The 106597-nt window shown below is 40.7% G+C and overlaps 2 protein-coding genes and 1 long non-coding RNA gene across 4 annotated transcripts; all 3 read left to right on the top strand.

Moving 5' to 3' along the window:
* The first annotated feature begins 1648 nt into the window (after positions 1–1648).
* LOC144583496 (collagen alpha-6(VI) chain-like) lies at positions 1649–16760 on the top strand. 2 transcript variants are annotated; one of them, XM_078377342.1, is made up of 5 exons: positions 1649–8081; positions 8990–9086; positions 11305–11973; positions 14079–14178; positions 15429–16760. In XM_078377342.1, the coding sequence occupies exons 1-5, from the start codon at positions 7674–7676 to the stop codon at positions 15430–15432; spliced, it is 1278 nt and encodes a 425-aa protein (XP_078233468.1). In that variant the 5' UTR covers positions 1649–7673; the 3' UTR covers positions 15433–16760. The 2 variants fall into 2 exon arrangements, with proteins under 2 accessions (XP_078233468.1, XP_078233469.1); XM_078377343.1 differs by having other exon boundaries at positions 14082–14178.
* A 5233-nt stretch (positions 16761–21993) lies between these two features.
* Positions 21994–22813, top strand: LOC144583498 (uncharacterized). The gene is made up of 2 exons (XM_078377345.1): positions 21994–22215; positions 22322–22813. The coding sequence occupies exons 1-2, from the start codon at positions 21994–21996 to the stop codon at positions 22790–22792; spliced, it is 693 nt and encodes a 230-aa protein (XP_078233471.1). The 3' UTR covers positions 22793–22813.
* Positions 22814–52305: 29492 nt separating this feature from the next.
* Positions 52306–105798, top strand: LOC144583499 (uncharacterized). The gene is made up of 2 exons (XR_013537292.1): positions 52306–53952; positions 88233–105798. It is a non-coding gene; the product is annotated as an uncharacterized LOC144583499 (long non-coding RNA).
* Positions 105799–106597: the final 799 nt, after the last annotated feature.

Consider the following 106597-nt stretch of genomic DNA (forward strand, 5'->3'; position numbering starts at 1 on the left):
AAAAATAAGTTATGGGGGAAACAAAGCACAGTGCAATAACGATGAGAAGCTTCAGTGCTTTGGATAGTTTTCTCCTTTCCGTGTCACCACAGCAAATGCACATACTATTTTCCTGTACTGGGTTATGCTGGAGACTTTTTCCTACAATCAGGCTTCTTTGTTTCTTTTGCAGGCTATTCTCTAAATAAAAACTGACCCTTTTCAGGGTATCCTATGTAGAGAGTACTCAGAAGTACTCTTCTGTGGGTGACCTTGGACTGTGCAGCTTGCCCAAGGCCACTCTGACTCTTCTCCCAGGAAGCATAGTAGGAAATTAAACTCCCGACTTCTAGTTCTGTCCTCAGATACCTAACTCACTGAGCTATCTAGCCAGTGAGTTCTTCACATATGTGGGAAACTTCTGCTTAAAGGTTGTAGCTGCATTCTGTTCCAGTGACATGCATACACTCCTGGCAGGAAGTGGCAGTTGCCAGTAGGCGAAGTAACCCCTTATTCTGCCCTTTTGCTTAGAGGTAGAGCATAAGATCAAAGGGTTATTTTAGCCAATCCTGGTTACAATTAGGTAACTAGTATCCTATCTGTCCCTCTCACAAAATACTATGTAAATCATGCTAAGTAAATAAAAGAGCTCTCCGGGTGTTGCCTGTAGGCTCCGCTGGCTCGGACATCCGTTGTTGACTTCTTTGTTCTCTCTCTAAGGCAATTAGCCTTCCTTTGTTCCATGACCACTCACACACATACACAAAGGGATATCTTCACACATGCCATATTTTGTGTATTTGAGGTCCAGGTTATAGAGTGTGTTGGGCTTAAGAATGTGTGCTTTATAAATAGGTTGTATTGTCAAAACTAAGAACTTCATTATACTGTTAGATACTGTTTTGCCAATGAGAGCACCAGACACCTTTTAATCTTCCAGTGATGCAAGACCCATTAGTTCTTTGAGCCATGTGTTCACGGAAGAGTGAAAAATACCAGTAAAGGTATATATTGGTGCAGCCATTCTCAACCTTTTTTTGGCCACAGTCATAAACACAATTTGAAAGAAATATATGCTAAATCAGGATTGCATAAGTCACATAACAAACCTTATAAGATGGTCTGGGAAGAATTGTTTCCCTTCTTGGGCCTGTGGCCCCCTTGAAATGTGCCAGGACCACCCGGGGAACCATATGGCCATTATTAAGAATGGTTGGGAGAGTTGGCATGGCTTTAAATAATGTTGAATACTGAAATGCGTCATCTCATAATTTTATGTATAAGAACATAAGAAGTGACAGAAAACAATAAGCCAACAGATCAAATTGCTGTACAGAATACTAACGTTTTGTTACAGTTCTCTCAACTTTCAGCCTTATAAGCAATTGTAATTATGCACAAAAACAATTTTGTTGCAATTTATGCAACAGTAATCTGTTACGGTTCTTTCTTATTTTCAGGGCGTTAAAGGAGCCAAGGGCAGTTCTTCCCTTTCAGTATGTATTCGCTGTAAACATCTATTTTTTTCAGAAAGTTTCTCCAAAACAGCTCTTTGATCACTCAACCTTTATTTTCTTCTCCTGCAGCCATGCAAGCTCATTGCTTATATTCGGGAACACAGTTGTAAGTACTGATTACCCAACAACAGTAGCCTTGCACTTGTGCACTCACTGGTGCATGAAGGGAATCATGATCATATTGTGATAGCTGCACAGTCTTTGCTGTCATGGGCAACATGCAAGTCAGTGTTTGTTCTTCACAGAATAAAAGGAAACTGCTACCAATTAGGTATTGGTGTAAATATGTAAGTGAATACACAGCAAATCCCCCTGACTTTAATGGGACGTACTTCCAGGCAAATGACTATATGATCACAGTGTAAGGGTGTGAGCACAGGAACATATAGCTTACACTTTGCACCACTTGTGGTGTGGTCTGGCATGAGCTATTTCCCAGCAATCACATAATGTACTGGCAATAGTACTCTAGCCTGACTGCAATCTGTGCCCAAGCTGGACCTTTCTGGTCCAACAATAGGGCTATTATATTTGGGGCCAGGCTGGAGTGATTCCTCAATGGATTAAAGAGTCACTTTAAAGGAGGATTAAAGAGTCACTTTAAAGGAGGATTAAAGAGTCACTTTAAAGGAGACTGCTCCCTGCAATGTGCAATCTGATATTCACCTTCTTGGCTGTCTGATCGCACCCTAAATAAATTTCTTTCAAGAAGAGTTTAAAAATTTGGTAGCAGATGAACCAGCTTTGGTGGACTGAACAAACCCTAACTTCCTAACAAACATACATGCTTTCTCTGCTTCTCTGCTCTTTCTTCCTCTACTTTTTCTTTTTTTACTGATTTTGATCTCCCTCTTACACCCTTCCGGTGTTCATTCAGCCTTCCATTTACTTACCTGCTTCCTCACGTATTCTGGGCAACAGGAATCTCTCTATGTGCATGTTGCAGAATTCTGGACCCTGCAGAATTTAAACCTTTGATTGCTTAAAAGGCTTTGTGGGGGGGAAAAGAATGTCCCAGCCCTGCCTCTAACATTTTCTTTGAAGGAGATTAGTGTTTAAAAGCGGTACTGCAGGCTGCAAATTTTAAGTCACTGAAACCCATCAGCCCATCATTTTGGAAACTGAATTGTCTTGAGATGCACAGCAGCAAGAACCCCTTAGTGTTCATGTCATGTTTCAGATGGCTATATTTTACGGCCTTGCAGCTATGCTGGAAACAGACACTTTCAGTACTTGTATCATTTTGAAATGCCATTTTTTCTGCCTATATCCACCTTTACTCAGTTCCCACCTCAACAATGTATATTGTATATAAACCTGTGACTCAATATTTTACTCCATGCATCAAAGGAATGTTGTGATCTACAAATGCTCACTATGATATAAATAAATAGCAAAAAAAGAAAACAGTTACGTGGTTCTCATACACAATTTGAAGAAAAGGATGGTACCACTATTAGACCAATAAAATCATAAAAAGAGAGGCTAGTTTTTGATTCCTACAGTAGTCTTCAACAGGCTGGGATTTACAGAGCTGGGCGTGGCACAGGAGAAACACATACATTCCAAAAATTCATGGCCCCATGTGTGGGCTAGGTCTATTGTTTAAATGGGGGCTACAGAATCAGGTCAGAAGTGGTAAGTTTCAGATTTCACCTGTGGCGATATAGAGTATAATGTCCTTCCGAATATATATATATATTTTTACAGAGAACTGCAGTCATTGAGCTTGTCTGCTTTTTCTACACCACCCTCAGCCCTGTAGTCCTTGGCCTAACAAAGACTCTTATGGGAGCTGAAAGCTAGCTGCTGTTTTGAGATTGTAAGGGTCTAAAACAAATCAAGCTGACTGGATAGCTCAGTGGTTTAGGTATCTGGCTGTGGAGCAAGAGGTTGAGAGTTCAATTTCCCACTGTGCCTTCTGCAAGTACAACCAGCCTGGGTGGCCTTGGGCAAGCTGCACAGTCCCAGGGTATCCCCAGAAGAAGGGAATAGTAAACCACTTCTGAGTATTCTCTACCTGGAAAACCCTGAAAAGGGTCATCATAAGTCAGAATTGACTTGATGGCACATTGTTGTTATTATTTATAAAGGTACCATCTACTTTTGTCTTTAGGCTGAAATAAAGCAGTCTTTAAACTGTCCTAAAACGTTTTTTTTTATCATATAAGGAGAAACACATTTTTGTTCGTACAGATTACACACTTTTGTTGGTGTGCATCAGAAAGTGGTCCTCTATATGTTGTTGGCCTGAAGCTCCAAGCAGATCTAATCAAACACAGGCAGAACTAGTTGAGGAGTGTTGAAAGTTGCAATCCAACAATGTCAGGGGAGCCATATGTTCCCTGTCCTGCCATAGATGAATGCACATGGAAACATTTATTTTGGAATGATAAAATCAAGATAGTTGTTTTTTGGAAGAGATCTATGAGCAGAATACAAGTTGGCTGCCATATCTGGCCCACTTCTGAAAACACCAGTTCAAGTCCAAAGCAGTATGTGTGATGAGCGTCCAACTCCAGGAACAATTCCAAAACACTCCAGCAAGAGAGGAACAAGTGGCATCTGACGCAGGCAGACCTTATCGTGTTCCCTGAAACACTCAGTGAAGTTTGGGTCTAGTTGGGCTGATTGCAGCACAGATCAGTGCCTGAGCTGTATACATATAATGGGAATGGCGTTTTCATCAGCGGAAGCCCACTGCAATGAAGCACGTGATCCACTGAGAAAAGTTATGTTCCCCTCCCCTGCAACTTTTGGAAAACGTAATTCTTATACAGTACTAATAGAAACCCACAGCCAGCATGGCCAGCTTGGGAAAAGTGGGAGTTGTAGTCTAAAAACCTAATGTTTCCAGTGTCTACCTTCTATGTCACTGCTCAGATCATGTGATCTTAGCTTACTCTGTTGTTGTGTCAAAATTCAGCTTGTTCACTTTTCACTGGGAGCAGAAATGTCTGCACCAGGAAACAAAACACCTTATTGGTACAGTGGTGCCTCACTTGACAATGTTAATTCATTCCAGCAAAATCAGTGTAGAGCGAAAACGTCGTCAAACGAAATTAAAAAACCCATTGAAACGCATTAAAACCCGTTAATGTGTTCCTATGGGCGAAATACCTAATAGTCCAGTGAAGATCCTCCATACAGCAGCCATTTTCGGGTACCTGTCTTGCGAAAAATGTCTCCTAAAAACAGCGGGGAGCCATTTTGAGCAGCTGTTTTGATCATCATAATGCGAAGAATCGATTCCCGAAGCAGGGAACCAATCGTTGCAAAGTGAAAAAAAACCCATTAAAACATCATTTTGCGATCGCAATTGTGATCGCAAAAACATTGTCGTGAAGCAGATTCATCATTATACAGGGTAATCATTAAGCGGGGCACGACTGTACTAGATTTATCTCTTAAAGTTCCTAGTATCTTTGCTGCAATCAATAACCCACTAATTCATATTTAAACTCAGCCATTCAGACCCAGATTGAATTGCTGTTTGCTCTGTATATCTTTGAGTACCTATAGCATTCAAGATTGCATTCCAATTCAGAGTGATGAGTTGTAAAATTAACAAATAATTTACAAATAATTAATGTTGGTAATAACATTTAGAAGAGATATTTAAGTATTGGCTACATAATAATTCCATATTGTTTTCTCTCTTTGGTTTAGCTTGCTACAAAGGTAAGTACTTAGCACTACTTAAATGTCCCTGTGTTCTGTAGAAGGCAAGGTTAAACCAAGTGCTGCTTCTCAGTAGTGTTGCAGTGGTAAATTTGGAAGTGCAGGCACTCATTGTGACAGTTTCCACCCCTGGATAGTCCAGAAGTGCAGGCCACTGGATCAGTCCATATCAATAAATGAGGATTATGTCTTTTGTAACATTAATGGATTTTACTCTCCCTACTCCAGAACGAACCATGCTAAAATATCTTTCATTACAACAGCGACAGTTTGCAACAGTTCACTGTTCCTTAGAAATCTGATTTCTGTTGCAGCTACCCTGAAGACTGTAGACAAGCTTAGAGGAAACTAGGATGCCTGGGGGTGGGGTTTTGGCTCTGCAAGTGGTCTTCATTATGCCATTGCATCTCGCTGTGCGGCCATGATGGCATCATGATGCTGACTCTCTGTATCAACTACTCCATGCAATGATCATTTTGTGCATATCAACTTACCATATGGAAATGTCTGGGGATGAGTCTATGACTGGACTCCACAGTGCCATCTGGCAGTACTAATAGCAGTTTGTGGTAGTATCATGGTAAACCATATAAAAGAAGTGGAGAATATGTATGCCTCCAGATGCTGGTGAACTGCAGGTCCCATCATGCTTCTGTAATGGCAATGTTGGCTACAACTAAGGAGAGGTACAAGCCAATAACCTCAGGAGGTCCACAGGTTGCCCACTCGCTTGAGTTCTCCACTTAGAGCAGCATGCTTTATGGAATGACCACCATACTATGAAACTGGCCATAGAGTATATCTTTAAGATGGTTCCACCGATTTAAGGAAAGCTAAGGGACTTTAGCTTATGCAGTTCTATTTTATTGAAAAGGTTTATAGCCTGCTTGTTGAAACATGAAAAAAAAACACTTTACAATACCTCATAAAAACAGCAAAATGATAAACAATAAGATTTTTTTAAAAATGCTTAGGAATTTCTCTTGGGCACTCTGGATTCATAGGCGCACTTGATTGGGACATGGGAGAGGACCTTCTCTGTCGCTGCACCCAAACTCTTGACCTCCCTCCCACAGGAGGCCAGGTTGGCCCCATCTTTGCTGTCCTTCCACAAGCAAAGACCTTTCTTTTCAGGCAGACTGTCCCTTAGTGAATAGCTCTTTGAAAGGGTTTTTTTTTTAAATGGAGTATTTGCCTTGTTTGTTTGAATCTCTTTTTGGTGTCGATTTTGTTTTTAATATGGGATTTGTTTGATGCTTTTAAATAATTTACAGACTTACTGTTTTTAGCTTTTAAATGTTGTCTTTTAATTATGTAAACCACTTTGGGTCCTTTTTGAGGAGAAAGGTGAAATATTTCAAATAAAATAAAATAATTGAACAAGTAGATTTCAGCTCGTTTTCTGAATGATAAAAGAGTGGTGCCACTGTTATTTCTGGAGTGTGTTCTACACGTGGTGTGCCATCACTGAGGGGCCCCCTTCTTATTTAACAAATGATTTCGCCCAGTCGGAGGCACCTGGAGAAAATCTTAAACTTTGATCTTAAATTTTGGACATGGAGATATAGGATCTGCACGATCCCCAGAGCTCTGGTGGCCATTTTCCTAGTCCCTGGACTCCGTACGGCCTCCGGTCCTTCTGGATGAAACAGAAAGTGACCAGAACATGTCTTCCAGTTTTGTTTTGTTTTTAAAAAAACCAAACCTGGTCGAATAATAAAATGTAGATATCCCCACACACCCACACACCTTCTGCATCAATTGTATCTAGGTGCAATTCTCCCATTTTGGTTAAGTCTGAAAAATCACATGAGAATAATTTTTTTCCCAGGGAGCCATAAAAACAGGTTTGGGGCTGTATGTGGACCATAAATCACACGATTCCAACCCCGGTATAGGAGAAGAGAGCTTTTCAAATATTCTGGTACCAAGCCATTTAGGGGTTCAAAGGCTGAGATCAGCACCTTGAGTTGAACAGAGAAATTCAGTGACAGCTAGTGCGGATATTTGAGATTGATGTGCTATAGCCGCCCAGAGACCTTTTGGTAGTGTGGGTGGCATATAAGTTAAATAAATATAGTCAGAATGGAAGTTCCTGAATTGTATCAAGATTAGTCCCCTGTATAATTCCTACTGGTAATCTAGTTTAGTAGAAGACACAGATAACTGTTACAAGGCTATTTCTGTCCAAGAGGTTCTGCAAATGATATAAGGTGAAAATACAATGTATTACTTGGAAATACTATGTGCTAGATCTGGAAGCACCCCCAAGCTGTGAGCTGATTCTTGTCTGACTAATACTGTCATGCCAGAGTAACAAATTTCAGATTAGGTATGTATCACATCATAAATCATCTGCATCTTGACATTTCATAGCCTGCATGATAAGGTGTTTGCTGTTTTGTTCTAGGAACACCAGAATGCCCCGCATATCCCACTGAATTAGTATTTGCCCTGGACGTCTCGCAAGACACCACCCACCAGCTCTTTCAACATATGAAGAAGATTGTCATAGAGACTGTGAACGGTATCAAAATCAGGGAGAGCAATTGCCCAGTGGGAGCCAGAGTGGCAATTGTGTCCTACAGCTCTGATACCCACTATCTGGTCCGCTTCTCGGAATTCCGCAGCAAGAGCCGGTTGCTCCAAGAAGTCAATGCACTTTCATACCAGAGATCACCAAGCAGACGGGACCTTGGTGGGTCAATGAGATTCGTTGCCAGAAATGTCTTCAAGCGAACTCTCCAGGGTGACAACGTGAGGAAAGTTGCTGTGTTTTTCAGTAATGGCCAATCTGTCAATCCAGTTTCCATCAACACAGCAGTTATTGAGTTCAGTGCATTGAACATTGTTCCAGCAGTCATTGCTTTTGATAATATCTTGGACATCAATCAATCCTTTGCGGTGAGGAAAAATATTAGCTTCTACTTCTTTTGCATTCAGTAATTATGTTTTGCTTTATATTATTGGCAGCTATAAGTCTATTCTTTATTTTAAAATTAAATCTTAATAGCAAGAGGTATGAAATAGCACATTTTGGTATCTGCTTTTCTACTGTATGCAGATTATTTGGCATAGACATATATCACAAAAATGTATTTCTGAAAGTAGGGAAGACAAAACGTGCTACAGAGTAGGGTGAGGGGAAAAACTGAAATTCTTTGTTCGCATCGATCTAAGCTGACATGATACAATAATACATATGTAGGAATGGACCATTGAAAAATGGGAAGGAAGCTTGTCTTTACTTCATGTTGACAGCACATATCAGATTAAATTTGGCTGTCATGATATCTGAAACATAGTTCAGAAAAGTAACATTTTAAACTTCTGATGCCAGAATCCCCACCGACTGTGCTGACTTCGGGGTTTGGAGAGTTGCAGTCTAAAAATCTAACTTCTTCAAGCTGTGGTGCCAAACCAGATCTAAGTGAAGGCAGTGCTTCCTACCCTCATCCCAATGACTATGGGGGCTAAAGGCAATCACTTGGGGCCAGATGTATTACAGAGTACAGTTATTTGTGCTGCCTTAGACCATTGGTAAGGAGGGGGCTTTATTGTTCCCCACCACAAATTTGCCAAAATGTGCCTTCCAGCCTGCAGACAGAGTAGTAAACATGGGACACACTTTGGTTTGATATTAATTATCTGGAAGGAAAATAGTAAATTAGAAATATCTGTGTATGTCTTGGATTTTGAGCAAAGCATTTTCCTTGGTTGCAGTAACTGTGTGTGTAGGCACACACACAAAGACCTTTAGAGAATATAGTTTACCTACTCTCTTAAGCTTCCCCCCATCTTTTCTCCCCCAGATGGATGATTCTGGACAGTATCAAGTCATTGCCTTTCCAAGCAAGGGAGATTACACAACATTTTTACATAAGCTCCAGTTGTGCACCCTTTGTTATGGTATGAAATATATTTTGCTCATCATTATACTTGGCAGAAGATAGCTGGATAGCTCAGTGGTTTAGGTATCTGGCTGTGGAGCTAGAGGTCGGGCATTCGATTCTTCTCTGTGCCTCCTCGACAGGGTCTGGACTTGTTGATCTAGTGGGTCCCTTCCAGATCTGCAGTTCTAAGGCTATTATAGTGTTATAATATAAAGCTGTATGCCTGATAGAGCATGGCAGGAGTTGTAATGAATGGTTACTTGAGTTTCAATCCCAGTTTTTATCAGCTGTGGGGCTCACATTTTCCCAGATTATACTTACCAGTTTTGATCTACCAACATTTCTTTTAAATGGGAGTTAATGGGGAAAAGGATAAGAAAGGTATATATTGGTGATGGACATGGACTATTGTTTTGGTGGTTCATGCTGGTTCATACTTCTTCTGAACAGGTATTTGACACTTCTCAGCCCTGCCTCCTCCAGTGGGCACCCGCTCAGAGGCAGCGCACTAGTTTCCCTGCCCCACCTCATCGAGGCACTGCTTCTGAATGGGCCCCTGCTGAAGGAGGCATGGCTGGGAAGTGCTGAACACCTGTTCAGATGAGGTATAACCAGCATGAAGCATCAAACTTCCAACATTTGGGAGGGGGTTGAATTTAGCATTGCTTCAGATGGCCTAATCTTGATTTAGGTGACCACCAGCCATCTTAGATAGTTAAGATTGTGCTCTTACATAGTGAATGTAAATTTGCATGATCACCATGTCATGATATGTTGCCTTTAAGGGTTTAAAACTGGTATATCCCTTCTAAGCATACCAGAGACAAAAGGTTGGAATTTTTCACGTAAAATAGGGGGGGAAATAGAATATAGCTTATCATCTAGATTCAGTCCAATCAAACTGAGATTAGAGAAGACAGACAGCAGTGTTGCTATGTGCCCTTCACATTTCTCTTTCAAATTCAGATTAAGTTTCATCAATTCATCTACCCAAACAGCCTGTGTTCTGGAATTAGAGAATCTGAAGGAATTTTGCAGTTTTTAAATCATATCTCTGGTGGTCCTGCCATTTTCTTGGTAAACCATGTGCTCATCTGCTAGACCTTTAAAAACCCAATTCCTAGCAGCTGTATTCTTGTCTTGCCAAGCAGCCCTTTGTAATGAACATCTGCTGGTGCATTACTATTCAGGCAAGCCTTCTTTTAAAAAGTTCTCACATGTGTCTCTAAGCTTAATTCCTGTCTTGAGAAATTATTAGCTATAAGTCTTGGTAGATTTCCTGAAGAACATCTACTGTCAATAACATCCATCATTTGAACTCTGAGCCAAAACAGTCATCCTAATTCTTTAATCAAACATGCATTGGGGGTGAGGGGAGAAAACCGCAGTGCAACACTTAACACTTCAACAAAAGCTCAAAAAATACTTGCTGGATTAATCAATATCCTTATTACTACTTGTTGGGCCCCATAACCTACTGGGTGAGATTTGTAATAGGAGCAAGAATATCTTTAATTCATCTTTAGAATTAGAGTTAGAATTTATAACAAGTTTCCCAAAGCAGTCCCTTACCCAGATACTATTATTCTCTTGTGGGAAATTGTTTCTTTCCTTGTTTGTTGTGACAGGGAAACAGAAATAGCCATTTAGCAGAGTTGTAGAGCAAAGTGGAAGACTGTGCTGCTTTTCGGATCACCTTTTTGTGTTCTGGAACAGTCTTGTTTTTTTCTTTCTTCCCCACTCAGCTTACTTTATTAACCTTTGCTGAAATGTCACACTATGAGGACTGAGTCTGTGAGTATGCAAAAATTCTTGCAATACAGACATTGAGTGGATAGGTCACACAGTTGGGGTATTAAGATCTGTCTTCACACACCACCTGCTCTTTTTCCTTCTCTGTTTTTAACTTTTTGGTGCAGTGTTACAAATATCTACTATTGCCTTCTAGGATTCTGGCTGCAAAGCTAACATCTACCAGGTCCCTGGAAAAGAATGGTGGTGTTTGGGCCTCCACTTTGTGGGAAATTGTTTTGTTGCTTGTTTGTTGTGACAGAGAAACAGAAACAGACAGATAATGTCACAGACTCCAGACAAATCGCATGAATGTCTCTTACAGAGGGCACAGGATAGGGCAGTCCCAATTTGTATTCCCAGTATTCCAGAACAAAGTATTTGGGAGGGAAGCCTTCTGCACATGTCCAGGAAATATCCTGAATTCTCTCTTTTATTTTCAGATAAATGCAAACCAGATGTAGCTTGTGCCAGGAGAACTCAGCCACAGGAGGCATACGTGGATGCCGTTTTCATTCTGGATAGCTCACAGAAGATTGATCCTCGTGAATTTGAGAAGATGAAGGACTTCTTAAGTAGCTCACTTGATCACTTTGATGTCTCCTCTGAGCCTGCAACGTCTTCCGTAGGTGACAGGATAGCTTTGGTGAGCCATGCCCCACCAGCTTTTCAACCCCACCTTCAGAATTCTCCAGTAAAGGTAGAGTTCGACTTGATAACATACCGTGAGAAAGAGGTGATGAAAAAGCATATCCAAGAATCTGTTCAACAGCTGGGTGGAGTAGTCGCAGTCGGTCATGCCATCCAGTGGACTATTAACAATATTTTCTCCGAAGTCCCCAGCCCAAGGAAACACAAGATGATCACTGTGATATCTGCTGGGGAGACAAGCCCATGGGATAAAGAGTTATTAAAGAAAATTTCTCTGAGGGCCAAGTGCCAAGGCTATGTCCTCTTGGTTCTTTCTCTTGGACCGACCTACAATCACACTGAACTTGAGGACCTGGCAAGTCTACCTTTGGAGCAACACTTGATCCAGCTTGGCAGAATTCATCAGCCTGAACTGAAATATGCCCAGATGTTCCTCAAAGCATTTCTACACCTTCTTCGGAGTAAGTTTTGGAAATACGGTTTTCAAGAGCTCCTTTTAAAAAAATCAATAGAGTCTCTTTCTTTCTCATGTTTAGAAACAGATTACTATGAGTACTGTGATCTTTCATTCTGGAACTTGGAAGTTAGGGGGCTTTCTGGACTTCAGTTCCTGGAATTTCCCAGTCACTGTAGTCAGTAGGACAACTGGTTGAGGGATTTTGGAAGCTGTTGTCCAAAAGATAACTTTTCCAAGTTCTTGTTCTTTGTGCGCAGGCCAGAGATTGCATGAGCAGGGCCAAGAAACATCAGGATAGCAGAGCAACCCAATCTTACTACTTTCTTCAAGCAGAAAAGGGGTCCAGCCACCCGCAGTTTTCACTTTACGTCTGGCAGTAAGAGGAGTCCATACTCCACATTTCACTGTGGGAGTACAGGGTCACTCCTGTGCATGAATCAGCACATGGGCACAGTATGTAAACCCATTTGCATGGCCTTCTGTTGTGGAGAAATAGAATCCACACTTTTTTATGGTATAAAGAGAAAGCCAGAACCCCAAATTATAGGGAGATGGTTCCACATATTGAAGTCACCCATGCAAAGCACACACTAAATGGCAAAGTATGGTAACTTAAATGCTCCTTATTTTCCAGTCTCCCAATTCAGTTTCATTTCATGAGCTACTATTGGTTCTTCTCTTACTTACATAAAAAGTCTCTTTCCCTCTTTCTTGTTATAAGCATTCTTCCTCTCCCCTTGCCCCGTTTCTTCTTTTCCTTCTTTTTTTCCCTAAAAGGAAGTTACCAGTGTATTAAAGAGAAGTATCTTTCTCCTGCTGTTATATAACTATTTTCTACATGCCCTTCAGAATTGTCTTCTGCATGTTAAATGCAGAATCTCCAGTATGAGTGAGGACTAGGGACAGGTGAGAAAGCCTATTGGCATTTTAACATGACACTGCACCTCCTAGGACTCCATTTTCATTTGTAGGGCATAGGGGGAATTTTAAATTAGGGATAAAAGCCTGTGGCTGATGATGTCATCAGCCTTATGTGGACATAGTTCCCACTAGTTGATTTTAACTTGTTACTTACTACCACTATTCATTAGGGACAAACGGTTTTTCAAGAGTTACTTTAAAAGGCCACCCCTTGGTTTTGCCCAAAGAAACAGTTTCATAATAACTAATGCAGCAGCCAGGCTTATTAGTGGGGTGAGAAAATATCAGCACATCTCCCCCACTCTGGCTGTGCTGCACTGGTTACCTATTTGTTTCCGCATTGACTTCAAAGTATTAATGATTACATATAAAGCCCTAAACGGTTTGGGACCTCAATATTTGGCAGATCGCCTCCTCCCACCCAGATCTACCCGAGTCACTCGACATAGCCAGCAGGGACGGCTGAGGGGACTGACGCCGAGGGAGGCCCGGAAGGAGAAAACAAGAAACCGGGCCTTCTCGGCAGTTGCCCCTCGGCTGTGGAACACACTTCCCATTGAAATTCAGCTGGCACCCTCGCTGGGTGTGTTCAAAAACCAACTAAAACATGTTTATTCAGACAGGCCTTCCCCCCAGTCACCTAAGTTCTTTCCCCCCTTTTTTCTGGTTCTTAATGTTGCCATCTTGGATAATATTAATTATAATAATTGCATTATGTTAGTTATTTTTCTACATTGTTTTAATGTGTTTTAATTTTTGTAAGCCACCCCGAGTAGACGTTGTCTAGAGGGGCGGGGTAAAAATTGAATAAATAAATAAAATAAATAAATAAATAATGGTACTAAGTATGCAAAAAAGAGAGAGGTTGCATTGATCATATTCTCACTGAAATGGTAAAAAATAACAGTGTTCCAGTTTATTACTCACAAATATGTGACCTCTAAACTCTGGAATTCCCCTTTTGAAATAACACTTCCAGAAAACAAATGTTGCTTTTCATTTCAAGTGTTGCTTCCACAGATTCAAACATGTTTTAGTGCTTTCCATGACTAGTATTACTGTATGATTAAAGCAGAAACAACAAAAAATCCTGATTATGTCTAAACCAACAAAAAAAGCATTAGAACACCTGAAGCTTGCAGAACCAAATTTTATAAATTTTATTTCTGTTTTTTTTTTTTGTCACAGCAGATAAAACCAATGATTATCCACCTGTTGAACTCAGAGCAAAATGTACCAAGATCATGCATCAAAGAACTAGATATGCATCAAGGAGTCTCAGTCTCGTGTAAGTCTGGTTAATTGTTCCTGAAGGCTAACTAGCCCAATGCTCCTTATTCACAAGTGTGGTTTTTGTGGGAGGGCAAAAGGCCTCACTGCATTTCCTGTAAGATCCCTATCAGTGTAATATGGAGTCATGTCAGGAATATGGGCCATCCCATAATGTTTCAAAATCTGGGTTCCCTTTTAGGGGCGCCTGGAAATATGACAAAATGTGTTTTATAACTTTGTTCTGATATCTATGTCTTGAAATGATGGAATATTTAATCTGCAGGTTTTGTTTGCCTCCCAAGATGAGTTACTTCTACAAAATAATTTAACATGATTCATGGGTTCATAGACAGACTGGCTTTCTGGTCATTTGGAACAAAATTGAGGGAACAAAAAATAACATGCCAGTCATCTGAGAAGAATGTTGATGTGGGAATAAGTAATAGATGTAGTCCTCTCTGATTATGGAAAAATTCTCTCTAAGATTATAATTTGTATTACCTCAGACCATTTTCAGGAGGTAGCAAAAGGATCCCCCAATACTACAACTGTATCTACAAAAGCATTCCTAATACTGTAACATTAAACTATCCTCCTTTTTTTGGTCTACATATCTTAATTTTATTCAACATAATGTTCTTCAAGAATCTGCATGCCGCTTTAGAAGAGATTTGGACTATAAGCCCCAGAATTTCCCAGGCAGTATAGTTGATTGGGGATTTGTGGGAGTTGTAGTCTAGCACACACACCCCAGATCTGGTAAAGAATACAAACTAACTTCAGTAAAGTAGAAACACCTTGTGCTTTCAAGGTAGCTGGCAAAGCAACGTGTTTTGCTAAATTTTATGTGTCTTGCAAAGTAAGAAGATGCTAATAATTAGAATCTTCAAGTTTCAGTACACCTATTTTCTTTTCATAGTGTTGACTAGTCCTTAAAGTTTTAATGATTTGACCCCTTTTAATATTTTTACTAATAACAGGGTACTTGTGCTCATTTTTTTCGGTGACAAAGATGACTTACACATTGTTTCTGATTATTAATACATATGTTCTTCAATTCCCAGTATATTGATTCAGGTTCAAATATTGTACAGGGAAATACTGTAGAACCATAATTAGTTATGTTTCATATTTTTAATTGATCTGGGTATGGTCCAACTCAATGACCTACTGTTGGCACATCTACTTGGCAAAAGGAGCCCTGCAAGTTAATTCCAACTTGCCTGTTGATGTTCCTACCAAAATGTGCTTTTAATCATTTTTCAGATGATTGAGAGAGAGAAGCATAATCCTAGCATCAAAAGAAGGAAATTTCTTTAGAAGAGATCAATGGCAGTTTTGGAAAACATTGTTTCAAGTTGCATCAATTGGTGTCACTTGCCTATTTCAAAGAGGGACCAAATATTTGCTCCTTCGGTGGGAGTTACAGGAAGAAACAGGATGTAGTACCTGAAGTCCATGGAACAACTGTCATCCTTTTCATGTTTTTAGAGACACGCATGTAGTCTACCATTTTTAATAAGGTTCTGTCTTTGGAAGAACACTGACCTTGTTTCTACCTTCTACAAATATTAAAAAGAATGCCTGAAAGAGTCTATGCATTTACAGCTTGTATAGGCAGAGGTGTTTCAGATGTGCAAAAGGTGGTGCAGCCAGGAGGTGTGAGTATGCTCCTGTTCCCACCTCCGCTCACATTCAGACAGAGCAAGGCTTGAGCCAAGCAGGGCTCCATCTACTTTCACTTGTACACCCCACTAGCACTAGCAGTTGGTCATAACACATATAGCATAACAACATAACAACAGCTTTCATGGCCTAACATCAAGTAGACTGGGCAAAGTTATGACTACTGTCTAGTGATTACCACTCACTTACCGTTATAAAATTTAATTCTCCTCTTAAAATCAGTTCACCAAATGAATATACAAACTCATATTAAGATATCATTTCTCATTTTAAATTACAATGTTGACATATATGTATCTTGGCTTGCTGTCTGATGCAATGTTGGCCAGCATTATGGGGCCATCATACAGGAAAACATTCCATTTCATTTAAATAAAGGAGACAAAATAATTGTACATGTTAAGTTTAATTAATTTCAACGGGAACTAAGTACAAATACCTTTGTCTGGACTCCCATGGAGAACAAAGGAAATTTGTTGTTTGAATATTCTACTGAATATTCTGCAGAAAACAGTCAGGGCATGAGTAAAAATCTAAATTGTTCTGCAATGACCTTTCTCATTTCTGAAATGTTTGGTTGAACAATATTGACAGAACTGTATTAAACTGCCAGTTATCAACACTGATTTTGTGTTTGGCACTTTAAAGAGCTCTGGGTTTATAAAGGCACGTGGTGTGCTCTATGGCATTTTTAATAAACTGAGATACTTTTGTTTCCTATATTTATGTTGTTTATTTTTGCTGAATAAGCATGGATTTGTACATATTCCTTCCTGTTTTCCACTACAGATCTTGTTATCCCTGCACTAGATTGCAGTGGTGTTATTGTGCAGCAGAGCAAATCAACATTCTATAAGGCAATTCTAAAAAATGGGGATAGCACAAATAAAAATGGGGACAGCACAAAAAAAATCTTATCTTGAAAACATTTTGACCAAAGTTTGGTCAAAGTGTTTTCAAGATAAGATTTTTTAACAGTAAAACTGCTTTCTTTCTTTCTTTCTTTCTTTCTTTCTTTATTTCTTTATTTATTTATTTATTTATTTATTTATTTATTAGATTTCTATCCCACCCTTTAAGACCAAGTCTACTGCTTTACTCCACCCATGCAGGAACAATTTACCTTAAACATCCCCAGATTTAAAACAGATCAAATAAATTGACAGGATCAATTTTGCTTATCTTGAAAAAGAATGGTTGGGCCCACCCACTTTTTTTATTTTGGAAGGAATCCAGGTTGGAAGGTCCGAAAAGGCCTTTCAAAATGGTAAAACAGTGGCTTGGTTACAAACTGAGCATGTATGGAACAGGCTTACAAGGAAGAATGTTCCAAAGAAGATACATTGTTGAGGTTTCATGGGCTGGAAAAGTAGTTGTCTGGACAGCAATGAAAGGTAACAGAAATAATCAAAATACATTTTCTTTGAAGTTTAAAGCAAAAGCAAAGCAAAGCATGCTGCTTATATACCGCCCCATAGTGCTTCAAGCACTCTCTGGGCGGTTTACAAGTTAATTATGCAGGCTACACATTGCCCCCCCAGCAAGCTGGGTACTCATTTTACCGACCTCGGAAGGATAGAAGGCTGAGTCAACCTTGAGCCGGCTACCTGGGATTGAACCCCAGGTTGTGAGCACAGTTTTGGCTGCAGTACAGTGGTTTAACCACTGCGCCACGAGGCTTTTAAAAACAACAGGTTCGCTTTAAAGAAAGTAATGAGTGACAGTGCTCCAGAAAGAGGAACATTTAGTATCTGTGGGGAATTAGTATACAATTTTGTACAGCATATTTAAAATATTTCTGTATTACAAAAGCACAAAGCAGTTGTGTTTGTTCGAGCCCTGAATGCTTTCAGTAAAAGGATTTCTGAGACTAGGCTCTTGACAAAACTTTTCAAAGCGGAAATCAGGTCCAGGTCTGTGGTAATCTGAACTTTGACCCTATCAGTTAGGACCCATTAGCTGATTGGACAATGTCATTGAAACAACCAACATGAATTTGACACAACTCTGGGAGGCAGTGGAAGATAGGAGGGCCTGGCGTGCTCTGGTCCATTGGGTCACGAAGAGTCGGACACGACTAAACAACTAAACAACAACAAAAGCTAACTTTCAAGAGGAGAGCATTGTTGTTGCTATGTATCATCAAAAATCCAACTTATAGCAACTCTCAAAGGGCTTTCAAGGTAAGTGAGATATTTAAGGGATGGTTTTACCAATTCCACACTGCTACTGAGAGTCCATAACTAAGCAGAGATGTGAACTGTAGTCTCCAGAGTCCTAGTCTGTCTCTCCACTATACCACACCAGAGATCTACCGGGGTGGGGTGGGGTGAGGTGGGTAGAATAGAGAACAAATATGCAGAGCTAATTTGTTTAAGGGTGGAATTACAGTTTTTTGCTTTGTGGCTGGAGATGGTCCTACTCAGTGTTAGCACTGCTTTGGTGCCTGCAGTATATCCTGTCATACTTTCAATCAATCCTCCCATCTTGTCACTCTACAATTGTCTGCTAATTAAGAAAAATATTCCAAAGATGCTATGTAGAATAGAACAGTTTGTTTACAGTCCATAGACCAGTCATATATGTATAGAACCTTATAATTTCTAACTTTCAATATTCCATTAGAACATGTTAGCATGCATACAGCTGGGAGCTACTATCTAGTTGGAGTCTGGCTTCCGCAATTGAAGTATTGCCACACAGAATTTGGCAACTTGACAGGTGATCTGCATATCAACATTCAAGAGAAGGAACTCGCGCCTCTTTCCCTCTGAATGTCCTGGGATTCTTTCCATTGGGGGGGTAATAATCTCTTTGTGTGCCACATCATACAACGGGCAGGTGAAAAACATGTGCTTTATGGTCTCGATCTCCCTCAGGGGGCAAGAACATAACCTTTCAGCAAAAGGAGTATTTTTATACTTTCCTTCTAGTACAGCAGAGGAGAAAGCCAGACACTTTGCCAAGGTAAAGACTCTTCTAGTTCCTTTAATTTCCAGAGATGTTTAGTATTTGGCTGGTTCCATACAGTTTTTGATGTAACTTCTTACTGCCATGTTTTGAATGCTAGAGTGGTCTGTTTGATATTCATGGTCCTCTGTTCTTTGCTTGACTATTTGTTTTGCCTGCTCTATTCCAGAGGATATAAGTGGCTGGGGTGAGACACAAATTTTTCCCAAGTAACCCTGGACAGATTTGACCCACTTAGATTGATAATTATCATTAAATATCAAAGAAAATAGGCCTTTGGGTTTAACTGTCCGTTTAGCCACATATACATAGATTGTATCCTAATCCAGACTTATACTTTTAGGCATCCTATTTCTAGCCTTATCCTTGCCTTTGGCACACATATTGGGACCTGAAGTATAGTTATTAGAAATTTAGATTAAACTACAGTGGTGCCTTGCTTAACGAGCGCCTCGCTGAGCGATGAAATCGCTTAACGAGGCGCTCTGGGCCATCGCTGGAGCATTCGCTCAGCAATGGCCCCTATGGGGATTTTTCGCTTTGCGATATTCGCTAAGCGTTTCGCTTAGCGAATATCGCATAACGAAGCCCGGACAGCAGCTGATCGGCGGTTCCAAAATGGCCGCCGGAAGGTCTGCGCTGCATTTTCGCGCCCTGCCCTCGCTTACCGAGGGCGCGAAAATGGCGGCGCTATGGCAGAACATCGCTTAACGGTGAGTTTTAAAGCCATAGGAACGCATTGAACAAAGTTCAATGCGTTTCTATGGCTTTTTTATTCCCGTTTAGCGATGTTTTCGCATAGCGAAGGTTAATCCGGAACGGATTAACCTCGCTATGCGAGGCACCACTGTATTATTTTGCGATGCAAAGTGAGAGCAGGGTGGCCCCATGAATGAGCTGTACAACAGCTGAGCTAATGCCTTTGCTTTGTAGAATTTGAGGGCTGGTGGTATAAAGGACCCTCCTTGGGAGAGATGGAATTTTACTATACTATTTGCCGATCTTTCTCCCTGATCTGCCGCATATATACTATGCTGAAGCCTAGATCCCGAGGCCTGTAGAACTACCCTCAGTTATTTAAAGTTGTCCACTTGCTCGATACTGTGTCTCTTTATTTGCCATGACCGAGTCTTGGGTCTACATCCAAAGGCAACTATCTTGGTCTTCTGATAGTTAATAGTCAGGGATTTGTTTTCACAATATGAGGCAAGCTTCTTAAGAGCCCTCCTGAACCCTATGGGGTTCTGGATAGAATTACTGTGTCATCAGCATAGAGTAGAACCAGCACTGTTCTGACTCTAAGTTTAGGGGAATTGAGATCAGGGGTGTTAATCCAGCTTGATAGTTAGGAGCTCCATCAGTTTTTGTTTGTTTCTTGACTTTATCTTATCTGGATTACCTGACATCTCAAATTTCCTCAAGTTTTAACCTTGGAGTGTTTTGCCTCTCCCCTTTCTCATTCAAACTCTCTTGCTTGAGTTATTATTCAGGCTGGCTGACTGGCTCACTGCTTGAATTATTCCCTTATACTACCTAGTGAGGTTTTGTCTCCATTTGTAGCTATGGGAAAGAAGAAAAGACCTAGAGCAAGCCAATTCAAACTCCCTGGCAAACCCAGGTAAACAACTCTGAATAGATGACCTCCTGCTGCAGAAAGACTTGGTGAGTGTTTCTCCTATGCTTGCCGATACAAATAGATATAGTGTTAAAATTCACAATTGGAAAATCAAGGCTTCACAGATGAATCCTGTATGCCTAATTACAATAAACTTCAAGGAGTGGCTGAGCCCTTCCCTCTTAATGAGTCCCCAAATAAAAGGGCCTCCTTGGATGAAAGAGCTAAACAGGAATGATTAAGGGGAACTCCTACAGACTTAATCACTGAGTATTCTTTCAGTGCATGCATTTGATGACAGTAGTCGGAATATAGTGGATAGCCTGTCTCCATGGTCTATACCACTGATGGTGAACCTATGGCACGTGTGCCACAGCTGGCATGCGGAGACCTCTCCCTGGCACATGAGTGGGGCTCTACCCCCCACCCACCTATCCCTGCTACCTTCCTTGGTTGTGGCACTTGTAAATTAGTTCTTTTAGAGATCGGAGATAAGGCTGCTTTATTGTTTACTGCTGTAGAACAGCACTCAGGGTTGATTTCCTTTAGAATGAATAGGTTTGTTCTCCTTGCAGTCCAAGGGACTCTCAAGAGTCTCCTCCAGCACTACAATTCAAAAGCATCAGTTCTCTGCCCATGAGGCTTCTTTATGGTCCAGCTTCCATTTCCATACATTGCTACTGGAAAAACCATAGCTTTGACTATGTGGACCTTTATAGGCAAGGTGATGTCTAGGTTCGTCATTCCTTTCTTCCCTAGAAGCAAGGGTCTTTTAATTTCATGGCTGCTGTCACCATCTGCAGTGATCATGGAGCCCAAGAAAGTAAAACCTGCCACTGCCTCCATATCTTCCCCTTCTATTTGCCAGGAGATGATGGGACCGGTGGCCATGAGTAGTAGGGTAATGGTAGCTTTATTCAAACTCAAATTTGACAGGTGCCACGCCCCCTTTTGGACCCCCAGCAGCAGAAGGGGAGGGACTTCCGGCGTCTAGGCTCGACCCAGGCCCCTTCCGGCGGAAGGGGCTGGTCGAGCAGTGATGTCAGGGGTTGTGGGGGTCCCCGTGGGCCTATAGGGGTCTTTTCCTAGAGTCCGGGGTCCCCCGTGACCCAAGGGTGGCCTGAGGATTGGTCCCCGAGGGGTTGTGCCACCCCCGCGACCCTGTGGACCAATGGGGAGCGGTTGGAGGGGCTTGGCTAGAAAGGGTGGCCCTAGGGCATGCCCCAGCATGCCTTTAGGCCCTGCATGACGTCAGGGGTTGTGGGGGTCCCCGTGGGCCTATAGGTGTCTTTTCCTAGAGTCTGGGGTCCCCCGTGACCCTAGGGTAGCCTGAGGATTGGTCCCCGAGGGGTTGTGCCCCCCCCACGGCCCCTGTGGACCAATGGGGAGCGGGTGGAGGGGGTTTGGCTAGAAAGGTTGGCCCTAGGGCATGCCTCAGCATGCCCTAGGCCCTGCAAGGGTGGGAAAGTCCCAGGGATTTGCAGAGAAGCTATAAACGTGGTTCGGGACCCTTCTGCGCGCTCTTGCGGCTCTTTGCAAAGGTCTTGTGGCTTTAAAGACATGGCTGACAAGGAGAACAAAGCTCCCGAGGCAGGCCAAAAGGTAGAGGAGCAAAAGGCCGCTGCATCCATGGATGCTGCCAAACCCAGAAAGCGCTACATGAGCACAGATTCTGACAGTGAAAATGGGCCTCCAGTAGCATTAAAACGTCTTGAAGACCCTGTCAGACCGTGTCATCCTGGGGAATCATCATGTTATAATGAGAAAGCTTCTGAAACGCAGGTAGGTAACCTTTGGGAAAAGGTGGTGGTAGAGGAGTGCTATAGATGGTTATTAGGTGTGCTATAGATGCTTATTCTGTGTGCTAAAACCCTTCTTTGATTTTTAGGAGATGCAGCACTTGCAAGCCGGAGGCTATTCTCTGAAAAAACACAAGGACATGCAGGCCCTTACAAGGGCCTGTCTCTTCGCAATGCTAAAAGACGCTTTGTCTGAACATCTGATTCAAAGGTGTTATGGATGCCAGGAAGATCTTTGTGCCCAACAAGCGCACCCGTACATAGGTTGGAACGAAGCTGACTATTCCAAGATGTTGAACGAGATATGTGAAAAACTCTGCTATAAAAAAGTTATCCTCATTATAACGCTTGCAGCGTTCAGAAATAAGATGCTCTGTATGACAAATCGAAATGTACATTACATACACAAGATTATTAAATGCATGTCAGTTTCAGGCGATTCCTATAACTTGCTAAAAAGACTTTTGAGGTCAACAGATGAAAAATATCTAGCCGTTGCTAAATTAACACTACAACTACACGATGGTCATTATTATTGCTGTCCAAGCATGCATGAATGAATAAAAAACAAAAAACAAAAACCTATACAATTTCCTTGTAATAAAATGTGGTTTTTTTAATAAAGAGCTTTTAATCGAACATACATTGTTCATTTATTCATTTTCCCTTTTTGCTTAGCATTCTAATATCAAAATAGCATTTTTCTAACTTTAAATGCCCTGAAATGGAACTCTGAAAAATAGGTGGGGGGACCTCTGTTCAGCTGAGATACCAAAGGCCTGTCTTATCATTTCCTTTCAAACAGTTATTGATGAGAGAGAGGCTGTTGTTTCACGGTAATTGTGTATCTTTGCAAATCAACATCCCCTTATTGTGTATTGGCAATAATTTCCTTTTAAATGACGTGCATCCGTTTAAATGATGTGGTAATGAGGTGATGTTGTTTCACAGTAATTGTGTATCTTTGCAAATCAACATCCTGCCAGATGTTTGACTGAAAAAACAGGCAATAGGCCTGGCAGGGTGCTGTTTCCTTAAACTACCCCCCCCACCCCACACACCTTCAGGATGGGTCACAAAAGGTTCACAGAGAATAAATGTTTGAATTAAAAGCTGTTTTAACTTTAAGTCTACAGAAATTCATCTCCTTAAATGTAATATATTACACAGATTCAGCTCTGTTTGGCTGTGAGGTGAAAAATAAATCATTTATGCTTTTCCCACAATAATTTTTCAAGTCAGATTGAGACTACAAAAACTATACAATTTCCTTGTAATAAAATGTGGTTTTTTAATAAAGAGCTTTTAATCGAACATACATTGTTCATTTATTCATTTTCCCTTTTTGCTTAGCATTCTAATATCAAAATAGCATTTTTCTAACTGTAAATGCCCTGAAATGGAACTCTGAAAAATAGGTGCGGGGACCTCTGTTCAGCTGAGATACCAAAGGCCTGTCTTATCATTTCCTTTCAAACAGTTATTGATGAGAGAGAGGCTGTTGTTTCACGGTAATTGTGTATCTTTGCAAATCAACATCCCCTTATTGTGTATTGGCAATAATTTCCTTTTAAATGACGTGCATCCGTTTAAATGATGTGGTAATGAGGTGACGTTGTTTCACTGTAATTGTGTATCTTTGCAAATCAACATCCTGCCAGATGTTTTTCTCCTTTAACAGGCTTAAGGAGAGGATCAGAAAAAAACTTTTGCTTCCCTTGAAAAAGATATAAAAGACCCTTTTATCACACCTCCTGAAAACTCCACAGAAGCTGACCAATATACCACATAGAAGCTGACCAAATATACACAGGTGAGTAACAAATTCAGCTGAATATTATGAGATTTAGCACTTTTTAAAAAATAGGACTGTCCTTTTAAAAATTGTTATTCATTTTACGTTTTTTTTTTCATTCCTAGACTTACGCATTAAAATTCAGATTAACCGTGCAGAAATGGGTAAGAGATAGATTAATTTTAAAACCTGTTAAATAAATGTAAATATTCTTTTTAATTAAATGTATAGACACAGCGTAGAGTTTCTAAATATATATTTTATTTACTGCATGCTAGAGAAATAGTTTTTAGGTAACACAAGTTCCAGCAGCCAGTTCCAAAATATAGCAATTCTTGATCGTGGTTTGAGAAAATTCATTATTTCACCTCTCTGTAAAAATAAAGAGAGAGAGAGAGAGAGAGAGAGAGAGAGAGAGAGAGAAAGAAATGAAACATTTTATAGAATAGAAAAACATAAGATGTTATTACATTAGAATATTGTGTAAATACATACCAGATTACCATTCAGAAAGCTCAAAGACCTGTCTTGCGCAGTTATGCATGTCGTTATTTGTCTTGAGAGAAAATCAATTTCTTTTTGTTCCAAAGGTCTTGTGTTTTTTTCAAGCTTTTTTGCCATGCATGAGGCATAGGCTAATGTTGTAAATATTCTCCCAAAAGTAATTCTTTCTTGAAAAACGTATTGTGTAGTTAAAACAAGCGCGGTACAGAGTTCAGTCAGGCTGGAAATCTGCATTTTTCTTAAATGATCTTCGACGGTACCTTCAAAATGTTTTTGAATGAAAGAGTCGATATTTTTTAAATGATTGCTCATTTCTGATTTAGCCCTTGTATTTTCGGCTTCTTTTAAACTAATTTCAAGATAATTACGAACAAGAGTATAAAGTTGTGACTCGATAGTGTTCATGTTGCAGTCTAAACCCTGGGGTGTCAAATATGCTTTTCTTTGCAATGGTCAAGACTGTTCTAACATGCCTCTGTCTCTGCAGCTGGGGATCACCAGGAAAAGGGGTCATTATCCAGCGAATCACTGGGTAAGAGCATTAACATATGAGTTTTAAGGGGGACTTTTTAATTTTTAAAAAACCCCTACTGATTTAGAAATACTATATCTTTTTCAGAGAAATATTTTCGCTATGAGGATGATGAATATTTTGCACAAAATGATCCTATTGTACCATCAACCAGCTATAATATTCCAAGGACGGACAGGTTCCAGTTTCGTGGTTATACTTTTAAAAGAGTAAATGCTGATCAGAGTAAGTTCTGTACATTTTCATGGAAGACCTTTTTATCTGTCTGCGTTTTTAACGGGGGGGGTCCTCCCTTTAAAACAAATGTGTGTGTGTGTGTGTGTGTGTGTGTGAGAGAGAGAGAGAGAGAGAGAGAGAGCTGAAATGCACCCCCCCCTTTACAAGACCCATTGTTTCTTTTCTAGCTCAGAATATGGCAATTCCCCCAAAAAGATTCAAGGATGGCGAAAGGCCGGGTACCAGCAAATCAGCAACCCCCCCCGGCCTTGAAGGGAGCCAAGGCCTCCTGTGGGGATAGGAGCAAAAACTCAGCACAACCGCAGATGACGAAGGGACCGGCTACTGGTGAAAGACCTGGCTGCAGCAAACCGGGGAGCCCCCAGACCTTGAAGGGGGCCAAGGCAACCGGTGGGGATGGTGGAAAAAAATCTGCGAAATCTCAAGCGGTGAAGGGTAGGAAAAAAGAGGGATTGTTTGAAATTGATGGAAATGCTTTAGCTGTATACACCTCAAAAATTGTTTGTTGGTATAAAAATTTTCAAATGATTTTCAATATGATTAACACAGCCAAAGATTGTCTAGATCAGATTATGATAGAAATGCCAGAAATGAAGAACATCTGTGATGCTATTAAAAACATGGATCATTTTTCTTGTGCAATGTCCTCTCAAATTCAAATAGGCCTAGGCTATCCTGATGTAAAACAGACAACCAAAAGGGGTACAATGAGAAGGGGTCACCCTGGCCATCAGCCTGGGAAAAAAAAGGGGAGGAAACCAAGCACAGCGAAACTGTACTGGCACAATAGAGTTGTTAAGTTGTTACGAGGGGCTAAGAAAATGCTTGCACGTAGGAAAAGGGCCTATCTGCCTTCTAGTTGTACACAGCCTCAAGAACACCCTCCAGGCTCTGTGCTGCAGACACCTGAGAACTCTGGGGCTGTAGGTATTAACAACCAAGAGTCTCAAGAATATCCACCAGGGGGCTCTCTGCCTTCTAGTTGTACACAGTCTCAAGAACACCCTCCAGACTCTTCGCTGCAGACACCTGAGAACTCTGGGGCTGTAGGGATTAACAACCAAGAGTCTCAAGAATATCCACCAGGGGTCTCTCTGCCTTCTAGTTGTACACAGTCTCAAGAACACCCTCCAGACTCTTCGCTGCAGACACCTGAGAACTCTGGGGCTGTAGGGATTAACAACCAAGAGTCTCAAGAATATCCACCAGGGGTCTCTCTGCCTTCTAGTTGTACACAGTCTCAAGAACACCCTCCAGACTCTTCGCTGCAGACACCTGAACATGATGCAGAAAACCCCCCGGTGTATGCAGAAATCACAAATAGATGGGGGTGGGAAAATGAAAGATTCCACACCATTCATATAGCGCAAGAATTTCGCTTCGTAAATCTGGAACATGTGACAAGCTATGCACAAGCCGTTTCAGCCTTACATATTGCGGTTCAAGATGTTCTTAATGTTGTTAATGAAAGTTTGGAGCCTGGCGATTGTGTGCAGCTGAGATTTGAGGGTGGGAACATGCAGAAGCCTCTCTTTTCAGTGAAAAAGGTCAAGGGGGCTCTAGACGCTGACGAGTTTCTCTCCAACTTAGCAAATCTTTTGCAGAGTAATATGGAACTTTGTTTAGACGGGGTTTTACGATTAGTTGTAACCATTGTGAGACCTCCGAGGGGGGGCAGCCGCCCAAGAGCCTTACGCTCTATCCCCTATAGTGCAATTATAAATAAGAAAAGGAAACATCTAATCGATTTCACTGATGTAAACAGTAAACTATGCTTTGGAGCAAGCTTAGTTCGTGTAATGTCTAAAAAGGTCCCAACAGATGCAGAGTTGGCACATGGAGCTCTGCAATTGTATCAGGCAGTCCACTGGCCTGTAGACAAAGAGGTTTCTTTGTCTGACATCCCTCTTTTTGAGGACCACTTACAGGTCAATATCCAGATTGCACACTATGGCGACAAAGGCTGGGGCTTGTTTAAACCACAAGGACACAAGTATACACAAACGTATACGTTGCTTCTCCATGATAATCACTTTTATGGAGTTCTTAATATAAAGGGACTCTTTGGGGCTCGTAATTACTGTCAATATTGCCACAAATTGTACTCTCATATTCATGACTGTATATTTTTCTGTAGACTCTGTCTAAGAAAAGATTGCGCTTCTAATGTGAACATCATGAAGAAGTGTAAGTGTTGCAAAATGAAATGCAGGTCGAGAGAATGCTTAGAATTACACACCAAGCTGGCGGCAGAGAACAAGGTACCCTGCACTTATAGAAAGTTTTGTGAGGACTGCGGTCGTTTTCAAAATGCAGAGCATTTCACAAAGGACTGTATAGGCAGGGTATGTAATATCTGCTGGGCTCCTAGGGGAGAAGAGGTAAACCACTTCTGTTTCATGCGCCCGCTTAAAGAGCCAAAGATCTCAACCCATTATATATTTTATGATATAGAATCAAGACAAGACACGGGGTTACACATCCCCAATTATTGTTACGCCAGATCTTTTTGGGGTGAGACTGTGCGACACTTTAAAAAAGAGGCCTCTGTGAAAAAGGGGGTGCCCAATTGGATAAAGGATATCCTTGAACAGGATGCTGAGGAGGAAGAGGAGGAGGAGGAGAGTGAAGAATATGATGATGATAACAGTTCATATAGCGAGAGCATTGTGGAGCCTGACTCTGGGAACACCAAGAAAAAAGGTGAGAAAAAAAAGGCATGGCCTTATGATAAATCATGGGAATTCAAAGGCGAGTCATGCATAGAGGCTTTTATTCGGACTTTCACAGAAGGGAGGGTTTTCGAGGGCACAACGTTTATAGCCCATAATTCAAAAGGTTATGATGGATATTTCATTCTCAATCAGCTAGTCAAAGAAAAACTAGAGGTAGAACTTATTACTCAAGGTGGAAAACTTATAACAATAGCCGTGCCGGCTCTTGATATAAAATTCCTGGACTCTCTATGTCATTTACCAATGGGGTTGTCAAAATTACCCAAATGCCTAGGCCTCAGGCAGGAGTCTAAGGGTTATTTCCCTCATTACTTCAACACCCCTGAAAATGAACAGTATGAGGGCCCCCTACCACCACCCGAAGCTTATGGAGTGCAACACATGATGCCTTCTGAGCAGAAGGCTTTCTTAAAGTGGCATGAGGAGAATAAGACAAAAACCTTCAACCTGCAGCGAGAATTGGCTGCCTACTGCCAGCAGGATGTTAACATCCTGGTACAGGCCTGCACAAAGTATCGCCATGAAATTATGACCCTGACAAAGAAGAGGGTGAAAGGGTACGACGGGGAATATGACTGGTTTGCCATAGACCCTCTTCAATACCCCACCCTAGCTGGCGTGTGTCTTAGCATGTACAAGTTCAAATTTCTGAAGAAAAATAAAATAGCAATCCCACATCCAGACAACTATCACCGCCAGTGCAAACGCTATTCATCTGCATCGATACAGTGGCTGTCTTATATTGCCCATAAAGAAAAAACCAGGGTTCAGCACGCCTTGAATGGTGGGGAAATTTGTTTCGATTCTCTTTATGTAGATGGTTATATGGTTCTTAACGGCAGGGGCATATGTTTAGAGTTCCTGGGATGTTTTTTCCACGGCTGTGCCCTCTGTTACCATTCTGAGGATTGGAATCCTCTGTTAGGAAAAACCTATGGGGCTCTTTTCAATGCTACACAGGAAAGGACAGCCGTTTTGAGAAGCAAGGGTTTTGAAGTCAGATCAATTTGGGAGCATGAATGGAAAGAGATGGTAAGAAGCGACAGCGCTGTCAAAAATTACCTTGCTTCAGCTGATTTTCCAGAGCCCTTAGTACCTAGGGAAGCTCTCTTTGGGGGTCGTACAAACGAGATCCGTTTGTACTACAGAGCTAAACCGGAAGAGCAGATTCTTTACTATGATTTTACCAGCCTTTACCCCTATGTCAACAAAACTAAAGAGTATCCTCTGGGGCACCCCAAAATCATATTTGAGAATTTTGAACATGTGTCTGCATACTTTGGTTTCGTAAAGGCGAAAATATCACCACCAAGAGGTCTCTTTTTTCCAGTGTTGCCCACCAGGGTTGGTGGAAAACTTATGTTTGTGCTGTGTGCCACCTGTGCAGAAAGCCGCCAGAGAAACCCTTGTAAACATACTGATGAGGAGAGAGCCTTGATGGGTACCTGGTGTACTATCGAACTGAACGTTGCCATAAAAAAGGGTTACAAGGTTTTGAAAATCTTTGAGGTGTGGCATTTTGAAAGCAGATCGGCGGACCTGTTTTCAAATTACATAGAGCTACACCTTCGCCACAAACAGGAAGCATCGGGCTATCCCGCCTGGTGTGTCAGCGAAGGAGATAAAAACAAATATATTGATGATTATAAAAAGAAAGAGGGGATATCCCTACGTAAAGATAAAATTGCTGTAAATCCCGCAAAAAGACAGATAGCCAAACTGTTTCTAAACTCTCTGTGGGGAAAGTTTGGTCAGAGAACGAATCTGCCTAACACTCAGGTGGTCAGAGATCTGGATGAATATTTCAACCTCCTATTTTCAGAGTCTTACACAGTGTCAATGTTTGAATTTTTGGCTGATGATGCTGTCTGTGTGACATGGAAACATGAGGCTGACAGATTAGCCACCAAGGGTAGGAAAAATGAATTCATAGCCTGCTTTACCACTGCTTATGCACGTCTGGAGCTTTACAATCTGCTTGACAAACTGCAGGATAGAGTTCTCTATCACGATACAGACTCTGTCATTTTTGTACAACGGGAGGGTGAATGGAAACCCCCCTTAGGGGACTACCTGGGGGATCTCACGAGTGAAGTTCCTGAAGGCTTGCACATTACAGAATATGTGTCCGGAGGACCTAAAACTTATGGGTATAAACTCAGTGATGGTAGTGCGTGCATGAAGGTCAAAGGGATCACACTGAACGTTGCTAACTCTGAAAAAATTAATTTTGATAGTCTCAGGGATTTGGTTTTTGCATACGATTCTGACAACCGAGATGGTTCATCCCGTGAAATAGTGGTAGAGCAACCAGGAATTGTTAGGGATAAGCGCCAGTGGTTGATTCATACAAAGCTTTTAAGAAAAACTCAAAAGGTGGTTTATGACAAAAGAGTTATTGTCGAAGACTTTAAAACCCTGCCTTATGGCTACTGAACTGAAGATGTTGTGGGTTCATCCTTTTTCAGCTATCCTAGCAGGGCCGAGCGGATGTGGAAAAACGTTTTTTATTAAAAATATGCTGGACAACGCGCGCAATGTATTTTCTGACATGCCTGAAAATATTATCTGGTGTTATGGCTGTTGGCAACCTGTATATAAGACTCTTCTCTGTAAATATCCCTGTATTCGTTTTGTAGAAGGTTTGCTGGAAAAGTTTGATGATGATGTTCTGTTACCCCCAACTAAAATAACCTTCTTGGTTTTAGACGATTTGATGCAGTATGCCTCTGATAATAAGGAAGTGGAAAAGTTATTTACACAATATGTGCATCACAGGAACGTAAGTGTTTTTTTAATTACTCAGAACATTTTTTCACAGGGAAGGGCCGCTCGAAGCATTAGTCTGAACGCCAAGTTTTTAGTCCTCTTTAAAAATCCCAGGGATAAGCAGCAAATTGCCACACTAGCCCGTCAGATGTATCCACGAAACGGACAGTTCTTCATGGAAGCATTTGCAGATGCGACAAGACCTCCTCACGGTTATCTGTTGGTAGATTTAAATGCCAATACTCCTGAACCTTACAGACTGAGAACAGGACTTTTCCCTCCTGACTGGCCTGTGGTCTATACATTGAAGAAATCTGCTTCAGGTAACAAAAGACGGCTGCTTTGAGCCCTTTTCTTTATTGAAGCCTGTTCGGCAACCAGATAACATGTCTGAATGTATAAGGCGAAACCTCCCACTTTTGAAACTCCTTATTAAGGCCCCACTGCGACAGAGAAAAGCCATTTTATGTGCTGCCTCGGATGATCTGGTCACGGCCATTTCAGAAATTGCTCTGAATACTTTAAAAGGGAAGATAGCTCTAACACCTCATCAGGTACGTGTTTTAAAGAAGAAACGAACACTAATTAAAACCTTGAGTAACAAGAGGGTCCCCCTACGGAGGAAAAAATACCTGATGAAGCAGTCTGGCGGTTTCCTGGGTCCCTTATTGGGCTTTGCTGTACCTCTAATAACCAGTCTTTTAACTAATAAGTAATGGATTATGCTGAAAAGATGTATCTGGTCCCCAGTGCTCAGCTACAAGAGCTGAGGGGCGTACCAGAAAACATCAGGTCCGCCACGGTCAGACGCCTGGATTCTGAGATGAGAGAAATTCTCTTAAGGTCAGACTTGCCAGAGTATGAAAAAGCTAAGCTTTACAATGGCGTTCTACAGAGGTTTTTAGCGCTGACCAGGCAGGAGGATATGGAAAAAACAATGCCACAGCCTCCACAACCCTCGGCTTCTCCACCTGCCCCTCAAGAGTCCCTACCCTCTGTTATTCAAGAGGTGTTAGACAGCCTTCCCAACCGTTACAAGAAAAATGCAGAGATTTTGCTAAGTAAATTAAGGCAACATCAAGAGATCTCTTCATGGGATGACAAAGGGTCCTTCCAGTACCGGGGAGAGCTCTTACATGGCTCTAATATTCTGGACCTGGTCAGAGGGATCACCCAGTCTACCGCCCTTTCTGATAAGAGAAAACCCAAAGGATGGGATGTTTTTCTTAAAGCTCTGGCCGAACTGAATATCCCTACGTCTATCGTGGGGAATTCAACCGCTAGAGAACAATTAGAAGCGATGAAATCAGCAGCAACACCTTCTTCCTCTCCGTCTGCCACGGCTGTTGTTGTCCGGCCCAAGAAACAGTTCAAGAGACCAGAATGGCTGTACGTCAAGGAGCTTCCAACAACACCTGTGAGACCGGTAGTCAAGAAGCCTGAATGGCTCACTTTATAAAACACATTAATAAACACCAAGACAGATAAAACATTTAACTTTTGTCTTTTATTTTATTTATGCACAGCTTACATTTTATGTTTTACACTGGGGGCCGCAGGCTTGAATATGATGAAACGGTTTGCAGGATCGGGGTGCTGTTTGAATTTTCCTGTTCTTGACAAACTCTACAACCATGCGGTCATTTTTGGTCGCATCTTCTGAGTACAACTTTAAAATTTGGTCAAACGGCAGACCTTTTGTTCTGTTCTGTAAAAAGAACACACAGTGATAGCCACAGGTCACTGCCGAAGGGTTTTGTAGCTGTCTCTTCTGGAATATTATTTCTTTGCCCTGACGCCATAAAAAAGCTGTAATTGTTTCAGGGATCCGTGGGTTGTCTGGGTCTACGCCGTATGAGTCAAAAAATTCCCCAGGCCCCTTAGCTGGTAAATAGAGGGCCAGCCAGTGTTCCCCAGGCATCGTGTGGGGATGGGTGTTCACCACTATTCCGGTAGGTCTTTTGGTAATAAGGTTCCTTGGTAACAGGTCGCAGGGGTACACATCTAGAAAGGTCTTATCTCGTTGTAACACGCTTAATAGCTGCAACGTATTCATGTTCACATGTAATCAAAGAGGACGTTTCTGCTATGGCTGATTTCAATCACATTGTCAAATACCCCGTATAAGAGCATGTTAATAGTGGCCGTTAGGGGTTGGGCAAAACGGATCTCAGCTCGAAGGTTTCCAGTCTTGATCAGAGAATAATGTTCTGAGCAGCCATGATCCGGTGTCAGGTCAAAGGCATATAGGGTGTATCCGTGTGCAAATTCGTTAGGGGTGATGAAAATGTCTTGGTCCTTCATGGCTTTCCCTGAGGTTTGTACCAGCTGCATGTACTCTCTGACACATAGTCCGTTTGCATAATCAGGCTGGAGGGGCTTTGCTGGAACTTGTACCCCATCAACGTACAAGGCTATAAAATTAACATTGAAATGTTGGAAATTGAAAGGGTTTTTGTCATATGCACCACTGAAAGCCTCATTGTCGACAAAAGTTATGACGAGCTGTTTAGGCAACTGTCCCAGAAAAAGGTTTTCTTGATTGCACACAAGGCTTCCTGCAGGTATGCTGAATACTTTCATGCCCACGCGTTCAATGGGGTATTTTGCATTAGAGGTGAGAAGGGCCTCTGTGTGTCCTATGCGAACTCCCGGGGACACTTTCACCCTTTTGACAAACAGAGAGGCGTTTAAAATATCCACTTTGTAGTGCTCACCAGCATCACCACTCAGCAGACAGAACATGTCCTTGCTACGGGTAAGTTTGATTTTCACATCTACGCCGTTCAGTAACATTTTCTCCTGAAAAAATAGCTCATTATGCAACGGCCCCATCAGATCCCATTTCTTGCTGGTTCCGGTGTGTTCTGCTCTCATTCGAAAACCCCAGTTTCCGGTATGGGGGGCGACTGTGGTTTGTTCCATGGCTGTATAACCATCTCTATAAAAGCCGCCCGCCGCAAATTGGGTGCTCAAGCTGTCAGCGCCGTAATTCATAAGCAGCTCTATCATCGCTCTATAGGGGTAGCAATTATTACTCTGACTGATGAGCCGATCTCCAAGGGTAACGTCCAGTTGGCTAAAGAGCGAGGCAATGGGATAATTTACAAAGCCCACTTTAGCATCCACAGCGATGTTTGTCCCATTTGCTTTTGTGATCTTACACACCACGTAGAGCAAGGTATTGTTTAAATCGATATAATCTTCACTGTTACCAGTTATATAAAACTCTATTTGGCCGTTGGGTGTTAGCGCTGCTAAGGGAGGGACCTCTATATACATACAGCTTTCCACGCTGGTTTGTGTAGGTGATAGCTGAAAAATATCCAATTCAGATTTGGCACACTCTTCAGAGGAGCCGTGAATGAACGCCATTTTAAAATATGTCTCCCCTGCACCGCTTCAGACCCTTTATCTTACGGCTTGCTTTCTTCTTCCTGTTCTCAAGCTTCTGACGTTTTTTGGGAGGCAATCCGCTGTTTAACCGTTTAGGTGGACCTAGGCGTAGATGACCCGCTTTTCGTTTAACTCCACCCCTTCTTTTCATGTACGTGAGTCCTGAGCCTTCTTGGGGTCTCACTTTTTTCATAACATGACTCGCGACGTCTCCGGCGATATTATGTACGGCCGTCTTAATGTGGGGCTTAATAAACTCAAAGCCTCTCCTCAAGAGGGGGACGGCCTTTCGGAACAATCCACGAAAAATGCCCCCCAGTCCTGCTCCGTACATGTTTACAGATCCGTGAAAACCGGGGAGGCCACGCCCTGCCTGGGCCTTATAGTACGCTCTATAAACATTAACATCCCCGTAGTCTTTCAACACCACCATTTTAGCGTCCTTCTGATCTCTTCCTAAACACAGCCTTTTCTGGGACGTATATGCAACCGCACAACAACTTTCCCCAGAGTGAATGGCACGGGTTGGTTCTGATCCGTCTTTATTTCAATGGTTATAGTGTTGATGTGGTTCTTGCTCATCAACACGTAATGCGGTTTGTCGTAGGTAATTGTAACACATTCGTAGGTTTCTCCCTTGACGGGGATGCAGCGTAACAGAGGCACAGCATGGTCTCCCACGATTTGGTGCTCAATGATATCTGTATAGACGTACAAGGAACTGAATCCCCCAGTAAGGTCTGCAGCATGCGGTATTTTTCTGACGGGCACATCCGGGGGGGGGCCCAAAATGTGGGCTAACTCAGCACCCGCTGAAAATAAGTAATTTTCAGGGCCTGTGAATCTCACTTTTCCCATGACGGGGTCGTAGGCCAACCATGTTTCTTGTAGATCTATAGCTTGTTTTATAGTGTCATTCATGTTGTTCAGAAGATCAGGAATGTCCTTGTAATAGCCCCTGTGTAACTGAAAGATCCATTTATTTGTACCCTCAGAAATTGAAAATGGGGTATTTTTCAGGAGTGTGTACCAGCTCCGAGGATACTGTATCTCTGCTAGACCAACTTCCCAAACACCAATCAAATCTAAGGGCTTGGGCAACATTGTCGTAAAGCTGGCATTTGTATTTTGAGGAAAAACCTTCTTACAGGCGTTGCTGGGTAGTGTGATGTAAAAACCATAATCTCCCATTTTGCTTCTCTGTCCCTATACGACCTCAGAAACCTCTGAGGCTGACACCCAGCTGTTAAACTTACTAGGCCAACCTAACCACTTGACTAGGTGGAGCTTTCTTCGACCTCGGCCTTTTGTGCCCAAAATCTTTTCAATTCTGTACAACCGGTCTTCCCTGTCATTGATCTTCAGCAGTTCTTCAGGATAGAAAGTACCGATTATGGCATCCCCATCATAATCCGTTAGCTGATATACAGGTCTCTCTGTACCTTTTACAACACGGTCCACAATAAATATCTCGGTGGTGAAATTCTGTTCATAGCCCTTATCAAATACACCCTTCCTTTTAGAAACCCTCACACGGTCCCCTTTTCTGAGTTTTGGAACTTCTTTTTTGGTTCCAACAGAGGGCTCATAGACTCTTTTCCAGACGACCATGTCATTGTGATGATTCACATCTACAGGCCTACATTTAATAGTTCTATGAAGGCTATGGTTATAACTTTTAAGGAACTGCGGTAATACATCCACATACCTGTAGGTGTTATTAGCCGTGAAATACCTCCACATTTTTGTTTTTAATGTTCTGTTAAACCTCTCAACAACCCCTGCTTTGACCTCATTATTGGTGACAAAATGCTGTATTCCACATTTCTTGAATAAACTGCTTACAGGGCTGTTTAGAAATTCACCGCCACGATCCGTCTGTATTTTGTCAGGTTTTCTTCCATCTTGTTTGAAAATGGCTTCAAAGGCTCTGGCCACTTCTTTGCCTGTTTTGCCTTTGAGCGCTTTTACCCAGCCGTACTTAGAAAGAATGTCTATACAGACCAGAATATACTTGCAACCCTTGTTGTGCCGAGCATATTGTTGCATATCAACCAAATCTGCCTGCCATTGATCATCTATTTTGGAAACCACGGTCTTATTTCTTTTAAAATGAATTCTAGCAGGCCTATGCAACGTATAGGCATCCTGGTCGGACAGCCATCGAGAAACATCTCCGAGTTTCAAGGTTTTCACCTGTTTTTTGGCCTCCCTAAAGAGAGGCTTCAGACCTCCAAAACTCCCCGCTGATGAGGGTGTATAATAGATATTGTGCAATAATTTCCCCCGTGCATCCAGCTCAGCCATTAGCACATATATGAGCAATGTGTGGTACAATAAAGACTCTTTATTAAAAGACAGTATATTACAAAAATATTGTAAAGCATACATCTAAATCTCAGTGCTAGTAGAAATACAGGGCAGACATTTTAGCTTTTACAGAAGACATAGGTAGAAACACACGCAATACAGCAGAAGGTACAGGTAGAAGCACACACACACACAATACAGGATATATTTGCAGGTTATATAGTCATTCAGGAAGTATTCTCTCTTGAAGGGCTGCAACCTGCCGCTTTCAGGGCCTTTCTGTGCGCCCAATATCCACAGTCACATTCAAGCCCATCATCATCATCATCATCACCATCATGTTCAGGGCCCTCCTGTGTTTGAGCTTGAAACAAGCTCTCCTGTGATTGAAAATGAAACAAGGTTTTAGTCATTTTTAAAAGGCCCTTTACCGCCCCCCCCAACCCTAGCATAAATCATTAACTATGGCATTTAAAGCCCTTATAACGGAACCCTTAATAAGACTTTTTAAAAAGAAAATTGGTCTTACCAGGTTGACTTGGTTCTCTTTATCACTCTCAAAGCCTTCGTCTGGAGCCTCTGCCAACATTTGCTGCTCAGCACCATCGTCAATCTCCGCAAAACCCGGCGGCTTCTGTAAATCTCTTTTTATCCCTTGTTCGCCATCAACGCACTGAGGCTCAGCATCTTCATCATCACCCCACATCAGTGTGCAGTCCGGTTTTCTTGTGTTTTTCGGCTTCTGCTTAGGCTTTGCGGTAAATACAAATACGTCTTCTGCAGACTTGCATTTTTTTCTTAACTTTTCTGGGTCTTCGGGAAGGCTAGCCTTTAGTCTTGTAGGAGTTCCTAATGGACACAACGGCATGGAAAATCCCACCGGCCCATAATAGTAGCCTTTGGGACGCAAACGCCTCCCGGGCTTTCCCGCAAGCTTTTGGCCTGCCTCGGGAGCTTTGTTCTCCTTGTCAGCCATGTCTTTAAAGCCACAAGACCTTTGCAAAGAGCCGCAAGAGCGCGCAGAAGGGTCCCGAACCACGTTTATAGCTTCTCTGCAAATCCCTGGGACTTTCCCACCCTTGCAGGGCCTAGGGCATGCTGAGGCATGCCCTAGGGCCAACCTTTCTAGCCAAACCCCCTCCACCCGCTCCCCATTGGTCCACAGGGGCCATGGGGGGGCACAACCCCTCGGGGACCAATCCTCAGGCTACCCTAGGGTCACGGGGGACCCCAGACTCTAGGAAAAGACACCTATAGGCCCACGGTGACCCCCACAACCCCTGACGTCATGCAGGGCCTAAAGGCATGCTGTGGCATGCCCTAGGGCCACCCTTTCTAGCCAAGCCCCTCCAACCGCACCCCATTGGTCCACAGGGCCGCGGGGGTGGCACAACCCCTCGGGGACCAATCCTCAGGCCACCCTTGGGTCACGGGGGACCCCGGACTCTAGGAAAAGACCCCTATAGGCCCACGGGGACCCCCACAACCCCTGACGTCACTGCTCGACCAGCCCCTTCCGCCGGAAGGGGCCTGGGTCGAGCCTAGACGCCGGAAGTCCCTCCCCTTCCGCTGCAGGGGTCCAAAAGGGGGCGTGGCACCTGTCAAATTTGAGTTTGAATAAAGCTACCATTACCCTACTACTGCCATGATCTTAGTTTATTTGATGTTGAGCTTCAGACCATTTTCTTGCACTCTCCTCTTTCACTCTCATTAAGAGGTTCTTTAATTCCTCTTCACTTTCTGCCATCAGAGTGGTATCATCTGCATATCTGAGGTTGTTGATATTTCTTCCGGCAATCTTAATTCTGGCTTGGGGCTCATCCAGTCCGGCCTTTCGCATGATGTATTCTGTTTATAAGTTAAATAAGCAGGGAGACAATATACAGCCTTGTCTTACTCCTTTCCCAATTTTGAACAAATCAATTGTTCCATATCCAGTTCTAACTTTTGCTTCCTGTCCCACATATAGATTTCTCAGGAGATGGATAATGTGGTCAGGCACTCCCATTTCTTTAAGAACTTGCCATAGTTTGCCTTGGTCCACACAGTGAATGAAGCAGAAGTAGATATTTTTCTGGAACTCTCTGGCTTTCTCCATAATCCAGCACATGTTAGCAATTTGGTCTCTAGTTCCTCTGCCCTTTCCAAATCCAGCTTGTACTTTTGGGAGTTCTCGGTCCACATACTTCTGAAGCCTATCTTGTAGGATTTTGAGCATAACCTTGCTAGCGTGGAAAATGAGTGCAATTGTACGGTAGTTGGAGCATTCTTTGGCACTGCCCTTCTTTGGGATTGGGATGTAGACTGATCTTTTCCAATCCTCTGGCCACTGCTGAGTTTTCCATTGATGATTATTAAAAAAAGCACACTGGTCTTTTGATACTGGGCTGTGGCACCAGGCTGGGTGACATGACCTTTGGCCTGGTTTGTTCCTTTTTGCACACCACACACAGATTTTTTAAAGTGGTAGGAGAAGCTCCTCCCCCCCCCAAAAAAAATCTCCGTCTTGGCTGTCTCTAGCAAGCATTTCATTGCTAGCACCACTCTGGCAGCCAGCCAATGATGATGAGATCCTGTGCGAGCTAGCAAAAATTTAATGCAACTTGCTAGGCACATTGGACACCTTACTACTCCCTATACCACCCCATGGCTGGTGTGCAATATGTTCCAGCAAAAATAGTGCACATCTTTATTAAATTTGGTGCATCCAGTTAATTCAGTACATAGCCTGGCAGCCATTGATAGTGAGGATATATCCTAGTAGTTCGGTACACAGCCTGCGTAGATTCAATAAGATTTTGAATTCAAATAATGTATGATTTCCTTCCTTTCAAATCTAGGGAGTAATGTCGCCGTATATAATTTTTTTTTTGGGGGGGGAAGGTAAAAAAGTTCCCTGACCACTGCTCTAGTGTGTTCTTTTTTACTGTGGTGTATCTGCTGTTTGTATTCTTTTTTATGTAACAATAGTTTTAGGAGGGCATCTTTTTTGACATGGTATTCTGCTCTCAGGTATTCCTGGTATGTCTGGTTTACTAATTGTTTTGCTACCTTACAGCTTTGATTGAACCAAGGTTTGGACTGGTTATATGATTTCTGAAGGTTTTTACTACAGTATATGAATTATTATTGTTGTTGTTTATAGGATTTATACCATCTGGCAACCAGGCCACTCTAGGCAGCTAACAACAAAATAAACAACACAATATCAAAACACCATAAAAATAAAATAATACACACATTCAAACAAATGGACAAGGTGTGGATTTAACTGTTGTAGGAGAATTTCATAGATATTCATAGATATCTATAGGGTTCTGGTGGACTGGCTGGCTTCCTACTGGATTACAGAAGTCAATCAGATTTTTCAGAGTTAGAAACTGGTTTAAACTTTATGCCAGTTTAGGTGACCATCTTACTCAGCAGCCCACTCTTTCTAATGCTGTAATTTCAGCATGATATTTCGGTTCTGTGTCTAGGTTTCTAACGTTTAGGTGAAAGCATAGATGTAGGGGGAAATGATCCCCCTCCATGTAAGGGAGCACTTGGGGGGTTTCAACCATGGAAAAGAGAGCCCTGCACACCAGGATATAGTCAATTGTGCTGGCTTCGGATGCTGCCATAAATGTGAATTTTCCTGGAGTATCACCTGTAATTGTGCCATTTAAAACTGAGAGGCCCAGTCTGTAGGCAAATTTGTACAGACAGGCTGTGAGGGTTCGACTTTGGGCTCCTTTTGTCACTCAAATAAATTGGGAGATTTATGCGGTTTTGAAACTGGTGTAACGTTTTTTGGTTACAGGTAACCAGTATCAACGAAATTAGTTCAACGTTTATCTCCTTCTGACAAAGAGTCAGCAGGGGGTTTCCAGTCTTCACTCAGGAATGGGTTTCCTTCACCCAAGTTCCACAGATTTAGCTTATTTAGTATGCCCTTCTACTTGTGCAGGTATAAACTTCCACTCAAAGGGAGGAGAATATAGGTCTTGCACAGTTACAGTCAATAGCAGCTGTATAGAAAACGTCTTAGCCCCAGTAAGCACTTTAAGCATTAACCATTAAAGGGCAGGTTATTCCACCCTGTTCCTTAGAGGACTTTTACTCACTGTGAGCCAACTGTGAGTTGATGAATGTATTTGCGAAGGCTTTCATGGCCGGGATCTAATGGTTGTTGTGGGTTTTTCAGGTTCTTTGTCCGTGTTCTGAAGGTTGTTCTTCCTAACGTTTCGCCAGTCTCTGTGGCTAGGGAGTGCAGTATTTATGTCTGTGAGATAGGCTTTTGTCTTTTTCTGTAGATGGGTGATTAGTGTGTCTTGTTGTGGGTGTATTGTTGTGCTAAGGAGAAGAGATTATCTGTCACTGTGGCTGATGGGTGTCATTAGCTGGTCTTTGTGTGTAGTGATCCCCGGTCCTTGTGGGTGGGTAGAGTTCACTGCCCTTTTGCACGCTGTATTTTTGAGAGCTGGGAGCAAAGTTTTGTTGAGCTTCACACTTTCCTCTTTTTTGTTGAAATTCTGCTGGTGCTTGTGAATTTCAATGGCTTCACTGTGCAGTCTGACGTAATGATTGCTGGTGTTGTCCAGTATTTCAGTATTTTGAAATAGAATTTCATGTCCAGTTTGTTTTAGGGCATGTTCAGCTACTGCAGATTTTTCTGGTTGTTTTAGTCTGCAGTGTCTCTCATGTTCTTTGATTCTGGTGTGGATGCTTCCTTTTGTGGTTCCAATGAGAGTTGATGAGATTGATGAGTTGATGAGATTGACAGATCAAGGCCCCTGCTGAGTGCCAGACAGCTCCCCAAAGGCAGATGGCTTCTCTTAGACAAAATAGATGCTTTTCTCACAGACTTAATTCATGTTATCCACTGGGGGAAAGGGTTGTGGCTTCTTTTAGGCTCCCATTTTTCTTACTAGAGACTAGATTGTCCTCCAGAAGATTAGTGCTTATGTTGGATCTCCTCCTCTCTGTGTTCAAGGACGTTGTCCCCAGAAGAAGGAGTAGTGGTGTTATTTTTCTTCTGTTTTCTTTCCAAAGCTTCATTTGTATAATACAGAGGCAGTAGGTATTTCTAATGTCTCTCGGCAGCTCCAGCGGTAATTATCTCTGTGTTTGCTTTTGACAAGGTTAAAATCATGCCTCCAGCCAAAAAGTAAGGTAGCAGCTTCAACTAGATAAAAACAATAAAACCATATAAAATGAAGTAAAATAAAGATAAAATCACCGCTGCTTAGGCATGAGCATACTGCCTGGCCAAGCCAGAACCGGAAGCCCGATGCTATGTGTCCTCAAGTCACTTCTTCTTTTTTTTTTTTTTAATTATATAAATCCAACCATATTGATTTAACATCATGTCACCAGGGTACATCTTATAACCATTTGTAAAACAACTGCTACACACATTACCCTCCTAATCTATACAACATCCTTCTAACCATTGATAGAATAAGTCCCATGTTTGATAATATTTTGTATCTTCTTTTCCTTTGATTTTCAGTGTTAGTCTGTCCATTTCGGCGCAATCCAATATCTTTTTAATTATTTCTTGATCTGTAGGTGTTCCTTCATTTTTCCAGTACTGTGCATAAATAATCCTCGCCGCTGTTAGAATATGCAGTATTAAATATACATTTTGTCTATCAACACTTTCTGGTATTATACCTAACAGAAAGAGCTCTGGCCTAAAATCTACATGCTTTTTGATTATTTTAACAAGCCATGTATGTATTTTGTTCCAAAAAATTTTTGCTTTATCACAAGTCCACCAGAGGTGATAATAGGTTCCAGTTTTTTTTATGACATTTCCAACATTTACTTGACCTGTTAGAATACATCTTAGCCAATCTATCAGAAGGTAAATGTCATCTATAAAACATTTTGTATAAATTCTCTTTATAAGATGTTGCCATTGTCATCTTATAGTTTCTAGACCACAGCCCTTGCCATTTTTCTAAGTCAATATTGTACCCAAAATTTTTTGCCCATTGAACCATCGTTTCTTTGACCTGTTCATCCTCCATTTTCCAATTTAGAAGGAATTTGTATACTTTCCTAATTAATTTATCATCTGATGTTAACAATATTTGATCAAAAGTTGTCTGTTCTGTATAAAAATCATACATTTTTAGATCCCGTTCATATCTTGATTGTATTCGCATTATAGACCACCACGATGCATCTAACCCCTGTTCTATAAGATCTTGTTTTGGCTTTAATCTCCTATCTTTGTCTAAAATATCTGTATAAGTCAAAATTTTTCTAACATTCAAAAGGTTGGGATGAACAAATGCTTCTATGGGTGAAACCCATCCTGGTATTTTCGTATATATTTTCATTTTTATTTTTTCCCATATTATATATAGGGAGTTTCTAATATAATGGTTTTGAAAATACCTATGAGTTTTGGCTTTCTGATACCATAAAAAGGCATGCCAACCCAACTGTAGATCATGTCCTTCTAAATACAGAAGTCTCTTGTTTTTCAGACTAATCCATTCTTTCAGCCAAGTCAGAGCAGATGATTGGTAATATAAGGTCCAGTCAGGTAAGCCAAATCCTCCGTTTTCCTTGGATTCTTGGAGCATTTTTAGTTTGATTCTGACTTTCTTCCCTTGCCAAATATATTGTAATATCACTTTGTTTAGATCGTCAAAATATTTCTTCTCTATTTTCACTGGCACTGTTTGGAACAAGAAAAGTAGCTTTGGCAAAATGTTCATTTTGATTGTTGCAATTCTTCCTAATAGTGATAGTTGTAAGTTTCTCCATTTTTCCAGGTCTATTTTTATTTGGTTAAGTAGTTTCATATAATTATCTTCTTTTATAGTTACACATCTAGCAGTTAAATATATTCCAAGGTACTAAACTTTTTTAACTATTTGTAAATCTGACATCTTTAAGAGTTGATTTTTTTTGCTTGGCTGTTAAGTTTTTCACTATAACTTTTTTCTTTATTTATCTTCAATCCTGCTACTTTCCCAAATTCATCGATTTTGTCCAGTAGTCTCAATGTTGTTTCCAGTGGGTCTTCCAATATAAACATCAAGTTGTCTGCAAATGCTTGTAGTTTGTAGCTCTCGTCCTTTATTTTGGCACCTTTGATCTCTGGGTCGTTCCTTACATTCCTGTTTAATACCTCCAGAGTTAATATAAATAGCAATGGAGAGAGTGGACATCCTTGTCTTGTGCCTTTTTTTATATTAATATTATCCGTCAGTTCACCATTTACAATTACTTTAGCTATTTGTTCATTGTAGATTGTCTCAATTACATTTGTAAAATTTTTGTCAAAATCCATAGCTTTTATTTGCTGCATCATAAATTGCCAGTCCACATTATCAAAGGCTTTTTGGGCATCCAGGAAGATTAATGCCATTTGCTTCTCTGAATGTACCTCATAATATTCTAATATGTCCAAAATTATCCTTAGGTTATACCTTAGTTGTCTTTTTGGCAAAAATCCATTTTGATCTGAATGGATGAACTCCATTAAAAACTTTTTCAATCTTTCCGCTATAATCACTGCAAAGATTTTATAGTCCACATTCAACAATGATATTGGTCTAAAGTTTTTATATGCGTGGAGTCCGTATCTTCTTTTGGTATTAACGTGATATATGCCTCTAACCATGTCTTGGGTATTTTAGCTTCTAGTAGGACTTCATTGCAGACCTCTTTTATTGGTAAGCTTATTATATCCTGGAAGGATTTATAAAATTCCGCTGGTAATCCATCTGGTCCTTGAGTCTTATCATTTTTTTGTTTTTTAATTGCTTCCGTTACTTCCATCATTGTTATTTTCTCATTTAGGAGATTTTTAAAGTTTTCTGGTACTTTAGGGAGATTTGCCTTTTTAATATATTGTATTATCTTTTCAAGAGAAGCTTCTTGAGTGTCATAGAGATTAGCATAATATTCTTTAGTTATTTTTTTATTTGCTCTTTTTTATATTGGAGGTCTCCGTTTTGATCTTGTAGCTTCGTTATCAGTCTTTTTTGTTTTTCTTTTTTCAATCTATAGGATAGCCATCTTCCAGGTTTGTTGGCATTCTCGAAGAAATTTTGTTTAGCTCTTTTGACTTGTTGAGCTAGTTCTTCTGATTCTATTAAGTTTAATTTATGTTTGACTATCTCCATCTGGTTTTTAAGAGTTTTCTTCTGCGGTTCTTTTTGTAGCTCTAACTCCAGTTTTTTGAGTTCTTCTTTCAGTTTTGTACGTTGTTGGTTTTTTCTTTTGTTCCTCTTGGCTATGTATGAAATGGCCAATCCTCTAAAGTATGCTTTAGCTGTATCCCAGATTGTTTGCAGGGATGTTTCCTCTCTTTTATTCTCTTTGAAAAAGAATTCCATTTCCTTTTTAGCTCTTTCCACAAATTCTTTATCCTTCAAAATTTCCTGATTTAAAATCCATCTTGTCTTTTCTTTTCTCTCTCCTTTCCACCGCATTTTCATTGGATTATGGTCTGCCCAAATATTGGTTTCTATTTCTACTTCCTGTATTTCAGTTTTTAATTCTGAGGATAGCCAGATCATATCTATTCTCGACCAGGATTTATGTCTATTTGAGTAGAAGGTAAATTGAGAGCTTTTAATATTTGTTTCTCTCCATATATCTTGTAGTCCTAATTCTTCTGCCATCTGAAAGAAAACGTTTGGCAATCTTCTCCTTCCCTTTTTCCCTTTTTGGCCATTTGTGTCCTCAAGTCACTTCTGATGTGTGGTGATGATACAAATTAATGACCTTCATAATGTCCTATCATTAAAAACTCTGCCCAGATCTTGCAAACCGACACCATCCCATGTTAGGTTGTTCTTACTTCCTCCCTTTCCCAGCAATATTGCCTTTTCCAGTACATTCTGCTTAACTCTTGTAAACTAACAGCTGTAGCTTCCTTTATTGGGTCAAGATGGTCTACAGGATATCCTCTCCTGCTCACTACCATTCACACTTGTCAAAAAAAAAAAACACCAGCCATGACAATTGCTTTGTGTTTGGTTAAAAAGTGATTAACTGATGAAAAATTGAGTCACTTTCTGAGATGTTCCCTTGCTTGGTGTCACTCTGTGAATGGTAGTGGGTAAAAATTGTTGTCTCAGCTGCTGACAGTAGTATTGTCAACATTCAAACTCCCCTTTTTGCTGTATTGGCTTTAATCACTCCACATGATTCTCTATCCCTCTATTTCCTATGTAACTTTCGAGAGCTTCTCTTTTAGAGATCTAGGAGAAAGCCGTTGGGAATCAGGCGTGTGTCTTACCAAGTCCAAGAGCACCAGCTGTGAAGGTTAGTATCAACTACAGTGGAAACCTTGAAGCAGTTGTATTGCCTGATTCCATTTCTCTGATTTAAAACTGATTGACATTTAAAGCTTAAATTTGCTAAATTCTCTGATACTTCTCATGCTAATGTTTCTATAATAAGTATATCTTGAGAAGGTGTTTGTCTGTTCAGCAAGCTGAGAGGCCATTTTCAAACTTAAAAACAAATTAAAATAAAGATTAAACTATTTTTTTCTTTCCTAGCTGAAAGCCAAAGCTTTAAAGTATGTCCCTGGTTTGTGTTGCAATCAAGGAGGAGAAGGAAAAGAAGAGAGAGTTGTTATTGTTTTTTTAAATTACTGAGTTGGAAATTATCAGGAAATTTTCAGAGAGTGGACTGTTAGTTTCTGTGACGTTCCCTTTATCTTTTCCCTTCACTTGCCTGGCCAGTGACCTAAGTGTCTGAGCCCCACAAATCATCAAACATTACAAAAACAAAACTGAAAAACAAGTTTGAATGGGATCCAAACATAATGAGGATTTTGTAACATGGTTTACTGATTTGTGGCTGCTTTTTGATAGCAAATGGCCAAAGCTACTGACTGAACCACACGGGAGTAACAGCATGAAAGAACACGGGCTTTCCCCCTCCCACACTCCCACTGCAGGACCTCTGATTCCACTCAGGATTTCAACAAGGGCTGAATTTTAGAGTCCTTTTCCTCCCATACTGTACCCCTATATCAGGGGTGGGCAATTGATTTCTATAAGGGGGCCACATGAAAAATCTGAACTGTGTTCGGGTGCCGAAGCAACTTTAAAATGAAACAGTTATGTTATAGTTTTTTATTTTAAACTTGTTAATCTTCACAAATACTAAAGAGGTTTTTTGCGGTATGTTAAAGATAAGCAACTGATCAACTTTAGACAAAAAGCTATAAATGATTTTGATGTTCAAAACTGTCCGCGGGCCAGACAGGAGCGGCTTGCGGGCCGTATGTGGCCCTCGGGCCGCACTTTGCCCAGGTCTGCCCTATATAGACGGGGAAACATAGAGGCAGCCATGTGTTAAGCAGAAAACAAAACAACAGAATGCAAAATTATTTTTCATAACAATCATATCTAATGAGACTCTGAGTCCATTTTGTACTGCCATCTTCCATCAGATTTAATTTAGTTTGCCAGGGGCTATGGGCTAATTTGATTTGCTATTAGCAATTTTTGATCTGCAAATTAAGGACATGCTTACTGATTGCTTGAAAGTGTTATAAGCCTTACCTTTAACTCAGTGATCACACCTGGACAATAAAGAGTGAGGGGAATATGGAGATAGTGATAAGATTAAAACAAAAAGAAGAAGAGCACCATACATTCTCTGACCAAAGAAGGAGGTAGCCGAAGGCTACAATGCCTGTGTGCATGGCTGTTCCCTTCCACTGCTGTTGACCACTGGCTGCTGCTAGTTCTGCATCAATTGGCTGTTCTCTTCATGAAGCAACATTTTGAGTGATGGTCTGAACTGTTTTCATGTGCATTTGGCATATAAGCATCAGCCACAGGAATGCCTATTATTTGGATGATTACGCCAATTTATTTTTTTAAATTATTCACAGGTTTTGTTTGTTTGCTCCAGCCATTTTTGCATTAGCTTCACATTACAGCTAATTAGACTTAGAAACACATTAGTCACTTTATCCTTCTTTGATACTCATTCTTTTTTCCTCTGCCTTTTCTTTTCCTTTCCTTCCTTCTTCTTCCTTATTTGGTTGAGTTTTTCCCCTCCCACCTCTTTTTTCTCCTAACTTTCCTTCTGCCAGCCAAAAAGAACATCTCTCATGCTGTTTGAAGAGGTCAGGGGCCCTACAGAGGAAGGCAGCAGATGATGTTGGCTGCAGGTCCTCTGAAGAAATGAATATCCTAGGCTCATTTCCACCTATTTTTGCTGTTGCTCAGAGACAATTAGGAAAGTCTTCCCCATAACTGAAGATCCTACTACATGCTTCAGAAAGAGTTTGATTAACTAAAACCAATTAATCCATTTAAAAAATACAGGATTAAAATCTGAAGGGTGATCCTGCCTAAAATTAAGGTTTTTTACGTTTCATGATTTCAATAGGGAAACCAACACAGACATATGCAGCCCAGCTTTTACAAGCAGCTCTTGCTTACAAGAAGCAACAGAGATAGAGAGAAATAGTTAAGGTTCCCTTCTGTGTCTTGTGTGCTCTCCTACTTCTTCATTTGTTGACTGAGGCCACTGTCACACTATAGAAATGCCCCCCCCCTTCTTTCTCACATCTTCTGCTTCCTGTTGTGGTCATGCAGCATTTATCCTATGACAGCAGTTCATACATTTTTAACAGTTCTGCCTTTTAAAGGCTAAATTAGATGTGGTATGTTCATTAACACCACCTGAAGGAAGAATGCTTTGGGGTGGCAGGCTAAGAAAATCCTCCTGGAGTACTTCAATCCATATTTGACTGAAGCATACCAACACACTGAAATCCCCATTCAAAAAAAAGTTTTTTTAAAAAAAAATCAAGGGAGTCAAACAATAGCAAGTAGGGGAGGTAGGACTGTATGACACCTTTGCAGTTTGGAGTCACGGTGAAGAAAAATTGGAAGAATTTCTCAACCATCTCAACAGCATCCACCCAAATATACAATTCACCATGGAAAAAGAAATAGAGGGCCAGCTCCCGTTCTTAGATGTCATGGTCCTACGCAAAACTGACCTCCGACTGGGACACAAGGTCTACAGAAAACCCACCCACACAGACCGGTACCTACACAAAAACTCCAACCACCACCCACAGCAAAAAAGAGGCATAATCAAAACACTGGTAGACCGGGCAAATCGGAACTGTGAAGCTCAGTTTCTCAGCACTGAACTCAATCATCTGAACTGGGCCCTACAGGCAAATGGCTACTCCAAAAATGAAATGACAAGCACCATCAAACCTAGAAAACAACACCGAACTGAAGAAGAAAAACAGCCACCCACAAATAAAGTATTTCTGCCATACATCAAAGGGGTCACGGACCACATGGGGAAACTTTTGAAAAAACACAACCTACAAACCGTATTCAAGACCACCACAAAAATACAACAAATGTTACGGTCAGCAAAGGACAGAAGGGACCTCCTCACCACCGCAGGCATATACCGGATACCTTGCAGTTGTGGCCAGGTATATATTGGAACCACAAAACAAAGCATCCACAACAGAATCAAAGAACATGAGAGACACTGCAGACTAAAACAACCAGAAAAATCTGCAGTAGCTGAACATGCCCTAAAACAAAATGGACATGAAATTCTATTTCAAAATACTGAAATACTGGACAACACCAGCAATCATTATGTCAGACTGCATGGGGAAGCCATTGAAATCCACAAGCACAAGCACAGAAAGTATGAAGCTCAACAAAACTTGGCTCCCAGCTATCAAACATACTACATGCAAAAGGTCAATGAACTCTACCCACCCACAAGGACAGGGGATTACTACACACAAAAGACCAGCTAATGACACCCATCAGCCACAGTGACAGATTATCTCTTCCCCTTAGCACAACAATACACCCACAACAATACACACTAATCACCCATCTACAGGAAAAGACAAAAGCCTATCTCACAGCCATAAATACTGCACTCCCAAGCCAACTACACCAGAGTACAGGTTGCTGTCCTCTGAAGATGCCAGCCACAGAGACTGGCGAAACATCAGGAAGAACAACCTTCAGAACACGGCCAAAGAGCCCGAAAAACCCAGAACAACCATTAGATCCCGGCCGTGAAAGCCTTTGCGAATATGTAGGGGAAATTGCTTTGCTTTTGAGGAATTCCAGTGTGACAATCCAAATTCCATCAAAATAGCAGTCCTTGGATCCATCACATTAGATATCCTTTCAGACATTTTTATATTCAGTAATGTGGTCATGAGCCCATCCATGCATTTGGTGTGATAAACAATTTTCCTTTCCTTTCCTTTCCTTTCCTTTCCTTTCCTGTGTCAAGGACTTCAAGTTTCATTGAGCCTTACATGAATGAACCATGGAGATCACAATGATGTCTCTTCAGAGATCAGTGACTGTGGATGAGCAACTCATGTAGACTTAGATTAAAGCAGCTTTTGCCAAAACCTGAAAACAATGCTGCCCTTGTAGTGCAAATGTGCTTTAGTGCCATGGAGGGATAATGTCAGCCCCTCCTTCACATTAAAACAATTAGCACGGGAATTGATCTGACCCACCTTTCCTCACAGCCAGCTAATGTACGCCATGTAGCCTGGGAGACCTTATATTTAGACAGGTCTGAGGAAGGAGCCCACAGAGTAATTGTCACTGAAAAGCCAATTTTTGGCATAAAATGGGCAAATACCTAATCTCTCGACCACGACTGCTAAGTGAAAGACATGCTATTGCCTCACCAACTCTACATGAGACAGACTGAATCCATAACTTTATCTTCTGTTTTGTCAGATGAAAGGGCCCTTGAGGCCATAGGAAGGGCCAAAGCACACAACAGACACAAAAAGCTACTACAACAGAACTGAATAAAAAAGAATAAAACTGAATGAGAAGACAAGAAAAATACTATTCATCAAATGAGAAGAGTGTTCAAAGCAATGACATTCTGGCAATGGACAGAAAAGAAGTAAGGCAATCTAAATTGCTACATACTACTTTTGACATCTCATGCTGCATTTCCAATGCTTTATTAAGCGGGAGAATATGAAGTGGTTTCACTGGATGCACTTGCATTGTTCCACATTATTTGGCATAAGCAGGCTGAGTGAGATCTGTAGAGGAGAAATTGTTTTATTACCCACTCTTCTGTACTTATATCTATGGTCCCTGAGAACTAAATAAACAATTAAGCAATGGATCTGGGATATAACCCTTCAAGAGGACAGAATGTGGGTCTCAGATTACGTGGCAACTGGGGATCATAATAAGAACTCCATCCTGTCCGAATATGTCCATCGTCTGCAAATCCATGAATGTAAAAAACCTTTTATTTTGGTTCATTTCAACGTTCTACCACTAGCCATTCTAGATAGGAGATATGACACATTCCGTACATTTCAGCATGTCTCTCCACATCAGCTGGGCATGATGAAATAGCTGGCCGTGTCTAATTATACCACCCTTACCATAAACATATTCATTCTCTATCTATCAGCCCAAATCTAACAAACATCCAAAGCAGATCTGATGAATTTTATACTCATCTGCTCATCTTGGATTATACCAATGAAGGCGGCAAAATTCTATGCACTGGCAGGCTCCACAAGAATGTGAGGATCACAAAAATCTGCTACTATAAGTACAGAAATTTCTGTTCTGCCTTCTCAGTGTTCTTAACATTGCAATAATTCTATGTGCCTGATTTTGATTGTAATAAAGGCTGAAATTCTGTTGCTCTGCCCAGTAAGTCACCCTAGAGTAGACCCACTAGATCAATGGGGACTTGATGAGTCCATTCCTCTTTATGTTCCATTGGAACTATAGTAGGAACTTACAAAAGGAGTGATTCACCAAATCCCCAAATATTCAGTTGGCCCATTTTAGTACAATTTACTATGCTAAGCAACAGGATTTCAGCCAAACAGTAATTGACATGTGACTCAGCTAAGTCTTCCTACATTTTATGCAAATCATTGCATATCCCAAAGAATTTTAATTAACAATTAACAATGTTAATTGATTCCCAAAAAACCATCACTATGGGAAAGCATCGCTAAGCGAAACACCATTTCCCATAGGAATGCATTGAAAACCGGTTAATCTGTTCCAATGGGAACGGATTACTGTCCTTAAGCAAAAATCGCCATAGGAAACATTGCTAAGCGATACAATGTTTCCCCCATTGGAATGCATTGAAGCCTATTCAATGCATTCCAATGCTTTTGTGATGTCCGTTTTCACTATTTTTAAAGTGTCTTACAATGTTCAAAAATGGTTTTAAATGCTTGGGATCATTAGTGCACCTTGCAAAACCTGTGCAAACTTAATTTGGCTTTGTTCTGAGTCTTCCTTAATTTTTGGTGAATTTTTTTCTCCCCCTTTGGAATGCATTGAACTGTAGGTTTGACAGCTGTCAATTAGAACCCGGCCGTGAAAGCCTTTGCAGATACATATAAAAGGAGTGTTGACAGACCGAACTGAAGGACACATTAGATGAGATGCTCGGTTCACATTTAGAAGCGGAAAAGTCATTTTTATCTCCATAATGTGAGTTTCTCAAAGATACAAATCTGCCCAATCAGGCTTCCAAATTAAGACTTCCAAAGACTGGTCACAAAAACTATTTGAAATACCATAGTATCGGTTTACTTTCTCTCAATTTATATATAAATAAATAATCTCTCTCTCTCTCTCTCTCTCTCTCTCTCTCTCTCTCTCTCTCTCTCTGTGTGTGTGTGTGTGTGTGTGTGTGTGTGTGTGTGTGTGTGTGTGTGTGTGTGTGTGTGTGTGTGTGTGTGTGTGTGTGTGTGTATGTGTGTGTGTAAAGTATTTAAAAAGTAGAGATACAGTGGGGTCTTGTCTTGAGAACTTAATCCGTATTGGAAGGCGGTTCTCAAGTCAAAAAGTTCTCAGGTCAAATCTGCATTTCCCATAGGAATGCATTGAAAACCATTTGATCCGTATCCGCTCTTTTCCGTCCATAGAAACTAATGGGAAGCTGCTATTCCACCTTCGACCACTAGAGGGGGATATTTTGTTTCTTTTTTTTCTTAGGTCAAGAAAGGTTCAGGGAAGGCAGGGAAAATACAGTCCAGGCAGTACAGTATCAGGCAGTCTGAAGACTGTCTCCCAATCCACTCTCTAAACGCTGGGAGGAGTGAGGAAGCAGACAGGCACCCTTTTCACTGGCCAACAGTTAACTGAAAGTTCAAATTTTGCACTTTCCCTGCCTCCCACGTGGTTTTTTTCAGTTTGTAACTCAAATCTAAGTATGTAAGTCAAGTCAATATTTTCCTATGAGAGTGGTTCTTAAGTCAAAATGTTCTTAACTCAAGCCGTTCTTAAGTCAAGACCCCACTGTACATAATATATATGCCAAATACACACACACACACTTTAAAAAAAATTATCGATATATTGATATATCAGGAACAGGGTTCCCTTAACGTGTGCAACTGCATGTGTGCCCATGATTTTGTCCCCTCCACACAGCTGTCCTCCTTTCCTGTGCACTCACAGTGATAGTTTCCAGCCCCTTTTGTTCCGGTTGCAATGGAACTCCATGCAGGGGGGTAGACATTTGCACAGTGAAGGGCAAACTCACACACTGTAGACTGTGACTGTGGAGAAATTTAATCAATGCAGCACTTACTGTATGTACATGGCATTTATGCCCCACCAAGTATATGAAAGAAGATCTAGCAAATGGCTGAGACAACAGTATTGAAATAGACTGCTTCTGGTCAAAAATCAGCTAATTATCTTAACATTTTAATTTGTTATTGAATTTATCTAGATTTCTCATACATCCATAATTTTGAATTGTGCAATACTCTGATGTGAATAAAGAGTGGGAGCATGAGAAATGGTACAGAACCTCCCCATTATATCACTAGATAAACTCTTAAGGAAAGTCTTTGGGCATGTTTTTGTGGAACTGTACTTTTGGCTATTTTTCTTCCCTTTTCCAGCCAATTGAGTTGATTTGTTAAACTGAAACACATGGTGTGGAGGATAAGCTTTAAGTCTTAAGGACTGTCCCTTATCAAGGAAAGCAGTAAAACTGTAGAAGACATGTAAATAAATACAGCTGTCTGTAAGTCTGACTAGAGAATTACTAAGCAGAGGACAGCTTTGATGAGGCCCAGCTGTTAAATGTGTACATGGAGCATGAGGGAGGAAGTATTTGAATATGATCATTTTGGGAGCCAATGTGGCTGTACTGGAAAGAATAATGGACCAAGACTCAGGAGACTTAGGGTCAAATTCCCATTAGGCCATGGAAATTACCAAGAGAGAGCAATGATAAAAACCAGTACTTAGATATCTTACATATCTTAAAAAACTTATTAGGATCACCAGAAGGTGGATGCAACTTGAGAATTCTTAAGAGTAATGCTGTCCCCAACAGGAAAAAAGAAGGGCACATAACAATAAACACTATAATATATTTTTTTGAAAAAGAAAAGGAAAAGGAAACTAAACATTAACGGTGAGTTTTACGGAAGGCTTTGTTTTGTTTTTTAAGGCTAGTTTTTAAAAAAACCATGCGTACTCTACTTTCAGCGTTAGAAAAGTCAAGCTATTCCAAAATCCTTCCTTCCTTCCTTCCTTCCTTCCTTCCTTCCTTCCTTCCTTCCTTCCTTCCTTTGTATCAGAGTGTTGCACAATTCAAAATATGGGCACACGTAAAATACAAGCAAAATTAAAAACCGATAGAGATGGGCACGAACTGCCAGTTCAGCAGTTTTAAACGAGTGGCATTTATGTTGACGTTGGCTTGGTTATTTGAGATTCCATGTTGTAATTTTGATTTTTTAAAAAATTTTGAGTACTGTATAACCACTTTGTTTTTTTTTAAAGTTTTATTGTTATTGTTGGGTTGTAAACCACCCAGAGTGTCCTTGTATCCAGATGGGCGGTATAGAGGATGGATGGATGGATGGATGGATGGATGGATGGATGGATGGATGGATGGATGGATGGATGGATGGATGGATGGATGGATGGATGTGCCAGTTTGGTGGATGGCTGAAAAATTCTTCTGCAGTTTGGCGCCCCACTGGAGGAAGCGGGGCAGGGAAGCTCCAGTGCTGCTTCTGAGAAGCAGAGCTTGAAATGTGTGCAGAAGTTTTTTTTCTCAATTTCAGCCATTGTCCAGCAGTTTCCATGAAGTGGGTGGGTTTGGCACTGTCCTACTACAGTGCTTCTAGAAGTGAAGGATTTGCTCGTTGCATGCTGTTGCCCAGGAAGCAACCAAGTGTATTCACAATGCTCTCCCACTCTTTGGGGTGTGTGTGTCATGAATATTAATATGCTATCTGCATGTACCAATGAGAGTGATAGAGAGGCGGAGTCATGAGATATTAGAGTCTCGGCAGGAGGAAGAGACACGAGGATGGTGAATTTGGTTTTTTGGGGGGAGACAGATTGCTAAGCAAGGGCTGATGTGTAGTGAACTGATGAAGACCATTAAAGATTGTTTAGTTCAGAACAAAATATGTTGGCTTAACCTTTATTCTTTGTTACAACAAACTATTTCTGCTTTATATAAAATAACACATTACCTCGACCTCTGTTATTAACATTGAAAGTTGATGTGAACAACTGGTGGCAGCTGAACAGCTCGCGGTGTGAGCCTTTGTTTGGTGAAACAATCAAGAGGCATATGGGCAACGTGACAGGGAGGTTACTTCCATGTCTTCCTTCCAAAATCTTTATCATACTCATATTAAACATACAGATGAACATAGGGATGATTTCTTGCAACTTCAGCTTTCTTTGTTTGTAATGGTATTTCCTTTTGTAAGAAAACATATTTTTTTATTAATTTTCATAGGGATAGGGGTTAAGGTACAAATAGGTGGACCAGGTAAAATAGGGAGGGAAGGGTTGAAAAGGGTAAAATTCCAGAGAATGGAACAAATATTCTTATATCCGTTTATACAGTTATATTAAAAAGGGAAATCATACAAAGAGAAAAACAATATAGCAATTTTCCAGGATATTTATTGTTACTAATCTTCCATTTTCTTGGACCTTCTCTTTCTTTTTATCTTTAAACTTACTGATTTTATATGTTTGATATTATTCTGCCAGTTTTATATTTACTGCTCTACATCAATATTCTAACCAATATTTTGTGCTCCTTTTATCATGTAATCTTTCATTCCTTCATCTTTCATCTCATTGACCATTTATATTTACTTAAATTTGTTCCCAAGAGCTTCATCAACTCCATCTACTGTTTCCTTCTTTGTCCCATCTGCCACGCTGTATGTCCTATCATCTCCATTCTCCTCCCTTCCATAGTAAAGTTCACCATTTGCTGCACTTCTATTGCTGACATCTCCATAAAAGGGGTTAACAGATTAGCTCTCAGCTGCACTGCATCTTCACCTTTTGCTTCTGAAGACTTCTGAGGTCCAGAAGTAAAATTGTTTCCCTCTGTTTGTGATTTTAGTAAACTGGTTTCCTGTCGCAGTTCTGATTTTCTTCTCCATTTTCACTGCAGATTCCATTTGTGTCCCTACGTCTTTAATTTGTTCAAATAGCTGATCTATCTCTTTTTCATCTGTTGTAATCCATTAAATAGGATGTCTTGAATATTCTTGAGAACGTCTTGTTCCATGATTCAAGCACTTACAGTATTGTCTATTTGTGAGTATTACTTGGATTTCTTTCTAGCAGGTGGTAAATACAATAGATGTTCAAGGGTAGCTTGTGTCTTGGGGCAAATAGCATTTACAATTTAATCTCTCTCTCCAGTCTTCATAATTAGCAATGGTTGGCAGGGGAAAGTGCTTTTCCTCCTTTTCAAATTTTTCCCCAAGACTGTTTCTGACAGTTTCACAGATTTAAATTCATCAGTAGTTTATGGTCATATTACCCTGCAGAAGTGCATCTTATTACAGCAATACAAGCAAAGTCATTTTCTCCCCTTTTCTTTTTTCCTTCTTTCTCTTTCTCTTTCTCCCAGTCAAGCTCAAAAGAAGGGGGGGACTGCTCACCAGTCCGGCCAGATATATATCTAGTCACTTTCTCTGACAGATTGCACCTACTCTATTCATTATTTAGGTCCCTAAGAGTTCCATATGTAAAAGAAGCCACTTACTTCAAGTTCTGGTCAGGCTCTGGTCAAGATTATTTTCCAAAATCCTTCTGTAGTTTTCCACTCTTTGCCAGGGACATTCACAGCTTTCTTCCAAGATGGCTCCTGCTCGATTTCTGCATTCAGATGAGACTTCAAAGAGGAGAAAACCCAGGCATCTCCTGGTACTCCTCCCTTCTCAGTCAGATTTTGTTACTTCAGACTTTCACTTCGCCTAGTAAAAGTCCCCCTCCCCAAGTTTGGGGGAGTCAAAACCGAGTGATCTTGGTCAGTTTCAGGAGCTCTTCTGAAACCCGACCAGTCTCGCTGAGATGAAGTCCCATCTCCCTTAATGGCATTTCCAAATGGAAACAGTCTTCTCTATCAATGTAGTATGAGGGAATCTTTTTTTGTAATCTCAGATAACACGTTGGTCCAAGTTCTAGAAAAGCTTAGGAGAAATATTTTAAACCAAGGACAAGCATAAAGGACCCACAGCTTAATGTGCATGGTTTGAATGCCAAAGGACTCATTTCATATATTTATTAATTGTGTTTTTCCACAGCAGAGCTTCACAAATGATGTACGTTTAAATAATAAAAATATTCTTTAAAATTTTAGTCTGTCCCACCTTGCTGGAAGGATCATCTAGCAGGTGATGAAAAAGGAAACCCACCTTTTACCCTTTAAAGGCAAAAGTGGATATATTTGACATTATTTAAGGCACTTTCCTAGGTTCCTATGACTCTGCACTAGGCTTCAATTTACTGCAGTCTTTCCTCTGTGACGGGATTCTATGTCCCTTTTCTGATCATAGTAATCTTAAATGGCAGAGCTGAAAGTGAATCTATCATGGTTATCTCTCCTGTTTAATTTCTGTCTTCTGCTTTAAGGCATAAATGTTCTTCATGCAGGTGCGGAAAACCTTTTTCTAATTCATTAATGAATTTTATTAATATACTGATCAAATTATTGTACAGTGGTGCTCCGCTATGCGGAATCGTCGCTAAACGGGTAGGGAAAATGTATTGAAACGCATTAAACTTAGTTTAATGCATTCCAATACCTTTCGTACTTACCCGTTCAGCGAGGATTCCAATTGCCGGCAGCCATTTTCGCGCCCTTGCTAAGCAAGGGCACGGCGTGAAAACGGCTGCCGGCAGCCATTTCCGGGCTTCCGGCGGCCATTTTGGAGCCACCGAACAGCTGTTCGGCGGCTCCAAAATGGCCGCCGCAATACCCGATCTTCGCAATGCGGGTTTTCCCCATTGCGAAGATCGGGTATGTTTCCGTATAGCGATCCCGAAAAAGGGTTCGCTATACGGAAACATCGCTATACGGTGCACTCGTTAAGCGAGGCACCACTGTACTTAGAATTTGACAGTTCAGCTAGACAACTCAATCTGCCTTGTCATAGCAGGAACATGTTTTTGAGATACAATGTGCCCATCCAAAGCTCCACATTTTGTTCACCTAAAATAGCATTTTGGTGAAACACTTGAGCCTCATTCATGCAGGGCCTTCAGCAAAATATGGATCCTGGCAGCATTGCTACCCCATCATCCTCTATTAGCACTGTCCAAGAATGCAGTGATGTTATTGTGCAGCAGAGCAAATCAACACTCTACTAGGCAATTCTAAAAATGGGACCAGCCCAAACAAAAAAATATCTTTGGAGTCAGACTTCAGATTAGCACCAAATTTGGTACAGGTGTAACACACAGTCCACACCTTCCTTGTGCCAAATATGGGGAAATCTGAGCAAGGAGTTTTGAGTTATGATTTTTAAAATTAAAAATGTTTTAATCTCCATGCAGAAACAAGCAACTTTAAACGTCCTCTGATTTTAAAAAGTTCAATAAATTGAAAATGCCAATCTTGCTTATCTTGAAAGAGAATTGTTGCCCCCACCCATTTTTTTTTAATTTGCAAGGAATCCAGGCTGCAGGAGCAGAAATATTGATCCTCCAGGGGCCATTTCCTGGTATTTTGAATCATAGATACAGTTGCACAATATCCCACATTCATAAACTGGATTTTTTAAAAAAAGAATTGAATAAAGTACTGCCAGGATGATTCTGTGCTTAGCATTTATTGGTAGTACCAATCCATCTAGTACTTCCAGACTCTTTTAAATCTGTGAAGTTTTCCAGTTGAATGTTGCTTGACAATCTTGTCCAAATTAACTTGTAGCAAGCTGTAGCATTCAACCTAAGTTATGCAATATGAGTTATGCATTATTCATGTTACATATTAATGTGGTTAAGAGGCAGGGCTGAAAGAGATGCTAAAAGGCAGAGCCTGAGAGAAGAGTCCGTCTGAGTCGGGAATCAGGGAGAGAAGGATAGGTTGGGGGTCTGAGGAGTGATTAGGCTGAGTGTAACCTGTGATAATTAATATAAAAGGTTAATATTGATGATTGATGAATCTTGAAGAATATGCCTATGAATTATTCCAGCAACCATCTGTAATTAATAAACTAGTTCTGTTGAAACGTCAGTACTGGATAGACCTTCATATTTCTAAGTAAACTAGGTTGATAAAAGAGATCAATTGGTGGCAGTGTATCAGAGGGAGTGCTGAGGTACCTTGTGAGCTCTGTGTTTGGGGAAACAAGCAGGGTCCACGAGGGCAAACGCCACACAAGCAGACAAAACATTACCCTTACTGGCTGTATCCTTTGAAGATTTTCTCTTTGCGGTGTGTTCCAAGCACATTAAAGGAGACTTTTTCCAAACTGATCTAAACTGGTAAGCATTCCTTGCCACATGGGAAGCTAGTAAAGAGATTTATTGTGACATACATTACCAGACTATTCTTAGAACTAAACCGCATGTTGCATTATTCAGACTTCTTACAAAGTGTGCTTAGAATGACTGCCTTTCATTTTAAAGGAAAAGCAGGCTGAAGATCTTGATCAAGAACGTTCTCTCATCTCAGATTGGTGCTCTTTGTCATTTTCTAACCTAAAATTGCTATTATGTGCCCTAATTGTTCTGTTTACTGTGACTGTTCAGAGGCATTTGTGAGTATTTGCATGCACAAGTCCATGTGTTTACAAAATAAACACAACTATTTTCATCCAAAGCAATAAACCTGTTGAAGATACAAAATATACAGCCAAGGCACTTTGGCACATTCTCTAAGAAGCATGGTGGCCACAGACGTTGGAATGCTCCAAGTTCTTATAGTGGTAACCGCTGGGAATTCTTACAACACAGCTTTACTTGACAGTCCAAGAGACTCAGGGCCAAACTACCTCAGATGCTCAGCTCCTCATTCAGAAACGGAGGTCTTTTAGCTGGCAAAATATGTCTGTTTATCAAAGCACAAGCTTTTCTCACCTCTGCATTTTGCAGATTAGCCTTCTTTCTTTTATGATTGGTCCTCCAGCAGTGAACACTGACTGCAAGTCTGATTGCTCTGGCAAACAACTTTGAGCAGTGCTGGCCAAAGCTTCCCTGCTGTTCCAGACAAGAAGTTGGGGCTGCCCACCCACCAGTGACATTGCCAGTGCTATTCCTTTTCATTCAGTGATCATGCCTCTGAGGTTTATTTATTTATTTATTTATTTATTTATTTATTTATTTATTTATTTATTTATTTATTTATTTATTTATTTATTTATTTATTTATTTATTTATTTATTTATTTATTTGATTTATATCCCACCCATCTGGTCTGGTCGACCACTCTGGGTGGCTTCCAATAAAAAATATACTACAGTGGTGCCTCGCATAACGATTTTAATTGGTTCCAAAAAAAAACCCGTTATGTGAAACATCGTTATGCGAAACACCATTTTCCATAGGAATGCATTGGAAACCGGTTAATCCGTTCCAATAGGCACGGATTGCCGTCCTTAAGCGAAAAAACCCATAGGAAACATCGTTAAACGATACAATGTTTCCTCCATTGGAATGTATTGAAGCTGACTCAATACATTTCAATGGCTTTGCGAAGTCAATTTTTGCAAAATTAAGTGTGTCATAAAAGGGTCAAAAATGGTTTTAAATGCTTGGATTAGCTTCTGCACCCTCTAAAACGGATGCAAAAGTTAATTTGGCTTTGATCTGACTTTTCGTTAATTTATGGTGAATTTTTCCCCCCAACTTTTGACAGCTGTCAAAATCTGACAGCTCCATTATTTCCTATGGGGGAAGAAAAAATTCACAAAAAATTAACGAAGGCTCAGCAACTGTTCTAAATGCTTAGGTTCGTTAGAGGACCCCCTAAGTCGTGGGCAAACCTGATTTGGCTTTGATCTGAACTTTCGTTAATTTATGGTGAATTGTTTTCTCCCCCATAGGAAAGCATGGAGCTGTCAGATTTTGACAGGTCCATTGGTTCCTATGGGCCGAAAAAAAAATCACCATAAATTAACGAAAAGTCAGATCAAAGCCAAATCAGGTTTGCACATGACTTAAGGGGTCCTCTAACGAATCCAAGCATTTAGAACCGTTTTTGACCCTTCTAAGACACTTTTTTAATTGAAAAAAGAAACATCGTTAAGTGAAGCAGGGGACCTAAAATCGCATTCATTATGCGAAGCATGGTCCCAAACTTCGCTAAGCGAAAATCGCCCATAGGAAACATCGTTATACGGTGCATATTATTTTCTAAAAACTCACATCATTATGCGAATTCATCGCTAAACGAGGCAATCGTTAAGCGAAGCACCACTGTATAAACCATAAAAATTTAACAAACAGACTGTGACACATGCAATAATAAAACAAAAAATAAATGAAAGGAGAAAGAAGAAATTAAGTATTGACAGGAGGGAAGGCCTGAACGTACAACCATGTCTTTAGTTGGCTCTTAAAGGTGCCCAGCGTAGGAGCCGCACGAATCGCCGGAGGAAGGTTATTCCAGAGGCAAGGAGCCACCGCCAAGAAGGCCCGATTTCATGTCCTTTCCTTCTGGGCCTCCCTCGGCATTAGGCTCCTCAGCCTCACCTCCTGGCTCATGCGGGTGATCCGAGTAGATCTAGGTGGGAGCAGGCGTTCCGCCAAGTATCGAGGTCCTAAACCGTTTAGGGGCTTATATGTAAGCATTAACACTTTGAAGTCAATGCGGAAACAGATGGGCAGCCAGTGCAGCATGGCCAGAATAGGAGAGATATGATGGTATTTTCTCACTCCAGTAAGGAGTCTGGCCGCTGCATTCTGCACCACCTGAAGTTTCCGCATCAGCTTCAAAGGAAGCCCCACATAGAGTGCGTTACAGTGATCTAATCTAGAGAATTTTAGTATTCAGTCAACATGAAATAGTTTTGCTGCTAGTCTGCATAGCCTTAATTGGATATTTTGGAAGGATGGTTATTCAGACCTTCAAGCTCATCCTGCCTATTCTTCTGTATCCTGCTGTTGCTGAAAATAATGCCAATGAAAGTTGACCTGGGGTATAATACTGAGTATTATATTTATTTAATTGAATTTTATTTGCTCAGGAAAAACTTATGTGAAACAAGGATGTGGTAAGAATCTCCAGTGGTTTCAACCATGATCCCACGGGGGGCAAAGACCCACCTGGCACTCTTATCAGCCTTTTTTTCCATTTTTGAGAGTTGCAGAAGTATTGATTACAACATGTATAGTTCCTGACAGAAGATTCTAGAGACAGAATCTTTAAAAAAGATTTCTATAATTCAAGAAAAATATGTAAAATGATTTTTAAAATAATTAAATATTTTTTAAAATTTCCATGAGTGTAGGCAGTGTTAGCCTATATAGAATCTAGTGTTTCGGATGAAGTATAACAGAACTTCTACAGTAAAATGGACGTTTTATTAATGGATCAAAGCAAATGCTGTAGTTAAGATTTCATAAGAAGAAGAACGCATGAGTGTGTTAGCAATGCAATCCCTTTAAGCTCTTTGCATGAGCATTCAAAGTACAAAGTACAGAGATAGGATTAGTGGGTTATTAGGTAAGAAAAAAGTTACCCTTCGAGAACTACAAGAGATAGTGGGGCATCTTAATTTTGCATGTAGAGTAGTGGCTCCGGTCAGGCCTTTGTTTGGCGCCTTTGCGCCGCTACAAGAGGTTTAAAGTGACCCCTCCACAGGACCAGGATGACTAGAGGCATGAGGGAGGATTTGATTATGTGGAAGAGATTCCTTGACGAGTTTAATGGGGTCTCCTTTTGGAGATCTGATATTAGCCTGAAGGCAGAATTCCAGGTGCATTCCGATGCAGCGGGATCTTTAGGATTTGGCATTTACTTTAGGGGTAGATGGTGCGCTGGCACCTGGCCCGAGGAATGGCATAGGCAAGAGTTTACCAGGGACTTAATGTTTTTTAGAGTTTCTTCCAATCGTTGGTGCACTTTGGTTGTGGGCTGACAAATGGTCCAACTCTGTGGTTTGTTTTAGGTGCGAGAACCAAGCAGTTGTATGCATCATAAATGAGCTGTCATCTCAGTCTGAGAGGGTAATGGATTTAGTTAGAGAATTTATGTTAAGGGCTCTATGCTTTAATGTTTTAGTACATGTGCGACAATAGGATAGCTGATGCTCTTTCACGCCAACAGATCGATCGCTTCAGGGAGTTAGCTCCAGAAGCCATGGAGCTGCCAGACATTCTTCCACCGGAGGTCTGGCAGATTGGTGTGAAGAAGCATCAAGAGCGATAGGTATGGCATTAGCCCACAGGACTAGAAAGGGTTATCATCTCACAAGACACAAGTTTTGGAACTTTAAGGCTTCCATGGAGCTGGACCAGCTGTGGCCAGTCCTGGTGGAGCACTTACAACAATTTATAGTATTTCTCCATAGAAAGGGACTTGTGCACGGTACCATTCAGGGAAAACTATCAGCGCTGGCTTTTTACGCTAAAAGCAACTGTCATAAGGACACTAGCGATTATAGGATAAGGAAAATGTTGCAAGGATGGTCTACAGAAAGGGGGAGGGTGTACGATTCCAGGACACCCTTTTCTCCTCCTCTTCTTGAACGTTTATGTGATCAATGGGAGAGTTTATGTCGAAGCGGCTTTATTCAAAGCTGCTGCCTTGATAGCTTTCTTTGGGGCACTTCAGGTTAGTGAACTAATTGCAAAGGGAAAGGCAGATGCTTCTAAGCAGGCCTTACAGCAGGGTGACGTTTTCATTCATGACAACTGTTTAAAGATTACAATTTGGCGTTCTAAGGCCGATCAGAAGGGTAAGGGTAGGCTACTGACATTAGGGCAATGCACCTTGAAACGGATTTGCCCAGTGGCAGCTGTTCAAGTGTTTATGGAGCTTAGGGGGCAAGGGCCCGGTTATTTCTTGCAACATGCCGACAAGTCGCCATTAACAAAGCTTGTAGACATGGCATTGGATAAAATCAGTGTCAGGGGTTTGAGATTTGGAACACATTCTTTTAAGATCAGGGCAGCATCCACGGCAGCTGCACTCGGTTACATGTGGGGCAGATAAAACAATTGGGCTGTTGGTCATCTTCTTGTTATCGGAAATATGTTAGAAACTTACCTAATGTGTAGGTAGGGGTTGTTGTGTCGTTACAGGTGCCACAGTGACTGGAGATCGAAAACACGTCATGATTGTCAGCCACAGCTTTTTTATTGGGCAGAACGTTATGCTGCCAAGTCCCACTTGGGGACTAACTTGGGGCTTGGTGCCCATGCTTTTGTTTCTTGGAGAGACGTGCATGGTCTGCTCTGGATTCAGCTTGGCCTATTGATGGCCTTTGGCCAGTCCCTGCCAGATGTTTTACTAATCCACTTAGGTGGTAACGACTTGCCCCGTGCACATGGTAAGGCCTTGGTCCTGGATATTCTTCGCGACCTGGAAAGGTTGAATGCCAGCTAGCCCACTATGCAAACAGTGTGGTCGACAATCATTCCGCGGCTTGCCTGGTGGGGCACCCAGAACACTGATGTGGTTAACACCGCCAGATGGCGTGTTAATAGCAAAGTGTGTAGAGGTATCTGCAGTGGTGGCCTCGGCTCTGTGTTGACCACCACAGGATTCAATTGAGTAATGCTTCTTTGTTCCACACTGATGGTGTCCACTTGTCTGATGCAAGTTTGGACTTATTTCTAGATTATATCAGAAGGGGCCTGCTTCTTGAGCTGGAGAAGCTCAGTGGTGGGCATGGGACTTAGCTAGGCTAGTCCCCATGCTGTTGCGGGTAGTGTGGAAAATAGGTGTTTTTGTTGTGTCCCAATTGTAATTTCATGTTAGCCAACAGTGCATGCAACCTACCGGCTCTGTGGATCGTGCAGTTACAGGGCCGGTTCAGGAAGGATGCGCTGGGCCACTTCTGGACCAATAGTTATCAAGGAAAGATGTCTGGAGCTCTGGAGATGTTTATTAGCAGCCGGCTGGGTTCTGGCTGTCTGGTAGACCGCTGGAAGCTGGGGGCCGGGGACTCGCCCAATTTATGATCTAGAGGTTTTGGTTACCCCTACCTGTCACCTTTTTCACACTACAGCAGGCCCCTTATAATTGAACAATTGATTGGCTGATATCATTTATTTCAATAAAGTGTGGCCCATATTTAATTCAGCTTTGTCGTCTTGCGTCCTTATTCCGGGATTTGGTGGGCAATGAAGTCTTTGGTTAACTTTCTGATGGCTGAACACAAACCAGATGACTTTTAATACCAGTCAGATGACTTTTAACATTTAAGGGGCTGCTGCTTTTAACAAGTAGCTAATTGTAGCAGCCACCTTGACTCCAATGAACTACATGTGTGGAAGAGAAAAAAAAGAGTTGATGCTAGCTCTCACTAGCTGTATGGCTAAGAAAGAAAGAGGAGAAAAAAGGTGCGTGGAAGTAAAATCAAATTCGCAAGTATTGTATTAAAATACAGATTAAAAAGTAATAGATCAGACAAGAGAAAAGGGGAATACAACTGTGAATCCTAACTACTGATGTCTATCTGTGTTACCACCTGGAGGCACATAGTTATTTCTAGAAATATGGGTGCATATTTCTCTGCTTTAAACAGCCAAAAGGTGGCATCATGGTGTCAGTATACTTCAAACATTTCTGGAACCCTCAAAAAGAGTACAGTCGAAGGCAGTCTTGTTCACAAAGGCCAAGACCCCATATTGGCTTCCAAGGAAATAACCAGATCCATATTCTTGCAAGTAAGGCCCAGGATGGTACGGCAGGAGAAGGGAATCAGGCTACCTTGCATGATATGAGTGTTTTCATGTTCAACGGCCCTACCCAAAGCAACCTGATTCATTTTCAGGGAAAGCAGCTGAAGAAGTAGGATCTGTAGTGTATTTCATGGAGAATCTCAGCTGGAAATTTACCTTCCTGAAATTTTAAATGGCCTTGCATCCTTACTGCAAGTGACCAGTGCACAATCAGATTCACAAGTAGCATGAAACTCAAAGTGGGAAACAGAATTAGACTATAAAGTTCCAAAATGGGTCAAAGGATCTCATAGGGAAGTATGAATCCCACAGTAAGAAATTCTCCAGCATTCAAGACTCAGAAAGCTTTGAAGCAAAAGAGGAAAGCACACAAATATGCATGAAACTGCTGACACATGGGTTCATGGGGGTACAGAATATTTGGAACCATTACATGGAGCTCTGGGAAAATCATGGAATCTGGTTCCTTGGGAATTTGGTGTAAGGATCCTGGGTTAGACGTTCATCTCTTTGCTTCCATTCATATGTGACAGAGGTGCGGCGTTACCAGACTACGCCAGGGGGCGTAATGGTGAAATGAACTGCTCAGAGATGAAACCAAACAGACACTGTTGTAGTGTTGATAGTATTATTTACATTAAAGTCCATATATACAGGGTAAATACAACTTCTCTTGGTCTTTATACAGTCCTGGTCATTCACAGTAGTTCTTCAGTTAGCAATGGTAAATTACAGTTTTCAGTAACCAAAGATTGTTACCAATGTAAATAGTCCAGCATCCACGAAGTCTTCTCCTCTCACCACGGAGATAGTCTTCCTCCAGGATCTTCTCCTTGCAATATGGCAAGTCTTCATCCAGCGATGCAGTATATACAGCTCTCAACAACACGATCACCAGCAACACAACAATCCAACCACCCAAACTATCCAACTACCCAACAGTTTGTGTCTGTAAGCTTGGCTAGTTTTATCCTTGGTTTCTCCAATCAAATTGGTTGTCACACAGCTGCCTCAATTAACCCAGCTGTGTTACGTTGTTACATGTTGCTGACTAAATCCTGATTCTGTTACAACTTATTCACTGAATTGCGATGAACAATTCCACAGGTTGACTTTGAGACCTGTCAATCTCCTCCAATTGTTTATAGCAATTCTGTAACATATTTACTTACATAGTACATTGCCTCGAACATATACAGAGTTCCTTTTCACATTCACATATATATTATACCATTCCCAACATTTCACATGCTTTGTCATGTTTAGTTGGCCCCAATACTTTTGTCAAACAATCAGCTTTATTGTTTTCTGTTCCACAGTATACCAGTTCAATTAACCCATTCTCTATGCTTTGCTTAACATTTTGGTACCTGATATCTGTGTGTTTAGATCTGCTTCTTACATTTGGTGAGTTCGCCATTTATATGACAGCTTGATTATCTTCAAAAACTTTAATTTGTGATTTTATATTCAATCCCAGATCTTGTGCTAATTGTTTATAGAATACTAGATCTGTACACAATTCAGATAATGCTGCATACTCAGATTCGGCAGAAGACAACGATATAAATTTCTGTCTAGCTGTCTTCCAGCTTATCAAACTTCCTCCCAAATGCACTGTCATGCCTGATGTTGATCTTCTGGTTGTCAAATCACTACCATAATTTGCATCGGCATAAGCGGTAATAGACAGTTCTCCTTCTGGTTCTAAATTTAGCTTTTTATTTTGTGCCTCCTTTAAATACCTAAGTACTTTTTTTGCTGATTGCATGTGCCTTTCATTCGGCTTGCTCACATTCCTAGATAGCAAGTTTACAGCTATAGAGATATCTGGCCTTGACCATCTACTCAAATATAGTAAGCTGCCTATCAGTGATCTATATACATCAATATCACATTCTGGGCCATTAATATCTTCTTTCTCAAACTCAATGTTCATAGGAGTTGCTGCACCTTTACAATCCTCCATTTTATATTGTTTTAGGAGTTTTAATATTTTGTTCTTTTGGGCTATTTTAAATCCTTTCTTACTTCTTTCTATTTCTACTCTCAAGTAGTTACTTATTTCTCCCAAATCTCTCAATTTGTAGTGTCTCTTTAACATGTGAATTGTTTCTTCAGCCTCTTTCTTATCTTTTGTAAATATGGCTAAATCGTCCACAAATACTAATATTATAGCTTGTGTTTTCTCATTTATAAATAAACAAGGGTCTGCCTTTCCTTGCACAAAACCATTATCCTTTAAAGTTTTGGTTAAATGTTGGTTCCATTCATGGCCACTTTGTCTGAGACCATACAAACTCTTTTTCAATATCCAGCATTTACCCTCCTTTTCAATTCCTGGTGGTATTTCCATATAAATTGTGTGTTTCAAGTCAGCATATAAATAGGCTGTTTCTATATCAACATGCCTGGTCATGAGATTATGCTTGGCTGCATAGGTTAAAACAAATCTCAATGTCTCTGGTTTTAGAGCCGGTGCAAAAACTTGATCATAGTCGTTTGATGTTTGTGCATACCCTTTTGCCACTAACCTTGCTCTATACCTTATATCACCATTGGCATCCACCTTCCTTTTAAATACCCATCTGGAACCAATTACTTTTGATTTTTCAGGCACTTTCACCTCCTCATAAACTTTCAGTTGTTTTAATGAATTTAACTCCTTTTCCATTGCCTCTTTCCATTTTATTTGTTCTTTCTCAGGCATATTACATATGTCATCATATTTCTCTGGCTCAGCCACATTGAGACAATAATAGGTCTCAGGCTTGTACCTGTCTGGAGTTTTTCTCTCTCTGCTAGACCTCCTAGGTAATTCCCTGTCCTCCTCGAGAGTTTCCCTCTTTTCTGAGTTGGATGGAATTTCTTTATCTGATTGCACTTCCTCATGTTCTACTTCTCTTTTTATTTCTTGCTCTGGTTGAGAGTCACTATCCTCTCCACTATCCTCACTATTTTCATTCCTTTCATGCAATTTAATTATTGCTTCTGGGGGTTTACATATTTTGTCCCAGTTACTGTGCTCATTAAATGAAGCACTGCTACTTATTACAAGTTTGTTGGTATTTGGCAATCCAAACCTAAATGCTCTCCTATTTTGTTGGTATCCAAGGAAATACATCAATCTGGCTTTCTTCTCTCCCTTTCTCCTTATTTCTTTTGGGATGTGAACCCATGCAGGAGATCCAAATACATGTAAAAATTTTAAATTTGGTTTTCTCCCAGTCCAAACTGTGTAAGGAATGTTGTTTATTCCACTGTGCCAAAGAATATTAATATAAAAATTCGCGCACAGTATAGCTTCACCCCAATATTTCTCTGATAGATTACTCCCCCTAATCATTGCCTCAGCCATGTTCTGCAGAGTTTGGCCCCTTCTTTCAATAAAGGCATTCTGAGTAGGTGTATAGGGAGCGGCTCTCCTGTGAATAATACCATTTTTTCTTAATATTGCTTGAAATTTGGCATTTGTAAACTCTGTTCCATTGTCAGTTTGTACCACCTTAACCTTTTTCCCTATTTTGCGCTCTACAAATTTGAGCCATTTTTCAAACTCTACATGTACTGCACTTTTATCTTTCATGAGATAGCAGTATCCAAACCTGGACTTTTGGTCTTGGATAGAGAGAATGTATCTAGCTCCTCCTAATGATGCACTTTTGGGTCCAATAACATCAATTGACACCAAATCTAATATATTTTTCACTTGTACATCACTATGTTTCATTATAGGAGCTTTCTTACTCTTGGCTAATTGACAAGCTTGACAATTTACATATTCATTACATTGCTTTAAATTAACTCCTACTGAGTTTTCAATTGTTTTTCTCAATGTTTTGTAGTTTGCATGTCCTAGTCTTTGATGCCATAAATGAATACAATCTTTGTGTATACATTTGTTCTCATAGACATTGTTAGCCCTAGTACAGTTTAGTCTATATAAATTGTTTCTAACATAGCAATTCAATTTCTCATTGTTCTTGCTAATTATTATACATTTATCATCATAGAAAGTGCTAACAAACCCATTCTTTGCTAATGAACTCACAGAAAGTAAATTATGCTTCAAATTTGGAACATGTAAAACATCTATTGGTCTAGCTATATAAGGCAATTTAACTTTACCTTTTCCCAGTACCTTAGCACTAATACCATTTGCTAAGCATACTTGTTGGTTGGATACAGTTTGGTAGTTAAATATTAGCTTTTTGCTCTTACACATGCTGGCTGTTGCTCCAGAGTCGACAATCCACTCTTCTTCCTGTTCAGAGTTATAAATTTCCTCAGTCAGGCTTAGTGTTTCTCTCTTGCGTCTGGTTTGTTTTTCTTTTACTTTCTTAAATTTACAATCTTTCATCAGATGTTTTCTTGAGCCACAGGAAAAACAGCGTTTTCCAGAATGAATGCTTGCAGCTGTGTCCCCCTCCTCCTCACTTTCTTTCAGCTTATCACGGTGATTAGTGAGTTTGGAGTCTCGGAGCTGTTTGTTATCTTTTCTCTTTTGTTCTTCTTCCAACAGTTTGCCCGTTATATTAATTACTGTCAGCTCTGCTTGAGGAAGAATTTCTAAATTGGTCACCAGCTGATCATATGACTCATCTAATGAAGACAGGATAATAAATGCTTCTTGTATTTCTGTAAATGTGATGTTCTTTTCTCTTAAGTCCATCAACATTGACTTCATTGCTTCTAAATGTTGAAGCATACACCCTCCAGCTTGCAGTCTAGTTCGAAAAAGTTTTCTGGCAATTTGAATCTGGCTTCCAACGTTATCTCTTACGAAGAGTCTCCTTAAATCCTCCCATGCCTGCTTTGCTGAGTTTTGGCCTCTCAGGTGGATAAGAAGACGGTCTTCTAGAGTTAACCCAATAATAGCCAGAGCTTTTGCATTTAGTTTCTTTTTCCTCTCATTTAGGACTGCTGGGGGATTTTCTACAGTGTCCCACAATGCTTCCTTTTGTAATAGCAACTGAACCTTCTGCTGCCAAGTTGCATAATTCTCCCCATTCAACTTTTTTATGCACAGTCCAGCCATAGACATTTCGTTGGCCATTTTTACCACAGACTGTAGATACTCTACTTGGCTCTCTCTGGTCAGCAGTTTCTTCAATAACTTCTTAAATTTATACCTGGATGCAGTCTGGTGCGCTGTCTGGGCCCATAACCAATTGACAGAGGTGCTGCATTACCAGACTACGCCAGGGGGCGTAATGGTGAAATGAACTGCTCAGAGATGAAACCAAACAGAAACTGTTGTAGTGTTGATAGTATTATTTACATTAAAGTCCATATATACAGGGTAAATACAACTTCTCTTGGTCTTTATACAGTCCTGGTCATTCACAGTAGTTCTTCAGTTAGCAATGGTAAATTACAGTTTTCAGTAACCAAAGATTGTTACCAATGTAAATAGTCCAGCATCCATGAAGTCTTCTCCTCTCACCACGGAGATAGTCTTCCTCCAGGATCTTCTCCTTGCAATATGGCAAGTCTTCATCCAGCGATGCAGTATATACAGCTCTCAACAACATGATCACCAGCAACACAACAATCCAACCACCCAAACTATCCAACTACCCAACAGTTTGTGTCTGTAAGCTTGGCTAGTTTTATCCTTGGTTTCTCCAATCAAATTGGTTGTCACACAGCTGCCTCAATTAACCCAGCTGTGTTACGTTGTTACATGTTGCTGACTAAATCCTGATTCTGTTACAACTTATTCACTGAATTGCGATGAACAATTCCACAGGTTGACTTTGAGACCTGTCAATATGTCTGTTCAAATCATCTTTAAAATCTCTTTCTTTCTCTCTCCCTTTCCCTGTGTAAAGCTCTTGTGAGTACAGTATTTAGCTCCAACAGAGAAAATGAACTGTGCGAGGAGAAAATTACTCAGCGTTTCAGCAACATAAATTGCTTAGAGCAGAGAGCTAAATGGCTGAACTTTGTCCCCTTGTCCCATGGATTCTCTTTGTTCCTTTGCCTCATGGCCCCTGGACAGTATTGGGTATTTCTGGAATCCCGACTCGTCTATCTTTTCTCCTCATTTATTTTCATCATGGTTCTCAGCCTCAGGTTCTTGAACCGTTCTTCTCTTTTGTGCGACAACCCAGCTGTCTTTTACTCTAAAATTTAAATTCCCACAGCAGTGCTAAAGAGGAGGTTTGGGGGGGGAGGGAGGGCTGCCCCCAAGTCTCTAGTCAGTCTGAACACTTTGTTAACAGCATCCATTGGTAATTTTGGTTTAAATTCCAGCCATTGCTTTACATTAAACCAGATCTCTCCCTCTCCCTTTGTTTGTTTGTTTGTTTGTTTTTGGATGACACATAAGCAGCTATCCTCCTGACCATAGCTGGTCATGGTTTCTGAGCCCTGATGTAAGGATTTGGAAGCCTTGACCTAGAGATAATTCCTAGAGCTCTTTGTATTGGGAATTTCCTAATGGCAAGGGTTTTGGATCCAATGAAAACTCAGAATCAAGTCACACAATACATTTACCATGCACTTAGAAATGATGCTCTCTCCACTGGTGAAAAATATGTGATTGTTATAACACATGATTTTTTTTCCACTAATGTATGTTGTTGTTTTTCATCTTATATACTTCCACGTAATGCTAAAGCACTCTCTAGCCAGTTTAAAACAAAATTATGCAACAATACATTGCCCATAGTGAGCTTGGCACTCATTTTATTGACCCAGGAAGGATGGAATGCTGAGTGGCAAACTGATTCCATCGGATCAAACTCGGGTCAGCAGCAGAGGCTTGAACCACTGCGACACGGGGCTCTTCTGAATTTTGTATTTCAGCCTGTGTTGTTTCACACTTAGTCACTGAAGGCATGGCTTTCATTTGCAGGTGTAATTGCTGAAGGATGCATCTTTGAGGAAATCCTGTTGCTGGATGAGAAATGTATTAACAGCAGTGTATACACATATCCTTTCATGTCTATTTTGACCCTCAGGAAGCAGTCTTTCCCTTTGCTGTGGTTGTGGTTAAGCTTTAGTAAAAAGAAAAGAAGAGCTGTAAAAGGGAAAGAAGATTGCACTAGCTGTAGGGAAGGCTAGAGAGCAGTGGAGAATCAAAAATGTACTTTTGTTATTTTAGACAGCTCAAGAGAAAAACCTCAAGCTTTTTATTGAAAACATTCTAGAGGTGGGGAGAAGAATAAATCTTCTCTGAGTTTATAATTACTGTAGTATATGGAAGGATAGTATCTGTATCCTAATTGCTGTGGCTGTATTCCCAGATATATCTAACCTGTGTCTGCCTCCAGAATGATAAAATGTGGGAGGTATGACAGTATAGCACAGTATTACTATCAGTGTACCTCATACTCCCCTGTGACTCAGGGGAATATCCTTGGAGTTTGGAAAACACATGTACAAAAGAATCTTCTCAAATCATTTAGAATCTTGTTGGATTTTTTAATTTTTATGGTTTTTGTTTCCTTTTTGAGAGAGAGCTGCTATATACTGGATGCAGGTGTCAGCTCTCCCCACAACAAAATGTTAGGGTTTTTTAATTTAATGTTGTGTTTGTACACAAACACAACATTAAATTAATGTTGTTAAATTAAATTAAATTAATGTTGGGACGTGGTGGCGCTGCGGGCTAAACCGCAGAAGCCTGTGCTGCAGGGTCAGAGGACCAGCAGTCGTAAAATTGAATCCACGCAATGGAGTAAGCTCCCGTCGCTTTGTCCCAGCTCCCGCCAACCTAGCGGTTCGAAAGCATGCGAATGCAAGTAGATAAATAGGTACCACTTCGGTGGGAAGTTAACAGCGTTTCGTGTCTAAGTCACACTGGCCATGTAACCACGGAAGATTGTCTTTGGACAAAATGCTGGCTCTATGGCTTGGAAACGGAGATGAGCACCGCCCCCTAGAGTCGAACACGACTGGACAAAAATTGTCAAGGGGAACCTTTACCTTTACCTTGTACAGCTCCATTTTTGGACTGGAGAGCGAAGCCACTGGCTCAAGACCTGCTTGTACATGTATTTATACATCCAGCTGTGTATACACATGGGAAAGCTTCCACAAACGTATTGCCTTTAGCTAGGGCAGGGAGTCTGTTGAACGTTTATTTATTTATTTATTTATTTATTTATTTATTTATTTATTTATTTATTTATTTATTTATTTATTTATTTATTTATTTATTTGAAATATTTTTATCCTGCCTTTCTCCTTAAAGAGGACCCAATGTGGCTTATATCATTAAGACACAATATTTAAAAGCTAAAAAACAGTAGGTATACAAATATTAGAAAGAAACCAACAAGTCCTACACAAAAATGGTAAACAAAATCAATACCAAAACATAAGATTCAAAGCAACAAGGCACAACAATCCACAAAAAAACCTCTCTCAGACAGCCAGTCACTAAGGGAACAACTGTCTGAAGAGAAAGATCTTCATTTGCTTGTGGAAGGACAACCAGGATGGGGCCAGCCTGGCCTTCAGCACTGATAGACTTTAGGGAGAAACATACAGAAATATAAAGTAGTAGGAAGTTACAGTTAGGGTTCTTATTGTGAAAGGCTGCATTTCTTTGAGCAGGGTCACATTAATGAAATAAATTGGATCCTGGATCAGGGCTTCTGAATTCAGCTTAAAGTCATGCGGTGGTTATGTGGGTTTTGTGCCAGCGTGTACAACCTCTAGCCTCTTTGGTTTCATTTTGTTTTTTAAATTCTTGCCTCTGGTATAGTGAAAGAATGGAAGGCCACATAGAAAAAAAAACCCTCAGAGTTTTCCTGGCAGCCTGACACATGTTCAGGGAGACACACATCTCTAGTCTCCATCCCTCCAGCAGCTCCTTCACCACTCACTCTGTGTGTGTGCATGTGTGTGTGTGTATATCCCTCTCCCATTGCAAGCCTCGTCTGTTTCAGCTCTCCCTTTGCTGAGTCTGGGCTGGAGAACTTTGTTTTTAGGTGTCCCCCACACCTTCTTTAAAACTGGAGACAGGAGGAGGAGAGGGAGGTCAGATCTGCCCTTATGCTCTTAATGATGACTGCAAGGAAACATCTATTTAAAGGTGTTTTTTTCTGCGAAATGCCATTTTATTCTTTCGCTATACCATATGCAAGAATTTTTTTTTTTAAAAAAAAAAGAGGCTTGAGCAAAAGTTGGTAAGGGAAAGTGCTGCTGGGCGAGGTAGTGACAGTGATCTTTATTTACAGCAACAGAATTATTTACATTTTGTGGCAGTTCCTTACTTTTTGTACTCAGGCCATTCCTCCTACTCCAATCTGCTTTTAAACCTCCTCTCTCCCTGGACATTTATACCTTCCTCCCAAACTGACATCCTTAGCTCCTCCCCTTTTCCTTTCTCCCCTTCTTCCACTAAGCAAATGTCTACCTTCCCTTTCGTTTCTTCTACCCTTCTTGTCTCTTCTATTAAGATTTCTTTCTCCTTTGACGCCTCCACTCTACAACACTCTCTTTTCTCTTTAGCCACTGCTACTGTCAAGGATGGCTCACTTTCTTTCAGCCGTCACAATATGCTAGCACTTGATTACCCTGAATGGCTTACCAACCAGGGAAAAGTGGTTATTAAACAGCCAGCAGGAGGGCTCCTGAAAAATTAATGCTGATATATGGGGAACAGATTTAAATGAATCAATTCCACATCTGAGTTAAAATAAACAGCCCTACGGTGGAAGAATAAAAAAATTCGCTGCCACTACATGCAGAACAATGCATATAGAATAACAGAAATACAAGTGTAATTTTCATATCTTTTTCTAATGTTTGAGAGGAGAATCTATTACATCCTCGGTCAAGCCAGGACACTCCAGTTGTCCCACTGTAATCCAAATGCATGTGAATATCTTGATACTCTACAAAGAAAGTGGTTAATCTCACATTGTACCTCTACGAACCCCAAAATGTTGGGATTTTGTTTTTATTTGATATTTGGTGTCTTATTTGTTATATTATACAGTGGTGCCTCGACTTACGAACACCCCTACCTACAAACATTTCAACTTACGTACAGCGCCGCTTTGACTTGTGAGCAGAGCTTCCACTTACAAAAGAAAAAAGGCAGGGGAAAAAGGCGGGAAATTCAAACCACTGCCTGCACCGCTGCTGGGAGGCGAGCCGCCGGACCATGCCGGCCGGGCTCTACCTCCCAGCGCTGGGTTCGTCCCCACTGCCTCCATTGCCGGCATGGTCCGGGAGGCAGAGCCTGGCCGGCATGGTCCAGTGGCTTGCCTCCCGCAGCGGCGGAGGCGGAGGCAGTGGGGTAAGGTGCTGCTTTTTGCTTTTTTAAAACTTTTCCGTTTTTATTTTAATTTTTTTTTTTAATGCTGGAATGGATTAATCGCAATCCCATGCATTTCAATGGAAAATGGTGCTTCGACTTATGAGCATTTCCACTTACGAACATCGTCTGGGACAGATTAAGTACATAAGCCGAGGCACTACTGTATTTACATTGATTGTTTCATTTGATATAAACCGCCCAAAAGTAGTGCCCTGCACTAATTAGATGGTATACTAGTTTATGAAATTTCATAAATGTGTATATCATCCAATTAATTAATTAGTTAGTTTGCACAGTACCAGGTAGAATCAAGATCACTTGTTGTGCACTATGAACATTAATATGAATGTGTTCTGTTTCTTTTCGATAAAGAGCACTTCTGGTCAAACATTTTATTTAACAATTACACTTGATGTTAATAGTACTTTAAAATCTCCATTTTGTTCCTTATGCCATTTATGGGCAGACCATGACTTAAAAGAAAGAGTGAGATAGTAAGTAACAAGGATTTAGTTCCATAACTAGATAAATATGTTTGAAATGATGTGCCTAAAGGAGTTCGGTATGTGTTTTGTGAATCAGAAAAAGTGCCAAACGTCTTCTGAAATTTAGGGGAATTCCAAGAACAGTGTGTTTTGAATATGGGAAACAGCACTGCATACCAAAGACTTCAACGAAAAAAGGTTCATTAAAAACTGGGTTAATGAAACTTAACCAATTAGCCTCCAAAGCTGTGATGCAAGAATGACATCTTCATACCCACAACTGAAAACCAGCCCTATTCTATCTCCTTCAAGGTTTCTGAGGGATTCTGGGTCTGCCTGTCGAAGTGGCAACACAGTTCATGAAATGGCAAGGGTGAGAGTGTCTTTGGTTTCCAAAAAGTCATCCATTCTTGTTTGGTGTGCAAGTTCCCATAGAAGCCCTAGGGTTTTTCAAGTCATCAGCATCCTGTTTTCATGACCAAAAACTTGAGGTTAAGGAGCAACTTTTTGTGATCTCACAGAGGTAAGGAATGCTTAGAAGGGAAAATGAAACTGCTTCTGGGCGAAATGATTGTGGAAGCAGCACAAAAGGTAGATAAACCCAGCATTGGGCTCAGACATATGTGCCGTTCACTCCTCATGTCCCTTGCCTAACTTCCCAAACACAGAGCACACAAACGCAAACTAATACGCCTTTTCACCCGCTGCCACCAGTTGATCACTAAATCAACAGACGTTACTTACGGAAGGATAGAGATGAAAGTCCAAACTTCACTGTCTTTTAAATAAAACTAGTTTATTGATTACAAATGTTTGATAAATAATCATAAGTAACTTCTACAGGTTTATTTATCATCAGTATCAACCTTCTATTAGTTATAACAGTTCTATTTCACTCTTCACTCTAATCACACCTCAGATCTCCCTAATACCACACCCTATCTCTCTCCCCACTCTCTTCTCCCTCTTGACTCCGACTGACTCTCTCTGACTCCACCTCTTTTACATATCTCTCGGCTCCGCCTCTCAGCAATATTAGGCTGCAACATGAATATGCATGACCACTTAACATAATAAGGGTGAATGCTACATAATATAGAATTGGTAACCTGTTAATCAGCTGGCTGGATAGCTCAGTGAGCTGAATATCCGACTGCTGAGCCAGAGGGTGGCAGCTCAATTCCCCACTGTTGCTCCTGAGGGAAGAGCCAACCTGTGTAGCCTTGGCCAAGCTGCACAGTCCCATCACATACGCAGAAGAAGGGAATGGTAAAACACTTCTGAGTACTCTATATCTAGAAAGAATTGCAGCAAGTTGAAATTACAGTGGTGCCTCGCTTAACGAGTGCACCGTTTAACGACAAATCCGCATATCAATGCATTTTTTGCGATCGCTAATGCGATCGCATTGCAATGTTCTCAATGGCTGAAAATCACATCGCGATGTTTGCAGAACAGCTGATTGACGGTTCCAAAATGGCCACCAGATCAGCAAAATGGCCACCCACAGCATTTTCGCGCCCTGCCCTTGCTTACCGGGCAGCTAAAATGGCGGCCGGATGGGGGAATCTTCGCTTACCGGGTTTGGGGTTTCCTCCCCCGCATAGCGACGAATCCGGATAGCGACGTTAATCCTGGAACTGATTAATGTCGCTATACGGGGCATCACTGTAACCTGACTGCATGTTGTAATTATTTTCTAACCTGCAGCCTAGTGTGAGAGGAACCATTTTCTGGCAGCTAAACAGGTAGACAAATGCACCCAGCAACTACAGTGATTTGCTGCCATTCGCGGTAAGGTTTATCCTGCAGAGTTTTGAATTTTTGATTAAATTCTTCTAGTAGTGGACCAGAAGAAATTCACAGAAGAGATTACCCACTATCAACATTTGCCCAGAATGTTATAGTTACCTAGAACACTCTTTCACCTCTGATTTTTATCTCCTCTATGAGAGTCACTCATTTGGAATTCATGAATTTATTGATGATATTATTGTTGATGGCTTAGTTTATATAGCTCTGTCAGTTTGGTTTGCATAGCTCAGTGATTTTCACATGTCCTAACATTACAGTTACATTATTTTTCAGAAACTACACTTCTCCTTTCCCACCACCAGCAACACCAAAAAAATCAATTCATGATTTCAAATTCGAAATAAACCCAAAAAACTTAATACACATAATTTTAAATTAAAGATAAGCACCACGTTCATCTTGCAACAGCCTGACTACCACCACTAATATGTTCCATAGAAATTTGCTTATATTTTTCTTCATGGAAATCCCAGTTTTCCAGCCCCTTGGAATTAGTATGAATGGAGTTACAGGCATTTTGGTTTTTCAGTGCAGATCAACTGGGAGCCTTCCAAATCAATCTGGATCCAAAGCACAAATTAAATTGCATAGGACAAAAATTCTTTAAGACAAAATCAGAATCAATTCTAAAGCCCTGAATTAGTGTATAAGCCAAACTGGGAGGATTCATGTATAGTTCTAGGTAAAGGTAAAGTTTCCCCTTGACATTTAATCCAGTCGTGTCCAACTCTAGGGGGTGGTGCTCACCCCGTTTCCAAGCTGTAGAGCCAGCATTTGTCTGTAAACAGTTTCCGTGGTCATGTGGCCGGTGCAACTAGATACAGAGTGCCATTACCTTCCACTGTGGTGGTATCTATTTATCTACTTGCATTTTTACATGCTTTCGAACCGCTAGGTTGGCAGGAGCTGGGACAAGTGACGGGAACTCACTCTGCCGCATGGATTTGATCTTATGACTGCTGGTCTTCCATCCTTGGAGCACAGAGGCTTCTGCGGTTTAACCTACAGCGCCACCACATCCACTAGTTCTAGTAGAAAGCAAATTTTAGAGAATTATATTATAACAATTAATTGTTTCAGGGCAAACAGATATAAAAACTAGAAGTACAAGCTCTCATTTAATATACAATATACAAATTCCTCCTTAGATATTTGTAATGTTGAGCATCACAGGAATTTCTGCTACTTTTGAATTATTCAGACTACCTTATTCTCACACAAAGACATTATCAAGTGAAGGAAGCATCTTATTTTCACCATTGGCTCTCCACTCTTTTATGGTGACATCCCTGCCTGCAACCCTCATGTCTCATGTTCAGCTAGAACTATTCTGTTCATCAAATAATTGCCTTGTTCTTCACTCTGTCTTGGGTGCCCCTCTCCAAATACCTCTGTGATGTGTCATGTCTCATTTCCTTCAGATCCCTCCTCAAACACCCATGTTTTCCTCAAAATTTATGGCATGCTCTTTTTTTGGTTGGGGGAAGAGACCCAGACAACCTCACACAGGGACTGCTGTTGCAGCCATCTCTCAGGTGAGAACGCAAACAGCATTTCAAATAGTCATGTTATTTTAAATTCAACAAATTTAGAATGCAGCTTACTGCAGGACAAATGTAAATGTTGCTAAGCCCTGTGTCTGTAGAAATCAACATTTGGAAAACAGCATAGCACTAGACTCTGTCTCTAGTACAAACTGAGGTTAAAAAAAAAGAATTTTTTTTGAAACCCCATAAAATAAAATAAAAGGGGACAAAAGCATGTTTTAATTATTATTTATTATTTTGTTCTGTTGAAGTTTTTAAATTTGGGTCTGTGACCACATATACGAGGGGGTGTTGACAAGTATTGAGCCTTGCCCAGAAAAAAATGAGCTAGGAAGCTATAACTGCCACACTCTTCTACATATTCCCCCAGGAAGTCAATGCACTTGCAACATCTGTCCTGCAGCTTCTTAAGTCCTTGCAAATAAAATTCTTCTGATTGCTGGTGTAACCACTCATTTGCAGCATTAGTTGCCTCCATAACACTCCCAAATCGTTGTCCCTTTAAGTGTTTTTTGAGTTTGGGAAACAGATGGTAGTCAGGAGGAGTCAGGTTTTGAGAATAGAGTAGATGGGGCATCACTTGAAAGCCTAAGGAGGTCAGTTTTGCCATTGTTTCACCTGCCGTGTGCAACAGGATGACACCTTTGGAGAACTTTCCTCAACGTTTTGCCTCAACTTCATCAATAAAGCACAGTAATAGTTTGCATTGATGGTTGAACCATTTTGGAGGTAGTCCACCAGCAGAACTCCCTTCTTATCCCAAAAAACTGTTGCCATTTGCTTCTGCACCGACCTTTGCACTCGGAACTTCTTTGGCCTAAGGGACCCACTGTGCCTCCATTCCTTAGACTGTTCCTTTGTCTCAGGATCATAACATGTCTCATCATCAGTTTGCCCAGGAAATCTGACTCATTTCTTGCAAAATGTTCCAAAACAGCCACCAATGACTCCACACGTTTCCTCTTTTGTTTGGTTGTCAAAAGTTTGGGGATCCACTTTGCTGCCAGCTTCCTCATTTCCAAGTCGTTGTGGATAATGGCACCAACTCTCTCACATGATATTCTCAAATATGTAGCAATACTTTTGGCTGATATTCAGCGGTCCTCCATGATCATGTCATGGATGGCTTTCACATTTGCAGGCACAAGAGACAGAAACAGGCCTTCCACTTGGTTTCTCATTTTCAACACTGAAATGGCCAATTTTAAAACTGACAACCCAACATTCAACTGTTGCATATGAAGGGCCACTGCCACCCACAGTTTGTGACATTTCATCATGGATCTGCTTCACACTTTTCCCTTGAAGAACTTATTTATGGTCCTATGCTCTTCCATACTGAACTTTTCGGGAGGTGCTGCCATGTTCACTTTGGACCTGAAAATGAAACATAAGTTAAAATCATAGGTAGTTGATTTTTGCACCATTTAATGTAGACAAATTGCCCAATACATCCTGCAATTTACAGCATCCTAGCTCAATGTTTTCTGGGTAAGGCTTAATACTTGTCAACACCCCCTGGTAAAAAAAAGTGTGGAAAGTCATGGATTTTGTCACTGTTCTAATTAAGACAAGGCTCACATTGAATGAATAGTGGGGAAAACATCCAATAAGATCAGAATAGATTCAGGAACATCAAAAAGAATAAATGTTCTTTCTGGAAGAGTCCTAACTTTTTAAAAAGAAAATCTTAACTAGCAAATCTTAGCAGGATCAGTACTAATGAAAAAGAAAAGAAAAGAAAAAAGAAACTGAATAGTTAAATACTGTCTTATGCCTTAAGTTTTTGGAAGTCATTTATTTCCTTCCTTCCTTCCTTCCTTCCTTCCTTCCTTCACCCATCTATATTAATTCACATTTTCATTATTTATTACTACAATTATTTTAATGTGTTTTTTGTTTAATTTCCTTTAGTGATATTTGTTAGCTGCCATGAGTGCTTGGTGTAGGTGTGGAAAAGCAGTATAAAATAAGTAGACAAATACAGGTACTCATTCTTTCTGTTCTGTTCTTTTGTTTCTTTCAGTTAGGAAATGCTTTTACTGATGTGTGTAGTGAAGAGGAGTGATGTCTTTAAACTAAATGAATGGATGGAAGAATGGTGCAACCCTGGGTAAATCCTGCAAATAGCTTATGGAGGTTAACGAAATCTAATTATTGCTTTGTAGCCAATGAGGCTATATGCAAGAGCATAGATTAAACCCATCTTCAAATTAGTATTTGGCATCTCATGTAAGTATATATAAACAAGCATAAAAAGCATAAAATAATAGTAATAAAATAGTAAAATAAGCATTCTCCAAAAAAGAATCAAAATGCAAGATTAACTTGAAGAACTTAGGAAGCAGGCAATAGGTTCTAAGTTCTCATGGTTCATTTAACAAATTTAGCAATCCTGTATCATATATAGTTATCTGTGCCAGCTAGCAGAAATAGGGACGGTGCATAGAGGGGACATGTTCTTGATCTCATTTGTTAAGGGTCTAAGATATTGGTCCCACAGATCTGCATACAGAGGGCATTCTGTTAGAAAGTGTACCACATCCTTCTTCTTGGCCTCTTAAGGCAGGGGTCAGGGAACTTTTTTTACCTTCTATCCCCTCCAAGAACTTTATATATGCCGACATTACCCCCTTGATTTGAAAGGAAGGAAATCATACATTATTTGAATTAAAAATATTATTGAATCTACACAGACTGTGTACCGAACTAGCAGGATATTTCATCAGTATCAATGGCTGCCAGGCTATGTACCAAACTAGCAGGATGCACCAAATTTAATAAAGATGTGCACTATTTTTGCTGGAACACATTGCACACCAGCCATGGGACGGTATAGGGAGTAGTAAGGTGTCCAACGTGCCTAGCAAGTTGCATTAAATTTTTGCTAGCTTGCAGAGGATTTAATCATCATCAGCTGGCTGCCATAGTGGTGCTAGCAATGACATGGTTGCTAGAGACAGCCAAGGCAGAGCTGGTGGTGGTGGTTCCTACCTCTTTAATCATTCTGTGTGTGGTGTGCAAAAAGGAACAAACTACGCTAAAGGTCATGTCACCCACTCTGGTGCCACAGCCCAATATCAAAGGACCAGTGCGCTATTTTTTATCATCATCAATGGAAAACTCAGGCCAGAGGACTGGAAAAGATCAGTCTACATCCCAATCCCAAAGAAGGGCAGTGCCAAAGAATGCTCCAACTACCGTACAATTGCACTAGTTTCACACGCTAGCAAGGTTATGCTCAAAATCCTACAAGGTAGGCTTCAGCAGTATGTGGATCAAGAAATCCCAGAAGTACAAGCTGGATTTCGAAGGGGCAGAGGAACTAGAGACAAAATTGCTAACATGCGCTGGATTATGGAGAAAGCCAGAGAGTTCAAGAAAAACATCACCCTCTGCTTCATTGACTACGCAAAAGCCTTTGACTGTGTGGACCACAGCAAAATATGGCAAGTCCTTAAAGAAATGGGCGTGCCTGGCCACCTTATACATCTCCTGAGAAATCTATATGTGGGACAGGAAGCAACAGTTAGAACTGGATATGGAACAAATGATTGGTTCAAAATTGGGAAAAGAGTAAGACAAGGCTGTATATTGTTTCCCTGCTTATTTAACTCATATGCAGAATACATCATGTGAAAGGCTGGACTGGAGGAATCCCAAACTGAAATTAAGATTGCTGGAAGAAATATCAACAGCCTCAGATATGCAGATGATACCACTCTGATGGCAGAAAGTGAGGAGGAGTTAAAGAACCTCATAATGAGGGTGAAAAAGGAGAGTGCCAAAAATGGTCTGAAGCACAACATCCAAAAAACTAAGATCATGGCCACTGGTCCCATCACCTCCTGTCAAATAGAAGGGGAAGATATGCAGGCAGTGAGAGATTTTACTTTCTTGGGCTCCATGATCACTGCAGATGGGGACAGCAGCCACGAAATTAAAAGACACCTGCTTCTTGGGAGGAAAGCGATGACAAACCTATTATGACTTGTTGGAAAGATAAGTAAAGCAAATTAAATGTGGACTTTCACTACAAGCTAAAATAACCAAACAAAGGGTACTGTACTACTAGAAGATAAGCTTACTGGAAAAGGCAGCAATGCAGGAAAAGGTGCAATGCATTTGGAAAAGAGGAAGACTGCACATGAAATGGACTGATTCAACAAAGAAACCCACAGTATTTTATTTGGTGCTGCAGTCAAAGCAGTACCAGGAGCAGAAAGACTGGAATTCATATTTTGGGAATAAACTATGATACTCTTGTCTGCTTTGGGGATGAGAAATAGAGAAACATGATTGCTACACACGTCAGACTTCTGCTCTCAGCAGAAACTGCAGAGCTAAATGAAGTGGAGATTAAATTTTAGAAGGTTTTTTTCATGGTTTTAAGAAACAGTCAAGTCTCTCTCTCTCTCTCTCTCTCTCTCTCTCTCTCTGTGTGTCTCTGTGTGTGTGTGTGTGTGTGTGTGTGTGTGTCTCACACACAAACACAAACCCTTCCTCTCTCAGTTTTCAACAATTACTTGCTTCAGTTCAGTATGTCCACTTCCTCTCATTACAGTTAAACAAGCTTGATGAAGCCACTCTTTTCCCCCTTAATTCAACCCTTCCGTCCTGTTTGCCTGTTCCTTTTTTTATAGTTTTGAGTCAGTCTCTCTCTCCCTCATACACACATACACCCACCCACCGACCCATCCCTCCCCCCATTTTCTACATACATTTAAACAAGCTGATGAAGCCACCTGTCTCTCTTGAACCTTCTTTCCCTCTTAATTGCTGCTTTTCCTCGTTGTGCTTGCAGTAACCTCTGGTGGAAGCAGTCTTTCACAAGCCAGATTGACTGTCCAGGGCTGTGTTACAGCTGTAACCAATCAAGCAGCCTTATCTCCAATTTCTGAAAGAACAGATTTACAAGTGTTGCAACCAAAGAAGATAGCAGGGACAGGTGGCTTCCAGTTTGAGGTTCGGCTGCAGGGGGTAGGAGTTGGGGGTGGGGGGTAGCACTCTGCTCATTACCCCCAGGATTTTTATTTTTATCCCATTTGGGCTAATTTACCCCATTCCCTGACCACTGTCTTAAGGCTATGATCAAGTGTGAAGGTTAAACAGAAGCTTCTACTTAGTTCATATATAAAGTGAACGTAATCAAAGGTCCCAAAATGGGGAGGAACAAAAAATAAAATAAAAGGATAATCACCCTGTGTAGCTTGAGAGTAAGTAAATTCAACTGGAATAAACTGGAATAGAGATGGAGAGCACAGACATGACAAGTACTGTCCCATTTTTATAGAAAACACTGTCCTTGGAAATAGGACTGGATACATGACTTAATTTTTTATCTTCTCTGAGTTTCAGGAGCAACCAGAATTTTTGGGAGCTACAAAGCAGAAGGGTTTGTACTTTTAAATATTGACATGCATATCCCTTCCACCTCACAGGTTTCACTTTGGTTTGATGTTCTAGTAACCTTATATGCAAAAAGGTGGAAATGAAATATTGTGGTGCAGTAACTCAATTGTGTTGTAGTGATGGATGGATGAATAGTTTCTTAAGAAAATGACTTTATTATTCCCCTGTTTGGAGAATAATAATATACCCCAAGCCAGAGGTCCTGGTGTGCTACAGATGGCCACAAGCATGCTGTTGTATGTTGAAAAACGTATTTCACTGAAAAGATAATCCATGCCTTTGGGTCACCAAACACTGGATGCAGCTGTGCTCAGTCTTGTGCCAAACATACAATCTGAAAGAGTGACTCATGGATGCTTCTGAAGAACAGTCAGCTTACTGGAATAGGGTAAATCTGGGCTAATTTCACAGTTTCCCTTTTTGCTGTAGCCAAAGTATGGCCACTTATCAGTAAGTAACATATTGTAGGTATCCAAATGACCGTTTTCCTTCACTGTGTGTACACAGAAGCACATTTATCTTCCTTGTGACTGCTTCCACGCCGGAAAAGTCAGCCACTAAGTACATAATACTTAGGCCACAGCCTAGTTGTCTGTTTTGTACTGAGACATATTTTCAAAAGTACATTAAGTACTGCAAAAATTCATCTTGTGTTTGTGGTAGAAATCCAATAAAATCAATAACAATAAATGGTATAAATGCTGGTGTATTTTTATATTTATTTATAACATGTTTTTTATTTCTCTAATTATTTTTTTTAAAATGCATTTTGTCAAGTATTGGAGTACTCCTGTCGTTTGAGGAAGAAAGTGATCAGCTGAGCACTGCATTGAAAGCTCTCCAACAAAAGCAGCAAAGTCAAGTCTCCTTTTCAGCTTTTCTTTCATAGTCAGCCATGAGCAAATCATCAGCAGACAGACTGAGAAGCGAATTGACACATATGGGCTTGATCAGATAAGGCGGGGGGGGAGGTTTCCTTTTGAGAGTTCACTTGTTATGTGCCATCAAGTAGCCCCCAACTTACAGCAACCCTTTGAATGAGTGATCTCCCAAATGTCCTTCCTCAACGGCCCTGCTCTGCTCTTGCATACTCACGCCTGTGGGTATACTATTCAGGGAAGTCACTATTGACTCATAATTTCAGTCCATCTTGTCACCACCCTGAAGTGTTCAGGGCCCTTTCCAATTGTTACCTCCCCAGCTGTTATCAATATTCTTACACTAGAATGGGTACCCCCTCCCTTCTTCACTGTTGCTTTGTCCATGTAAAGAGTGACATATCTGGAGAGGAGATACTCCTAATCATATGTATATATGAGCAGGAACTCTGAATTTTTAGTTCTTGCTCATGTGCGAAGCCCACACATATACAGGAGTTTCTCCTCTTCAGGAATGTCACTCTCCACATGAGGAAAGTCAAGGATATGATTTTATTAAGATACGAATTATGCAGGTTCCCTTTCATTCCATCTTTAAATTGCATATTTCTCTTCGTTGCATTTAACACCCCCCTCTTATTATTATCAATTGAACAAAATTCCCTTTGACTAGACCCATTAAAATCAATGGTATTTAACCCATGATGAAATTAAGCCCCATTAATCAATCAGTCTGCCCTAAGTGAGAGCAACATTGAATCCATTCTGGTTGCAGTTGTTATATTTGTTGTTATCACTTCATATGTTGTTATTCTTATAACATTTGTGACTTTATAATTGTTCATTGACAGTATTTTTAAAATTAGAGCCAAAACCTTAAAAGATTTCAAGAGCAGATCTTCCAACTGCTGCCTTCAGAGCTTTGCAACTGACAAAGGGATTTGGGGAGAAATTTTAGGCCAAAGGCTCCAAAAGCTTGTGGAGGTGCTTATGGGATTTTTAAATTTTTGGTTTTTGGACTCTGTTTTTCCTTGGATTCTTAACAGACCTAGAAGTTTTCGGAGGGTGTTTCAGACACATCTGACACCAGTTTGGACAGAATCTGGATGTGAATCCTTGCTTCTGATAGAAACTGAAAATCACTAATCTCGAAAACACTGATAGTGTCCAATGTATCATAGAGACCAAACTCTTTTTTGAGCCAAATCGCTTCTTAATAACTCATATGACCTGGTCCAGTGTTATTCCACTTCTTCCTAAGAAGTCTCCTCTGGGTAGCTGATTCTTTGTGTCAATGGTTGCTGGAAGGACAAAGTTCATAAAAAAGCATTTCCTGGGAAAGCTTAAAATTTGCCACAGTGAGCGCTTTGCAGTGAACCATGAGAATGAGTGAATCATACTATTCCTTAGAATTCTATAAACCCTCCCTTGTGCAATCAGTAGACTGCCTAGCACCTGCTAATATAAGAACATTACAGAGAACTGCTGGATAGCTCAATGGTCTAGGCTAGGTCTCTGGCTGCAGAGCCAGAGGTTGGGAGTTTGATTCCCTACTGTGCCTCCTAGAGAAGGGCTGGTCTTGCTGATTTATAGGATCCCTTCCAGCTCTGCAGTACTAAGATGAAGATGATGATTAGCATCATATAGAATGACTCTATAAGGCTATCACTGAAACATACTACAAACAAAACAAATAGTCTATCTAAACTTCATTTTTTGATGTTACTTCCCCCCCCCCCCCCATTTCATACCTTGTACTGAATGCACACATTAATGAGGTGCCAGTTCAGGTTTTAATATGGAGGAGACTCCAGAGAGCAAAGTTCCTACAAACCTGAATTGTTTGCTCTGGGATGGATACAAGATTAAATTGCAAAAACTCAATTTATTTCAAGAGCAAACCAGCCTGTCACTGCAGCAGACAAAACAGTGGGTGAAATGTCTGTGTAGTTAGCCTCTATGTCCCCAAAGTAAAATGGAGGAAAATGTTTTTCTAAAATTAAACTGGAAAAAATCTTGTCGTTGGTGGTGTTATGTAATGTTATGCTGGTATAAACATGCTGGGTGTTACATCCAGGTACAGGGAATTATTAAAGTCTATTGCCCTATTTAACTTATATGCTATTGCTTATTTAACTTATATGCAGAATACATCATGCGAAAGGCTGGACTGGAGGAATCCCAAGCCGGAATTAAGACTGCCAGAAGAAATATCAACAACCTCCGATATGCAGATGATACCACTCTGATGGCAGAAAGTGAGGAGGAATTAAGGAACATTGTAATGAGGGTGAAAGAGGAGAGTGCAAAAAACGGTCTGAAGCTCAACATAAAAAAACTACGATCATGGCCACTGGTCCCATCACCTCCTGGCAAATAGAAGGAGAAGATATGGAGGGAGTGACAAATTTTACTTTCTTGGGCTCCATGATCACTGCAGATGGAGACAGCAGCCACGAAATTAAAAGACACCTGCTTCTTGGGAGGAAAGCAATGACAAACCTTGACAGCATCTTTAAAAGTAGAGACATCACCTTGCCAACAAAAGTCCGAATAGTCAAAGCTATGGTTTTTCCTGTAGTGACATATGGAAGTGAGAGCTGGACCATAAAGAAAGCTGACCACCGAAGAATTGGTGCCTTTGAATTGTGGTGCTGGAGGAGGCTCTTGAGAGTCCCCTGGATTGCAAGAACAAACCTATCAGTTCTAAAGGAAATCAAACCTGAGTGCTCACTGGAAGGACAGATCCTGAAGCTGAGGCTCCAATACTTTGGCCATCTCATAAGAAGAGAAGAATCCCTGGAAAAGACCTTGATGTTAGGAAAGTGTGAAGGCAAGAGGCGAAAGGGATGACAGAGGACGAGATGGTTGGACAGTGTCATCGAAGCAACCAATATGAATTTGACACAACTCCAAGAGGCAGTGGAAGATAGGAGGGCCTGGCATGCTCTGCTCCATGGGGTCACGAAGAGTCGGACACGACTGAACGACTAAACGACAACGATTACCCTATCAATCTCATGTACCTAGCACAATCACATGTGCACAATGTGTTGGTAGAAATGCTTTGTGGGTAGCACTTTCACTGCAACACTGTCATAAACTACAGTGAATTCAAAGTCAAGTTGCTTGTGTGTAGTTATGCAGCAGGATTTTGTCTGCTGCATCAATTTGCTGAGACTCTTTGATGAGGAATTTTTAGATTTTCTGAGATTCCCCGCTCCCTGGCAGGAGCAAGGCAAGGAGTACTGTTTTTCCCATCACCAGCTGTCTCTCTAATTAGCAATTTCCCAAGAAATACATTATCTTATTCTGGCTCAACATTTTGATAAGAGAAAGAGAGAACAGACAAAATATTTTGACAATTTAAGGATTAAGAGATTTATTCCAGTTTGAGCTTTTGTAGATCCACTTTTTCAGACAGAACATATTAAAATACTAAGTACTGTATGTTTATACATGAGCTAGCTGGATAGCTCAGTGTTTTAAGTACCTGGCAGCAGAAGCAGAGGTTGGAATTTCGATTCCCCATCATGCCTCCTGTGAGTAGAGCCAGCCTGTGTGATCTTAGGCAAGCTGCACAGTCCCAAAACACCTCCAAAAGAAGGGAATGGTAAACCACTTCTGAGTATTCTGTATCTAGAAAACCATGAAAAGGGTCAGCATAAATCAGAACTGACTTGCACATGATTATTATATTTATTTATATTTATACGCATCCTCATGGGGGTAAGATTCATGACTTGGTGAGGACATAGAAAATTAACAAAGTGACAATACTTTGTTAAAACAGGAACAGGACTATCAAGCCATTGTAATTATTTGCGGATGCAGGCTTAGGCCAGAACGGTAAGTTATAATTCTCTCTTGCGCAATCAGTAGACCACCTAGCACCTGATATGAAAACATTATAAATAATTATTGGATAGCTGAGTGGTTTAGGTCTCTGGCTGCAGAACCAGAGGTTGGGAGTTCAATTCCCCAATTTGCTTCCTTGACAGAGGCTGGACTTGCTGATCCATAGGGTCCCTTCCAGCTCTGCAGTTCCAAAATGAAGATGATGATGATATAGAATGACTCCATAAAGCTATCACTGAAACATGATATGAACATATCTAAACATTATTTCTTGATGTGACTTTTTTTCATTTCATGCCTTGTACTGAACACGCACATAATGGCAAGCAGATGGTCCATAATCTTATTGGTATTCCCAACAAGAAGAGACCCATTAAATTGCTGGGATTGACTCAAATGTTGACTCACCATTCAAGAGTTGGTTGAAGCAATCTGCTCACACTGAAATTGCTGACCAGATTCTAGCCATAGTGAATGAATGAGGTGCCAGTTTAATACATAGGAGACTCCAGGGAACAGAATTCCTACAAACCTGAATTGTTTGCTCTGGGAGGGATACAAGATAAAATTGCAAGAAATCAATTTATCTGAAAAGCATTTGATAGAGTTATTTCAAAATGACCACACATGTGCAATTGGAGAATGGTAATTAAATCTTGACTGAAAAAGAAGTTAGCAGAATGACCATCTTCTTTAAATGGGAGACTTACAAAGCAATTTTATTACTACCTCTGCAGATATTGAGGCAGGTCCATAATGCAATATTCCCATGCTTTTAATGTTTAAGTATTTTCCTTGCAAGATTACAGATGAAAGGAGGCAACATTCTGGGAACATCTCAAGAGCAACAGGAAAGCATTGCAAACATACTGTGTAAATATTATTTCCAAGCTGTCTAAATGTTACAACAGATGCAGTCAATAGCTATCAACCAGCTGAACACAAAACAAAATGTCACAAGGTCAGGTCTCAAAAATAAGACACTGTCATCCTTTCAGGATATACACATTTACCCTGGAGTTGGATACTAGCCGTGAAGGAACTTTCCTTCAAGGTGTCCATCCTCATTGCTAAGTAATCCATTTGCCAATATCATGAAGTAGCTGTCTTCTTAAGCCACTTCACAATATGGGAAAGTGACAGAAGAAGGAACTGGACCAAATAGGGTTGCTTGAGGTCCCTGTGCCATTTGGATGGAAGGATCACACCAAATAGCACACTGGACCTCTACCTGACCCCAACTGACCTTCTTTAGCCTTCAACTGTCTGCTCCAAATGACCCTGTGTAGACAAGCTCTGCTCCTCTGGACTAAGCTGGTTTGTCAGGTGGTATCTTCCTGCTGAGTTACAGCTGCTGAGCACTTGCATGAGGCGGTGCTGCTTGTGCAACTGGGTACACTAAAGGAGACAGGTACCGCTTGTTCCTCCCCTCACATTTTTCAAGTGCAAAGAGAAAATGCTCAATCACCAGGTGCCCTGGCTTTTTGCAAGAGAATAATGGCAAATCATAATCTTGAGCTCCCAGAGTATCTTTCTGGACTAAGAGAAGGGCCATTAAATAGCAAATGTACTTCAGTGCAATTGTGTGCAAAGCCATGCACAGTGGGGCAAAAATTATACAATTTACTTTCTCATATTTCCTGAAGAGAACTGAGTTGGCAGTGACTAAACAAAAAAAGGGGATTGTGGGGTTATGAGCGCCAACCCAACAATACTGTTGACAATACTGTTGACATCGTGTGCTACTGTGGAAAAATGCAGATTCCATGCCAGGGTCTATTAGAAAAGGAATGGGAAATAAAACTGACAATGTCATAATGTCTTTACATAAACCTATGGTACAACCAGGCTTAGGGTATGGTGTACAGTTCTGATAAATGGATCTCAAAAGGGATATTGCCAAGCTGTGAAAGGTTTAGAAAAGAGCAACAGTACAGAATTAGAAGCTTGGAGCAACTCCAAGACAGAAAAAAGAAGGCAAAACATTTGTGTATTTTGTAGGTTTGAAAAAAAACAGGGGCATGGGGGGGCCTGGCTGAGGTGTATAAAAAGTGGGCATGGTATAGGAAAAGTGAACATAGAGAAGGTTTTTTGCTGCTTTTTCATACTAGACCCTTCTGATAGAGATGTGGTACCTTTAACAGGTGAATGGCAGAGGAAATGTAAATAATGGCAACATTTTTTGGATGAAGAAGCACTGACAGAGAAAGGTTTATATTGATAATGGGATAGCTAGAAGCACAAGAGCCTTGCTCGGAAAAAAAGGTGAAACAATCTGTTTTCAGTGGAGGAAGAAGAGCCTTCTGTAATTCGATTAAAGTTGTGCCATTTGCTGGCTTTTCTTTGGCATTCAGATGAACAAGAAGTATACTCCCACTGTTCGGCCACTTAATTAATTTTCTTTCTGCTGTTTTCCATTATGACATTGTCTACATGGGCTCTTGCAGTGGGCTGGCCAAATAGGGTTGTCAGGGTTGGGGTAGATGCAATGTGCCATTTAGTGCAATCCTTGCCCCCAAATAGCATATTGGAGCTCAAGAAACCCTGTTTGGTCCATTTTCTTCAAGTGGCAATTTCCCATTATTGTGAAGTGGCTTAGTAAGAGAGTCATTTCAAGATATTGACAAATTAAACATTTCTTCTACACCTCAGCAGAGGGGCAGAAGAAATGATTTTTTAAAGACTCTATTAGGGCAGCAAAAATGTGTTGCATCATTTTAAAAATGTTTTAAAAATATTTTCTTTGTTTATCTTCAAGAGATGATGGAGAAACTGCCTGCAGCCAAATCCACAAGAGTGGAGGTGGTTGGAGACAATTACTTGATTGACCATTTAAGACTAAGCAAAGAAAACATTGTTTTTAAATAAATGATGTAATATGCTTTCCCTGCCCTGATGGCCTCTAAACATTTTTTTCACTTTCAGGGCAGAGGAATTATTTAATATGCTAATATCTTAAAGTAGCTGTCTTATTAACCTACTTCATAATATTAAAATTCCCACTGGAAGGAGCCTTGATAGCCAGAAGACTCACTTTTGATCTATTCCAGTGATCGCACACACTGGAAACAAAATAAACCAGAGCAAACCTACCCACACCAAAAACGTTGAAGCTATTAATAGGGGCCACAAAAGTTCAAGTAGGACCACTCTGCGGGCTGACTGGTTTGCTCTGGAAACTATGTTTAAAGCTATGTTATAAAGTTATGTTTTTGTCAACATGGTGGGTGTTACAATCAGAAACAAGGAATTATGAAAGTCAGTTTCGCAGTTGATCTCATGTTCCTAGCAAAACCAAACATACATAATGTGTTGGTGGGTATGCTTTGTGGATAACACTTTTCCTTCAGCATTATTGTAATGACAGCGGGTTCAATGTCAAATTGCACATGCATCGTTAAGGAATAGGGTTTTGCCTGCTGTGTCCATTTGCTGAGACACTTCGATGAGGAATTTTCAGACCCTCTGAGAATCCCTGTTGCAAGGCAAGAGTAACGCAGGGAGTCACAGGGAGTACTGTTTAATTTAATTTAGTTTATTATTTGTACAGTCCATCACCAGCAAAAGATGTTGAACATAATACAGATTGAATTTTTAAGGCAGTCACAGTGCTAATACAGAGGAAGATAGAGATAAAGGAAAATTATAGCTTAAAATCATTACACATTAAATCTTTAAATATCTTGCATGCTGTTGTGAGAGGATTAAGGCCTAAAAGTAGTTTGGGTGAAATCTCTGTTGCAGGACAGCTTGAAAACCAGTTAAGCAGAAGGAGAATAAACTTAATAATAGAACTGGCAGTGTAACATAATGTGTGTGGTTGATTCTACTGTGCTGTCATTGCAAGGGCAGACCCTCTCTACCATAGGGACATTTTTATACCTCCTATTTGTGATCTCTGAGGGAAGAGCATATACAATATATCTGGAGTTATATCTTGGCTCTTTATATTAAGCATCTCTTTGACAAATGAGTTGCCTTGTCCAGTCCTGCTGTATGAAGATACTGCATGGAGAGGCCTATAAATGTTAACTTCTGATATACTGCTTTTAGTCAAGGAGAGCAGACAGCCTTGAAGAATTAAAGATGTTAATTCTTGGAGGTAGTAATTTAACAAGCCAGAAATTTATGGAGGCAGGACTTACTCTGGCTTCTGTTTTGAGTTGGCCAGATTCTAGGTGTAAGCTGGGCATTTGGAAGATTGCCCTTACAGACTTTGATTGAGTTCTCTCTAATGGAGCAAAACTAGGGGCTGATGGCCCCAGGATTGTCTTGTCCAAAAGTTGTGAGAGAGCTTTAGCCTGAAACCACTTAAGAGCTGTGGAGATACATTGTCCTCCCCTAGTTTGAAAGAATTTTAAGACGGCTTGTGTGGATGTTTTGTCCCATCTTGGCTACATGTTTGTGATGAGTTTTTCTTGCCCTGTTTGATTCTAACTTTATCCCTAGGTACTTTTAGTTCACTACCTGCTCTAGTCTGTGTCCCTTAATGTTCCAGATTCTGGTTTTCGGTCTCTTCCTGAAGTCCATAGTTTTTTTGGGGTTTCTTTGTAATTGACCTCAAGTTGGTTCTCCGTAGGATAGGTGCTAAATGCCTGCAGGGCTTTTCTGAGTCCTGCAGGGGTTCTTGAGAGCAGGGCTGTATCTTTTGTGTATAGTAGTGTGTGGGGCCTTCTGTTGGCAATGGCAGGAGGAAATGTTTCAATGTTACTGAAGCAGCCTTTAATCTCATTAATATAAAGAATAAATAGCCCGAGTGCTAGGACATATCACTGTGTTTACACCTTTAGATGTTAGGATAGGGTTAGTAAGTTGACCATTTCTATTACATTTCTTATAGATGTTTCACAGTATCAGGCATGTATTAGGTGGAGGAGCCTTCAGTCAGATGTGGCCTCCAGGTTTTCCCACAATTTATCTCTTGGTATGGAGTTGAAGGTGGACTTTAAGTCAATGAAGGCTGCATATAGGGATACTGTATTCCCAGTCATATACAGTGGTGCCTCACTTAACAACAAAAATCCGTTCCAGGAAAATAGCTGTTAAGCGAAAACATCATAAAGCGAAATTAAAAACCCCATTGAAACACATTGAAAACCGTTCAATGCATTCCAATGGGGTAAAAACTCACCGTCCAGCGAAGATCCTCCATACGGTGGCCATTTTCGCTGCCTGTATAGCAAGGAATCCATCCCTAAACACAGCAGGGAGCCATTTTAAGCATCCAGTGGCCATTTTGAAAACCCAACGATCAGCTGTTTTTGATCATCGTAAAACGAAAATCAGTTTCTGAAGCAGGGAACCGATCATTGCTAAGCAAAATTCCCCCATTTAGACCACCGTTTTGCAATCGCAGTTGTGATTGCAAAAAGATTGTCGTAAAGTGGATTCGTCGTAATGCGAGGCAATCGTTAAGTGAGGCACCACTGTATTTGTTGCATAATCAGGCAATGCTCCTGGGTTGATCTTCCCTTCCTGAATCCTCCCTGCTCTCCTATCAGTATATTTTCTTGATCTAGCCAAGTTTTAAATTTATCCGAAAGGTGGATAACTTATACTTTACCAATAATACTAAGGAGGCTGATAGATCTATAATTCCTTGGTCCATTCCTTCTTCCTTTCTTGGAGAATGAGACCATTATCACTCACCTCCATGCTTCTATGGTATGGTATATCCCATACTGTCTATGGAGCAATGGGTGAGGCCCACCAGTCAACACCAGTCATTATTTTTCAGTAATTCAGGAGGGATATTATCTATGCCAGGAGCTTTTCCATTCTTAAATTGCTTAATAATCTATTTGATTTCATCCACTGAAACAGGGGGCCATTCAGGAGTATCCTCTGGCTTCCAGATAGGAGGATCATGTGGAGCTTCTGCTTGTATCCTCTGGAAATATGCTTCCCACACATCAGGCAGCTGTTCTTTGATGTGAGGGAAGATAAATGTTAACTGTGGCGTCCGCCCAGGTCATGGATATTAATGTAATATCTGCATAAACCAATGGCTGTGCTGGAGGGCTGGAGTCATGAGATATAAGAAACTCAGCAGGAGGAGTGGGGGTTAGATTGGGAGTTTTAGAGTGTTTTGGAGTTTGGGCGGGAGAGTGGTGGCTGAGAGTGGATGAAGGAGGATGTCTGGTTAAGAGTTAACAACATTGCTTATATTGTCATCATCTGTAACAATAAACAATTTCCATTTGGTTCTTTTAAAATAACATATGGCCTGGACTTCTACCATTAAAAATAAACAGTGCTGATGTAAATAATTGGTGGTAGCTGAAGGACATGTAGTGTGAGCCCTTCACTTGGTAAAACAACCAGGGGCCATGTGGGAATGTAACAACAACTAACAGCATCTTGGACCTAGCTGCCATAGTTCAGTGGCAATAAAAGAGTACATTTTACTCAAAGGGACATAGAAACTAATATTCTGAGTCCCACTTTATACCTTCCCTAGGCCCACACCTGGTATGTCCTTAGATTAAAAGAGTTGAAACTGTCACTCTGCAAATTGTTGGCTGTCCAGGTCTTTTGCAGTAGCAATATGTTGTAATTCTGCTGGAAAAAAGAGAGCTCCTGGCTTCTACTCCAGCAGAACCATCCTGCTATGTTCCATGTGCAGACTTCCAGGGAATTTGATAAGTTGAATAGATGCCAATCTACAGCTAATCATGTATCAGCTGTATTGTTTAACTTTTATTTCAGAGAATTGATCTCAGTACCTGGTGGGGGGGATTTCCTCTGTCTTGTGCAGTTCTAGGCTCCAGAGGGGACAAGTTAATGCTCCTCTTATTCACTATCACAGGTGGTTCCAGAGCTAGTTTATTTGGGTCATCGTACTCAGGTATCATATGCAATCCACAAATAGGTTGATGTAGGCTCTTTATCCTCTCTTTACAGTGGTGCCTCGCTTAATGACGATAATCAGTTCCAGGAAAATCACCGTTAAGCGAAAACATCGTAATGCGAAAAAACCCCTTGAAATGCATTGAAACCCCTTCAATGCATTCCAATGAGGTCAAAACTCACTGTCCAGAGAAGATCCTCCATAGGGAAGCCATTTTTGCTTCCTGTCTTACGAGGAATCTGTCCCAGAAAACAGCAGGGAGGCATTTTATTTACCCGGTGGCCATTTTGAAACTGCCAATCAGCTGTTTAAAAAACATTGTTTTGCGAAGAATCGGTTCCCAAAGCAGGGAACTGATCATCGCAAAGCAAAAAAACCCCATTTAGACCATCGTTTTGCGATTGCAATTGTGATCACAAAAAGATCATCGTAATGTGGTTTCATCGTAATGCAGGGCAATCGTAAAGCGAGGCACCACTGTATTGGAAGTACAGTGGTGCCTCGACTTACGAACGTCCCGACATATGACCATTTCAAGTTGTGACCAGCTGCGGCTGCAAAATTTTGCTTCTACTTGCAGCCGGAGTTTCGAGTTGCAAACAAAAGAGGCAGGGGAAAAAGGTGGGGAATTCAAATTAGAGGGCTAACCGTTGGTCAGTGAGGAGCTTCTTTGTAGCTCTTTTGCTCCAATGGTTAGTGTGTGTGTGTTTGCAGATGCTTCGGACTGCCTGGTGCTGCTTTCTGCTCCTGGGTGAGTACATTTACAGGGTTTTGCAGGGTGGGTTTTGGTTTTTTGGGGATTATGTTTCTGTGCTGATTTTATGTTTGTTTTTTGGTGTGTGTGTTTTCCCTGCTCCATTGCGTTTCGATGGGGCTGGCTGTGTGTGGAGCTGGCTGTGGTGTGTGTGTGTGTGTGTGTGTGTGTGTGTGTGTGTGTGTGTGTGTGTGTGTGTGTTGTGTTGATTTCCCCCCCCCAACCCCATTGCATTTTGATGGGGCTGGCTGTGGGGGGGTATTTTTTCCCCAGTGATTTTTCCCCCAGCCCCATTGCATTCCGATGGAGCTGGCTGTGGCGTGGTGTGCGTGTGTTGCTGATTTTTCCCCAAGCCCCATCACGTTCTGATGGGGCTTGGAGCGGGGTTTTGGTGTGTGTTTTTTGTGATTATTATTTTTTGTCTGGAACAGATTAATAGTGTTCCAATTCATTCCTATGAGAAATCGTGCTTCGACATATAACTATTTCAAGTTACGCCCATTTTCTGGAATGGATTATGGTTCCAGAAGTACTGGGTTTTTTCTTCTTCTTCACCAGCTGTCTCTGTAATTAGCAATTTCCAAAGAAGTAAACTATGCGGCGGTGATGACTCACAAAGCAGGACAACTTGCCAGAATGGTGAGTCGTCCCTATCTCTAGATGAAATCATGGATTTTACAATTAAATACACTGAGTCAACCAAGATGGTCTAAAAATGGTGAGTTAACAGAAAGTTAGAAATGTTAACAGGGACTGTGAAATATTAAAAGCAAAGATAGAAACAAAGATTAAATATGTTTCTTCTGTTTTCCTATATTGATTTATGTTTATTGTGACAAAAGCCCCATTCTCAACTCCAACTTGATTAAAGTGGGTGAAGGAGAAAGCAATCTCCTATTTGTTATTTATGGCTTGGCTCATTTTCTTCTGAAGTCCTGCCAATGGTTATCAGGAAAAAATAGTATTCATGCAACCCTTCAGTTCTATATTTCTATAGTAAGGGTACTAAGATTACATGTGTCTTGAAACTCAGCTTTCTATTACTTGTAATACTGTTCTGATTTTACTCTAGTGGAAAATCGAATCATTGAGTTGCAGCTAGGATCAGGTGTATTTAGAGAAAACCCAAATAAATCAAGGGGAGTTAAATCAGTAAGAAACTCTCCCCCACTTTTATTTTGTACAGTTTTGTTTCTCATTTCTGTTGTGAAAGAAGCACACATCTATTTTACAGTGGTTTTCTGTTCTGCTCTATTTGTACAAGAACACACATAGGCATTTTATCTTGTTCTTCACTTCTGGCATTTCCCTCCTATTTTATCTGGGCTCTCCATAACAGGAACTTTAACTCCTAGAGATTATCTTTAGTCTATCATACAGAGTTCGTGTTTGACTTCATCATGGCAACACAGATTCATTTTTTCCTTAGCTTCAGAAATCTTCATTCCACCATTCACCAATTCAGTGATATATTTTCAAAATATATTTTTGTCATTTTTCTCTGGGCTGTTGATGTCTTAGAGTTAAATTACATGGTCAGTTAAACCCCCCACCTTCACCCATGGACAGTTCTGTTTTTTTTTTAATCACCATGGGAGTAGAGAGAAAAACCTGTTGGGCAAGCAATTTAACCTTCCCCCTCAATTACACAAGTACTAGCCAATAAAAACGAAAGTAAAGCTTGCTTGTAGGCTTTATATTTAACATAGTATCTAGGTAGGGCCAACTCAACCATTGGCAAGAGTAAAGCAATCATCTCAGATAGCTATGCTTATACTTTGCTAAGTATTTGTAGATCTGGTCCAGCTTTATTTGTCAGTTTCCTCACTGGATTTGCTCTGTGTCAGGAACAGCAATTTTCAAACATATGTTTATGCTTTTTAAATGCAATTATTTACTATCCTCCTTTTTGAAAGTTTAATTTCCACATTTTTAAAATTACAACCTATTCCCTTTCTTCAGTGTACAAACTGCTATTGATATTATCCTCTCACAGAATTCCTAGTCTTGTGCTTTTATTTATGTATTTTGTTTTCTCTATATTTAGGTTCCTCCATTTTCCATCTTTACTTTTTTATTTTCCTCCATGTTTGCTGTTTCATCTCATTGCAACTTTCACAGAGTTTTCTAGAATGAACTCCCTCTGAAGAAAATGAGGTGGGGATGGAAAAAGCTATGAGCTGTAAGAAGTGTTAAAGCTTGGGAGGCTTTTTTAAAACAATAACTCCCAGAAACTTCCAGTCAGCAGGGGCCCAGGGGTTTTCTGAGAGTTGCAGACCAAATATATGACTATTCCAGTCTCTGTGATGGTGTCATCTGGATTTCTCTTGGTCTTAACCATTGCACCAAGGTTGACAAGATGTTGGGGGCCCTCAGAAGACCATGGCCCTGTCCTTATAACACCTGCATTTTCTGGACGCTCAGAGCCAAATCTTTGCACTTTGAGTTGCCAGGTTATTAATCAGAAGCTACCGCCTTTTTCTAAAACTGTGAGTGGCCTTCTTCCACCTCAAGTGTTCATGATAAAAACTTTGAAATGTTTAGAACTGAGAAAATGTTCTGCCCAATTTGAAGGAGAGCCACTAATACTTGCATATGTTGGCTAAAATCTTGTTTCTTAGCATAAGCCAGAATGTAAATAATTTCTCCCTGGTAAACAATGTGTTCCTGCTGCGATTCTTGGGGAAGGAGAACATGCTCATGCATATCAAGCCAACCTGCACATTCCCCTCCCACAAGAATCATGGCATGGACATTTTATTTATCAGGCAGGGATGGACCAAAAAAGATGTGGCTTGGCTTATGCTAAACTATAGGATTTCAGCCAGTATGTATTATATTGCTGCTATTATATACTTTGGAGTATGTAACTACTTGTTACTATATGCTTTGGTTCTGGGCTTGTTGTATCCTTGCTTAAAAGCCAGTAGTATACTTTATAGTATACTTTATTACGGTCAAAGAGCAGTAAAACCAAATCAATATAAAATAGATACATATAATTATTGTTTAATAAAGTCGGGCAGGGTAATAAAATTCCATTAAAACATGATAAAACAACCCCTTCTTTCCAATTAATAACACAATATATCCTTAATATAGGTAAAACTTCAGGCAGTGTTATATTAAAAACATTATATTGTCCATCTAAAATCATTTATTTATTTATTTATTTATTTGTTTGTTTGTTTGTTTATATCCTGATACGGGTAGACCTTGGTGGGAGTAGGTGTTCCGCCAAATATCGAGGCCCTAAACCATTTAGGGCCTTATAAGTAAGCATTAAGACTTTGAAGTCAATGTGGAACCGGATGGGCAGCCAATGCAATGCGGCCAGAATAGGAGAAATATGATGGTATTTTCTCACTCCACTAAGGAGTCTGGCCGCTGCATTCTGCACCACTTGGAGTTTCCATGTCAACCTCAAAGGCAGCCCCACGTAGAGCGCATTACAGTGGTCTAATCTTGATATTACGAGCGCATGTACCAAGGTAGTGAGCGCCCCCTATTGAGATAGGGTCACAGCCGGGCTATCCGCCAAAGATGGAAATCACCTACCCAAACATCTGTTTACGAATAACCATTGCTGCAGCACAGAATTTGACCACTTGTCTTGTAAAATAAGGGCTATTGTCAGAGAGTAACCACTGCACATAATCCTCCTCTGCTCTCCCAGGAGATTTACAGAAAATATGTGATAAAAGCTCCATGCAAAGATCCCGATAACAAATACAGAAAAGAAGAACATGACCAACTGATTCAACTTTATCACTATTACAAGGGCAGAGACAATCTGATGCAGGCAAACCTCGAAATCTTCCCTCCAGAAGCTTAGAAGGAAATACATTGAGCCTAGCTAGCGTAAAAGCCCTTTTGGCTTTAGATGACATAGTGCTGACTAAATATGAGAAGGTGATAACAGCAGATTTCTTAAGGAAGTTATATTTCCCTAACTGGCCAACATGGTCCTGCAGTTCAATGTCCCATACCTTTAACTTCACCGCTTTAATGGCATCTGTAAGACCCATTGCTATGTGTACACTGGGAGAAAAGCCAATTTTTGATATCTCTTCTGTTATATGCTTCTTTCACTCTGACTGAAAAGAATCTAGTAGGATCAGTGGGGCCAAGCCTTCTACTGAAAAAAGCAGTTTAAGCCAGTATTTCAGCATAAGGACTTTAGCCTGTGCTTTAATGGATATTAACCCAACCTCTAAGCAAAGAGCCACATTGGAAGTACAAGGTGGAACTCCAAGAATGGCTCTCACAAATTTGGTCTGAACAATCTCCAGAGGTCGTAGATTAGTGTAGGCAAATAGTTGAGAACCATAAAGCATTTGTGAAATAGTCCTGGCCTTAAAAACTTGTATTACCAATCATACATGTTTACCCCCAACAGTATGAAAAAATCTTGTTATTGCCCCGGTATTTTTCTGGGCATTCATTGCTGCATGGTTTACATGAGTAAGCCAGGATCCTGAAGAATGAAAAACTATGCGAAGGTATTTATAGCATGCTACTTGCTCTATAGGGTGACCATTTAGAGACCATTTCTGCTTTATTCTCCTTCTACTCACAACCATAATCTTGGTTTTAGCATAGTTAATTATTAGTTGTTCTTCATCACAGTAGGTGGAGAAGGATCTCAGAAGTCTTCTAAATCCTACTCACGTAGTTGACAATAAAACGGCATCATCAGCATAAAGTAGAATTGAAATTGGATGAGAGGCAAGTTTGGGTTGGTGAAAATTGGGGTTACTTAAACTTCCAACTAAGCCATTGATATAGAAATTAAACAAGTGGGAGCTAGTATGCATCCTTGTCTAACTCCATTAAGCACAGGGACTTGGTTGCATAAGATCCCTGCGGAGTTACAAAGAACCCGCAAATGCGTATTTTCATGAAGTCACCACATCACCAGGAGAAGCCATTTATCAATACTTGTGGTCTCAAATTCTCCTTGGTATGAGATCATACTCCTTGGTATGAGATCAAAAGCAGATTTGAAATCTATGAAGGCTACATATAGAGCACCACCTTTAAGGGCAGAGTATTTAGATGCCATGTGGTGTAGAATAAGACCCTGGTCTATGCTTAAAAGGGATGTGCTGCAAGGTCAGAAGACCAGCAGTCGTAAGATCAAATCCACACGATGGAGTGAGCTCCCATTGCTTGTCCCAGCTCTTGCCAACCTAGCAGTTTGAAAGCATGTAAAAATGCAAGTAGATAAATAGGTACCACCACGGTGGGAAGGTACTGGCGTTCTGTGTCTAGTCACGCTGGGCACATGATCACGGAAACTGTCTATGGACAAAACGCTGGCTCTGTGGGTTGGAAACGGGGATGAGCACTGCCCTAGAGTCGGACAAGACTGGAATAAATGTCAAGGGGAACCTTTACCTTTACCTTTATCCTTGCTTTCTCATTTCTCTCTTCTTTTGCCTATTCTTGATTTTTTTTTCGATTCTTCCAGCTCCCTTTTTTACAGCATTTGCCTGTCATGGCCAAGGGGCACAAGGGATATGCAGGCAGAATAAGCAAACTCAGACAGTGATGCTTTGTTAAAAATGTATCTATAATTTATATAAAGTATGCATGTGACTGTCTGAAGAAGAGGAAGTTGTTTACCCAAAATAAGCTTTGCATGTGAGCCAGAACCCCAATACAGCTTCATTCCCCTCTTCAGCATGTTGTGTTTCCTTGTTTGAAGAGGTGGTGAAGGAGAAGAGGCTAACTGTCTTCCCTCCAGTCTCGGAACAGGAGTTCGGAGGAGATCGCAACAGTTCCCAATTCCAAAACTATAGCAGGGCTACTGGGATTTTGCCAGAGGGAGCTGACATTTTGAGAGTACAAAGGTTTGCTGCTGGAAGGTCATGAACTTATCTGTTTGCATTTGTTGCTAGAAATCTCTTGTCTGCCCAGACTATCCAGCTGTTCCTCTCTGGGCATAAGGGGACACAAAACAGGCTGGTTTCATGCAGCACCAATATGGCCGTTGTGTACTCAGAAGCAGGCATTTCTCCACATTCCTTTGTCCTCTCTCCATATATGCAAAACTCTCATGACCCATGCTTAATCAATCCGGTAGTGAAATAATGAGTGCAAAAATATTGCTTATGTTTTTTGGATGTTGCATCCAAGGTATAGCATACATGTTTCTTTTTCTCCCCTTCTTAGCCAAGGTTGTTAAGCAAAAATCTTCCTAGTTTAGTTCATTATTGGGAAACCAAACATGAAAGACAGATGCAGAGCTTCAGAAAGCTGCTTTGTCTCACCAGAAAGTCATGATTTTTCAATTTACTCATTAAGGCAAGGATTTCTGTGGCCTAAAAATGTCAGAAATATGCAAGCATTAAATCTTAAAATTGCTTAAATATGATTAATTCACCAAAAAAAATGAGTTTACAGCTTTTCTGAAATTAGCACCCAATTTTTAAAACTCTGTGCTTATACACACACACACACACACGTCGTTGTTGTCACTGTTTAGTTGTTTAGTCATGTCCAACTCTTTGTGACCCCATGGACCAGAGCACGCCAGGCCCTCCTATCTTCCATTGCCTCCTGGAGTTGTGTCAAGTTCATGTTGGTTGCTTCGATGACACTGTCCAACCATCTCATCCTCTGTCATCCCCTTCTCCTCTTGCCTTCACACTTTCCCAACATCAAAGTCTTTTCCAAGGAGTCTTCTCTTCTCATGAGATGGCTAAAGTATTGGAGCCTCAGCTTCAGGATCTGTCCTTCCAGTGAGCACTCAGGGTTGATTTCCTTTAGAATTGATAGGTTTGTTCTCCTTGCAATCCAGGGGACTCTCAAGAGCCTCCTCCAGCACCACAATTCAAAGGCATCAATTCTTCGGTGGTCAACTTTCTTTATGGTCAGGCTCTCACTTTCATACATCACGACAGGAAAAAACATAGCTTTGTCTATTCAGACTTTCCCAGGAGGTGATGGGACCAGTGGCTGCTGCCACCATCTGCAGTGATCATGGAGCCCAGGAAAGTAAAATCTGTCACTGCCTCCATATCTTCCCCTTCTATTTGTCAGGAGGTGATGGGACCAGTGGTTTTTTTGATGTTGAGTTTCAGACCGTTTTTTGTACTCTCCTCTTTCACACTCATTATAAGGTTCTTTAGTTCCTCCTCACTTTCTGCCATCAGAGTGGTATCATCTGCATATCTGAGGTTGTTGATATTTCTTCCAGCAATCTTAATTCCGGTTTGGGATTCCTCCAGTCCAGCCTTCCGCATGATGTATTCTGCATATAAGTTAAATAAGCCGGGGGACAATATACAGCCTTGTCATACTTCTTTGAATTTTGAACCAATCAGTTGTTCCATATTCAGTTCTAACTGTTGCTTCCTGTCCCACATATAGGTTTCTTGGGAGAGAGATAAGGTCGTCAGGCACTCCCATTTCTTTAAGGACTTACCATAGTTTGCTGTGGTCCACACAGTCAAAGGCTTTTGCATAGTCAATGAAGCAGAAGTACATTTTTTTCTTGAACTCTCTGGCTTTCTCAATAATCCAGTGCATGTTAGCAATTTGGTCTCTAGTTCCTCTGCCCCTTCAGAATCCAGCTTGTACTTTTGGGAGTTCTCGGTCCACATACTGCTGAAGCCTACCTTGTAGGATTTTGAGCATAACCTTGCGAGCATTTGAAATGAGTGCAATAGATGGAACATTCTTTGCCACTGCCCTTCTTTGGGATTGGGATGTAGACTGATTTTTTCCAGTCCTCTGGCCACTGTAGAATTTTCCAAACTTGCTGGCATATTGAATGTAGCACCTTAACAGCATCATCTTTTAAGATTTTAAATAGTTCAACTGGAATGCCATCATGTCTTCTGGCCTTGTTGTTAACCAGGCTTTCTAAGGCCCACTTGACTTCACTCTCCAGGATGTCTGGCTCAAGGTCAGCAACCACATTATCTGGGTTGTCCAGGATATCCAAATCTTTCTGATATAATTCCTCTGTGTATTCTTGCCATCTCTTCTTGATGTCTTCTGCTTCTGTTAGGTACCTCCCACGTTTTGTCCTTTATTATGTCCATCTTTGCACACAATGGTCCTCTAATATCTCCAATTTTCCTGAACACACACACACAAATTAAAAGATGTATTCTTCTTCAATTCCAGTGTATAAGTACTAGTATTGAAATAATCAAGAATCAAATGAACATTTTGAAATTAAAATGATCACACCTGGATTAATTTTCATCAACAGCAGAACTGCATGAGATTATCATGTGCATCGCGAGGTAATCAAAGTCAAGACTCCTTCTGTTGTCCATAGGTTCTTGTATCTGGAGAAAATTCTCACTCAAAATCATCAAATTTTGCTTCAAGTCCATGTTACTTACCATATTTTTCGCTCTATAAGATGCACCTCAGCATAAGACACAGCTAATTTTTAGAGGAGGAAAACAGGAAAAAATATTCTGAACCAAATAGTGTAATAAAGTTGTATGGTATCTCTATAGGCAGAGTGGTCCCATGTGAGGAGGTCTATTACTTTATATAGTACATTTTGAATTATTTTCACCATTAGGAGAGTGAAATAGACACCCCAAGGTGCAATACATCAGTGCAAAGTATCAAAAATTCAGGCTTAAGATACCATTAGAGTGGGTTACTTTGAATAGTATGACAAATCTCAAAAGAACTTAAAGCCTTTCACTCAGTAAGCAACTGAAACAAATCCTACTTTTCACCAACAATGCCTCATGTGCCCCTTAATGTCACCAGTCAGCAATCCATCCAGGAATTCCTCTGTATTATGTTATTTATGGTACCTGGACGAGTCTTCTACCTTCCTCTGTGGAGCTCTCTCTCTCTCTCTCTCTCTCTCTCTCTCTCCTTCCCCCAGCATCTGGCTGGTCATGTGATCTGGCTGTCCAGTAAGCAGCACTGGTCCTACAGGGCTGCTACGGATGCCCTGTAGTATCAGTGCTACTAATACCTCAGAGTACAGTGCTACTGTACCCCAGAGTACAATACTGGAGGGGGTCTGTTAAGCCACCATCATTTTGCCTAGTCCCAGCAAGCTT

This window comes from Pogona vitticeps, chromosome 6 (assembly GCF_051106095.1).
Source record: "Pogona vitticeps strain Pit_001003342236 chromosome 6, PviZW2.1, whole genome shotgun sequence".
NCBI classification, from domain to species: Eukaryota; Metazoa; Chordata; class Lepidosauria; order Squamata; family Agamidae; genus Pogona; species Pogona vitticeps.

What these genes read in the sequence shown, in the direction of transcription:
- LOC144583496 (XM_078377342.1), top strand. Translation starts at nt 7,674, where the DNA reads ATGAAGAAGATTGTCATAGAGACTGTGAACGGTATCAAAATCAGGGAG. An exon ending in ACATCAATCAATCCTTTGCG is followed by an intron (nt 8,082 to 8,989) that starts GTGAGGAAAAAT and finishes TTTCTCCCCCAG; the next exon opens with ATGGATGATTCTGGACAGTA. An exon ending in ATTTCTACACCTTCTTCGGA is followed by an intron (nt 11,974 to 14,078) that starts GTAAGTTTTGGA and finishes TTTTTGTCACAG; the next exon opens with CAGATAAAACCAATGATTAT.
- LOC144583498 (XM_078377345.1), top strand. Translation starts at nt 21,994, where the DNA reads ATGGCTGACAAGGAGAACAAAGCTCCCGAGGCAGGCCAAAAGGTAGAG. An exon ending in AGAAAGCTTCTGAAACGCAG is followed by an intron (nt 22,216 to 22,321) that starts GTAGGTAACCTT and finishes TTTGATTTTTAG; the next exon opens with GAGATGCAGCACTTGCAAGC.